This window comes from Jaculus jaculus, chromosome 7 (assembly GCF_020740685.1).
Source record: "Jaculus jaculus isolate mJacJac1 chromosome 7, mJacJac1.mat.Y.cur, whole genome shotgun sequence".
NCBI classification, from domain to species: Eukaryota; Metazoa; Chordata; class Mammalia; order Rodentia; family Dipodidae; genus Jaculus; species Jaculus jaculus.
Window position 1 is genome coordinate 77,169,827 of NC_059108.1, and position 144,179 is coordinate 77,314,005.

At 37.4% G+C, this 144,179-nt stretch overlaps 1 pseudogene; it reads right to left on the reverse strand.

The window, feature by feature from the left end:
- Positions 1-7,355: 7,355 nt before the first annotated feature.
- LOC101615548 lies at positions 7,356-66,826 on the reverse strand (annotated as a pseudogene).
- Between the last annotated feature and the right edge of the window lie 77,353 nt (positions 66,827-144,179).

Consider the following 144,179-nt stretch of genomic DNA (forward strand, 5'->3'; position numbering starts at 1 on the left):
TAGTGTTTAGTTTTCTGTAGCCTCTGAATTTCTGCTTTGATAGGTTTTAATTGATCATGATGTCTATCACCAATGACCTGAAGCTGATCTGATTGTCCAGCTGGCAGTAAGAGCAGTATTCATGTTGTAACTGCCTCTAGAATTTCTCCTGGGCCCCAACAGATGTGGTAAAGGTAGAATGTCTTCTGATGGGACAGTTGACTATATTCTTTCTTACTGAGGGATCTTGGTTCTCCTCTGTTTTCTCTGCCATATGTAAAATGAAACGTTCTCTGCCTGAGAGTGAGAGCAGCTTGTGTTAAAGGGGGTATGCAAGGTTATTTGAGAGACTTATTGGTCTGTAAACCCACTCTTCTCTTCCAGGCAGCAGTGGGGGCTGCTTTCCAAGGTCTGCAAGTTTCCTGACCATATGATTCTAATTTACTTTCCAGTACTAGATATGAGTTCTCTCCTAATGAGCAGACCTCATGTCCAATCAGAGAACAGAGTTTGTGTGTCAGTGTTGCACAAGTGTGTGCTTCTTGTCCAGGTGGTTGACTTTATAGTCTGCAAGGTCCCCCACTTATTCATGCTATTTATGACCCTTATCTACCAGCAGCTCCAATAAGGCTTTTCACCACAATGAGGGTTAGCCAGGAAGGCACTAGTTTCCCTTTTGGTTCTAGAATGTTATTCCAGTGTCCTGTGACTGCAGCCTGTAGTCTTCAGCAATAGGATCTTACCTTTTAGCTCTGGCAGGTAATGAAGTGTTTTGGCAATGAGCTGCGTTGTTTTGGGGACCTCATGGATCTCCCTGGCCAACAGCTCACTGTGGGGGCAACCTAATTGTGGGTTGAGGATTTAACAGCCTTACTTCATGTTTTTGAAGCCTAGGATTTAGCAGCCATACCCCATGTTTCTTTTAATATTTTTATTTATTTTTATTTATTTGAGAATGATAGGGACAGAAAGACAGAGAGAGAGAGAGAATGGGTGCACCAGGGCCTCCAGCCACTGCAAACAAACTCCAGATGTGTGTGCCCTCTTGTGTATATGGCTAACATAGGTCCTGGGGAATTGAGCCTTGAATCAGAGTCTTTAGGCTTCATTGGCAAGTGCTTAACCGCTAAGTCATCTCTCCAGCCCAACCCCATGGTTTTAAGGTTAAGCTTTCTCCACATTTTGTCTGGACTCTTCACCTTTCCCTTTTTTTGGTGGCTAAATCTTATAGAATATTAGCCAGAAGAAAGGTTTCTATGGGGTTGATTCATGTTGTCTTAATGTTTGTGTAATTCCCTCCCCTCTTTCCCTACCCATTTTTGTTTGCTTTTGTGTCCCTAGCTATTGTCTACTCTAATCCTATGAAAGTGTATTACTCTGCAATGTTTTCACTGGTCATTGTCCACTCTCATCCTTTGAATATGCTCCATTTTACTCTTAAATAAATTATATATGTCTTATACACTATGTCCTGTGTTTCTTATCTGCATTCTTTGAATGATCACAAGGACCAGGGCCAGGAATTCAAGAGGAGGTGAGACTGTGATCTTGGTAATTACATGACTATGGAAAGGAGGAGTGCTGACTTGTGTATTATAAAATGAGCCAGGTTTTTGTTTCATTGTGTCATCTTTGAAATCTAAACAAAGTGCCTCATGTCACACTAATGGGCAAATAAAAAGCATTTGTCTAAACTAATGGTAAATATGTATTTTAAGTACTGTACCTCTCAGAAATTATGGACACTAAGTAAATTTTACATTCATTGGTCTTTTGTTAACAGTTTATATAATGTCATTTTTGAGCTAATGGAATTTTATGTTTTCTAAAAATACCAAGGTCTCAAGAATTACATTTTTTAAAAAATATTTTATTTGTATTTATTTATTTGAGAGAGGAAAAGAATATGAGAGAGAGAGAACAGCTGTGCCCGGGCTTCCAGCCACTGCAAATAAACTCCGGATGCATGTGCCACCTTGTGTATCTGGCTTATGTGGGTTCTGAGGAATCAAACTGAGGTCTTTTGGCTTTGCAAGCAAGCACCTTAACAGCTAAGCCATCTCTCCAGCCAAATAACTAGTATTTCTTTTAATGTAAACTAATATGTGTTTTAAGTTACATTTCTACAGTTTCTTCTTGCCTTCCACTGACAGGAAATATAAGTATGTTTTGTGTGTGTATGCATGTGGTGTGTGTTTGTGTGCATGTGTTAACTTTATTTCTTTCTGCCAGTTTTGAAGTGAGGCTTTCCCTACCCATTCTGAAGGCTTTCATTGATCCAGTCGCCACGCAATGACAGAAACTTAACCATTTATCCTGGGATATAGGGTTTGTATGTACATGTATGTGAAAAGCAGTCCTACAATTCAAAAACACTGCAAATAAAGCAGAACATTAGATGTACTAGAATCAAACTTTTAATAGAGACTATATGCTTTAACTATACTTCTGTTGTATTCTAGATTTCTAAAATTTGCTCATCCTGCATAACTGTAATTTTTTTTATTAGTTTTGTACTCTGTGTATACAGTCAAGTTGGTACCATTGTTACCCTCATTCCTGTCTTCCCCCTCCACAGGGGCCCTTCTTGTTTGGGTATACGGGTTGTGCATTTTGTGGTTAGCCATCAGTTATGGGTAGGAGGAAGTGTCTCTGTGTATCAGCAAGTTTTTAACCTTTGAGACAAATTTCACCATTTATCAACCTCCCTGTCAAAATTTATATTAAACATTTCTCTATGTTTTCTTCTAAGAGATTCAGCATATCCATTTTTTTTAAATTAGTTTTCTATTCAGCAAATACAGGCAGTTTGGTACCATTATTAGGCTCATCTGTGACCTACCCCCTCGCCAATGGCCCCTCCTTGTTGATGTATATGTGTCGTGCTTTGTGGAGTTTGCCCGCAGTTATTGGTACGATAAATGTCTCTGCATATCATGACCCAACATGTTCACCATATCCACTTTCATTGATTTTTTTTATTTAATCAAATTTAATTTTTCTGCATTTGGATATCTATTTTTCCCAGGATCTTTTATAGTAGACATTATCCTTTCCTTTGTTATGTTGCCTTGGTGGTTTTGTCAAAAGCAAGGTAACCATACCTACAACTTCAGTGAATTATTAATTGCAATATTATTTGGGTATTGGACTCACTTTTGCTATATAGGATAGGATCTGCAAACAAAGATGGTTTTACTTCTTTTTCTGATGTTTGCTTATTTTCTATGTCTTCACCTTATCTAATATCTCTACTATGTTCAAGATACTATTGAGTGGAAATATAAGCATTGCATCATTGACTTTTACCAGATCTTAGTCAAACAAGCTTTGTTGAATTGTTATTGTTGTTTTTATCAAGTACAACATTGTCTGTTGCCTTTAAATAAGTACACTTACTATGCTGAGAAAATTTCCACCTATACTTTTTTTGTTTCAACAATGAATGTTAGAGGTTCATTTTTATGCATTTATTGAAATTATCTTACTTTTTAGATTCTGTGATACATTATATTAAAGCTGTTTATAGTAATTATTCCATTTTTATGTTATATACTTTGCTGGCAAAATGCTCTCTGTAATGGCCTTCATCAGCCTCTCATTCTGAAGGATCTATTATCATGCCTCCACTTTAATTTTAATTTATTTTTAAGTTTTATCCTATTTTTCCTTAGGGTAAGTAAAAACTTTTCAACTGCATTTTAAATATATATATTTTTTAATGTTGGTGTGTACATGAGTATGTGGTGTGTGCCCATATGTGCATCTGTGTGGAAGGCCAGAGGTTAACAACAGGTGTCCTTAATTGTTCTCCCTTTTATTTTACTGAATGAAAACCTCTCACTTGAGCCCTTGAATTCACTTGACATATGCTAGATTCAGGTCCTTTGGTTAGCAAGCTTGTCCAAAGGATACTATGTCTGCTTCACTCCCCCATGGCTGAAATTACAGGTGGCCACCAGGCCCACCTGACTGACATTCCCATGGGGATTGGGGATTGGGACTCCAGTCCTCACACTTGCTAAGTAACTGCTTCATCCATTGAGCAATCTTTCCAGCCCCTGCTTACTCTTTAAAGAGTACATCCCTACTTTTATTGATCTTTTACAAAATTTTCCAGTTATATACTGGAGTGTGTGTGTGTGTGTGTGTGTGTGTGTGTGCTCTGTTCCTTCTTCCTTCTGCTAACTTTACCTTTAGTTTGCTCTTTGGATTTTATTTTCTTTAAATGTAAAGTTGGATTATTGATTTGAGATTCTTTTCCTTTTCTTTGTGTTTGTTGTTCTGAACTCCCCCCTTCTTACCGCTTTGCAGTATCTCTTATGGTTTTCTATGCTATGTTTCTATTTGTTGTTCATTTCAACATTTTTTAATTTTTTGTACTTTAATTTTTTCCCAGCAATTGTTTATTAGTAGTTATTTTAGCTTCTACATATTTGTTGATTTTCCCAATCTCTTACAGTTATTGAGTTCTAGTTATATTCACTGTGGTTAAATGGACTAAAGGATAACTAATATTATTTTCTTCCAAAATTTGTTAAGACATTTTTATGACCTAATTTATGATCAATCCTTCAAGTCCTGTAAAAGTTTCTTTGAATGATTGAGAATAATATTCATGTTGCTGTTGGATGAAAAGTTTTGCATATGTGAACTGCATTTGGTCTATAGTGTGTTGAATTCCATTCTCTCTTTCTCTCTAGATGTTCTATATATAGGTGAATGTGGGTATTGAAATCTCACACTATTACTAGATTATGATCAATATCTCCTTCAAACTCTGTGAACATTTACTATGAACATACTTAGGGGTTTGAGGTTTTAAATGTAGTTAGTCTTCTTATTTATATTTATTATATCTTTCTATTGAAGTAAGCTTTTTTTCATTAAGACCTTTGTCTCAGACACTTTTTGACTCAAATCTTGTTTTACCAGATATAACCTGATCCCCACTTTCTTCTGGCTATTCTTCACATGTGAGGTTCTTCTCATACCCTTTCATTGTCAGCCCTTGAGTTTGGAGTTTTTGAAGACTTGTTGCTGGATCTTTTAAGATATTCATTAAGATTAGTCTATATCCTTTCTTTTAAGAAGTTAGCTCATTTGAATTTAAAGTAATTACTTATGAGTGTTAGTTTGGAGATTGTGACAGAAGCATAATGTGGGAGACTATAGGTAGGTTTCTTCAAAAGTTTCTCAGAGTGGCTTTTCTTGAAAAGGCACATGGTCACTGCATAGATGAGCTGAAAAATGGGTTTACCCAAGCACAGTCTCACAGAGTACTGCCAGGCAACAACACTGAAATATTGGAAAAAAGGGAAATAAGCCAGGTTCCACCAAGGAAGATAGCAGCCAGCAACAAAAGTAATTCCAAGCACAGGAGTGTCTTTGGCCCAATAGAGCCCTGCAGAAAGCCTTCCACCACACATTGAAGGATCCTCAGCATACTACAGATTAAGTTATACATGACACACCAGAGGATCTCAGACTTGAGAATTGTACCAGAAAATTGAATCTAAAACAGAAACTGTTCTCAGAAGAACTATATATGTTGTGGTTTGAATGTAAGATGTCTCCCTTAGGCTTCTGTGTTTGAACACTTAGTTCCCAACTGATGACTCTGTTTGGTAATGAGAGCCAATATGGAGGAACAGGGTGACTGGAGGTAGGCCTGAATGTGTGATAAAGTGGCTTCAAGTTCTATTCATCCTTTACTTCCTGTGCTAAAATGTGACCCACTTTGCTTCATGCTCTTGCTGCCTTGCCTTTCCTCCTGTGACCCTTCCCCCTTTAAAAAGTGTTACTCAAACCCATAGGAAGTTTCTGAATGTACTAGAGTTTGCTCATTTTTATTATACTTAATGCTGTATTTTAAAATAATACAAATAATAAAAGAAAAGGATTTCCCTATGGCTTTACCACCATGTTTTTAGTTTTGGTTAGGCATCCTGACACCCTCCTCTTCTTGGTTCCCCTATTATGGCTCCAGTTCATTCTTTTTATCCTTAATATTCCTCCCTTTTGTTTATCTAACTGTCTTTCCCTCCCTGCCTTAGCCAACTCCTGAAACTTTTTTCTAGCTTACTTCCCTCTATTAACTTTTTTCCCCTTGAAAGCTACTTTTAAAAAAAAAAAAAATAATTTATTAGTTTTCTTTTCAGCAGATACAGGCAGTTTGGTACCATTGTTTAGGCTCATCCATTATCTACCCCCTCCCATTGGACCCTCCTTGTTGATGTAAATGGGTCGTGCATTGTGGAGTTAGCCCACAGTTATTGGTACGATAAATGTCTCTGCATATCATGACCCAACATGTGACTCTGACATTCTTTCTGCCCCTCTTCCGCAAAATCTGAAAGCTACATTTTAAAATTTTTATGTATTTATTTATTTAAGTTATGATTTTATTTAATTAAACAGTTTTGTATTCAGTAAATACAGTCAGTTTGGTACCATTATTAGGCTCATCCATGACCTAGCCCTCCTCTTGGCCCCTCCTTGTTGAGGTATATGGGTCATTTGTGGAGTTAGCCCACAGTTATGGGTAAGATAAATGTCTCTTCATATCATGACCCAACATGTGGCTCTGACATTCTTTCTGCCCCCTCTTCCACAAAATTTCCCTGAGCCATGTTGGGTTCATTTTTGGTCTGCTTCAGTGATGAGATGTTGGGGGCCTCTGGGGCTCTGGCTCTGATTTGGTAGAGTTGATTTTTCTCTATGTTGATCTCCTTCACTCTTGTGTTGGTATCCGGTTCATCAGGAACACAGCACTCTTGCTTGTTTTGCCAATTTTTCTTAGTGTCAGTCTGGGGCCCTATTGAGGTATGATGGGGTGGCTCTTTCCTTAGGATCTACATCTATCTGAAAAAGAGAAGCAGATTCTCCAATGGAGTGTAAGTTAGCATCAGGACAAATGAGATAACCCTTACATGTTATAGAGAATTTAATAGGTGTAGACCCTCTTGTAGCCCATGATTGTTGGTAGCTTAATACTAGAGAGTGGGCTTATGTTTGGATATGGTTCTGACTTGTTTCCAAGCTCCAGCTCTGGGTCCCGTACCACTGAGGGAATCAGTTAGCCAAATCAAGAGCAGTTGGGTCCACATCATGGCTGTGTGCCACATTGCACTTGTGTGGGCATCACAACAGGTTATTTGCTGCTAAGTAGGTTAGACCATGAGTTGCTTGGACAGATATTGGTCATTTCCTCCAGTCACCCATGTAGCACCTTCTGGCACTAGGTGAGCTGACTGTCTGGGGACTGACACTCTTCCAAATTCCAGCCATGCAGTTCCATTTTACATGTCAACCATATAAGGTGTCTTAGACCCATCAAAGGTTAGTGGTAAGACCCTACTGCTGAAAGCTACTTTTTATTTGTAAAAATCTGCTGTAAACTTCTGGCAGGTACCAATGGTCACCAGCCACTCTCGCACCAGGTAGTCTGCGTAGCCAGCAAACAGTGACTGACCATTGGCACCAGAAAGGTACACTGGGGCAGATGGGCCTTGCTGCTAGTACTGGTAACTTCTTGCTTCAGTTCATCTAAAATGATCTTGCCCTCCAAGTCCCAGATCTTGACGCTGGGCCCCATTGCAGCACAGAGCCAATAACAGATGGGGCTGAAGCACAGGACATTGATGATGTCCCCTCCATCTACTGTATGAAGGTGCTTGCCTTCATTGAGATCCCACAGCAAAGCCTGGCCATCCTTGCTTCCAGAAGCACAGAGACATCCACCTGGAGGGACAGTTACAGTGTTTAGATAGCCTGTGTGGTCAATGTGGTTGGTCTTCAGCTTGCAGTTAGCCATATTCCAAACCTTGACCAGCTTGTCCCAGCCACAGGAAACAATGATTGGGTTGCTGTTGCTTTTCCGGGAGAAGCAGACAAGAAGATGCAGAACGTGTTCTGAATGACTCTCGGCCTGGACAGTGTACTCACAAACACCCAGAGTATTCCAGAGCTTTATGGTTTTGTCTCAGGACCCACAGACAATGTCTATTGCCAATTTTTAATTGAAATTTTTATTGTATGAACATTTTTCATATTCCCAGCGGGTAATATTATCTTCCCTCTCTCCCACCCTCACTCCACTAAAAGCTCTTCTCAGTGGGATTACTAGATTCACTGTGGGGTCATGAATGCACCTCAATTGACTATTAATTCAACTTACATACAAATATAAAAAATAAAAGTTACAATTTCTTTTTTATAATTAAAAACATTTTTGGTTTATTTTTATTTATTTATTTGAGAGCGGCAGACAGAGAAAGAGGCAGAGAGAGAGGGAGAGAATGGGTGCAACAGGGCCTCCAGCCACTGCAAATGTTCTCCAGACACATGTGCCCCGCTTGTGCATCTGGCCAACCTGGGTCCTGGGGAATTGAGCCTCAAACCGGGGCCCTTAGGCTTCATAGACAAGCGCTTAACCACTGAGCCATCTCTCCAGCCCAAAAGTTACAATTTATATATATGAGAGGACAAGTAACATTTTTCTATCTGGACCTAGATTATGTCACTTAGTATGTTTTTCAAATTCATTTTCCTAAAAACTGCATAATTTCATTTTTCTTTATAGTTGAATAAAATTTCATTGTATAATTAACCAATTCAGTCAGAATTTGAGGATATCTAGGCTAACTTCATTTTCTTTTAAAAAAATGTATTGTATTTATTTATTTGAGAAAAAAGAGAGAAAGATATTGGGAGACAATGGGAGTGCCAGGGCCTCTAGCCACTGCAAACGAACTCCAAATACATGTGCCCCCTTGTGCATCTGTTTTATGTGGGTCCTGGATAGTAAACCAGGTTCCTTTGGCTTTGCAGGCAAATGCCCTAACCACTAAGCAATCTCTCCTTCCCCCTAATTCCATTTTCTAACCATTGTACATACAGCAGCCATAAGCATGGATGAGCAAGTGTCTATATAATAGGAGAAGTAATGTTGGGTCATAAGATAGGTATATTTTAGTATTTTGAGAAAACCGCTTACTGCTTTCCATAATAGCCATACCAGTTTATACACTCAAACCCAGTAAATAAGTGTTCCTTTTTACACAGAGCCTCATTAGCATTTGTTGTAGTTTTCTTGATGTTAGCCATTCTGACTGGGTAGGATGGAATCTCAAAGCAGTTTTTTTTTTTTAATTTCATTTATTAGTTTTCTTTTCAGTAAATACAGGCAGTTTGGTACCATTATTTAGGCTCATCTGTGATCTACCCCCTCCAATTAGACCCTCCTTGTTAATGAAAATGGGTCGTGCATTGTGGTGTTAGCCCCCAGTTATTAGTATGATAAATGTCTCTGCATATCATGACCCAACATGTGACTCTGACATTCTTTCCACCCCCTCTTCTGCAAAATTTCCCTGAGCCATGGTGGGTTCATTTTTGGTCTGCTTCAGTGCTGAGGTGTTGGGGGCCTCTGAGGCTCTGGCTTCCACTCAAAGCAGTTTTAATTTCCATTTTCCTAATGGATAAAGATGCTGAACATTTTAAAATATATTCATTGGTCATTTGTATTTCTTCTTTTATGTTCAGTTCAATAGTCTGTTTATTGATTGGATTGTTTGATGATTTTATAGCTTAGATTTTGTATTTATTATATGTTGTAGATATTAATATTTGGGATAATTAATGTATACTTTGAAAATATTTTCTCTTATTCTTTAGGTTCTATATTGATAAGCTAAACAATTCCATGTATTCTAGCTTTGTGGTTTTATAAGGTCCCATTTGGTATTGTTTGTCTCATTTCCTGAGCTACCATGGCCATGTTCAGAAGGTCCTTCCTTACATCTTTATCTTGAAACACCTCCCCACCTATCCCTTTAACTCTTCCAAGTTTCAGATCTTCTATTGCGTTCTTTTATCCATTTGGAGTGGGTTTTTTGTGCATGGTGAGAGATGAAGGGCTAGATTCATTTTTTGACACACAGATATACAGTTTTCCTGAGACCATACTATCTTGTGTTTTTTCAATGTGTGTTTTTGGTTTCTTTGTCTAAGATAATATGACCATACTTACATGGACTTATACCTGGATTTATTTGCTATTACAGTGAGTAGCATGTCTGGTTTTTGTGTCAGTGTCATGATGTTTTTATTACTGTAGCTCTATAGTATGGCTTGAAGTAACACATGGTGACACCTCCAGCAGTATTCTTTTGAGTAGGATAGTTTTATCTGTCTGAAGTTTAGGGTAATCCATATGAATTTGACGACTAATTTGTGTAGTTCTGTGAAAAAAGGTACTGATTGAGATTGCATTGAATCTATATATTGTTTTTTACAATATAAATTCCTACAGTCCATAAGCATGTAATTATTTTCATCTTCTCATGTCTTCCTCAAATTCTATTTTCAGTGTATCAAACTTTTCATTACAGAAGTCTTTCACTTCTTTAGTTAGAGATTTGCTAAGGCATTATTTTTTTGTGTGACCATTATGAGTAGAACTCTTTACTTGATTTCTTTATCAGTATGTTTATCTTTTGTATGTATTAGGGATACTACTTTTTGTGTGTTTGCATCCTGCTATTTTGCTGAAAGTGCTTATCAGATCTGGGAGGTTTCTGGTGAATTCTTTATGGACTCTTAGGTATAGAATCATCTAAAGATAAGATTTTTTTAATTTTTTATTTAAAAAAAATTTTTGTTCATTTTTTATTTATTTGTTTGAGAGTGATAGAGAGAGAAAGTGGCAAATAGAGATAGAGAGAGAGAGAGAGAGAGAGAATGGGTGCACCAGGGCCTCCAGCCACTGCAAATGAAATCCAGACACATGCGCACCTTGTGCATCTGGCTAACGTGGGACCTGGACAATCAAGCCTCGAACCTTTTTGATGCCTTCTCTTCCAGTTAGTAACCTTTTATTTTATTTTATTTTTATTATCCTTTTATGCTGGTTAAGACTTCAGTCACTATATGAAATACAAATGGAGAAAGTGGATATCCTTATCTTGTTCCAAATATTAGAGGAAAAGTTTTGGATTTTTCTGCATTTAGCAAAGTGTTAGGTAAAATTTTGTCACATACAGCCTTATTATTTTGAGACATGTGCTTTCCATCCCATTCTCTTCAGTGGTTTAACATAAGTAGATGTTAACATAAATAGATGCTAACTTTTTTTTAAAGGGCTTTTCTGTCTCTATTAAGATGAGCATGTATTTCTGTTCTTGAGTCAGTTTATGTGATTTATTACCTTTGTTGAATTATATGTTTATCTATCTTTGAATATCTGAAGGAAAGATGACTTCATGGAGGTGAATGATCTTTTTGATATGTTCTTGAAATTGGTTTGCAAGTATTTAATTAAGTTTTTGTGCAACAATGTTCATCCGGTATACTGGCCTAGAGTTTTTGTTTTGTTTTGTTTTATCTCTATGTTGTTTGGCATTAGTGTAATGGTGGATTTATAGAAGTAGTTGGGAAGTATTCCTCACTTTCTATTTTATAAAATTGTTTTGGATTAGTGGTGTCAGATATTGTTCCAGTTCTGATAGAAAACCACAGTGATTTTAACTGGAATTGCATTAAATCCATATATTGCCTTTGATAGGATTGTCATCTTCACAATGTTAATGCTGGCTATCCAGGAGCATGGGAGGTCTTTCCATTTTCTCAAGTCTTCCTCAATTTCTTTTTTGAGTGTTTTTATGTTTTTGTTGTATAGATTTTTCACTTCCTTGGTTAACATTATTCCAAAGTATTTTATTATTTTTTGTTGCTATTGAAAATGGGACTATGTCCCTTATTTCTTTCTCTGTATCTTTGTCATTTGCATATAGAAATACTACTGATTTTTATGCATTGATTTTGTATCCTGCTACTTTGCTATAGGAGGTAATCACCTTCGGCAGTTTTGGGATGGAGTCTCTCAGGTCTCTTACATATACAATCATGTCATCAGCAAATAGAGCTAACTTAACTTCTTCCTTTCCAAATTGTATTCCTTTTATTTGCTTCTCCTGTCTTATTGCTTGAGCTAGGACTTCCAGTACTATATTTAAAAGCAGAGGTGAGAGAGAACAACCCTGTCTTGTTCCTGATCTTAATGGGAATTCCTCCAATTTCTATCCAGTAAGTATTATTTGGGCCTTCGGAGCTTTGTATATTGCCTTGATTATGTTAAGATATGAACCAACCATGCCAATTCTCTCCAATGTTTTGATCATGAAGTGATGTTGTATCTTGTCAAATCTTTTCAGCATCTATCAAAATGATCATGTTGTTTTTATGTCTAATCTTGTTTATGTGGTGCATTACATTAACAGATTTCCATATGTTGAACCACCCCTGTGTTCCTGGGATAAATCCCACTTCATCAAGGTGGATAATGCTTTTGATGTGTTGTTGGATTTGGTTTGCAAGTATTTTGTTCAGGATCTTTGCATCTAAGTTCATTAGGGAAATAGGCCGGTAGTTTTCTTTTCTTTTGGTATCTCTGCCTGGTTTTGGGATTAGGGTAATAAGAGCTTCATAGTAAGAGTTGGGTAGCTTTCCCTGTTCTTCAATTGTGTGGCACAGTTTTAGGAATATTGGTTTGAGTTCTTCCATGAAGATTTGATAGAATTCAGCTGAGAAGCCATCTGGTCCTGGACTCTTCTTCTTGGGGAGGTTTTTTTTATTACTTTTTTAATCTCCATGAGTGTGAAGGGTTCATTGAGGTGATTAATCTGCTCTGAGTTTAGCTTTGATAGATGGTATGTGTCCAGGAATTTATACATCTCCTCCACATTATCTAGTTTTGTGGAGTAGAGGTTGGAAGCCAGGAGAGAGTCAGTCCCCAGACAGTCAGGGTGTCTAGTGCCAGAAGGTGCTACATGGGCAACTGGGGGAAATGACCAATATCTGTCCAAGCAACTCATGGTCTAACCTACTTAGCAACAAATAACCTAATGTGATGCCCACATAAGTACAATGGTGGCACACTGACTTGGTGGGGTACCAACTGCTCTTGATTTGGCTAACTGATCCCCTCAGAGGTATGGGACCCATAGCTGGAGCTGGAAAAAAGTCAGAACCATATCCAAACTAAGACCACTCTCCAATATCAAGCTACCATCAATCATGGGCTACAAGAGGTCCTACACCTATTAAACTCTGTATTTAAAAAGTAAGGGTTATCTCATTTGTCCTGGTGTTAACTTACTCTCCATTGGAGAATCTGCTTCTCTTTTTCAGATAGATGCAAATCCTAAAGAGAGAGCCACCCCATTTTACCTCGAAAAGGGCCCTGACTGAAACTAAGGAAAATTGGTGAAACAAGCAAGGATGCTGTTGAACCGGATACCAGCACAAGGGGGAAAGAGACCAACACAGAGAAAAATCAATGGCTACCAAATCAGCGAGCCAGAGCCCCAGAGGCCCCCAACACCTCATCACTGAAGCAGACCAAAAATGAACCCAACATGGCTCAGGGAAATTTTGGGGAAGAGGGGATGGAAAGAATGTCAGAGCCACATGTTGTGTCTTGATATGCAGAGACATTTATCATACCAATAACTGGGGACAAACTCCACATGCAAGACCCATATACATCAACAAGGAGGGGCCAATGGTGAAGTGGTAGGCCACAGGTGAGCCTAATAATGGTGCCAAACTGCCTGTAATTGCGATTAGAAAACGAATAAAAAAATTAAATAAATAAAGGGCTGTGCCACCAGAAAAAGAAAAAAGAAAAAAGAAAAAGAAAAAGAAAAAAGAAAAAAAGAAATCTCAGACAAAATGTAATTTGGGAAGTAAGGTGGGGAGCAAAGAGGGGATGATTTCCAGATTACATGTAATCATTCAAATCAATCCACTTCTTTAAAATAAAAATTTTTGAAAAGGAAAAATTATGTAAATCTTAAAAGCTTCCTATGTTTTCAATTATATGTAATGTATATGTATATAATAAATATATATTTCTATAGATAATGATATGTACACAATAAACATTTATAGCATATTGGTAGTTCTACAAAGAAGAAAAAAAAAACAAAGAAAACCACAATTAACCCTGTAGTATCTGCACTTTTAGGTTGGAAGGATTTTTCATATTAGGGCTTTAATTCTGTTGCTTTTTATAAATATGTTTAAATTATTTGTCTCATCTATTTAACTGTGGCAGGTCATATGATATAAAAAAAATCCTCTATTTTTTTAATTTTCCAAGTTGATGAAATATAGGTTTTAAAATATGACTTTACGATGTTCCCAATTTTACTGGTAACTGTTGCAATGCTTTATTTCTCAACTCTAATCTTATTGTGCTTCTTCTCTCTCTTTTTTTAAAAATAATTTGGCTAAAGGTTTGCCCATATTTACAGATCCAACTCTTTGTTTCATTATTTTTTTACTGTTTTTTTTTTTCCATTTCATTGCTTTCTATCCTGATCTTAATTATTTCATTTAGTGTGATGATTTTAGATTTGAATTGTTTTTCTTTTGGCCAAGACATCTGTGTTTTTAGAATGCAGGTATTTGGAGCTGTAAGCTTTCCTCTTAGGACTGCTTTCATAGTGTACAATAGGCTTTGATGTGTTATATTTTAATTTTTAATCAATTCCAAGAACATTTTTATTGCATTCTTCATTTCTTTGAAGATATATTCATTATTAAATTCTATGTTGCTTAAACTCTAGGATTTTCTGTTATTTCTCTTATTGTTTATTTCTAGCTTTACTGCATTGGGGGCACACTAAATACAAGGAGTTATTGCTATTTTCCTAAATTTGTTGTGTCCAATTATGTGGTCTATTTTAGAAAAAGTTCCATGTACTGTAGAAGAGTACATATTCTGTAATTTTTGGACAGAATAATTTGTAAATATCTATTAGGACCATTCAATCTATATTGTCATTTAACTCCAATGTTTCTCATATGCTCCTTAGAGTTGGGTGCTGAGGCACCCACTATTACTGTATTTTGATTTATCTTTGTCCTTAAATCTATTAGACTTTGTTCAGTAAAATTAGCTACACTTATATTTGGCAGTTTGTTACCTTAATCAATATAAAGTAGACTTCTGAATCTCTTTTGATTAATTTTGGTTTGATGTCTATTTTGTCAGTTACTACAAGAGTGACACCACCTGTTTTGTAATTCTACCTTCTTTTATGTCTTCTGACTTGGGAATTGAGGCCATTCATTTTCATAGTTGTATTGAAAACTGTGATTAAATCTTTAACATGCCAATGTTTGGTAGCATTTAATACTTTCTTAGTCATCATTTGGTAAATAACTGTTCTCATATTAGTTATCCTCTTGAATGCATTTCTCTTTCTCTTTATTGTGAAGTATTTGGTTTAGTATCCTCTATAAAGCTGGTTTGGTGTTCATCAATTTCTTGAACATGTTTATATCATGAAAAGATTTTTGTTTTTCATAATACTTATCATAATTTTGCTGGATATAGTAGTCTGTGTTGAACAGCTTTAGTCTTTCAATGCTTGAAATACATCCTTCCAATTTCTTTTGGCTTTTACAGTTTCTACTGAAAACTCACCTGTTATTCTGATGAGCCTGCCTTTGTATGTATTATTATTATTTTTTTTTCTCTTGAAGCATTCAGTACCCTTGCTTTGTTCTGTTTACTTGATGTTTTGTCTATAGTATTGTCCCCCACACCCAGGCCTGTCTTTTTGGTGTCCTATGCCTCTTGTAACTGGATAAGCACTTCTTTCTCTCAATTTGGGAAATTTCCAATAACCTTATTGAAAATTTTTTCTGTTCCATTAGACATTGGTTCTACTTCTTCTATGTCCATTATTTGATCTTTTAATGGTATACCAGATATTGCTCATATCCTGCTTAAATGAGCTTTTATTTAACTTCTCATTGGCTTTGAATAAGTGATCCAAATCCTGGCATGTCTTCAAGGCCTGATTGTCATCAATTTGATCTATTCTACGGGCAGGGCTTTCTATGGAGCTTTTTGTTTGACTTGTATTTCTCACATCCAGCCTCATTACATGTTCGCTTTTATTTAGGATTTATATATCTCTGTTAAATTCCATTTTCTTACCTTGGTTTGACATTGGCATTTAATTTAGATGTTGTATTCTCCTAAAATTCATTTAGCCATTTATTTAGTTAAAATTTCAATTGTGCATTTGTGTCTTTGAGTTCTTTGCACATATTTATAATAAATCTTTTGAGTTGTTTGTAATTTCTGCTAAGTAACTTTTGTGGGGATTCTTTACAATGGGACTGGTAGTTCTTGGGAAGCTATATTGGCTTTTTTTTACCTTTTTGTACTGAGACTTATTCATCTATAAATAGTACTTTGTCAGATTTTTCTGACACATCTATCTTCAGTGGGTATTTGCAAAGCTGCCTAATACCTTTTTGTTGTTGTTTATTTCTTTTGTTTTGAGTGTGTATTTGTGCATTGGTGCATACACATTATGCCCACATGTGTGTGCATTTATCTTTGTTTTGCTTTGTGATGATTACAGTTAAGTCTTGGTGATATTTAGTGCTATTTCTTGGATGAGTTGGTGAGGTGAGCTCAAGTTGATTCCATCTGTGCCACGACTTGAACAAGAATCACTGTCTCAGTATTGGGTCATGAACAGCCAGAGAAGAACAGAGAAGATGATGAGGAAAGATTAGCACTTAAATTTACAAGTGGCTTATTGAGCAACAAAGAAGGTGCCAGAGAAAATCTGACTCCAAAACTTACCATATCTGATCATTGTAAGTATGTGGAAATGCAGTGTGACATAGAGAAAAGCTGACTCTGAAGTTATGAATGGCCAATTGTCAGCTGACCAATGGAACTAGAACAAGTACCAGGGAAAAACTGCCACATGAACTCACTAGTGGTCACCCCATAAGAGCATAGGAAAGAGAAATAGTGAAACTGAACTCAGAAATAGCCAGACACTGGAAGGGAAGGTGAATAGAGAGTCACCAGAATGAAGCCTTACTTGAAATCATCAATGGCTGGCATGAGAGAATGAGGGTAGAGTGTAAGGGTGGGGTTAGAGAGAGCCAGCACAGGAGAAAAGCTAGACTTGAACTCCCCAATGACTGAATTCCAAAGCTCCAACAGAGCTATTGCAGGGGGGAAAAAAGCCTCATCTGACATCCCCAAAGCAGATCCATAGTATTACAGGAGCATCAGAGCCAGTATGGGAGAGACAACAAATTGGAAGTTCCCATTACAGGTCTGTAAGAGTGCAGGGGTATCAGAGCTGGCCTAGGTGAAAAGCCAGAACTTAAGTCCCAAATAAGGGTTCTCAATTTTATTTTAAAAAAAAGAAAGAAAGAAAAAAGAAAACACTAGGCATGGAGAGATGGCTTAGCAGTTAAAGCACTTGCCTGCAAAACCAAAGGACCCTGGCTTGATCCCCAGGACCCACATAAGACAAATATACCAGGTGGTACATGCATCTAGAGTTGATTTTCAGTGGCTGGAGGCCCAGGCACGCCTATTTTCTATCTGCCTTTCTCTCTCCCTCTCTCAAAAATAAGTAAATAAAAAATTTAAAAACACTAAGCAGCATGAAAAATAAGATAAATTCTGATGAAATAGTAATGATAAGAGAGTGACTTCAATACATTACTCTCATCCTTAAGTAGGTCTTCCAAACTATAAATCAACAAAGAAACTTCATAACCAAAATCTTCATATACCAGATATCAGTTAGATTTTTCATAAAGTTAAACAATATTTCATCTAACAAATACAGAATACACAATAATTTTGGCAGCCCATGGACTCTTCCTATAATTGATATCATTAGAGACCACAAAGCAGTTTTCAAGGAATCAAATGCTGGGCTAGAAAAATGGTGTAGTGATTAAGGCACTTGCCAGCAAAGCCAAAGCACCCAGTTTTATTTTTATTTTTTATTTTTGTTATTTTTTTGTTATTTATTTATTTATTTGAGAGTGACCAACAGAGAGAGAAAGAGGCAGATAGATAGAGAATGGGCACACCAGGGCCTCTAGCCACTGCAAAGGAACTCCAGACTCATGTACCCCTTGTGCATCTGGCTAACGTGGGCCCTGGGGAATCGAGCCTCGAACCGGGGTCCTTAGGCCTGACAGGCAAGCACTTAACCACTAAGCCATCTCTCCAGCCCAGGACCCAGTTTTAATACCTCACAATTAGAGAGAGAATGGGTGCACCAGGGCCTTCAGCCACTGCAAATGAACTCAGACTCATGTGACCCCTTGTAGCACATGGGCAACATTGCACATTTGCACCACTATGTGTATGGTTGTGTGGGACCTGGAGATTTGAACATGAGCTCTTAGGCTTCACGTGCAAGTGCCTAACCCATCTCTCTAGCCCCAGTCCATTTGTTTAAAATTCAACATGAATGAAGTTCCTCAGACACAAGGAAGCCTCTCCAACAGAACACCAAATCAACTACCTCTAGCCCAGTCTTAACAAAGTGTTCTCTTTCCTTTCTGAAAACCTCATAAGCTGAACCTCCATATTCCAAACTTCTCTCTGCATTTGCCTTTCAACTCTCACCAAAAATTGTCCATCATACTCTGTTGAATCTTGCAAAGATTCTGTCTTCCAAAATTTCAAATACTTCCATATTCCTTCTACAAACTTGTTCTAAAAGACATAAAATAAAATAAAATAAAAAATATAGCAAGGTTGATTACAACAATGATCCCACTCCATACTACCAATTTTGTATTGCAGTTATCATCTTTGTGGTACAATATACCTGACCAAAGGTTTATTCCAGCTTATAGTTTTTGAGGGGAAGTTTCATTATAGATGAAAAAGCATGGCAGAACATATTTTCATATATCCGCAGCAAGTTAGGAACAGCAAAGGTGTATCAGCTAGTGAACACCCAATAGGACTGGACTAATAAACCTCAAAGTTTGGCCCCAGTGACACACTTCTTCCATCTCCCAAACTCTTTACTAGTGGGGTACTGATTTAATAAGAATATGTGAAAATATGGGGGATATGTCATCATCAAATTATCACTATACTTAGATCTTTGAGCTATCATATGTGGGATGTTTGACTAATTTCTATGCAAGTCCATTATCGGTATATAAGAGAACTGCACTTGATGCCAGCCTGAGGCTACATAGTGAATTACAGGTCAGCCTGGGCTAGAGTCATAACCCTACCTCAAAAATAAAAAAAAGAAAAGAAAAAAGAAAAGAAAAGAAAAGCAAAAAGGAGACCTACTGACTACTTCCAATAGCATTTCTCACTACAATGGAAAAAAAACCAACAACTCATACTTCTGCATTTTGGTCTAACTGTAAAGATGTAATTGAAATTGTGGTGCTCTTCTCATCAGAAGAAAAGTTTCCCTAAATTATATTCATTATAAACTAGTGTAAATAAAGTATAAGTGTGCCATTATAAAAAAAAAAAAACTCAAGAAGTCATTTGAAAATCAAAGCACAACATATAATCAAACCAACTCTAAAGAAAAAGAACATAGCTAGAGTTATCACAACCTAACCTCAAAACATGATGCAGAGTAATAGTGACAAAAACAGCAGAACACTGGAACTAAAACATAAGAATAAACCAATGGGGCAGAATAGAGGACTGTGAAATAAATTCACACAGCTTTTGCTGCTGATTTTTTTACATATTAGTTCTTCACTTTTATTTATTTGAGAGCAACAGACAGAGAGAGAAAGAGGCAGACAGAGAGAGAGAGAGAGAATGGGCACACCAGGGCCTCCAGCCCCTGCAAATGAACTCCAGATGCATGTGCCCACTTGTGCATCTGGCTAACATAGGTCCTGGGGAATCGAGCCTCGAACCGGGGTCCTTAGGCTTCACAGGCAAGTGCTTAACCGCTAAGCCATCTCTTCAGTCCTTGCTGCTGAATTTTTGACAACCCAAAATCATTTACTGGGAAAAAGAGAACCTACTCAACAAATGGTGGTGGAAAAACTAAATATTTGCCTGTGGAAGAATGAAATCTGATCCGTGTATTATACTCTGTGCAACTACCCATACAAAGTATATGAAAGATCTTAATTTACAACCTGAAGTGTTAAAACTACTAGAGAAAAACTATATTAGTCAGAGTTCTCTAGATGAACAGAATCAATAGAATGAATTGTGTTAAAAGGGAATTTATTGGATTAGTTTATGGCAGTCCAAAAATATCAACTTGCAGGCCTAAGGGCTAAGGAACCCAGTAGCTGCTCAGTTCATGAGGCTGGAAGCTTCAGCAGTCCCAATCTGGCACTGAAGGCCTGGAGGCTTCCTAGAGAGTGCTAGTCTCCAGTCCATGCTGGTCTTCAGTCCATGATGGTCTTCATTCCATACTGGAAAGCAGCAAGCAGCACCTGAAGCCAGTGGGAGGAGGGGATACTTTCCTTCCCAGAGCTTCCTTAGATAAAGATCCTTCAGAGAGGGGCTGCCCACTCTGGGGGAAGGGCTCATGTTGGTTGAAAGATTTTCTCCTTTAGTAAATCCTTCCAGGAAGCAACCTAAGAGACCTACTTATGAGGAATGTCTGTGGATTACTAAACAGATCAAGTTGACACAAAACCATCACAAAAATGCATAGGAAAAGAATTTCAATAGATAAGAACTTCCTCCAAGGAGCCTCCAATTTCACAAAAAATTACCTCAATAAATGAAAGATAGGATTACATGACATTTCAAAGTTTCTAGAGTGCAAAGGCAATAGTTACTTGAGTGATGAGATAGCCTAGAAAACTGGAAAAATATTAGTGAACTCTGTCACACATATTTATTATCTAGAAAATATACAGTAATTCAAATTTCTTTTTAAATTTTTTATTTATTTATTTGAGAGCGACAGCACAGAGAGAAAGACAGATAGAGGGAGAGAGAGAGAATGGGCGTGCCAGGGCTTCCAACCTCTACAAACGAACTCCAGACGCGTGCGCCCTCTTGTGCATCTGGCTAACGTGGGACCTGGGGAACCAAGCCTCGAACCGGGGTCCTTAGGCTTCACAGGCAAGCGTTTAACCGCTAAGCCATCTCTCCAGCCCTAATTCAAATTTTTTAAATAAATAAATCACTTATTTATTTAGTTATTTATTTGACAGAAAGAGACAGGTAGAGAAAGAGTATGGGAACATCAGGGCCTCCACTGCTGCAAATGAACTCCAATGCATGTGCTACTTTGTGTGTCTGCCTTACGTGGGTCCCGGGGAATTGAACCTGGTCCTTTGGCTTGGGTGGCAAGCACCTTAACCACTAAGCCATATCTTCAGCCTGAGAAATTCAAATTTTTAATGCCAGAAAACCAAAGCCTTCCAACTTAATAGACAGTTCTCAGAAGAATAAACCAAATGACGAATAAATATTTTTTAAAGTATTTAAATTTTGAAAGGTATAAATTTATAACTTTTTTTACTTTTTGTGTATAAATTTATATATGTGCCTGTCTACATATTTATATTATGTCTGGAAGGCTGTTATGGAACTAGAAAAATTACCATGAGAGGCAGTCTTAAGGGGAGTGTTTATGGAATACTTATGGCATTCTGTCAGATGGAGGGAACTTTATTAGTCATTATACCCTTTACTGTGACCAAATGCCTGACAACAAGCAGTTTAAGGAAGGAAGGGTTTATTCTGGCTTACAGCTGGACGACACACACTCCATCATGGCAAGAAAGACATGGCAGAAGGAGCAAAAGGCTGCATGGTCACATTGAATCTATAGTCAGGAAGGAGAGGGTGAAGAATGCTAGCGTTCAGCTCCCTTTCTCCTTGTTACTCAGCTCAGAACCCCAGTTCATGAAATGTTTCTAACCATAGCTTTGGGTTGAGACTTCCCACCTCAGTTAAGCTAGTCTAGGGACTCCTTCACATTCTCCAATCTTTTTTACTGCCTTCTTCTGTTATGTTGGCAAGATTTAATATCACAGGGACTATATTAAGGGAGGAAAAATATCAGCATGAAGAAGGAAGGAGTGATGATGAGGGCAATGAGGAAAGGAGGTAAATGAACCAGTAAAATTATCTATCTATCATCTATCTATGTATCTATGTATCTATGTATCTATCTATCTATGTATCTATCTATCTATCTATCTATCTATCTATCTATCTATCTATCTATCTATCTATCCATCTATCTATCTACACACACGCACATATGTGTGTGTGTCTGTGTGTGTATGTTGTTGTTTTTGTTCTATATTATATAACATAACAAGATGGCTTAGCAGTTAAAAGCACTTGCTTGCAAAGTCTGCTGGCCTGATTTTGATTCCCAACAACCCATATAAAGCCAGATGCACTAAGTAGTACATATGTCTGGAGTTTATTTGCAATACAAGAGGCCCTTAGGTGCCCATACTCCTAGTCTCTCTCCCTCCCCCCCCCCCACAAATAAATAAATTAAAAATTTAAAAATTAATAGATTTTATCTAACTTATAATAATAAATACTTCAAAGACTAAAAAATAATGTAACTATTGATAAAGATTTACTGTTTTGGTTGAGTGTGTTTTGTATGTGATCACAACTTTCCATTACTTAAATATCAGTTAATATAATTCAGTTATTGCCATTATTAATACTCTTGCCTTTCAAATTTTGGTGTGCATGTGTGTAGTTTGTGTGGTGTGGTGTGGTGTGATGTGTGTGTGTGTTTGTGTATGTAGTTTGTGGAGTGTGATTTGATGTGTGTCTGTGTGTGTGTGTTGTGTTTGTTGGGTATACACATGTGTGTAGATGTGCATGACCTGTATGCATGCATGTGGAGGTCAGAGAAGATCACAGGAGAGGTAGAGCTTAGTTCCTTCTTACTAATGTGAGGAGAGAACTTGTGGCAAATGCCTACACTGTCGTTCTGATGGCATTCATTAAGCATGGTGAAAGAGCAAGTATAAGTACAACCATTAGAAGTCCTGGTTTTGATCTCTTCATTCCAAGGAAGCTTTCAACTCCACTAAATGGATGGTTTAAGAACAGGCCTTCAGATGTGAACTATAATCAGAGGTTCAAGGTAAGAACAAGTTCCTCCTGAACTCTTGGATTCATCTCTGGCACTCACTTAGCTCCTAGGAAGTCTATAATTAAGAGTCCTGCACACTTACAGATGCAGGCAAGTTAGAAACACAAATTTCAAAGAACAGCTAGAAAAACATTCAAATAAACCCTGTCTGAGTATAGATTTCATGCTGGTTACTTGGGCCTGTTCTTTCCACAGTGATCTCAGCAGCTATAGAAAAATCTGAAAAATTATCCTTCAGCCAGAAGAACAAAGTCACCATTAGTAGTTACACATGGGGTTGAAGGATACACCTTTGAAACAGCATGAGAAAAATGACAGGTTTTTTTGTGGTTTTCTTCCTTGAAATACATAAACACAATTGATTCATGAGAAAGATATCAAAATATCCCTACTGAGGGACATTGTACAAAGAAACATATTTAATAATCCTCAAGAATTTTGAGGTTTTTCAAAGACAAAGATTCTATAAAGAAAATGTTATAGATCTAGGTATCTAAACAGACATGACAATAAATATAATATAGTGAAGTTGATGGGATCTTTCAAGAGTTTAAAGGCAGTGGGTAAAAACTAAGGAAATATGAGTGTTAGATGATGATATATCAATAATTACTTAATAGTTTTGACAAATATAAAGTAAGCAATTAGGAACCAGGAACATGAAGTGTGAAGTATTTGTGAACTCTATACTGTCGTCACAATTTTTCTGCAAATCAAAGCTGCTCTAAAATTTACATATTTGGGCTGGAGAGATGGCTTAGCGGTTAAGCGCTTGCCTGTGAAGCCTAAGGACATGGGATTCTAGGCTCTATTCCCCAGGACCCACGTTAGCCAGATGCACAAGGGGGCACATGTGTCTGGAGTTCCTTTGCAGTGGCTAAAGGCCCTGGCATGCCCATTCTCTCTATCTATCTGCCTCTTTCTATCTCTGTCTCTCCCTCTCAAATGAATAAATAAATAAATAATTTAAATTTACATATTTACTTTAAATGATATATCACCCCATCAGAAAATCAATCAAAGTTCCTATATTTGTGGAAGGAAGTATATATGTATGGGTAACCTTCTGCCTCAAGCCTTGAGTTTTACATCATGTTTCCTTATGTATGAGATTAGGATGTCACAAGGATATACACCCATACAGAATAATAGAGAAGTACAAAGATGAGAAATGCCTATAGTCTTCATGTTTCTTGAACTTCTGAACTACCTAATTTCAATCAATACTACTTCAAAGGTATAATTACTCATTTGAGGTATATAATTCACAAAGTAATTATATACCATGACCAAATGAGAAGATAGACTAAGAATGTGCTGTAAACATTATACTCAAACTCTATTAGGATTACTTTCCTCTCTTTCGGTGCTGTCCCACTACAGAGTGTTCAAATGAGGAGCTAGAAGGAGAAAACAGCTGGTCCTCAGTTTCACTGATAACACACAACATGGAGTGACATGGCTGGAAGCTGGAGAAGAGTCAGTCCCCAAAGAGTCAGCATGTCTAGTGCCAGAAGGTGCTACATGGGCGACTGGGAGAAAATGGCCAGTATCTGTCCAAGCAACTCATGGTCTAAACTACTTAACAGCAAATAACCTGTCATGAAGCTCACACAAGTGCAACAGTGGCACAAAGGGATGGCGGGAAACCAACTGCTCTTGATTTGGCTAACTGATACACTCAGTGGAACAGGAACCATAGCTGGAGCTGGGAAATAAGACAGAACCATATCCAAACATGAGCCTGCTCCCCATTATCAAAAAACCACCAATCCTTGGCTACAAGAGGCCTATACCTATTAAATTCTCTATATTAAAAAAAATAAGGGTTATTCCATGTATCTGGTGCTAACTTTACTCTCTGTTGGGGAATCTGCTTCTCTTTTCCAGGCAGACGCAGATCCTAAGGAGAGAAGTGCCCCCACCGTACCTCAAAAGGAAGGGCTCCAGCTGAAACTAAGAATAATTAGTGAAATAAGCAAGGGTGCTGTTTTCTGGGTAAACCTGGCACCAGCACAAGGGTGAAGGAAATCTCAGGGAACCCATCATGACTCATAGCAGAAGAGGGGGTGGAAAGAATGTCAGAGCCGCACACTGGGTCATGATAGGCAGAGACATTTCCTCCTACCCATAACTGTGGGCTAACTCCACAATGCATGACACATATACCTCCACAAGGAGATGGCAAGGAAGAGGGGTAAGACATGGAGGAGGACAACAATGGTACCAACTTGACTGTATTCACTGAATAATAAAAAAAAAAGACATGAAAAAAAGAAATGCCAAATGAAGAAATGAATAAAATTCTACAAGAACAGAGTATGAATTAACTATTCAGAGCTATCTTAACTACAAACTTTTGTTGAAACCAATGAATGTTGGCTGTCATGATCCAAGTATCTACCTGCCAGAGATGAAAGTTACATGAAAGCTAGAATGGATTCTTTGACAATGAACTAGATTTTAAATTGTGAGACATTAATATGAAAGTATGTTTAATTAAATCACTCATATTTGTCCTCTGAGAGATCCAAGAACTAATAACATATATAGCAATAAGTATAGCAATGCCCAGGTATTGGGTTGTAAGTACCATTCTTCAGTAAAAGTAATAAAATTACCTTTCAAAAAATGGCCTACTCTATTCCAGGAGTAAGATAAATCTATTAAGTATGAAGTAATCTGTAATACCATAAATCAATATGTTCAGAAACAAAGGGTGGTTCAGAAATAAATGTCAAGGAGACACAGAAGTCAACTAAAATTTCCAAAGGGAAATTTGGAACAATTTTAGTAACAAAATAAAAGTTATAGAATTATGATTCCCAACATTGGGTAAGCATAGATTTGTCTATACTGACATAAATAAGTAGCAGAATGAGTACAAATGGGAATAAATGATGGAGAAGGAAAAATAAATTTTCCTTACAAATGAATTGCAAAACTAAATTAAGATATTGCCCTGTATTATTTGTTTTTGTCATTGTTGTGAGTAAAACCCAGACTGGAAGAAAATTAAGGGACAAATGGTTTAGTTTAGCTTACAGTTTAGGTATAGTGTACCATGGTACAAGGACATGAGGCAAAACCATGTAACAATCATTCAAATTCTAACCATATTCAGGAGGCAGCAGTGTTATATTGGTGTTTAGCTTAATTTCTCTTTGTTATTCAGTCTGGAAACCAGTTGATGGAATATTATTGTGCCAACCATAGTTAGAGTGGGCTTTCCCACCTGAATAAAATGAATCTAGATACTGCCTTATAGACATCTCCTAGATGATTCCAGATCCTGTCAAGTTGACAACATTAACCAAGTCATCACTCAGCAAAAAATGGAATTAAATTCAAGGTCCATGTTATAATGAAATGCTATTATATAGAATAAATGAAAATAGTATCACTTTCATATAAACAAGAATAGTAATAGATAACTGTTGTTAGCAAATATATATTGAAAACTCATTGTTGCTGACCTAACAGTGAGGTATAATATTTTTTTCTGAAATTCAAAGTCAGAAATGTTTCCTTTTCCTTGCATGGCTAGGTGAGGTGTGTTGCACTCATGTAGGTTGTCTTATGTTCTCTGTTTTATTTTCTTGAGACACAACCTAATGTGACCTAATGAATTGTGACATGCTTGTCACTTTTTGTTAAAGGTGAGCAGCAATGGGCAAATATCCATGTAACTTGAATGTTTTCCCATTACCATTCCTGACAGGCATTAGCCTAACAGCACAGTCCTACATGAAAAGAGCATGAGCATTAAAAACCAGCTGGTGCCTCAACAGAAACCATTACAACATGATTCAAAAGACACGTCCTGCATCCTCAAGAGTGCTTTGCATTCCTATGAAGTGTTGCAAGTGTTGAATGATAATTCCTTCTGCAGAAAATTAGCAGAGTATATGTGTGGTTTGAGATGAGGACATAGTAGCAGGAACAGATGAACTAAATGCCCATATTCCTCCATGTGGAAAGTGTATTTAGTGAAATGAGGGAGCAGTAGTGCAGATGGTATATGGTGTGTCACCAGATTTTCTTGTTAGGATGTTTTCCTGACTGGTCCAGGAAGCATTACAGTGTAAGCCATGCTTTTAGTGATGCAGAAAATTTCCCAACATAATACCATATGAATTCTGTTTTTTTTCAACTATGCAAATGAGGAGCAACAGAAAGATATTCCACTTTCTGTCACTGTCGGCAAATATTAAGTTAAAAGTAGTCCTCTAAATGGCTAGCATTTTATGTCGATGTAAAGCAATAAATATCCAAATGCAATTTCAATTAATTTATATAGACTTGACAAATGTAACATGTGGTTAAAGGCATGCTTTTCACCAAGAGCAAAACCTGAAATCATTTCAAGGAGGCACGATATTCTAGATTTATTTTAACTGACATAGAATAGATTCCTTAATAAAGTCTGCACTCAGTAGATAAAGGCTCAACTTATACTCTGTTAATTTTCTTTAAAGAGTATGATAGTCCAACTTGAATTTCCTCTTCAGCTTCAAATGGAATCCATCTCTTTTCTTAATATGATAAAAAGGAAAGCAGAATACTAAAGATTTTATTATAACTTTTATATCCTCATAAGACTTTGTCTATATTCATGACATATAGCCATAAATCTCACAAGAAATCTAGAATTATTTTTATCTAAGAATCTTAAATCTGTCATGTTTCATATGATTGTTGTACTTCATAATAAACAAATAGCACAGTGCTCTATTAATCAAATTAGAGTCCACATATCTGATGAAGAAATATGATTTCTCAGATTACTTATTCATTATTTGTTTTATTTATGAGCAGAAATAACACAAGTTTGCCCCATATTGTAAATGCCTTCTCAACATTCTTTGGTCTTTTTTGTATTTTTAATTAGGGAAAACAAAAGAAAACAGTTCACAGCAACCTTTGTTAGTGAATCTCAAAACACAGGTAAAAGTTGGATACATAGCCAAAAGTCATGTTCTGAAAATGTGAGCTACAGACATTAAAGAACATGAATCAGAAATGTGCCCCAAGTGTTCATTCCAGGATAATAATAAGTAAATCCAGGAAGATGTGCCAATACCTGGTGTGCTATTCTCACACCATTCTTTAGTGTATGTGAGTAATATGTAAGCCAATTTTTTTGTGGAAAGACAGACTATATAACTGTAGGAATGAAGATTAAAAACCAACTGTCAAATATTCATACCAAGGCTGGTGAGATGGCTTACTGTGTAAGAGTGCTTACTCCCATAAGCATTAGAACCCGAGAGGGCCTGAAACAGCCTGAGTTCAATTCTCCAGCACCCGCTTAAACATTTGTGTATGACCACACACCTTTGTAAAACCAGTCCTGTGGAGAGAAGAGACCAGTGAATTTCTGGGACTCTCGAAAATGGCAAACTCCATAATCAATAAGATTCCACTTTAAGGAAACCTGTGGATGTGCAACAGGAGCCACCTGAAAGTTTCCCCTGGCCTCTGTGTATGCACAAGGTAAACACATGTTTACCTACATTTTCACACAAAATACATACATCACCCCATACACACACACACACACACACACACACTGCACACATCACCACCACACTTTACATACTACATATGTAAAAAACAAAAACCTTTTCATATGAGTTATCTATAAAACAATATTAAAGAAAACTGTGAACTAGGTGGAACATATATTAAAAGTAACAAAATAGGACTGGACAGATGGCTTAGTGGGTAAGGCTCTTGCCTGAAAAGCCAAAGGAACCCAGCTCCATTCCCCAGGACCCACATAAAGTCATATGCACAAGGTAATCCATGTGTCTGGAGTTTGTTTGCAGGAGCTAGAGGCCCTCGTACAAGCATTCTCTCTCTCTCTCTCTCTCTCTCTCTCTCTCTCTCTCTCTCTCTCAAATAAATGAATAAATAAAGTAGTTAGGGCTGGGGAGCTGGCTCAGTGGATAAAGTGCTTTCAATGCAAACACAGACATCTGAGTTCAGATACACAGAATCCATGTAAAACCGCTGGGTGGGGGTGATAGCATATGGCTGTAATCACAATACTGGGGAGGAAGTAGAGATTTTCTGGGGCTCATTGGTAAGCAAGTCTCATCAAATTGGTGAGCTCTAGGTTCAGCAAGAGAAACTAAGTTGGACACCCTACATTAACCTATGGCCTCCACATGCACATGCACACATGTGTGCCACACACACATATAAAAATGAAATTAAGATAAAATAGATTCAAAAATACAGAAAATATATTACTTTGCAAAGATTCACTGAGAAATGCTCTTAATGCTTTTAAGAAAATATCAGTTGGGCCAGAGAGATGGCTTAGCGGTTAAGTGCTTGCCTGTGAAGCCTAAGGACCCTGGTTCGAGGCTCGGTTCCCCAGGTCCCATGTTAGCCAGATGCACAAGGGGGCTCACGCGTCTGGAGACTGTTTGCAGAGGCTGGAAGCCCTGGCGTGCCCATTCTTTCTCTCTCCCTCTGTCTGTCTTTCTCTCTATGTCTGTCGTTCTCAAATAAATAAATTAAAATTTTTTAAAAAAGTTTAAAGAAAAAAAAAACCAGAAAATATCAGTTGGATAACCTGCAAATATTTTCTCCCACTCTGTGGGTATTCTATTGGCTTTGCTTATTCTATGCTTGTCTGTAAAGAAACTCTTCAGTTTCATATGATCCCATTGGATGAGTGACTGTTTAAGAACTTGAGCCACTGGGGTTTTATTCAGGAAGTCTTTTTCCATTCCTATATCATAGAAAGTAATTCTTAAATTTTCTTCTAGTAGTATTCGAGTTTCTGGTCTTATGTTGAGGTCTTTGATCCATTTGGATTTGAGTGTAGTGCATGGTGAAATGTGTGGATCAAGTTTTAGTTTCCTGCATGTGGTTATCCAGTTTGTCCAGCACCATTTGTTGAAGATGCTATCTTTTTACCAGCCTGTATTGTTTGGGCCTTTGTCGAGTATCAAGTAGCTACAGTTGATGGACCCAAAATCCGGGTCCTCAAGTCTATTCCATTGGTCTATACTCCTGTTTTTATGCCAGTACCATGCTGATTTTATTACTATGGCTTTGTAGTATAGCTTTAGATCAGGTATGTTGATGCCACCAGAGGTATTTCTTTTGCTGAGGATATGTTTGGATATGCGAGGCCTTCTGCCTTTCCATATGAAATTTGAGATCATTTTTTCTATCTCTGTGAAGAACACTGTAGGGATTTTAATTGGAATTGCATTAAATCTATATATTGCCTTTGGTAGGATTGCCATCTGCACAATGTTAATTCTGCCTATCTAGGAGCATGGGAGGTCTTTCCATCTTCTTAAGTCCTCCTCAATTTCATTTTTGAGAGTTTTTATATTTTCATTGTATTTTACTTCCTTGGTTAACGTTGTTCCAAGGTATTTTACTTTTTTTGTTGCTATTGAAAATGGGACTATGTCCTTTATTTCTTTTTCTGTGTCTTTGTCATTTGCATACATAAATGCTACTGATTTTTGTGCATTGATTTTGTATCCTGCTACTTTGCTATAGGAGTTAATCACCTTCAGGAGTTTTGGGATGGAGTCTCTTGGGTCTCTTCCATATACAATCATGTCATCAGCGAATAGAACTAACTTAACTTCTTCCTTTCCAAATTGTATCCCTTTTATTTCCTTCTCCTGTCTTATTGCTTGGGCTAGGACTTCCAGAACTATATTGAAAAGCAGAGGTGAGAGAGGACATTCCTGTCTTGTTCCTGATCTCAATGGGAATTCCTCCAGTCTCTCTCCACCAGAAGGCGCTACATGGGCGATTGGGGGAAATGACCAATATCTGTCCAAGCAACTCATTGTCTAATCTAATTAGCAGCAAATAACCTGACGTGATGCCCACACAAGTGCAATAGTGGCACACAGCCATGGTGAGGAACCAACTGCTCTTGATTTGGCTAACTGATCCACTCAGTGGTACTAGACCCATAGCTGGAGCTGGGAAACAAGTCAGAACCATACCCAAACACAAGCCCACTCTACAATATTAAGTTATCATCAATCATGGGGAACAAGAGGGCCTACACCTATCAATCTGTCTATCAAAAAAGTAAGTGTTGTTTCAATTTTCTTGGTGCTAACTTACTCTCCGTTGGAGAATCTGCTTCTCTTTTTCAGATAGATGCAGATCTTATGGAGAGAGCTGCCCCAACATACCTCAAAAGGGGCCCAACTGAAACTAAGGACAACTGGTGAAACAAGCAAGGGTGATGTTTTCCTGTGAACCAGATACCAGCACAAAGGGGAAGGAGACCAACGCAGAGCAAAATCAACTCCTACCAAATCAGAGAGCCAGAGCCTCAGAGGCCCCCAACACCTCAGCACTGATGCAGACCAAAAATGAACCCAACATGGCTCAGGGAAATTTTGCGGAAGAGGGAGCAGAAAGAATGTCAGAGTCACATGTTGGGTCATGATTTGCAGAGACATTTAGCATACCAATAACTGGGGACTAACCCCACAGTGCACGACCCATTTACATCAACAAGGAGGGTCTAATGGGAGGGGGTAGATCATAGATGAACCTAAACAATGGTACCAAACTGCCTGTATTTGATGAAAAGAAAACTAATAATCAAATTAAAAAAAAAAAGAAAAAAATCAAAACTCACAATGTTCAGTGACAACCTATAATACTAGATCTGAGATGTAAAAAATAAATACTTTATTTTGATTAAGTTTAAAGTAGTCATTAACAAATAAGAATAAAAGTGTTATATTATTTAAAAGTGATAAAATTGCATCTTAAAAAGAACTTTTTCTCACAAAGGATATGATATTTCTGCATGGCATACTGCAGACCCAGACACCACCATCCACCAATTTTTTTTCATGATTAAGGGAAGCATTTGTTGGGTACACGTTGGACAGATAATAATAGATTAAAATGGATGGAATGAGAATATACAAGGAAAAAAAAAAGAACAAAAATGGAGGACATGGAATTTTAAGGCTGAAGGAAACAGTAGAAACCTGACTGTAAGCACAGAAAAATATGGCACCCAAGTTAGAAGTCTGTGCTCATTTTTACAATGGCTATATTAAGAAAACAAGGACGGGCTGGAGAGATGGCTTAGCGGTTAACCGCTTGCCTGTGAAGCCTAAGGACCCCGGTTCGAGGCTCAGTTCCCCAGGTCCCATGTTAGCCAGATGCACAAGGGGGCGCACGCGTCTGGAGTTCGTTTGCACAGGCTGGAAGCCCTGGCGTGCCCATTCTCTCTCTCTCCCTCTATCTGTCTTTCTCTCTGTGTCTGTCACTCTCAAATAAATAAATAAAAAAAAATTAAAAAAAAAAAGAAAACAAGGACAATAATTTTGTGATCCTGAGGATTGAACCAAAGACCTATATGCTAAGCAAGGACACTACCACTCAGCTACATATTCCCAGCCCAACAAGGACAATGTTGAAATTGAAAAGTATCATTAGTAATTATGGTGAGGGAGCAGATATAAACCAGCATATATGATCATTTAACCAAATGTAAGTTTTATGAGTCCTAGAGAAGGAAGAGCTAAATCGCTAAGCATAGAAGTTATTTTCATGAACAGCATGATATGCAGAATTGAGAGAAAGGGAAGTCTTCCTCCAATTTTCATCTCTTTCACTATAATTAAGGGATGGAGCTCAACTGAAAAGGTAAATTAATTTTGGCAACAAATTTATTTGGTGAGTGCCAGAGAGATATTTCAGTGGCTAAAGTTACTTGCTTGCATGCAAAGCCTGCCTGCCTGAGTTAAATTCCCCAGTACCCACATAAATCTAGATACACAAAGTGGTGCATGTATCTGGAGTCCTCTTTTTGTGTCAAGAATCACTGGTACACCCATTTGCTTTCTCTCTCTCTCTCTCTCCCTATACCTCTCTTTTGCAAATAAGTAAAATGACATTTTAAGAACATTTAGTCAGTGAAAGAATGTTAAGAATAAAATGCAACAGAAAAAAAACTTTTTTTTTCAGGCTGAAAAACAATGTGAAAAAAATGGGCAGTACTCAGGAGGGTCTAATGTGGCAACAAAAAGGCTGTCTACAGAAGGATGTTTGCAGCAGAAAGTTGAGTCTGCACTTTGCAGGGTTGGGAATGTCTCTTAAAAGAATTATATTGGGCTGGCGAGATGGCTTAGTGGTGAAGCACTTGCCTGTGAAGCCTAAGGAACCTGGTTAGAGGCTCAATTCCCCAGGACCCACATTAGCCAGATGCACAAGTGGGTGCATGCATCTGGAGTTTGTTTGCAGTGGCTAGAGGCCCTGGTGTGCCCATTCTCTCTATTTCTATCTGCCTCTCTGTCACTCTCACATAAATAAATAAAAACACCAAAAAAAAAAATTTTTTTTAATGAATTGTATTGATGGTGGCAAGCTGAGAAGAGGTTTCTGAATGAGGCATGGAAATTCTGAGTAGAATAAATTGGATGAACAAGAGATTCAGTTCTGGATGGACAATTAAGAGAACAGAAAAATTCTCTGATGGTCACTTTGTTAAGGTAATAATTTTATGGCACAAAAAAAAAAAAAAGCAGTTTTCCAAATGACCACTTCACCCATGGGCCAACCCAATAAAGGAACAATGACACCATTGCCTTACGGCCACAAAACAAACAGATTTTTGAGTACTTGTGAAGTTTATAGTAATTCTATTTCACAGAAAGGATTAGACAGTGTTTGCAAATGCTTTTTCCACAATAATCAATTTTTGCCACAACCTTTTTTTCTGTATGTGTTCTGCTCTAAATATTGTTTGAAATATCCTGAGTTCAATCCCTGCACAAGAAAACAGTGGATTAAGGAGATAGCTCAGTGGAAAGAAGACTTGCTGTGCAAGCAGGAGGACCTGAGTTCAAAGCCAAGCCCCCATGTGAAAAATTCGGGCATGGTTACTGCACTTACTTGGTCATTTCTCTACCTCTGAGCTATCCAAAAGTATCATTCCTATTTATTTTCCTAACTTTTCAATTTACCTCTAGCACCTATAATGCAAGTTACATTTGTATTATAGATATAAATTACATTAATTAATATAGATTATATAATATATAAAAAGTAAAGAAGAGAGTACACCATACCTAAGGGGAAAATTTACCCACATTTTCTATGAAGTTAGAACATTCAAGACCTGCTCAGACTCTGAATTTTGGAGCAATTTACTAAAACATGATTTGTATACTAAAACATGATTTACATTGAACTGCATAATCCTTAAGAGAATTAAGGGGGAATTGTAATATCTAGCCAGTGGAATGAAAGTATGATGGAAGTAAAACAAAGACATCATTGTTTATCAATTTTTTACTAGTTGAGATACATGGAAGGTCTAATACCTAGTATATTACTATGTCTTTTTAGAAGAAATAAAACAAGCTGGATATGGTGGTGCACGTCTTTAATTCCAGCACTGTGGAGGCCTCTGTAGGAGGATCACTGTGAGTGCAAGTCCACCCTGAGACTACAAAGCAAATTCCAGGTCAGCCTGGGCTAGAGCAAAACCCTAACTCACCCCCCCGCCCCCCCCGCAAAAAAAAAGAAGTAATGAAATCAAACCAAAATAAAAGAAAGCTCCATTACTATTTTTTAATGAAATAACAAAAATAAAACACAAATTCAAAAACCAAAAGCATTAACCATATTCAAAAGCTATTGCCAAAGCCATCAGTAGATTATTAATTTATCAGAGGGGGATTATCAACTTTTTAGATTAGAGGTAGATAACATATGAAGTTTGGGTTAATTATAAATTATTCATTTCAGAATCAGATAATACATAAGTTTTCAACTGAATGCAATTTTAAATATCACAAAAATAATATATGCTTGAATTACATCTGAAGCAATTAGACTGGGTAAAATGAACCCTATGAACAAAAGATATAACATGTGTGCTGGATACAAGAAAAAGAAGCAATGGGCATATTTTAATATTTTTAAGTAATTTATTTATTTATGGAAAGGATATAGAGAAAGAAGCAGATAGAGAGAGGATGGGTGTATCAGGTCCTCTAGCCTCTGAAAATGAACTCCAGACAGAAGTACCACCTTGTGCATCATCAGGCTTGCATGGGTATGGGGGAACATGGAACCTGGGTCATTAGGCTTTGCAGGCAAGCAACTTAACCACTAAGCCTTCTCTCCAATACTTAAATTTTTAGTTAATACACATTAACTTTACAAAACAGAGGGTTTCTTTAGGACATTGTCAAGCATATTGTATTAGTGAGTTTTCCCATTACTGTGATGAAAGATCTGAAAACAAACAACTAAAGGAGGAAGGGTTCATTATGTCTTACAGTTTTGAGGGATGAGTTCATCATAGCAGGGGAAGCACAGTGGTAATTTCATGAGTGGAAAGTCACATTACACCCCTGTTCTGTAAGCAGACAATGGACACAGAATAGAGCCTGTAAAACTTCAAGGTTTGCCCCAGTGATCCACTTCCTAAAGGTTCCACAAACTTCCAAAACCGTGCTACCATTTGCAGAGCAAGTATTCAAACACATTTGCTTTTAGAAGACATTTCATTTTTTTAGCCACAACAGTGTGTATATTGTATTTTATTTTTATTTTGGATTACTCAAGGAATCTCAGTTTGAAAGTACAAGAAAAAAGTTCTAGGTGAAGTTACTAACAAAAAATTAAAAACATACAGGACCAACATATATTTGAAGTATTTAGAAAAGTGAAATATCTGGCCCTACTATTTAAATAAAATAGTAATAATTGAGGGGAAAGAAATAAAAGATAACAATATTAAATATCTATGATGTAACATGTGTTAGTGTAGATATAAAAAATTATGGACTTTGATTGGAAAGTTTCCTCAATGGTTAAGTACACTTCCTACAGAAGCGTAAGGGCCTGAGAGGGCTTGAAGCTATGAGAGTGTGAATCCCTAGATCCCAGGTAAACATTGGGCATGGCCATGTGTGGCAATAACTACAGTCCTACAAAAGGAAACAAAGAAATCAGGGAATTGTCTGGGCTTGTGAAAAACAGCAAGCTCTGGTATCAATAAAAATGATGCTCTGTCTCAAACAAGAACAGATAGAAGAGCTATAGATTGTGACACTCAAACTTTTAGTTCTGACCAACTCAGGTGAGCAATCCTTGCTACAGATGAGTGGTTGCTACAGGGCACATCAACATGCATACACCATACACACCATACCACAAAAATATTACACATATACACAAATAAGCAAAAATAAATACATGTACTCACTAACAATCTATAGACTGCATATATATTATCATTTCATTGTGTCAAATGTTGAAGATGTGTATTCATTTCATCTCAATTATTACCTATAGAATGGATATTGCTGTGCTCATTGCATCAATTAGCAAACTAGAGTTAAGAAAAGTATGTGACTAGTGTTATAGAATTTTGTATGTGGAATTATTGTTCTAAACTTTATGTTTCTTTCACAGAAGACTAGTACACAACCATGTCTCTGGCCATATAATTTTTATGCCCCTAGGAGGAAAAGAACATCATTCCCCAAATCACAGATACAAACTTCTACATTGTTATGGTTCCAATCTTAAATATGTACCAAGATCTCAGGTGTTTAAGAAATGGGGTGTTGAAAACATGGGTAGTAGGACTTAACTGGGGAGCATTTACATTTCTGGAGTCATGCTCATTGAGGATCTATTAGGCTTCTTCTTCTCTCTCCTTTCTCTTTCTGGCTGCCATTTTGTGAGCAGCCTTACTCTGCCATGCACTCTTCATGGCCCTATGCCTTACCCCAAACCTGAAGCTATGGGGCCAAGTGATCATGGGCAGAGGCCTCTGCACCTGTGAGATAACATAGACTTCTCATCCTTTTAAGTTGTTTATCTTAAGCATTTTTTACAGCTGTGAAAAGCCGACTGATACATCTACATAAATTGTTCCAGAATTGCATCTATATGTACATATACATCATGCCACATGCATACATATATATGCTTTACTGAACCCCGAAATTCAAGAAACATCACACCGATATGGCACCGTTATTTATCTTTTCCCAAGAGATAAGGTCTGCTTTTTCAGTCTGGACTCAGCATAAAGGAGATACATAAGGGACCATCTGGTGTGAAATAAAAATAAGGAAATGAAATGTCAATGTTGCAACTCACTAAAATCAGTGGATTATTTGTTATGTATCATAATCTGGTGACAGTGAAGGAGCACAGTAGTAAATGTAATTCAGCTTCAAATTTATCTTATTTAACCTCCCATATACAACATACTACATCTCTCTAGATTTCAAAATGTGATACACAAAGAGTTGAGTAGATAAGCAAACAAACAAATGAGGGCCTGTAGAGATAGCATGGTAGGTAAAGTGTTTATTTTGCCAGCATGAGAATCTGAGTCCAATACTCAAAAGTCATGTGAAGATACTCATCCTGGTGGTGCACACTTGTAATCTTTGTGCTGGGGAGCAGGACACAGCTAGATAGTTGGGGCTCATGGGCCAGTTAGTCTTAACTAGTTGGTGATCTCCAGACCAATGAGTGACCCTTTGTCCAAAACAGGTAGACACTTCCTCAGAAGCCAAGGTTGTCCTCTTTCTTACACACACACACACACACACACACACACACACACACGCACACGCACACACACACACATGCACACACACCACATGCTCACAAATCTGTACACACAAACAAGTACATTTACATAGTCAATGAGTATAAACATATAAGAAATGGGCAGAGCAACATACATATGAAGAATATACACATATGAGGAAATAGAAATAAAACTAAACAGAAGAAAAGAAAGATATGAAAATTTCAAAAACAGCATAGTAAGGATGGAATAAAAGTTTTTAAAGTATTAATAGAACATTAATAAATAAAAGTAACAATTTAAGAAGTAGAGAATAATCTACAATGTAAAATATTAAGGAAAAGTGGAAAGAGAGTGATGAATAAAAATATGTTAGCAAGATATATCATTTTAGAATTTAGATCATCATCTTTATTAAAAGCCTGATGATCATACTGGAGAAGAAAATCTAAAGACAAGTTGAGTTTTATGTTCCAGAGTATAAGAATTCATTTGTGTGGGGTTTAGTGTGGCTTTTATAAGTGTGATCCATTACGTGTATCGATTTTTCCATTCTTATTTTACCAAAGTACTACAAGCTTAGCAGATTGGAATACAAATTTGCTGTTTCAGTTTCTTTAGAACAGAATTTTGACAATGGACTAAAATCTAGGTGTATCACTTACTAGTCCATTTGATCTCCTGGCATAATGATTTTCCTTACTATTTTGTGAATGAGGATGTCATTTGCTTACTTCCTTACTGACTGTCAACTGCCCTTAGCTCCTTGAGATTATCTCCAGTCTGCATGTTCTGCACAGAGCAGTAAGGCATATGTTATGATTTGAATATGAAATGTTCCCCATAGGCTCAATGGTCTCTAGCTGGCCACTGGGAGCAGGGGGCAGGCTTTAAGTTTTAGTAGTCCTACCATACTTCCTTTTGTCTCTAAGCTTCCTATTCCATAAAAATGTAAAGAAATGAGGTGTTTCAAAGGCACATTCCTGCCACCATGGAGTGCCTGCTGCCAGGAACTTCCTCCAGGATAGATTGCATCTACACTAAACCAAAACAAATCCTCCTCCTTTAAGTTGATTGACATCAGGTATGTGGCCCAAGTAATAAGTAAAGCAGTGAGGCTGGAGAGATGGTTAAGGTGCTTTCCTGCAAAGCCTAAAGACCCATGTTTAACTCTCCAGGTCCCAGTAAGCAAGATGCATAAGGTGACTGCAAGCACACAATTTTGCAAATGTACACAAGATGGTGAATGCTTCTGGAGTTCTGTCTCAGTGGCTGGAGGACCTGGCATGCCAATCTCGCCCTCTCTTTCTATCTCTCTCTCTCTCTCTCTCATAAATAAAATAAAAACCTTTTTTAAAAGAAAAGCAATAAAGCATATCAAAAGCGGTCTCACTCTTGGATTCTCTCTGCTTCCCTTTCTTTTGACTCTCTATACCTTATTCTTTTTCATGTCTCTGGGCAACAATTTTGTTTCTCAACGGCTCATAAAGGCTAATGTGATCACACAGGGCTAATTGATAACCTGAGAGAAAATATTCATTTTACATTCATCTGAACATCAATCACTCTTCTTAGCAATACAAAGGTTAGTGTTTGATGGAATGAGATATTTTAGGAAGAAATTTGTAAAAAGTCTACCATACCACACACTTGTGAACAGCAAGACATCCCAAAGCTTCTTTGCAAAACTTGATAAGAACAGAGAGAAGTTTTAGTTTCAAAATAAAAGAAAAGTATGATAATGCACACACACACACACACACACACACACACACACCCTCCAATAAATGGCTTCCATTTCCTCATTTAAATAACAGAAATACTGCTTATTCACTGTAAGAATGAAAAGGGGGTCCAGAGTGATGGCTTAGTGGTTAAGCGCTTGCCTGTGAAGCCTAAGGACCCCGGTTGGAGGCTTGATTCCCCAGGACCCACGTTAGCCAGATGCACAAGGGGGAGCACGCATCTGGAGTTCATTTGCAGTGGCTGGAGGCCCCAGCACGCCCATTCTCCCTCTCTATCTCTATCTGCCTCTTTCTCTCTCTGTCTGTCGCTCGCAAATAAATAATATAAACAAAAAGTATTTAAAAAAAAAAAAAGAAAGAAAAGGGTTTGGTGCTGTGGAATGAATCCAAGAAAGAAGCCAAAAGGAAAAAAAAAATGAAGTTAGCAAAAGATTAAAACAAAATAAACAAAAAGATCTTTAATTCCACTTGTTAACATATAATATAGAACTGAACAAGACTCCTCAATTCTTTTTAATAGTTTATAAATGTTTTTAGTAAGATAAATTTAACATTTCTGTTGCACCATTTTTTTTTTCTGGTGAATAGAATATTTAATGATCAAGTGTAGGATCTGGGCAGATGACTCAGCCATTCAAGGTACTTGCTAGCAAGCCTGCCAACCCAAGTTCAATGTTCCTAGGCACTCACATGAAGTGCAATACAAAGTGTCACGAATGTCTCTAATTCCAATACCAATGGGAGATGGATCCAGAAGAATCAGGAAGCTTGCAAGCAGTAGCCTCCAGATAAACCCTGTCTTATAGGACGATGGAAAGAGAGGAGAAACTACCTGAGGTTGTCCTCTGTCCTTCATATGCACATCATGGCAAGCATTCATACAGACACACACACACACACACACACACACACACACACACACAAACACACATGCACACATGCACACACACGTGATGCACAAATACAAATAAAAATAGAGAAAAATAAAAATCAAGTGTCTGGGTGATTCAGATACTAATTAGTGGGATATCCACTATACTGATGTACATAAGATCTATACTTAACCCAAATTTATTAATTTTGTTAAGTAACTTCTGCAAATCATTTTATATTGTTTTTACTCAACTTATTTTAAATCATTTATTTATTTATTTGAGAGAGAAAGAGTTAGGGAGAGAGAGACAATGGTAACACTAGGGCCTCCAGACACTGCAAATGAACTCCAAATACATGTATCACCATGTACATCTGGCTTATATGCATCCTGGACAATCAAACCTGAGTCCTATGGCTTTGCAGACAAGAATCTTAACCACTAAGCCATCTCTCTAGTCCCCCTTACTCAACTTTTTATTGAGAAAAAAAGAAGATAACAAGATTTTTCCATTTAAGCTAGAGTAAAACTTCATAAAGAAATTATGAGAGTTGAATTTTTTTAATTGAAAGGGAAAGTAAGTTCACCCTCAAATTTATTAGTATCTTTGAGGTAAATCATAAAATAAAGAATCAAATGCTCCAATCTTTCTTTACTACCAGGAAAACAGAACTTTACTTCTGAATCTAAATGGAGCCCTTTTAATATATACATATATATATATATATATATATATATATATATATATATATATATTTAAATATATATATATATCTTAAATTACTCATGAGAAAAGACACCTGAAGTTTCCACACTAATAATATTGAAAATTAATTTAGTTAAAATGACTATTTCATCAAAACTGAAGAAATGTAAAAGCATTCAAATTCATAAACAGTTCACAACTGGCAGCACTCATTAAAAAACAGTTTATAGCTGGGTTTGGTGGCTCTCACCTTTAATCCCAGCACTTAGGGGGCAGTGGTAGGAGAATCACCACAACTTTGTGGCCTCCTGAGAGAGTGATTTCCAGGTCAGCCTGGGCAAGAGTGAGACCCTATCTCAAAAGACATAAAAAAAAAAAAGTTTATATTTAACAAATACATAATTGACTTCACAGGAAGAAAAATGACATTATTTAAATATAAGCTAATAAAATCTACAAAAGTGACCAAAAAAAGAAAAAGAAATAGAATCAACTATCATTAGGTTTATCCTTTAACTAAGAATATTTTAATTACAGAAATGTAGAGAAAGGCAAAGAGAAGTAATAATTAACTGTTTTCTTTTATGCTAAAATAAATGAACACATGGATACAAGGGTTTTTTTTTTTTTTTTGGTTTTTGTTTTTTTGTTTTTTTTAAGAAAAGGGGGAAATGGGGAAATGAGTATGCTAGGTTCTCCTGTCACGGCAAATGAAGTCCAGTTGCATATGCCATTCTATGCATCTGGCTTTATATGAGTACTTAGGAATTGAACCTGGGCCATCATATTTTGCAAGGAAGTGCTTTTAATCACTGAGCCATCACTCCAGACCAAGGTTTTTTGTTTGTTTGTTTTTTTTTTTTTTTTTTAATTGTACACAATCAGGCATAAAACATCATAACTGAACTCCATATAATGAGAATTATATTGCATTATCTCTTGCAAGCCCTTTGTGTCTGTTTAGCTTTATGAAATTCTCTACTTCATGAAGGTTTTTTAAATCATAAGCATACAATATAAAAATATATTATTCAAAGACTCAGTAACATAAAATAGCACACCTAGTTACAACCCCATCGATATGCTTCCCATATATGGTAGTCAGAAGCCATGCACTCAAACCATCTGCTCTTTTTCATTCAGTATACCTTTGATTATAGCTGCTCATAAACTTTTATTTTGATCATCTATTTCCATTTTCCTGCTCTTATTTTCTTGTAGCCTTCCTAATAGGAAAAACCTCATGCATGTGCACAATTTAAGCACAAATGTCTAAGGGTGTTTGTTGAGTGGTGGTGATGAAGTAAATGTATTTGTTCATAAATAATTACATGGGAAATTATTTGGTGACTGATAAAAGAGATGCATATGAGCAGTTCTGGTTGCATATGGATTGTGTAAATGCTGCGGTCATGTATTTCTTTATCAGGTCTAGATAGTAGACCAAGAGCTAAATGGCAAAGGTAGATCCCAGGCTGCAGATGACAAATTATTGTTCAGATTATCAAACGTTCTCCCCACCCCACCCCCCAACACACACTCTTGTCTCTCTCATCTCAGTTCTTTCCTTTGTTATTCTCTATAGTGAAAATTTTAAACACCTAAACTTCTTCAATCCACAATTCAGTCTTATCTCAGAATAGCCACTCGATCATGTTTGAATTTAGTCTCTATTATTCCACTCTGAAAATTCCAAGCAGTATGCTGGAAGTGTGAGGGAAAACTTCATTTGTTTTCAATCTTTTGGGGAACTTTGTTCTTTGGTATGGATTGACCAATTCCATATGTGATTTTTTTTCTTTAACTTGATGTAGCAGGTAAGGTTTTATCTCTTAAATCTTTTGAATAGAAATGTAAACATATGTACTTCTTTTATAGATTTTGTGGAACTATATGATTTTAATTTTAACTTACTTGGTTAGATTTCTTATTATTTCCCCCATTCAAAACTTGTAGAGAACATTCAACATTCTTTTGTAGTTTTTTTTTTTAACGATTTTTGTTTCTGGTATTCCTGATGAGGAGGAGATAAGGTGTTTTTTGTTTGTTTGTTTTTGCTTTTGATTTTCAATTTTTAGAAGACTATATAAAACCTTTGCTATTTCTGACTTTATTGAAATGGTTTCACTGTTGCAGGACTATGCAGTTTCAAAATTTGAGCTAATTTATCATACAGATATTTTTATTTTATTAATTCTTGAGATATACATATGTTTTATCAAATATTATTTATCAGATGAACTCTGTATTTTGTTATCTTTTATATTGTCAATAATTTAGGGTTGGAGAGATTGTTTAGTTATTAAGGCACTTTCCTGAGAAGCCTAAGGACTCAGGTTCCATTCCCATTACCCATATAAGACGTATACACATGGTGGCCCATGCATCTGGAGTTCATTTGCTGTGGCTAGAGGCCCTGATGTGCACTCCCTAAAAATTATGAATTGTATTAATTTACACATTAAACTATGCTTCACTCAACCTTAGTGAAAAGGTTAAGAAGCAATGTTTTTAAACTACTCATATATAACAGAGCAAGCTCTATATGGCAATATCTCTATTATATTTATTTTTCATACAATTTAAGAAAGTTTAACATTTTAATAATTCAAGACAATACTATTGAATTTGAAATGTTAAAACTTTTGTATAAATTAAATTAATAATTTATTATATTTTGAAATTTGAATTTTTCTATATATAAGATTTTTTTAAATATATGTATTTAGAGCCGGGTGTGGTGGCATATGCCTTGAATCCCAGCACTTGGGAGGCAGAGGTAGGAGGATTTCTGTGAGTTGAAACCACCCTGAGACTCCATAATGAATTCCAGGTCAGCCTGGTCTAGATTGAGACAAACAAATACATACATACATACATATACACACACACATATATATGTATACATATATATATATATATATATATATATATATATATATATATATATATATATATTTAAATGTGGTGAAGGAAGACACTGCAAATGATTATTCCAGGTGCTTTCAGGCTTTGCAAGACTTCTTTATAGCATCTCCTTTTACACAGGTAATGTGGCACATTGTTTGTATATTTATAGACTGATTGTTGAATTTTAGAATTATTTCTTCCAACAAGCTTTGGATCTACCAGTTTCCTTAAAAATAATTCTTTCTCTGTTCCCCCTTATTTCTATAATCATTTGTTTAGATTTTTTTTTCATTTGGAGTCACATTTATACTTTGAGAATCCATATGTTAATGAGATTATTATACCCTCTCTTTACGGACTCGGATTCTGGTGTGTGTGTGTGTGTGTGTGTGTGTGTGCATTTATATCCATGTATACACATGCATACACACAGCCATTAATTAACATTTGTAATATGGTTCATGTCTAGGAATAGGCAATATGGTACACACTGATATAAATTCACTTGACAACAAATTAAAAGATATCATTTTTTCAGTTTTCACATTTGCTTTCTTTTCCATATGACTCATAAGCAATATTTGATGAAATATGCTGTTAACTCTAGTAGTTGCTATATCTAAAGACCTCTTAATCTTCCCTGAGGCAACATTACAATGATTGTATTTTATATGGATGAGTGAAACCTTTTTACTTGAGATTTGTGTAAAAAGAGAAGTTAGTCTAAAAATTCTTTAAAAGAGAAACCAAATTTAGTTACAAAGTATGTATTGTGGTTGGATAATAGGATTTTAGAAATGCAAAATTATGGATATTTTTCCTTGCATATTTTTAATATAAAAGTTATGACACATGTATAAAATATAAAATGTACATCTTAATGTAGTAACATGATTATTTAAATATATGAATAGATTGTGTAACATTTAAATCAGACCTCAATCCTGAAACACTTATCATCTCCATACGGTAAAAAATTTCAAAGCCCTCTACTCTCATATTTTAAATACACAATAGATTATTGTTCTTCATTATGTACTGGAACTTCTTTTTTATTATGATTAGTTATGTACACAGTGTGTACACAGCCATGTTGGTACCATCCTTAGCCTCCCCCTGCCCTCCCCCGCCAGAGGACCTTCCTTGTTGGGGAATGTGGATAATGCATTGTGGGCTTAGCCATCAGTTATGGGTAAGAGGCAATGTCTCTGTGCATAATGTTCCAACATGTGTCTCTAACAGTCTTTCTGCCCTCTCTTCCACAGATTTCCCTGAGCCATGATGGGTTCATTTTAGGTCTACTTCAGTCATGAGGTCTTGGGAGCCTCTGGTCTCCGGATATCTGGTTTGTTAGGAGTTGAGTGTTTTCTGTGTCTTTCTCCTTCACCCTTGTGTTACTACTAGGTTCACCAAGAAAGCAGCACTCTTGCTCATTTCCCCAATTACTCTTGGCTTCAGTTGGGGCCCTGGGGAGGTGTTATGGGCTGATTCTCTCATCAGGATCTGCGTTCATCTGAAAAAGAAGTAAATTCTACCATTAACCCTTTGATGGGTCATCAATTACTCTGACAGAAATCTATTTTCTTTTGGGAAATCTTGCAGGTCTCTCTGATCAACAGCTTATTGTGGATGTTAACCACATGGTGGTACTGAGAGTTTTAGGCAAGCACCAAGGAAAAGAAGAAGAAGGAACTTATTTAGTACTCATAGCCAACCTTTTCTCTGATTCTCTTAGCATCTGGTAACGACCACACAACTCTCACATCAATAAAGTAAGCTTTTTCAAATGTATCCCACATCGAGTGACATTGTTACACTTGGACATTTTAGTGGCCCAAAAACTCCTGACATACTCATATTACAGATTCACCAAAGCATCTAACATAACAAGTTTAAGAAGCCAAAATAGGCAAAAATGGTGCTAAAGCGCATGACACAAAATAACACTATGGCCAATCAAACTTCAGAATGAATACTTGAATTTTCTTCACATTTTTAGAGCACATCTTAAGTGGTCCTTTGTTTAAAATTCAAATTCTGAAAACTACCTCTCTCTACATTTTCCTATAAGATTACATAATGTGGTTTGAATAGCAGCCTTGAGGTCACTCTGGAACCTCTTGTAAAGCACTATTTTGTAATCATGTTTGTTTCTTTTTAAGATTTTTATGGCATCTCAAATAAAAATACAAAGTAAAATGTTCATAGAATGAAAATTATTTTCATCTTTTCAAGCTATAACTGGAGACTGTTTTGAAAATACAATGCTAGGCCCAAATCATCATGCTTACAGAAATGTGTAGCTGTTTGCCTATTATTAGGACAGTCTAAGATAAATTATTTATGAATCTTTAATTACAGATTCTATTTCTGCACATGTAAAATCCAGTATAAAACCCAAAAGTGCACATAGCTGTGATGACTATCTAACCAGACCACATATGTTAAGTAAGATTACATTTGTATGAATATCATAGATTGATGTAATGTTGAAGAGAAATTCACAAGGGAAAAATCATAGCACAATAATAGGTTGGGTTCATGTTTTATAGCAGGGAGAATGTAAATAGGCTTGAGTATATCTGAATGAACACTAATGTGTATTTCATAATAAAAAAGAAAGTGCTACATAAAGGTATTTTTCTTGCCCAAGATGCAAAAGACTATTTGGATTCCTTATAAACCTGTGATGTGCAAAAGTTAGTAAGTTCTTGAGCCCAGCTGATCAATATCTTTAAGGCAGTTGGAAACTTACATATGGGAAACATGTATTATAAGATTGATTTTTACAGCAGAAATCTATATATCAAGCAGGTTCATTAGAAGCAAATGATAAAATGAATATCATTTTGGAATGTGAGCTCCTGGACGGTTTGTTATAAGCCAAGGTGATCTATACTACCAAAGACAACTGAGGTGGAAATCTATAAACAGATAATCAATTTTCCTGTTGGTGTACAATGAGTCATGTATTTCTCCTTAATACATTGTCAAATAAGCGATAAATATTTGTTAGTGAATTTTCCAGCCAGTAGCAATATTGCAAGAATCATCAATAATTATCTTTCAAAATGTGCAAAGTATGAAAGTCTAACCAGTTATCAAATACTTCATCTACCATAATTAATCATCAAAAATATATTAATATATATTTTAGGAATCATAATTTTTCATGTCTATAGAAGAGAAGATGAATTTAACTTTCTGACTCAATTTTAAACACAGATTGTCTTATATGTTATAATTTGATCAAGTTAATATTTTCTATAAATCATCACTATCTGTTTAGCACCTTTAAAAGTTGCCATGTTACTTTTGAACAGGATTATTCTTTAAGATCAAAAAGACTAACAATTGCATTTATCATACTAGGTTCTAGAAAGTCATGCCATCGTAGGCTATTTCCTATCTTTGAATAACTAATGGGAAATAAATAAAACATTCCTGGACAAAGAAACGCACCAGATTATATAAAAGCTTTCCCTATTGTAATTTACTATCTAAAAGTTAAATTAGAATGTGAGTTCAACATTTGAGAAATGCAAATAATATCACTAAATTAAATACCCCTTGTCTCTCCAGCTAGCACTCTGAGATGTACTTTATATTTAGACATTCCTAAACTCATTGACTTGTCAATAATTCAGTGTTTTGGAAAAAAAAAAAAAACATTATGATCTCATGGTCAAGACAGGAAAATCATTGAGGCTTTTCTTTTTATCAGCATGCTTATTTCTTTCCATTTAAAAGGGGAAGATTGTGGCAAACTTTTTCCATTGACTTCTCACATTAGAAATAAAAAGGCAAGACATTGGAGTTAGGATAAGTAACTAAGGCAAATACATATTTCAGTTAGAAAAATTCTTGGGAGTTTGTAAAAATTATTTTTGTTTATAAAAGATGCCACAAGTTCTAGATGGAAATCTATCATACAGAAATTGCATTGGGATAATTATTCCATTTTAATTCATAATTTTAATTTAATATGTAATTACACTGGGAATAGCTACTTCCTAGTAATCTACAGATTCAAGAGATAAAAATGTTTCTGTATTTTTCCTGGTGCTATTGTATGTTTCAAATTTAAATGCTTATAGAAAGAGAGTGTTTTGTGAAAAAAAAAAATCCCTTGAGGTGTTCAAGTTTGACACTTGAGTTACACTTGACTGAGGAACATAAATGTGATTATAAGTGCACAAGTCCTGCATTTGGGGTTTGTTTTCTCTTAGAACATAGCATTATCAGGCCTGAAGAGATGGCTTAGTGCTTAAGGCACTTGCCTGCAAAGCCTAATGACCTGGGTTCAATTCCCCAGTACCCACATAAAGTGAGATACATATAGTGGTGCATGTGCATGCAGCTGGAGTTTGTTTGTCGAAGTTAGAAGCCCTGGTGTTCCCATTATCCCCGCCCCACTCTCTCTTTCTCCTTGGAAATAAATAAACAATAAAATAAGCATGTCCTTATCAGCTTCATCAATGTAAGGGATTCTACTAATATTAATTAGTACCTCCCTTCAAATCAAATTAAAACAAACAAATTTTTGACAAAGAATTGAAGAAAAGCAAGAAACAGATCATGCAAGTTAATATAGATAATTTTATCACTTGCTAAATTCTCTCATGTTACACAGTCCTCACACTCACTAACCTTGACTTTTATACAATCTTCACTCTCACTGATCTTGTCGGCTGTACAGTCCCCACTCCCATTACACAATCCTCACTCTCGCTGATCTTGCCTGTTACATAGTCCTCACTCTCACTGATCTTGTCTGTTACACAGTCCTCATTCTCACTGATCTTGTCTGTTACACAGTCCTCATTCTCACTGATCTTGTCTGTTACACAGTCCTCACTCTCACTGGTCCTAAGACTCAGCACAGTTTGAGTAAGTTAATTTCATTTTCACACTGAAATTTTATCCTTAACTTCTCTACCCAAAACTTCTTTCTAAGCACTTTTACTAGATAACATCTAGCCTATTTATCACCTCAATATAAGACCTGCAGCAAAGCTCCAGTCAATGATAGAAATAAAGTGAATAGACATCCATTTTTTTCTTCATCGTGAATGCTGTGGTCATTACCAAGATTTCTGACTGTCCTTTTTTGTAGGCTAAAATATAAATTATATGTTGCATATATCCTCTATTTTTCTTGAGTAAAAAGAAGATATCAACAATTTTAACCTAGAAGCCACAGTAATATAATGATCATACTGTCATGGGATATTTGCAGAGAAGCTATACGGCCATCTGTTAAAACCCTGGTACTATATTAAATATTTTGTGTCTTCCAAAATATTTAAAGTGCTATCTATAAAAATATGCAGGAATTCAAATGAACCCAGTATCCTTGACTCTTAACATTATAAATCACATAAAAAATTATATGAAATATATGTAAGATATCAAATTTGTAAATTAATGAATGTTGGTATTCATGATCAACCACAATTGTTATCACTTGTCAATTACTTATCATATTGTAATTTCCTTGGGATTTTGTCCTACTCAACAGACCCTGTGTACTGAATGAATAGCTGGATAGAATAAATCCTATTCTGAAAGGAAAAAAAAAAAAACACCTCATCTATACATGGTTAAGTCTGAAGCATGCAATTCTCTTTTCCCCTAGGCAGAGAGAAGCATTGTCATCCACTAGGTGATATAATGCTACAAACAACTCACTTATAAGACATCTGTTTTCTAGCTGACAATGTGCTAAAACAACTCTTCAGAGTTGGAGGTAAAATGTATTCCTTCTGGGGCAGTGCTAACATAAATCTTAATGGCCTGATACATTTTACTAACTACTTTTAACAAGCTTTTACTATTCTTCAGCAAGGTCTTGAAGTGAGCTGAGAGTAAAGTGCTACCTACACATTTAAATCATGCCTGGAACATGACAAGTTTTGTTTTTCTTTCTTTTTAAAAATATTTTCATATTTATTAATTTATTTGGCAGAGAAAGAGGGACAGAGAGAGTGAGAGAATAAGCATGCCATGGCCTCCAGCCACTGAAAATGAACTCCATACACGTGTGTCCCCTTGTGCATCTGGCTAACCTGGGTCCTGAGGAATCGAACCTGTGTCCTTTGGCTTTGCAGGCAAACACCTTAACCACTAAGCCATCCCTCCAGCCCAGAGTTTTGTTTTTTTTTTTTTCCCTCAACTACCTTTTTTTTTCTGTTTTTTCTGATTATTATCAATGTGAACTTTTTTCTTGGAAGAAAATATTGATGTTTTGGAAATGAAATATTGAAATGGTGTGTTTGTGTTATTGATGATCCTGCAACAGAACTCAACTCAGAACTAAACATTGCAGAATTTCATTGATGAGGCCAAAAATTAGAAGCAAACTAATAAAGAATAAAACATGACTTCCTAATTAATGATCAGCATCTTCACTAATCTCTTCTGCATGAAAAATCTAGTTGTATGAAATAATTCTTGTTTTCATTTATTTTTATTTACTTATTTGAGAGGAACAGACATAGAGAGATAGAGGCAGAGAGATTGGGAAAGAGAGAAAGAGAGAGAGAGAATGGGCATGCCAGGGCCTCCAGCCACTGTAAACAAACTCCAGACACATGTGCCCCTTGTGCATCTGGCTAACGTGGGTCCCGGGGAATCAAGCCAAAGGAAGGGTACCACCCCTTACATGCAACTGTTTGGACAGAAATTGGCCTCACTATCCATGACCACACAGTGCCTAGCAATACCTACACAAGACCCTCATAATAGGAGAAAGAGATAATGTCATCAAATCAAAAGAGAGACTAATGGAGAGAGAGAGAGAGGGGATATGATGGAGAGCAGAGGAATTAAGGGGAAAGTGGGGGAGTGGAGGGAAACATGGTTTGTTGTCTGTAAGTTTAGAAGTTGTCTATGGGTGTGTGTGTGTGTGTGTGTGTGTGTGTGTGTGTGTGTGTGTGTACATTTAGGGGAAAATCCTCAATGTTCAATAAAGAAGAAAGGAAGATGAACTTGATAATGGGACTTGGGAATAATGTGCAGGGCTGTATAGCATTTTTCAAGTCAGTAACAATAACAGATAAAGTCACACACTTCTCTCCTTTTTCATCAGTTCCAATAAGTATGATTTATTATTTCAAATGTAGTTTTGTCAATAGTCTGCACTACTTCAGTCCCAGTGTCTCCTGACCATGTACATCTGACACAAACCAGTCTGTAATGACACTGTCATTGTCTCAAAATCTATATTAAGAAACTAGTCAGTACTAAAAATTACCATGTAACAAATCATGATTAAATTGTTCATCAGAAAGCCCAAATGGACTACAGAAATAGCACCTCTCAGTGGAAGCTATAACTGCCTTTATCACTTCTATCCTAAGTGCCACATTCAATGTATCAGAAACTATTACATACCCCTTCTACATCCCTAAAAATACTACTTTCTCCTCTCCATTATCACCTCTATAGAAAAAGTTACTGCCATTTCTAATGCATTATCTTCCTTTTTTTTTTTTTTTGTTTTGTTTTACAAGGTAGGGTCTCACTCATGCTTAGGCTGACCTGGAATTCACCCTGCAGTCTCAGGGTGGCCTTGAACTCATGGCAATCCTGCTACATCTGCCTCCCAAGTGCTAGGATTAAAGGCGTGAGCAACCACGCCTGACTCATTATCTTCATTTTTGAAATATTTTATTTATTTATTTATTTGAAAGAGAGAGAGGCAGATAGAGAGAATGGGCATTCCAGGGCCTCCAGCCACTGCAACTGAACTCCAGACACATGCGCCACCTTGTGTATCTGGCTTATGTGGGTCCGAGGGAATCAAACTGGGGTCCTTAGGCTTTGTGGACAAAGACCTTAACGGCTATGCCATTTTGCCATTCCCCATTATCTACATTTTTGTTGTCCATTCAGTCTTTACATTATCAAAGCCAGTGACTCAGGGGAAATAAAAACCTACAATTTCTTTTCTCTACATTTCCTTTCTGTCTGTTTGCCCCCCCCTCTCTCTTTCTCTCTCTTTCACACACACGCACACACACACACACACACACACGTGTGTGTGTACAATCTCTTTCTCAGAGTAACCTTTTCCACCATCACTTAAATTCTTACTCTTATTAAAATATGACTTCACATACAAGGACCTGTAGATTGTGACCTGTCCATTTATTTCCACCAAAGGGCATTTCATATACATAGCACTATACTTGAAATTTTATTTTCCCTCATTTCTTAGTCCATGCTTGGCTGCAAGTTGTATCAGTAATTGTAAAAGAAATTTATAAATAAAATTTGGGGTGTGGTTTTTTGATGTAGGGTCTCTCTCTAGTTCAGGCTGACCTGAAATTCACTGTGAAGCCTCAGGGTGGCTTCTAACTCACAGTGATTCTCTTATCTCTACCTCTCAAGGGCTGGGATTAAAGGTGTGCACCACCACACCCAGTGTAAAAATTACTTTTAATTAAGTTTATTTATTTGAGAAAGAGAAATAGAGACAGATAGAGAAAGAATGGGAGCACCAGAGCCTCCAGCCACTACAAACAAATTGCAGACACATATGCCACCTTGTGCACCTGGCTTATGTGGGTCCTGGGAAGTTGAACCTGTGTCTTTTGGTGTTATAGGCTAGTGCCTTAACCTATAAGCAATCTCACCAGCCCTTTATTTTTAAATTATTTATTTTTATATATTGTTTGAGAGAGAGAGAGAGAGAGAGAGAGAGAGAGAGAGAGAGAGAGAATCTTAACAGAAACTTAAATGCCTGCAAAACAAAAGGATATAAGATATATTTTTAACTAAACACAAAAGACTCAAATTTATATAAAAAAATAAATACCTTGGGATCTGAGGAAAAGACTCAACAAATAAATAAAGCAAAACCTGGGCATTCCTGAGATCAGATCTATAGAGCCAATATAAAAGCTATACTCTGTTATAGGTATCTTTAAGCCCATTGAGCCAATGACTAGAAGGGAGACAGACAGAATTTCCCAGATACTGTTTAGACTTGGAAATGCAGCAGTTAACACACTGTCTCAAACAGGTGGGAAGGTAGAAGGTGAACACCACAACCCAAGCTGTCATCTGGTCTCCACAAACATGCCAAGGCATGTGCATGAGCACACCCACAAACATGTACACATAAATGCACACATTTTATATATATACACCAGGTATATATGTAGCTATCTTCAATAAATTTTGGCAGCATACATAATTTTTGAAAAATTCTTTATGAAATATATCATTATGTACAAGGAAAATATGTAAACAACATTTTTATATTAAAAATGGACATCTTTTATATATGAATTCAAATTGTGACATCCAAATAATATAACTGAAGTAAAAAGTAATTATATTTTTTTTTAAAAATATAATGCAGAGAATATATTGAAAGGGATAAAATCTATATCTATGATATAAAACTTAAGGTATATAATATAATAAATATAATTAATATACTATAACATAATATGATATAATATTTTGACAGTAAAAATGATATCCAAAGAATAAAAGAAATCTAACAAAGGGACAAGTGAGGTAAGATTGAAAAACATGTTCAGGGCTGTATGGAGGGCTTAGTGGTTAAGGCATTTGTCTGCAAAGCCAAAACACCCAGGTTTGACTCCCCAGGACCGATGTTAGCCAGATGTACAAGGGGGCACATGTATCTGGAGTGCTTTTGCAGTGACTGGAGGCCCTGGCATGCCCATTCACTCCCTCTCCCTCTTTCTCTGTAAAATAAATAAATAAAACTAAAATATTTTTTTAAAAAAGAAAAACAAGTTCAAGTAACCAAAATCATAATAAGACAAGAGGCTTGAACATCCAGTAAATAGATAAGCCCAAATTTAGTAACCATAAACATTTTAATCTATTTAAATGACTGAAGTATAAAAATGTTATGTTTAATCTAGGGAAGAATGTGTAGAGAGCATAATATTCAAGAAGACATGAAATTGCTGACCCATCAAAAGTAAACTGGAAGCTGGGCATGGGGTGCATGCCTTTAATCTCAGCATTTGGGAGGCAGAGGTAGGGATTGCCATGAGTTCAAGGCCACCCTGAGATGACAGAGTTAATTCCAGGTCAGCCTGGACCAGAGTGAGACCCTACCTCGAAAAACCAAAAAAAAAGTAAACTGGAAACATCTATTAAAGTTAAAAATTCAAGGATGCTTTAACCCATAAAGCTAAACCTTCAGAAACTGTTCCATACTTAAAAACATAAAACAATCAGGGGAAATATGCACAGTGATGTAGCTTGCTGTTCTCCTGTGGCCACCAGCCGCATACACCCTCCTAGCTCACACATATTCATGCACTACACTACACTACACATACCACACATACTCCACACATGCATAGAATAAAATCTAGCGAAGAAATCAGTTTAGTTCTTGATATATGTGTGTGTTTAAATAGTACACTGAATGATAAGTATCTGCAATTGATACATGTTAATCAAAAATAAAGTAATTATAAAATATGCATAACTTCTGGTTAAGATGGTGGTGTAGGTACCATGCCAAAGCAGCCTTGGGGGAAAAAAGGCAAAAAAAAAAAAAAAAAAAAAACAGCAAAACACACACTTACTGAAAAATGAGGTGTATAGGAAATTGAAATGGCAGCAGAGAAGTAGGAGAGATCCAGAGCATCCAGAGCCCACACAGGCCAGCAGAAGTGTCTCCGACAGATCCACAGGACTTCAGTGGAGGCACGCCAGCCGGCCACCAGGCTTGGCTGGAGCTGCTGGAAAAGCCAGGTGAGGGGATTTTCCACTCACACTGGAGATCTCCACAAACTAAAAAAGCATAAAGGGACAATGACAGTGAACAATGGAGGAGCAGTTCACAAGGTAGAACGCGTGGAACAGCGAAAGAACTAGAGCAGCATTAGCAGCCTCCTCACCACCACTGCCAGTGCCCAGCTCTAGCTAACAGAGCAGTAGTCCAGGGACCCAGCAGGCCTACATGAACCAATAGTGGTACTCAAGCAGGAGCAGAATAACTGAGACTAAAATCATCCCAAAAGGTAACGGGGATTGCACCAGGTCAGTACCTGCCTAATAAACTTGGTATATAGGCCTGAACCAGAAGTGTTAATTACACCTTCCACATCAGGATAAATTGTATGTTAAATTGGATGGATGGTCAGATTTGCCATTCTTAAATAGGACGTATTTTGGGATTGTTATTTGTTATTGTTATTCTTGATTTATAGTGGCTGTGTTTTCTCTTCTATTATACATTCAGGAAGGGCTCACCTGGTCACAACCTGACTTGGAACCCTCTACAGACCAGAAATCTTAACCTCCTTTTTGTCAGGATTAAGGGAGTGGGTAAGGCACCACACAGCCTAAGGGAAAGACAGAGGATCTGGTTGATATAATACTGACTCTTGGATAAACACTCTGTTCTGTTTTTCATTGAAAGTGTACATTGTTTAGTTAAATTTCAGAAACTATCTGTATTTGGCTCTACTCAGCCTACATGAATACTTTCATAGAAGGCAAACCCAACACCTAGGGTCACTTTTGTAGATGCTCTGAGAGTCTTGAGAGCCAAACCTAGCACCTTAAACTCCTACCCTAAAGATATATAACATCAGATTGATTGATACATCTCATAATGCTCAACTAAATAGAAAATCCAATCATTAAATAATCCAGGATGCAAAAATATATACATTATAAAAAAGAAACACCAAAAATCCAGACAATATAAATCCACCAAAAAGTATTAAAGCATCAGAAATGATCTCCAGTTAGAACAAGTTAGAGGAAATGCCTGAGAAAGATTTCAAAAGAATGACTATAAAAATGTGCAAAGAACTCAAAGAAGAAATCAAAGGAAGCAAAGAAAACACAGAATGCCAATTTAATGAAATAAAGTGGTCAATACTGGACATAAATAAGGAAGTAGAAATAATAAAGAAAAACCAGTTAGAATTCCTATCAATAAAGAACACAATTAATGAAATAAAAAACTCTGTAGAAAATCTTACAAGTAGAATGGATGAAGGGGAGAACAGAATATCTAAGCTAGAAGACCAGGTGGAAGATCTAATACAGTCCAACAAAGAGAAAGACAAACTAATAGAAAAGTATGAGTGGGAATTTCAAGATATTTGGGACACTATGAAAATATCACACATAGGAATCCAGGTCATAGTAGAAGGAGAAGAATTTCATTCCAAAGGCATAGTAGGCATCCTCAACAAAATCATAGAAGAAAACTTTCCCCAAATTGGGATAGAGTTGCCAATGCAGATGCAGGAGTCCTTTAGAACACCAACCAGACAAAATCTGGAAAGAACCTCTCCTTGCTATAGTATAATCAAACTACCAAAAACAAAAACCAAAGAAAAAATATTGAAAGCACTCAGAGAGAAAAATCAAGTTACCTACAAAGGCAAGCCTATCAGCATTACAGCAGATTACTCAACACAAACTTTTAAAAAAAAAAACAAAAAGTCATCTCTTAATATCAATAGACTCAATGTCCCAACCAAAAGACATTGTTTGGAGACGGGGTTAAAAAGCAGCATCCTTCAATTTGTTGCCTCCAAGAAACCCACCTATATACAAAGGATGGACACTATCTTAGGGTGAAAGGTTGGAAAATGATGTTTCAAGCAAATGCACCTAGAAAACAAGCAGGGGTGGCTATTCTAATATCTGACAAGGGACTCTTCAGTCCAACGTTAGTTAAGAAAGATAAGGAAGGCCATTTTTTATTGATTAAAGGCACCCTCCAACAGGATTACATTATAATCCCAAATATATATGCACCTAGCATGGAGCCCTCAAATTCATCAAATAAACACTATTAGAACTAAGGTCACATATTACATTATACACAGTGATAGTGGGTGACTTCAACACCCCACTCTCATCAGTTGAAAGGTCATCCCAGGAAAAAATAAACAGAGAGGCATCTGGACTAAATGAGGTCATAGAAGGAATGGATCAAACAGATATATACAGGACATTTCATCCAAATGCTGCAGAATATACATTCTTTCAGCAGCACATGGAACATTCTCTAAAATAGACCATATATTAGGACACAAAGCAAATCTTAACAAATACAGGAAAATTGAAATAATTCTTTGCATTCTATCTGACCACAATGGAATCAAACTACAAATCAATAGCAAGAAAGGCTATAGAGCATAATACACAAAATCATGGAAATTAAACAACACACTACCAAAGATGAATGGGTCAATGAAGTAATCAAGAAGGAAATCAAAAACAACAACAAGAACACAACATACCAAAATCTCTGAGACACAATAAAGGCAGTTGTAAGAGGTAAATTTATAGCTTTAAGTGCCTATATTAAGAAATTAGAAGGGTCACAAGTAAATGACCTAATGTTTCACCTTAAAGCTTTGGAAAAAAAAAAAAAAGAACAAGGCAAACCAGAAATCAGTAGACGGGAAGAAATAATAAAGATTAGGGCAGAAATTAATGAAATAGAAACCCCCCTCCCAAAAAAAAATCCAAAAAATCAATGAAACAAAGAGTTGGTTTCTTGAAAGGATAAACAAGATTGATAAACCTTTAGCAAATCTGACCAAAAGAAAGAGAGAAGAGACACACATTAATAAAATTAGAGATGAAAAGGGTAACAACAGATGCCAGAGAAATTCAAAAAATCATAGGCACATACTATAAAAGCATATATGCCACAAAGTATGGAAATCTGATAGAAATGGATGGTTTCCTTGATTATATGACCTACCTAAATTAAATAAAGATGAAATTAATCACTTTAATAGACCTATAACAAGCATGGAGATCCAAGGAGTTATCTAAAATCTCCCAACTAAAAAAAGTCAAAGGTCCAGATGGAATCACTGCTGAATACTACCAGACCTTCAGGGAAGAATTAACACCATTGCTTCTTAAGCTTTTCCATAAATTAAAAAAGAAGTAATCCTACCAAACTCCTTCTATGAAGCCAGCATCACCCAGATAATAAAACCAGGCAAAGATAGAACAAAAAAAGAAAATTACAGACCAATCTCCCTCATAAACATAGATCAAACATTCTCAACAAAATATTGGCAAACATAATACAAGAATATATCAGAAAGATTAGTCACCCTGACCTAGTAGACTTTATCCCAGAGATGCAATGATGGTTCAACATATGCAAATGGATAAATGTAATACATTATATAAATGTACTGAAGAACAAAAATCGCATGATCATCTCATTAGATGCAGAGAAAGCATTTGACAAAATTCAACATCCCTTCATGTTAAAAGTTCTACAGAGACTGAGAATAGAAGGAACATATCTCAATATAATAAAGGCTATTTATGACAAGCCTACAGCCAACATATTACTAAGTGGGGAAAAACTGGAAGCTTTTCAACTAAAATCAGGAAAAAGACAAGTGTGTCCACTGGCTCCACTTTTATTTAATATAGTACTGGAAGTCTTAGCCATAGCAATAAGGCAAGAAACACACATAAGAGGGATACAAATTGGAAAGGAAGAGATCAAGTTAACATTACTTGCAGATGACATGATTCTATACATAAAGGACCTTAAAGACTCTACCAGCAAATTGTTAGAGCTGATAAACACCTATAGCCATACAGAAGGATACAAAATAAATATATCTAAATCGATAGCCTTCCTGTATGCTAACAACAAACACAGAGAGGATGAAATCAAAGAATCACTTCCATTCACAATTGCATCAAGGAAAATAAAGTACCTTGGAATAAACCAAACCACAGAAGTAAAGGATGTCTACAATGAAAACTTTCAATCACTCAAGTGAAAAATTGCGGAAGACAGAAGGAAATGGAAAAAACATCCCTTGTTCCTGGATTGGAAAAATCAATATTGTGAAAATGGCAATCTTACCAAAAGCAATATACACATTTTAAGCAATCCCCATCAAAATTCCAAAGACATTCTTCATGGAAATAGAAATAACAATCCAAAAATTCATTTGGAATCACAAAAACCCTCGAATATCTAAAATAATACTGAGCAACAAAAATAAGGTTGGTGGTATCACTATACCTGATTTTAACCAATACTACAGAGCCATAATAACAAAAACAGGATGGTGTTGGAACAAAAGCAGGCATGTAGATCAATGGAACAAAACAGAAGACCCAAATGTAAGTCTAGGTAGCTATTACCACCTGATATTCGCTAAAAATTCCAAAAATACTCATTAGAGAAAAGACAGCCTCTTCAGCAAATGGTGCTGGGAAAACAGGATATGTATCTGTAGAGGGATGAAAATAGATTCATTCCTCTCTCTCCCCATGCAAAAGAATTAAGTCTAAATGGATTAAAGACTGTAACATCAGACCAGAAACTCTGAAACTGCTAGAGGAAAAAGTAGGGGAAACCCTTCCACATATTGGTCTTGGCAAAGACTTTCTGACTATAGCCCAATTGCTCAGGCCATGAAACCACAGATTGATCACTGGGACCTAATGAAATTATACAGATTTTGTACTGCAAAGGACACTGTTTATAAAGCAGAGAGGCAACATGCAGAATGGGAAAAAATCTTTGCCAGCCATATATCTGATAGAGGATTAATATCTAGGATATGCAAAGAATTCAAAAGGTTAAATAATAAGAAATCAAGCAAGCCAATTAAAAATGGGCTATGGAGCTAAATAGCTCTCAAAAGAAGAAATATGGATGGTGTATAAGCATCTAAAAAAATATTCTACATCACTAGTCATCAGTGAAATGCAGATTAAAACTACATTGAGATTCCATCTCACTCCTGTCAGATTTGCTATCATCATGAAAACAAATGATCATAAATGTTGGCAGGGATGTAGAAAAAGAGGAACCCTTCTACACTGTTGGTGGGAATGCAATCTGGTCCAGCCATTGTGGAAAACAGTGTGGAGGTTCCTAAAACAGCTAGAGATTGATCTACCATATTACCCAGCTATAGCACTCCTAGGCATATATCCTAAGGACTCATCTCATTTCCTTTTAAGTACATGCTCAATCATGTTTACTCCTGCTCAATTCATAATAGCTGGGAAATGGAACCAGCATAGATGCCCCTCAACTGATGAGTGGATAATGAAGATATGGCACATTTATACAATGGAGTTCTACTCAGTGGTACAGAAAAATGAAGTTATGAAATTTGCAGGAAAATGGATGGAGCTGGAAAGTATTATACTAAATGAGGTAACATAGGCCCAGAAATCCAAATGCCACATGTTCTCTCTCATATGTGGATCCTGGCTACAGATGATTGGGCTTCTGTGTGAGAAGGACAAAACTCAGTAGCAGAGGCCAGTAAGCTAAAAAAGAGATATAAAAGGAAGAGAAAGGAAGGGAGGAGGGTACTTAATAAATACATGTAAGTAGAAGATTAGGTTCAGGGGGGTGAAAAGGTCCAAAGTGAGGTCAGGGAAAGAGATTGAGTGAAGGAAAATGGAGGGAGGGCTAATCAAAATCTAAGAGGATAAAAATAAATCATATGGAATTCTCCAGTTTGGGACAATGGAACACTCAGGAGCCATAGATCATTACTAGATAATTTCAGTGCCAGGGATGGGATACCTCTAGTGAGTTGTTGGCCAGGGAGGTCCCTGATGCTCCCAAAACATTATAAACCATTGCTAAGGCCCTTTATTTCCCACCAGGAATAGATGGTAAGACCCTATTGTTGAGGACACCACATACTTGGGCTGTAAGGTCACTGAGAAATCCTGCTAGAACTGAGCTGATAACCTCCTCCATGTAGACCAGCTGACAGAAAGCTGGAAGAAGCTATTCTACATGCAGTTCAATGGGAGAAAGAGATACCACCAGTGAAGATATTCAACAGTGAACACTGCAAGCCTCATAATTGGCCAGCCATGCCAAATGAGCCAACGGGTACAATAGTGGCACGTCAATCATGGTGGAAACCAATTGCCCTCCTGTTCTTCTGGAGGCCAGCTCCATGGGAAGGAATACATCCCTGATAATGAAAACCTACAACAGGGCTAGTCATGAGCCCTAGGTGTGTAACAACTGCTGCTGTCTGGATAAACGTATATACTATGCTTATCAAACTGCCCAGTGAGCACTTCTCTTAATATTCATACCCTTATATTAATGATACTATCATTTTGCATAGAGAGCCTTCTCTTTTCAGATGGCAGTGACCTTGGGACACCTCAGAAGGTATCATAGTGCTGGAAAGAAATGACTGGAGTACTGACTGAGTAACATCTCGATCACACCTTCCAAGGCTCAGGGTCTAATGCAGAAGAGGTGGCAGAAAGAATGTAAGAGTCAAAAGAAGGGTAGGACTCCTTACGATGTTCTCCCTCAAGACATAAAATGGCCTGGATATCCATGACCTCACAGTGCCTGACACTATCTACACAAGAGCATCATAAGAGGAGGAAAAGATCATGACATCAAAATAAAAGAGAGACTGATTGAGGGCTGGAGAGATGGCTTAGCGGTTAAGTGCTTGCCTGTGAAGCCTAAGGACCCCGGTTCGAGGCTCGGTTCCCCAGGTCCCACGTTAGCCAGATGCACAGGGGGGCGCACGCATCTGGAGTTCGTTTGCAGAGGCTGGAAGCCCTGGCGCGCCCATTCTCTCTCTCTCCCCCTATCTGTCTTTCTCTCTGTGTCTGTCACTCTCAAATAAATAAATGAATAAATAAATAAATAAAAAAGAAGGTAACTGCTACCAAACATTTAAAAAAAGAGAGACTGATTGAGATGGGGAGGGTAATGATGGAGAATGGAATTTCAAAGGGGTAAATGGGGGGACTGAGGGTGTTACCATGGGATATCTTTTTATAATCATGGAAAATGTTAATAAAAATTGAGAAAAATAAAAATAAATAAAGTATGCATAGGCGAAAAACTGCACCAAAGATGATGCACAGATGAAAAGTATTTGCAAAGGTGCCCAACACTTAGGTAATGTTAAATTAAAAGAACAGTAAGATATCACTGCATTCACATTCAAATAACTAAAATGCAAATGTCTGACACTTCTAATTGCTGAAAAGCATGTGAAGCAGCAGGAAATATTGTGAAAATACAAAACAAAAAATATACAGAAAACAATACAATATGGTAAGATCATTTTGAAGTTTGGCAATTTCACACAAGTTATGTATAGACCTGTAATATAAGCTGCCAATCACAGTCCTGGGTATTTATTTACCTAGTGGGATGAAAGTGTATGTGTTCATAAAATAAATGGCACAAAATATTGATAGCAGTCTCATCATAATGCCCAATCTATAAATAAGCAAACTGCAGCATAATTTCCCCAGGATCTCCACTAGATTGGTTCCAGAACCACATGAATATACCAAAATGTGTGGATGCACAATGGAACTTTAGTCACTTTAAAGTGCAATTATGGAATTCGCAGGAAAAAAATAAGTTAGGGATCATTGTCAACTGAAATAAGTTAGATCACAAATACAAGTGGCATGTCTTCTCTCACCTAGGATGTAAATTGATCATACACACACACACACACACACACACACACACACACACATATATATATATATATATATACATATATAATTTTATTTATTATATCTTTCAATACATGGAGATTATTTTGGGGAGGAATAGAGGAGCTGAGGACTTGAGAGGACAGTGGGGAAAATGATTAATAAGAAAACATAGGGCTAGAGAGCCGTCCTAGCTGTTAAAGGCACTTGTTTGCAAAGCCTAACATTTCTTGTTCTATTCCACAGTATCCATGTAAAGCCAGATGCACAATGTGGCACATTTGCAAAAAGATAGTTCCTTTTCTCTCCCTCTCTCTCTCTCTCTCTCTCGCTCTCTCTCTCTCTCTCCATAAATATATATATATACATATATATATATATATATATATATATACATACATATATATATATATATATGTATGTATATATATACATATATATATGGATATATGTGTATATATATGCATGTATATATATATATAATATTTCTCTAATAAATTAAAATCCTTTAAAACTTAACAAAGTATTATGATATATACATGAAAATGCTACAATGAAAACTATTTCTATGTAGACTAACTTTAAAAAGCTTTAGAGAAGATACTGTATATAGAAAGCCACAAAACACAAGAGGGTGTTTGCCTATAGCCATGATCACCCTCCAGTATACTTTGATTTTGTATAGATTAGTGATCATGTGTAGCAAATGCTACATAAATATTTTTTCTATATTACTTATTGAATTATGATAAGAAAATAATATGTATGAGTTTATTATAGATACAATAATTCTGAATATTTTTGGTGTGCAGCTGGTTTAAACTTGATATGTAAAGTCCACAGGCTCACTCTGCCTCCGCACAATTTATTATAATTGAATGATATACAGAAATGAGCTATCATGCCACAAACAAGACATGTCACAATGCACATTGCATAGTAAAAGAAGCAGTAAGAAAAGGCTACCCACCTTATGTTTTTATTTTTATGAAATTCTGAGAAAGGCAACACTCTAGAGATAGTAAAAGGAGAGTAAAAAAGGATTCTTGCACTTTATGGAGATTGTATGGGGCATCTTTAAGGTTGTAAAACTGTTATGTATAATGCAATAGTGCTTGACATATGATAACTCTTTATTAAAATCTATATAATTTTGACACAGAGTACCTACTAGTATATTAACATTATTATTATTAACATTATAAAATAACTTAGAAAGCTATGACTGTCAAAGAAAATATGTACATCATGGAAATAGAATCAAATCATAGCATCAAAGCATGAAAGAACCTCCCTGGAAGGTATAAAGGGAGACATGCTGGCCTAATCAACTCAGGATGTAAATACATTCTGTAAGAGTGAAGATAAACAGGTTACACACCTGTTCTTAATCAATAAAATTATTTTCCATGAGCGCATTGATTATGAAAGTTAATATTGCTCTACAGAATTGAGCAATTATACAAACATATGGCCAGTGAAATAAGCCAAGCTTTCATGGTGAGGTATAAATTTATTAATGAGCAATGGAAGAAACATAGGATGATCCACATGGAAAGAGGACAGAATAGCATTCAGAAGAATAATGTTTAAGCTGGGCATTGTCATGCCTCTCTAGAAGCTGAGCACACAGGATTCTGAGCTGAGAGAGTAATAACTTTGAAATCAGCCTTGTAACATATTAGGACACCTTCTGGAAAAATATAAGCAGCCAAAAACACCTCATATTTAACTTAATGGGTACAGTTCATACCTTCCAATACTGTCCTTCAGTAAAAGGAATCAGAAATCTTTTAGGAGATGACTGATACTGATATCTCGAAAGGATTGATATATAGAATTCATAAGGACCTAGAAATCATTGAAAGAAAAATCAAATGTGATTAAAAAAAAAAATTAAGGCTGTCAAAGGACCTGACTGATAAATGTTCAAACAGGATAAGGTGCTCAACATCACTAACCATCAGACAAGCAAATCAAAGCCAAAGAAAGCTGTCCTCATACCCATCAAGGTGGCTACTACCAAAAAGAACACAGGGAACAAGTGATGGGGCAGTGAATTAATAGATTGCCTGTGGATAATTATACATAGTGTAACAATTACCTATTCACTACTACGTCAAAACACCTGACCAAGAGCAGCTGATGGGAGAAAGAGGCTTATTTGAAGTTGTCGTTTTGAAGGGAAAAGCTTAATCATGGCAGGAAAACTTGGCAACCAGTTCAAATTTCCATACATCATAAGCAGAAGGGAAGCAGTCTAAACAAGCTGACTTTGAATACACTGTGGGCTCCTCTAATAAACTTTAAGGCCTATGCTCAGTGTCATTTCTCCTCCAGCAAGGCTTCACCTCTCAAAGGCTCCACCTGCTGGAGACCAAGTGGATGCTTAATCACAAACATGTGAGACTATGGGGAACTTTTTATATTCAAACCACATATGGTGGCCACAAATAAACCTGAGATACTATTACTTGTAATATGTCCAATCTAATTGAAATCAGAATCTTACAAAAGTTTTCTTGCACTATTGGTTTCATTAAAGTTTTATTTACAATAACAGGTATATAGAAACACCCTTATTGCTCACTAATAGAAGAATGAGGAAAGAAAATGTAATACCTGTACAATGGAAAGTTACTCAGAATTGAAAATAAAAGTAATAATTTGTCACAAAACTAATAAGTTGTGGACATTATGACAAGCACAAGAAGTTAAATGCGAATGAACAAGTGCTGCATGATTCCACTGGTATCAGGTATGCAGAGAGGTAGCGGAGGGTAGCAGATACCAGACAATTAGAGGACAGCATGCTTGTGAGGTGATGAGGAAATAATGCATAATTTAAAGTAGAATGAATGACTACAGAATGATTGTTGACCACATACATATACATAAGTTCTATATTATTCACTTAAAAGTGTGAATGGCAAGATATAGGCTTTGGTTTAATATAACTCATATACAGCTTTTGATGCCAATCACATTTCCATAAAGCTTTTCAAATGATGAGAACGTTATCTCATGTCTAAGCCCACACCAACTTACAAAGCTCCCAGGAGAGATGGCTTAGTGGTTAAGGTGCTTGTCTACAAAGTCAACGGACCCAGGTTTGATTCCCCAGGACCCACATAAGTCAGATGCACATGGTGGCACATGTGTCTGGAGTTCATGTGCAGCAGCTGAAGGCTCTGGCATTCCCATTCATACTCTCTCTTTCTCTCTCATAAATAAACATTTAAAAAATAAAAAAACTATCAATATCTTAAACTGCAATAGTTTCTGCAACAAAATAATACAGATGTTATTGAAGTAAAACATAATATATGAAACAAAATCCATGAATGTATGCTTAACATGAATAAATAATTGCAAAGGCTTAATAATTAGATGTGACAGGACTTACACACATTGAAATTTCAATGGCTTATACAGATTTCACTTAATGAAAAGTGAATATAACTTGACACTCCTTAATATTATACTGCACCTAGTAGCTTTCTTCCAAAAAAGTAGAGCAAATGGACAACACTACAATAAAGAACATAAAAAATTCCACTTCAGTCCAGTGATCAATTTAACATCAGTGGCCAGAAACATGTTGTCAGTATGTACCCTTGATACAATATTTCTGTGACCTTCTTTTTAGAACCCCACACTGGTCCTGAAAGACTTGTCAGAAAATTTTCTACATGAGAATATGTTGCACTATATCTTGAACAGCTTTCCTGCACCATAATAATCATACCAATGGAAGTGGTTAACTGGGCAAGAAGCACATGTTGGATAACAGCACATTCTACCTCGTTAATTTGTGCATGATTCAAAACCACTGTAAAATCAAAGTCTGTTAATAAAGATAAGAGGTAAATGTCTGAAAACACACAATTATAGGATGGAAAAAACACAACTAGATAATTCTATGGCTGTCTAGATGCTCTTGTGTTCAAAGAAATATTATATGACATGATTAGAGAATGAGGGCCCCAAGGAGGTCACACAATCATCACAATAAGAACCTATAAGTGAATTCCCCCTTTGTTCTTTTATTAAAGTCTCTAGATTTAATAAAATTGAACTAATCTGAAGATTCCAAATGAAGTGTCCTAACTGCTCCCTCTGGCAGTCACTTATGGTCTGAAGTCCATGGATATGTTCCTCCCACTCTGGTTGGACCTGCTTCCTTGAATCAGCAGCTTTTGTAGCCAGGCTTCCCATTGGTAGAAACTACATGGCTGAGTTTCAGAGATAAGTGATTCTCAGTCGATTCCCAGGAAACCGGAACCAATGATAGAGATTTTAACATAGGGCAAACATTAGAAACAAGAAGGGTATGCAAAATTGGGTGCTGTGGTGGCCATGAGGAAGAAAATTCTAAACAAGAACAGTAGCCAATAAATAGCCTGAATTTATTATTGAAATGTTTGTGATACTAATTTTGAAAGTTGGAAATAAATAGATTCAAGATGCTGTTTTCTAATTTACACAGTATGGGAAACAGAATGCCGTCTGCCAAGGAAGCAGCTCAGTACCTGTGTTCTCCTTTGTGTGAAGTATCAGAAGCTGAACAAGTACAACTGATGCCATTTTTGCTTAAGAAATTCTACAATGTTCTTCCCATGAGTTGGAAAGCATTTCATGGTAAATTGAAATTTCCAAAACTCCAGGCTTATAGCATTACTCTAACCTAGCCATCCATATAGCAAATTTATATGGAAAATAACTAGCACAGCAAGCATTAATACAAGAATACACTGTGTGCGACTCTGTAGAATAGATAATGATAAATAAAGGTGATATTGATAAAGGTAGTTTTGAATCCTCAATCTCGTCATCTCTCTCTGTCTTTCTCTCTCTCTTCATCCCTCCCCTCTACATCCTCTGCACATGCATATACACATCCATCAAATTCCCTTAAAGTCTTTAAGAAATAAAAACTAATCATTTAACTAATCACAGGTCTCCCTATTGGGACTTCACCTTGAACCAAGGCCAGAATCTAGCTCTGTCTTTGTAATATTTTAATCCATAAAATAAGAAAAGAAAAAAAAAAACAAAGACATAACAATAAACCCACTAAATCAAAGTCACCTTTAAGCTTTCAAGATTCGAACACCTTTAGTTTGTGTCCTTATAGTTAGGACTGATCTTCTGTACACTACCCTAACACACTCTACAAAGCTTTTCTACATATGTAATAAGTTTGCACTGACTTAGCCTACCTTTTTACAGAATGTGCTACTAAAATTTGACACAATTTGGATCTTAGATTGAGAAATCTGTGTCTGACTAAAATGTACTGAGTTGGTTATGAGACAAGTCATGCATAGGTAGTTATATAAAGAGTGGAGGCCAGTGTTGAATACTTCAAATCCTGCTAGGAACCTGACTCACACTGCTGAAACTGCTTCAGTCACATGAGTAAATGCTTTTAGATTTCAATATTGCTCTTGTTTCTTTCTTTGTTTTCAGCTTGCTCGTCTCTCTTCTTGAATGTCTTTTCCTTGACCAGAGATGCATGTCTGTTTATGTTTCTATTTATGTTTAGTGAATGATTTCTGCTGGCAGGTTCCTGCATTGGGTCCTTAGTAATTGTATTTTTAAATATATGTCTATCCATGTATTTGTTTGCTGAATGTATATGTGTGTGCATGCATATGTGTATTTGCTTATGTGAGTGAGTATGGGCATGTACATGCTATTTTGTATGTGTGGAGGTCAAAGGATAAGTTTCAGGTTAATCCTTGCTTTCCACCTTCTTAACAGCAGGTCTCTTGTCCACCAGTCTGTTCATGAGTTTCGGGGAAATGTTTACACTTCTGCCTCCTTTCATGTTGTATGGGCACTGGGATAAAAGAAGCCCACCACAAATCATGGCTTTGCATGAGGTGTGGGGAATCAAACTCAGGTACTCAGAGTTGCACAGAGCGTTATCCACTGAGCCATCTCCCTGGACCCTTGATTGATTTTATTTTATTTTATTTTATTTTATTTTATTTTATTTTATTTGGTTTTTTGAGGTAGGGTCTCACTCTAGCCCAGGCTGACCTAGAATTCACTATGTAGTTTCAGGGTGGCCTCGAACTCACGGCGATCCTCCTACCTCTGCCTCCCAAGTGCTGGGATTAAAGGCATGTGCCACCACGCCCGGCTCTCATTGATTGATTTTTAAATGCAATAAAAAAAATTAGTAACCATATATATATATATATATATATATATATATATATATATATATATATAACAATATTACATATATTACCCCACAATATAACATATTTTTCGATTGTCTTTAAAATGAGGTCAATTTCTTCACAATGAGAAACCAACAGCTTAATATGGCCAACAATGACACCCTCATGCTTCAAGCTAATACAGATCTATATTGACAAACACTTTCATAATAATTTCAGAGGGCTAGGCAGCATATTTTTATCATCACATTAATACAAGTATCTCCTATAATCACCATTTCACATATTATGTCATTTCCCATATTATGAGTGTGATTGTTAACATGTTGTCAACTTGATCTGTCCAGTAATCCACAGAAATCACTTTTGGGTGGGTCTCCAAGGTTGCTTCCAGGAAGGATTAACTGAAGGAACAAGGAAGTCCTTCATTCAGAGTGGGTGGCTCCTCTCAGATGGGAAATTTACATAAGGAAGCTCTGAAAAATCCCCTTCCTTCCACCTGTCTGTGGGAGGTGCTTCACTCTCTTCTAGCATGGGTCAACTGAAGACCCACGTGGACTGAAAAACCAATGGCTCCTCGCAAGCCTACAAGCCTTCAGTGCTGGACTGGGACTGCTGAGGCATCTAGCCATGTGGACTAAGCAGCGACCAGGTTCTGTGATTCTCAGGCCTGCAACTGCTATTGGACTGCCATAAGCTAATCCAATACATTTCCTTTTTAGTATAATTCATTCTAGCAGTTCTGTTCCTCTAGAGAACCCTGACTAATACAATGAAGTTTAACTCTTTTACTGTAAGGCTGCTTCCTCAAGAATATACAATAATTAATTTCATGTTTGTGTGTATATATACATCATTATTCAGTCTTGACATATATGTTATTCAGTCTCAATGATATATATATATCATATATATATGCACATATATACATATATATATACATATATATATATATATATATATATATCATTGAGACTGATTTCACATATATATACACATACATGTATATATAGTATGTGTGTGAAAAAAAGCCCACCTCATTATTCAGTCTCAATGATGTCATCCAAAAAAGCTAAATCCATGCACTCTTCTTTTTCCATGAAACATTTCTGAATAACACAGAACAACCCTGAGACTTCCAGAATCAATCCTAAAACTAATTTCTTTCATTTTACAGAGTGGCAGCTTTCACAGCATCAAGCTATCGGTGCCCATTACTGCAGCAGGAACAAAGCAAGCCAGTAGTAAATCTCTCCCTTGTATAGCTGGCTTTGGTTTAGGATGATTTATTTTTATAACAGTGTGGAGATTTCTACCTTATCAAGTTCTACTTCTTTAATATCTTCCTTCTCTACAATTTTTACAGCCTCTCATAGTGATGACAGGTCCTAAGGGTCAGAAGCAGAATTGCTTTCTTTGTAACTTTCTATTTGTTTTTATATTGACAAATTACTTTTATTGTCCTAGCTCTTGTAGAATATCCTTGATTTTACTTTGAAAAGTTTTCACAATGTGAAAATAAAGTGATTTTTCTTTGGCTGTAAATCTAATTCCCTTACTGTTTAATTTGTTCACATCAGTGAAAGTCTCCTTGCGTGTACATTATGAATTCAAGGAATATATGGCCCCAAAGATAATTCTGATTACAGAACTTGAATTAGAATGCATACTTGTGTCTACATAAGTTTCATTTCCTGTAGCAATACAGACTAATTTAAAAAGGCCGTAATAGGATTGAAGATGGCTTCCAAAAGCACAAAGTGGAGTTATAGGTTTCAACCCCTTCAACTAAGTTTTGTGAGATAAAATTGGTATAAAGAGACAGAAAGTAGCTATGTGCAATGATCCATATAGCACATAGTGAGCCAGTCAAAATAAGAGAGAAAAAGAGAAAACATAGACAGCTCCCACATTTTGCTGCATATCGGAGTATGCATATCATGAATTAGATGCCCTATTCTTCTGGTATCCTACAAAGACGATAGAGATAGTGTCTCTGTGGAGCAAAGATTTTGGAGACAGAAGGACCAAAACATGATTACAGTTCACTACTTAACACAACAACCAAGATTAGTTTCAGTGACTGGAGGGCAGGAGAGATGGCTGGCAGTTAAGGCATTTGCCTATGAAGCCTGAGGACTCTTGTTCAACTCTCCAGATCCCATGTAAGCCTGATGCACTGTGATGCAAGAATACAAGGTCACACATCTGTGCACAAGGAGGTTCGCATGTCTGAAGTTAGAACGCAGTGTCTGGAGGCCCTGACACACCAATTCATTCTCTCTCTCTCTCTCTCTCTCTCTCTCTCTCTCTCTCTCTCTCTCTCGCTCTCATAGAAAAATCCAGTCTGTTGGGCTTGCCTCAAAAGCTGGTGTTGGGGGGGGGTGCTGGGAGATGAGCAAGAATGTAGCTACCATAGTGAGCCCAACAATCAGCACCAGGTCGAAGGAGATAGACATTGAGGACATTCAACACCTCCCCATTCAGAGAGCCAGAGGCTCCTAGGAACCCATCCCTGAAGTAGAATTAAAACACACCCAACACAGTTCAGGGAATTTTGCAGAAGAGGGGGCTGAAAGATTCTCAGAGTCACAAATTGGAACATTATGCCTAGAGGCACAATCTTTCCCCAATAATTGACTGCTGCTCCCACAATGCATAGCCCACAACCCCATGGAGAAAATCGGCTACCCCACCCAGCAAAATGGGGGCAGGAACAAGGGAAAGGATGGTACCAACATACGATGTATCCATACTTACTATGTCCATAATTATTTTTTCAAAAAGGTTCTGGGACTGGAGCTCTGTGGTCGAGTGAAGTCCTTCTCATGCATATATATATATATATATATATATATATGCATATATATATATATGGCAGCTTATATACTTACAGACGACAAACCATGGTATTTTCCTCCCTTTCCCTTCCCTCCCCCACTTTCCCTTTCATAACTCAGCTATGTATCATATCCCTTCCCTCTCTCCATTAGTCTCTTTTTTTTAAATTTGATATCATATTCTTTTTTTTAATTTAGTTTATAATTTGATGTCATATTCTTTATCTCCTATTATGAGAGTCTTGTGTAGGTATTGCTAGGTGCTGCAAGGTCTTGGATATTGAGGCCAAATTCTGTCTGGACAGTTGTATGTAAGGAGTGGTACCCTTCCTTTGGCTCTTACATTCTTTCTGCCACCTCTTCCACAATAGACCCTGAGCCTTGGAAGGTATGAGATGTTTCAGATCTCCTTTATAAAATCCATTCTTGACTATGATCATAAGGAATTGTGTGTTTCCTTGTCTTTCAGTTGTAAAAGTTAGATGATCTTTGAACAGTGTTTTAAATGGAAAGTATGTAAGAAAACCACTATAGTTTGCAAGAATACTTAGTAAAACATATTTTCTACTGTTAAAATTCTTACCACTTTTCTATTTTTTTTCTTTTACTACTTATTTGTTTTCTCAGTTCTTTGGTTAAGTACTTTCATATTATTCTTTGGAAGATGCCAAGCTACTACAGTCCCTGGGAGTGAAATAGCAAGCCCAAGTTGTGCCTCAGTCTTAATCCAAAGAATCATCAGATACCATAAGAAAATTTTGTCTTTAAGTGGATACTGCAGTGTTGAGCTAACTCCAATATTAATTGGTTTCACAATTGTAATGTGACTAGGTTATTGACACAAAGAACTAACTAACCACTGTAGAATAATGGACAAGATGACCTACTAACTCTGTTCTTTTTCTAAGCAGTAGGATTCCATGTAATGACACTATAATTATATGGAAAGTAATTGCCACATATTTGCCAAGAAATTACATGGTTGATAGTGTTCTCTGAGAATCATTCTGCTTTTCTATGCCAACAGTTATGTTAGCAGAAAATGAAATTAGAAACAACCAAAGGAGGTAGTTTTCTCCTCATTTAGAAAACTATTTAATTTAAGAAGCAAAATTTAATTTACAAGCAAATATTACAAAACTAAAAATAAAGAGTTATTGTTATTTGGCACAATGTTGGCTTTATGGAATAAACAATGTCATTTACTACATCTCAAGCTAATTATATATCCTACTTTCTAGTGCCAGTAATATAAAGCCATATTTCCCAGGTTATTCCTTGTAAAGAAATGAATGCATGAGATTTGGATACACCAAGAAATAAAAAAAAAAAAAAAAAAAAAACTATACTTTGGTAGCTTACAACTTTTCCAAAATAATATAAATGCTATCTCTAAGAAATTGAAGATAATATTGCAAGATAACAGCTCCCACTACCAATTCAATGCAATTTATATAACAAATATAATGGGGGAGTTCACATTGTTGTGGCATGAATGCAGAAAATTTAAAAGACAAAACCACCAGATAAAACTGAGCTTTCAACTAAGCATTTTACCAGATTTTTCAGAAGTTCTAGTTGATAAGAAACTTGAGTTATTATGACTCAAATTCCATATTATTAAATATAGAACTCTTCATAAAATTTAGCATTGCTAAAAAATTATGTATGCAAACTCACAAATAAATTCTATTAAACCAAAAAATTGTCTACTTGAAAAATGAGATTAAAAAGGATTCATTTATTTTTAAAATACTTATTTATTTGAGAGAGGGAGAGTGATAGTGAGAGAGAAATTGAGTGTGCCAAGGCCTCTTGCTCATGTAAACAAACTCTTGATGTAGATGCTACTTTGTGCATCTGGCTTTATGTGGGCACTGGGGAATCAAACCAGAGTTATCATGATTCTCAAGCAAGTATCTTTAACCACTTAGCCATCTCTCCAGCTGCAAGGTATATTTATCTTAATGTTTGTAAGAGCATTTTCCAAATTTGAATACTAAATTATATTCTGTAGACAGTATATTTAATTAATATAAAGTTTTATATTAATTCATGTTACCTACATATGCACATATTTAATATGCCTGTTAAGTCAAAATGTACAAATTTGTTACACTAAGAGAAAATATTTAGTGCTAAAGTAATGAAGATCTGTTCTCTTTTTATATATATTTCACTAAAGAAATTAAGATAATTGCAAAAACTAGATGAGCATTCATTGTACAGTGTGATAGAAAGAGTCTCAAGATAATTATGCAATATTTGTTAAACAAATCAAGCACAGAGAGAGCATTTTTCATGGAAGAGTTTGAAAGAAATTATCAATGCTGGCTATATATAGGAAGAATTACCAAGGAGTTGGAAATATGGGTGAAGGTGATGTCTAAATTTCATGGAATATATTTTTATACTTTTTAATTTTATCCTGTGCTAATAATTACCTATTTAAATATAAAATTAAAATAGAAAAGTATTAAACTTGACCTTTTAGTGAAGTGACTATAGAACTGGGAATAAAGGATGCTAATGGACTATAGGACTATGTAGTAGAATAAAATTGTTCCTTGAACTACAGAGATCAAGGTACTCATTGTGCAAAGTATAGTCAAGAACAGCAAGTCTTCTGAGAGTGCTGCCATGCTTTGACTGTGTCCCATAAAAAGTATGTATTAAAAACATGCTCAGGTTGGAGGGATAGCTTATCAGTTAAGGCATTTGCCTACAAAGCCAAAGGACCTATGTCCCATTCTCCAGGACCCACATTAGCCAGATGCACAAGGGGGCCCATGCATTTGGAGTTTGTTTGCAGTGGCTGGAGGCCCTGGTGCACCCATCATCTCTTTCTCTTTCTCTCTCTCTCTTTTCCCTCTCTCCTCTCTAACTCTTTCATATTAGTTATCTTTTTCTTCCTTTTCTTAGTGGGCACTGACCTGAAACTCCCAGTACCAGCATGTGCCTATCATACACAATGAGCTTTTGATCAGAGAGACCTACAAGGTTTCCTAAAAGACAGAGATCTGTCAGAGTACTTGATGAACCAACAAAGGTTACTGCTGAAGATACCTTATGAGGTTGACATGTAAAATTGAAGGACATGGCTGGAACCTGGAAGAGAGTCAATCCCCAGTCATTGCAGCCAATGCCAGAATGTGCTACATGGGTGACTGGGTAAAATGGCCAATATCTGCCCAAGCAACTCATGGTCGAACCTACTTAGCAGTAAATAACCTGTTATGTTGCTCACACAAATGCAATAGTGGCACACAGCAGTAGTGGGAAACCAACTGCTCTTGATTTCGCTAACTGATCCCCTCAGTGGTACAGACCCATAGCTGGAGCTGGGAAACAAGTCAGAACCATATCGAAACATAAGCCCACTCTCCATTATCAAGCTACCACCAATCTTGGGCTATAAGCGGGCCTATACCTCTTAAGTTCTCTATAAAAAAGTAAGGGATATCTCATCTTTCAGGTGCTAACTTTACTCTCCATTGGAGAATCTGCTTCTCTTTTTCAGATAGACACAGATCATAAGGAGAGAGCCACCCCATCATACCTCAAAAGGGCCCTGGCTGAAACTAAGAATAATTGGCAAAACAAGCAAGGGTGATGTTTTCTTGGTGAACCAGATACCAGCACAAGGGGGAAGGAAATGAACACAGAGAAAAATCAACTCCTACCAAATCAGAGAGCCAGAGACCCAGAGGCCCCCAACACTTCATCACTGAAGTACACCAAAAATGAACCCAACATGGCTCAGGGAAATATTGCCGAAAAGGGGATGGAAAGAATGTCAGAGCCACATGTTGGGTCATGATATGCAGAGACATCTATCCTACCCATAACTGTGGGCTAACTCCGGAATGCATGACCCATATACTTCAACAGTGAGGGGTCAAGGGGAGGGAGTGGGTCATGGATGAGCCTAACAATGGTACCAAATTGACTGTATTCGCTAAGTACAAAACTAATTAATAAAAATAAATATATAAATAAACATAAAATATTAAAAAACCACGATAACAAGTGCAACAATGTTGGAGAGGGGAACATTTTAAGAAGTCTTTGAGTCATGAGTCCTCCAGCCTTATGATCAGCTCAATCCCAAGTATTGAAAGGTTGAGTAGTGCAAGTATAACTATGTTGTTTGATATTGCTCAGTTATCATAACTACCTAGTGAACAACTGAAAATTGTGGAATCAAGCAATGTATATACAGAAATATTTACTGGAAAAAATAGGTTGATGTCACCTTGTGCATCTGGCTTATGTGGGTCCTGGGAAAATGAACTTAGGTCCTTTAGCTTTTCAGGCAAGCACCTTAAGCAGTAAGCCATCTCTCCATCCTGAAATGCAATTCTGATGCCTCTGTCTCCAAAGTGATGGCGTGAAAGGCATGTGCCACCACTCCTAATGCTCCTAAAGCCATCTAAGTGATTTTGTTAGTGATAGCATTCTTTTGAATTTCCAACATTTTATTTACTTGTACCAATCTCTGCCTCCTGTTGATATTGTTTATCTGTATTTTGATGTTTCTGCAGGAGGAAAAAATGAAAATTGCTGTTCAACAGAAATAGTTTCTGTTTTGTGAGTTAAAAGATGTTATGGAGAGTGATTCCCTCAACAATATAATCTGCGCATTTAAAATCCATTGTGCTGGTGAGTCAGTTCAATGGGTAAAGTGCTTTCTATACAAACATGAAAAGTTTTTTATCCCCAATCCTACATAAAATCTAGTGTGGGACACACACCTGTAATGCCAGAGCTGGGGAGGCAGAAAAAAGAGAGTTTAGGAGACTTTCTGGCTAGCTAGTCTAGCCAAATCTACAAAAAATGAAGGTGGATGAGTGATTAGGGAAAACAGCTAACATTAACCTTTAATTTTCACATGTGTCCATACCTGCATAGACACACACATACACCTTCACAAATAAATGGTTGTTAAATGGTGTTGGAAAAATTGGACCCCAGTAGCCCAGGAAATCAAACACTCAAACAGTGGGATATTGTGAAACTAAAAGCTACTGGACATCAAGCAAACAATCCTTTGAGCCCATAGTAAACCTACAGAATGGGAGAAAAATCTTTCCCAGCTCTAACTCCAACAGAAGTCAAATTTCTTGAATCTACAAAGAAATTTTTAAAAGTGATCAATTAAAACATCCAACAATCCAATCAAAAGATAGAGCAGAGATCTGAATAGAGAATTCTCAAAGGGAGAAATGCAAATGGACAATACTTAAAGAGACCCTCAACAATTTTAGTCAACAGGAAAATGAAAATTAAAATGACCTTGAGATTCCATTTCACACCAGTCAAGATGATGATCATCATAAAATAAAATAACAACCAACAAATGTTGGTGAGGCTGTAGGGAAAGATGAATTCCTACCCACTACTAGTGGGAATGCACACATGTACAACCACTATGGAAGTCAGTATGCAGATTCCTGAAAAATATTAAAATAAATCTATCATTTGATTCAGCTATTTTATTCTTAGGCATAAATTCTAAAGACTCCATACTTTTCTACAGTGATACTTGTTCAGCTATGTTTGTTGCTTTATTTGTAATAGCTAGGAATTGGGATCACCCCAGATGACCATAAACTCAAGATTGGAAAATGAACATTAGTATTATAGAGAATGGAATTCTACTCAGAAGTAAGGAAAAGCAAAATAATGAAATTCACAGGAAAATGGATAGACTTGGAAAATATCCTTCTAAGCAAGGTCACACAGGCTAAGAAAGACAAATGCCACATGTTCTTTCACATATGGGGTTCCTAACCTAGATCAGCTAGAGTTATAGAGAATTACCATTAGCAATAAGGGCATAGAACTAAAATGAGAATAGGAGAAAGTAGAAATATGAAGCGAGAAGAGGTGGAGACTCCTTACAGTCTAGTAAAATAAAAGATAAGGTTATGGAGGTTGGGGAAGTAGGGGGCAGCCAGATGGGAGAGTGGGCAGAGAAATTACACAAAACTAAAGAAAAATGATTCAGTACAATAGAATCCTTCCTTCTGGAGACCATCATACAAGATATAACTCCAAATAAATGGGGAGGGGATTGGATGGTGGAGAGAGAAGTGCCAGTAGAAGATGGAGAAAGCTTAAAACTAAAGCCATTGGCTGTAGGTGATGAACCTCTGCACCAGAATTGGGTTAACACCTAACAGTGATCTATGGGTCAGGGAGACCCTTGGGGTCTCCAAAATAAGGTAGACTATTGCCAAAACACTTTATTACCTGTCAGAGCTAGAAGGTAAGGTCCTATTTCTGTCTGTAGTCACAGGACAAGGGAACACTGTGATGGAACCAAAAGGGAAACTAAGCTCCCTCCTGCCTAGCCCTCATAACGCTGGAAAGTACTGTGGGAGCCACTGAAGGACAACAGACACCAACAGCATGAATAAGCAGGGGACACTGAGAGCTACACAACCAAGCAGCTGGGCAATAGTGCAATAGTGGTACACAGCCCATGGTGTTAAGTAACCTGCCCTCTGGTTGTTATGATATCCACTCAGTGGAAGATAACTCACATCTGGTATTGGGAACTAAGCCAGAACCCCGGGACCAGAGAAAATCTCTAAGAGCTCCCTGTATAAGTAGAGTGGACACATACACATCAAGAAAGCTTTCAAATCACTATGTATATCCCCCTAAATAAAAGTTGCTCTCACTTTTTATTTATTTTTTTTTGTTCATTTTTATTTATTTATTTGAGAGTGACAGAGAAAGAAAGAGGCAGAGAGAGAGAATGGGCACGCCAGGGCTTCCAGCCACTGCAAACGAACTCCAGACGCATGCACCCCCTTGTGCATCTGGCTAACATGGTTCCTGGAGAATCGAGCCTTGAACCTGGGTCCTTAGGGTTCACAGGCAAGCGCTTAACTGCTAAGCCATCTCTCCAGCCCTGCTCTCACTCTTGATTGGAGAATCTGTTTCATTTCACAGACAGCAAATGCTAATGAGGAGATCTAAAATCCATCAGTATGACAAATAAATATAAATAACTGCCTACCAGGAGACATGCCACCTATACCACAGTACCTGCAAAAAAAGAAAGTTGCAGAGGAAACAGCAACATGAATATTGCTTTCACTGATAGCTTAGCAGCCAGTTCCAGGAAAACAGTGACAGACACAGTGGTTAATCAAAACACATTGAAGCTGAAACCCACAGACTACAGAGAATTCAGTACTAAATCAGACTGCCAAGAGACCCACCAAAACTCAGGGAACATTGCAGAAGAGTGGATGGGAAGATTGTAAGAACTGTGGGAGAGAGGAAAATTTTCCTGAATCCCTTCCCATTCTCCCCACAGAGCTTGACTAAGGCCTTATTTACACCATAGCACGTACCAATAAACCCAACGAGAAGAACCTTCAGGGAAAGTGGGTCCAAGGGAGAAGCAATATGACTATAACCTTTGTATAAAAAACAAATACATTTTAAAGGGTTATTATGATTAATTTGTGCTATGTGTATTTTACTACAATTAAAAGTAATGGCCTGATATATTTATTTCTTTAACTCTATTTCTAACCATTCTGGTACCCTTTCCTGAACCTCTTGTGTGAGCTACCATCAGCTCTTTTTATTTCCACAGAATATACTCACTCTAGATAATGTGCTGTTAATCCCTGGTCTTGCAAACCTATTTGCCATTTCAATGGAGTATATCTCTCTCTAGATAAAGTACTTTTACTTTTTTTAAAAAAAAAATTTTTTTTTGGTTCATTTTATTTATTTATTTATTTGAGAGCGACAGACATAGAGAGAAAGACAGATAGAGGGAGAGAGAGAGAATGGGCGTGCCAGGGCTTCCAGCCTCTGCAATCGAACTCCAGACACGTGCGCCCCCTTGTGCATCTGGCTAACGTGGGACCTGGGGAACCGAGCCTTGAACTGGGGTCCTTAGGCTTCACAGGCAAGCGCTTAACCACTAAGCCATCTCTCCAGCCCTAGATAAGGTACTTTTAACCACTGACTTTTCAGTCCTATTTGCTTTCAAAAACAAGATTGAAGTTGGATTCCATACTCCATAGAATTAAACCTTTTAAACTATATGATTAAACATGTTCAAAGGTAGGCTGAACTCAACACAAGTCATATATATATATATATATATATGACTTCAGCTCTCACCTGCCAACCCAGACCAAATCTCTAATTCATCTTCTTTCCTCTAAGGATGTGCATATCTTTAAAATTTCATATCAATTTGCCCATTTAATTTATGCTGCTATATAACAAGATTCTTCTTATTTTTTCCATACTATGGAATATTTTTGCTAGTTGAGACAAAATGCAATGTTGATATATTCTACTACATAGATCAACTTTGAAGTATTCATGCTTAACACAAAATTTTAATTTTATTTTTTAAAGATTACTTGACATGCTCTACATTTGATTAAGTAAGCACCCCAAAAAATCTTATTAATATTTAATTTAATCTAAATTTAATTTAATTTAAAGAATAAGTTTAAACTTTAATAAGTCCATGTACTTCTAATAGATCACAAAGTCTTCTATATCCCTAACATATTTGTAAAGGCTACTATACTTAATACTTTTCCTAACATAAACTCATTTACACAAGAGGAGATAGCTCCAACTACCCCACTTTGAAAACATCTCAAGGTTCATGAGTCTAAACCATGATTTCATAATATCATGACATGGAGACATCTTAAAAATTCAAGCTTGGTCTGAACTCTGGTCATTTAAATCATAATCATAAAGGAAAGTCAAATTTGAGGCCCAAGATTATAATTTTTTTGTCTTTTTATTATTAGATATGGACATATTTTGTATGTAAACACATGTTGGTACCATACTTTCCCCCCTCCCTGCCCCTTTTCTAAAGAGGCCTTCCTCATTGGGGATGCAGGTCAAAACCACGGGGATTGTGGATCATGCATCATGGGGGCAGCAGTCAGTTATGGGGGAGAGGCAATATCTCTGTAAAAAATGTCCCAACTTGTGGCTCTAACAATCTTTTTGTCTCCTCTTCTGAAACATTTCCTGAGCCATTCTATGAGCATTTTAAATCTACTTCAGTGATTGGCACTTAGGAGCATCTTGATCTCTTGTTTGGTAGGTGATGAGTGTCCCTAGTATCTTTCTCCATCACACTTGTGCTAATATCAGCTTATCTAAAAGAGAAACATTCTTGCTCGTTTCCCCAATTCCTTTGTGGTTTCAGCTGGGGCTAGGGTGGAGTTTGCTGGGACATATATCTCCTCAGGTCCAGTGCCCATCTGAAAAAGAGAAGCAGATTCTCCAATGGAGAGTGAAGTTGGCACCAGTTAAATAGAATAACTATTATTAATTTAGAGAGAATTGAAAGGGTTTAGATACTCTTAAAGTATAATGTTAGTGAGAGATTGACAATGTAAAGCAGAATCATTATCTGGATATGATTCCGACTTGTTTCCCAGTTCCAGATATGGTTTCCTTTCCACTGAGCTGATCTGTTAGCCAATCCAAGGGCAGTTGGTTATCCACCATGGCTGTGTGCCACTATTGCAGTTGTGTGAGCATCATTTCAGGTTTTTTGCTTCTGAATCACTTAGAATTTGAGTTGCTTGGACAGATGTTGGCCACTTTCCCCTGTTGGCCACTTTCCCCTGGTAGCATCCAGCACTAGATGGGCTAATGGTCTGGGGACTGACTCTCCTCCAGATTCCAACCTGGTCTCTCCATGGTCCATGAAAATAGCATTTGGTGTCTTTAGCAGTAGGGTCTTACCATAAACCTCTGGGGGGTAATCAAGTGCTGTGATTTGTCTGTCTTGTTTGATTTCGAAGATCTAGTAGGTCTCTCTGATCACCAGCTCATTCTGAATGTAGACCACAACCTGATACAGGAAATTTGAGGCCAGCACCAAGAGAAAAGATAAAAGAAAATGGCAGGATAAATTTGAGGTTAGATTTCATCTCACACTCACCAGAGCCCTTCAATTCAGTGCTCCCTCTAAGGACCACTTGAGGGTTCCAACTTTTATTCTGATTTCCAAGATATTGGATTGTATGGTACCATTTAAATTTTGGTTCAGGGAATTCCAGGTAAGAGAGCGGCATAGGAACCTTGCCAAGCTAGCCTAGGGAGGGATTTAAGCAAAACTCCAGCAAAAATACACTCTTCTTCTGAAAACTGAAGGAGTATAGGTTATTCTTGGACACAGTGCAGAAGCTAGAGAGACCAAGATCCACCAGAAAGGAGGAAAACAGCCAGAGTCCCACTGAGGTACTTGCTGCCCACCAATCCACACACCAATTGGCACCACACAGCCAAGTGCACCAAGTGGTGGCAGCAGTAGAGACCAAACAAGAGGATTTTTCAACTTCATCAGCCTTCTTGCAAAGTTATGAAATCTGAAGATTAACTAAGGAGCTACTAAAAAGGATACAGATGGAACTATGTGAGCAACTCTAGAAGTCTGAACTCTCCCATCCCCCACCACCACTAGAACCATGAATCTCCAGCATTCAGCACCCTGCTGGCAGCACAGCCAGCATAGCCGATCAGAACTCCAGCTCCACAGAATAACATAGAGGAATTAAGGTGGGCACTCAGCATTGGTGAGATTGGAAGCCACCCCAAAAGGTAACATAGGTCTTCATTGGAAGAGCTAATCTCTTTCCTGGTCAGGGAAGGTTATGGGTTATGTATTCTTGATTGGCTTTACCATTTTCAAATAACCTGTGTTTGGGAGTTAAATATTGTTGCCTTTGATGATTTCATATTTATAGGTCCTTTGTCTTTTGCTTTTGTCATTATTGGGGACAGGGTCTGACCCAGATCAAGGCTCACCTGGAACCCAATTCAGAACAGAAATCTCTACTTTCCAGCTGAAAAGATTAAGGATGTAGAACAACACACACCCTTAGGGATTTTGGCTTTATAAGACTATCTGTTTGTTTAATCTCCACAATTACATACTTGGTGCTGGTTTCCATAAATGTGTACATTGCTCAGTTGAAGTTTAGTATTTGACAGTAAATTGTTTCACCCAGTCCACTAGAATACTTGTTTAGCAAGCAAACTGAACACCTAGGATTACTTCTGCGGGTGGATAGGGGTACAAAAGCTACACATGACACCTTAAACTCATATCCTTAAAGTATAAAAGGTGGATTGCCATATCTAAGAAGACTGCAGATAAGTAGAAAACCCAAGCATCAAATCAATTCAGGATGCAAAAGTCCCTACATTACAATACAAGAAACTCCAAGAATCAAGACAATACAGTCCCACCAAAAATTATAAATCCATCACAAATAGCCACCAATGAAACTATTTTAGATGAAATGCCTTACAAAGATTTCAAAAAAAAATAAATATTGTGGTATCTATATTCAAAGAGATCAAAGAAGAAATGAAAGAAATCAAAGAAGGGGAAAAAAAGGAATTAAAGAAGAAAACAAACTCCTGAAACTGAACACAGCAGACAAGCTTAATGAAATAAGTAGGCCATTACAAGACATGAGTAAGGGAAGAGAAATACCAAAGAAAAACAAGGCTGAAATACTAGCTTTGAAGAATACTGACAGTGAAATTAAAAAAAAAAAAAAAAAAAAAAAAACCCTCTGTGGAAAGTCTCAAAAGTAGAATGGATGAAGAGGATAATATAAGATCTAAACTAGAAGACCACACTGTAGACCTATTACACTCCAACAAAGAGAAAAATATGAAGGAATATGTGGGAATTTCAAGATATCTAGAACACTATGAAAAGATCAGGCATAAGAAATCAGGATTTAATAAGAGGAGGATTTCAATCCAGAGGCTTTGTAGGTGGTTTCAACAAAATCATAAAAGAAAATCTTTCCCAAATTGGGAAAGAAATGACAATGTAGATACAAAAAGCTTTTAGAACACCAAAAAAAACAAAACCTGGAAAGGATCTCTCCTCACCATTTATAATTAAACTGCTAAATAATCAAACCAAAGAAAATATATTGAAAGCAGTTAGGAAGAAAAAGAAAATCACCTACAAAGGTAAGCCCATCAGAATAACTGCAGATTGCTCAACACAAACTTTAAAAGCCAGAAGGGTTTGAAATTATGTATTCCAAGTTCTGAAAGATAACAACTGTCAACCAATATTACTTTATCTTGCAAAGCTACCTATATAAATTGAAGAATAAATAAGGACATTCCACAACAAAAACAGACTAAAGGAATTTATGACAACTAAAGCAGTTCTACAGAAAATACTTGAAGGAATTCTACATGCTGACGAGAAAGCAAAGCACATGCAGGAGGAAACAGGAAAAAATAAAAATCACTCAAATAACAGTTAAAACAAAGGAGTAAAGGGAAAACAGGAAACACAACAAAATAAGAATGATGAGAATAAAAGAATACCTTTCAATAATAACTCTTACTATCAATGGTCTCAATGCACCAATCAAAAGACACAGGCTTGCAGACTGAATGAAAAGTCTGGGACCTGCCATTTGTTGCCTCAAGGAAACTCATCTCTTAATAAAATATAGACACTGCCTTAGAATGAAAGGATGGACAATGGCATTTCAAGCAAAAGGGCCTAGGAAACAATCAGGGGTTGCTATCCTAATATCAGACAAAATAAACTTCAAACCAACTTTAGTGAGGAAAGATAAAGAAGGTCATTTTATACATTTAAACAGATACCAAAGAAATTCAGACAATTATAAGGATATATTTGAAGAACATATATATGCCTCTAAATTTAAAAATCTGAAAGAAATGGATGATTTCCTTGATTCATATGACCTACCAAAATTAAATCAAGAAGAGTTAAACCATTTAAATAGACTTATAAAAAGTACAGTGATCAGCAAAGTTATAAAATTCTCCCAACTAAAAAACAGTCCAAGTCCAGATGGCTTCACTGGTGAATTTTACCAGACATTCATGAAAGAACACCACTGCTTCTGAAACTCTTCCATGAAATATAAAAGGAAGGAATTTTATAAACAACTTCTATGAGGCAAGCTTCACCCTCATGCCAAAACCAAAGACAGAACAAAAAAAAAAAAAAGAAAGAAAGAAAAATAAAAGAAAAGAAAATTACAGACCAATCTCCCTCATGGACATAGATGTAAAAATTCTGAACAAAATATTGGCAAACACAATACAATAATCTATCAGAAAGATTATTCACCCCAACCAAGTCAGCATTATACCAGGGAGGCAAGGATGGTTCAACATACACAAATTGATAAATCTAATACACCATATAAGTGGTCTGAAGGACAAAAATCACATGATCATTTCAATAGATGCAGAAAAGGCATTTGACAAAATCCAACATCCTTTCCTGGTAAAAGTATTACAGAAACTGGGATCCAAAGGAACATATCTCAACATAATAAGAGCTATTTATGACAAACCTAGAGCCAACATAATACTGAATGGAGAAAAACTTGAAGCTTTTCCACTGAATTCAGGAACAAACAAGAGTTTCCACTGTCCCCACTTTTATTTAATATAGTACTGGAGTTCTTAACTATAGCAATAAGGCAAGAGACACTCATAAAAGGGATACAATTTATCATTATTTGCAGATGATATGATTCTATACATAAAAACCCTAAATACTCTATCAGTAAACTGTTAGAGATGAAAAACCATTTTTTAATTTTTTTTTTCATTTTTATTTATTTATTTGAGAGTAACAGACAGAGAGATAAAGCAGCAGATAGAAACAAAGAGAGAATGGGAGTGCCAGGGCCTCCAGCCACTGCAACTAACCTCCAGATGTGTGCACCCCTTGTGCATCTGGCTAACGTGAGTTCTGGGTAATTGAGCCATATTGTGAAAATGTCAATCTTACGAAAAGCAATCTGCACATATAATGCTATCCCCATTAAAATTCCAATGGCATTCTTCACAGAAATAGAAAAAAAGACCACCCTAAAATTCATTTGGAAGTACAAAAGCTCTTGAATAGCCAAAACAATTTTGAGCAACAAAAACAAGGCTGGTGGTATCACCATATCCAATTTTTAGCTATGTTACAAAGACATTCTAACAAAAACAGAATGGTATTGACACAAAAGAACAGAGGGCCCAGATCTTAATCCAGGCAGTCACAGCATCTGATTTTTGACAAAAATGCCAAAAAAAAATTTATTGGAGAAAAGACAGCCTCTTCACCAAATGGTACTGGGAAAACTGGATATTTATATGTTTAAAGATGGAAATAGATCGTTGTCTTTCTCCAGTCACAAGAATAAAATCCAAGTGGATCAGGGACATTAACATCAGACCTGAAACTCTGAAATTGCTAGAAGAAAAGTTAGGGGAAACCCTTCAACATATTGGCAGAGGTAATGACTTTCTGAATATAACCCCAATTGCTCAGAGTATAAAACTACTAATCAACCACTGGGATCTCATGAAATTACAAAGCTTTAGTACAGCATAGGACACTGTGAATAGAGCAATGAGACAACCTAGAGAATGGGAGAAAAACTTTGCCATTTACACATCTGGCAGTGGATTAATATCCTGAATATACAAAGAACTCAAAAAACAGAACAATAAGAAATCAAACAACCCAATTAAAAAATGGGTTAATGTAAATAGAGAGTTCTTGCTGGAAGAAATGCATATGGCCTATAAACATCATAAAAAGTGTTCTGCATCCTTATCCATCAGGAAAATGCACATGAAAACTACCTCAAGGTTCCTTCTCTCTCCCATTAGAATGGCTACCATAAAGAAAAAAAATGACAATAAATGTTGGTAATGATGTGGTAAAAAGAGAACACATACACTGTTGGTGGGAATGGAATCTGGTACACCCATTGTAGGAATCTGAGCAGGTTCCAGGGATAGGTAAAAATAGATTTACTATATGATCCAGCTATAGCACTCCTAGGCATATATCCTAATGACTCTTCTCACTACCTTAGAGATATTGGCACAACAATGTTTATTGCTGCTCTATTCACAATAGCTAGGAAATAGAATCAGCCTAGATGTTTATACACAGATGAATGGATAATAAAGATGTGGTACATTTACACAATGAAGTTCTATTCAGCAGTAAAGGAAAATGAAATTATGAAATTTGCAAGGAAATGGATGGATCTGGAAAGGATTATAATAAGTGAGCTAACCCAGGCACAGGAAGGCAAACATCTCATGTTCTCTCTCATATGTTGATCATAGCTACAAATGTACAGGATTGTGTGTGAGCTGGAACCAAAAATCAGTAACAGAGGCTCATAAGTTAAAAAACAGAGGAAGGGGCTGGAGAAATGGTTTAGCGGTTAAGCGCTTGCCTGTGAAGCCTAAGGACCCCGGTTCGAGGCTCAATTCTCCAGGACCCACGTTAGCCAGATGCACAAGGGGGCACACACGTCTGGAGTTCGTTTGCAGTGGCTGGAAGCCCTGGCGCGCCCATTCTCTCTCTCAATCTCTCTCTCCTCCTCCTCTCTGTCGCTCTCAAATAAATAAATAAACAAACAAACAAACAAAAAAACAGAGGAAGGAGAGGGAAGGTCTTAAGGGGATGGTATTGTATATTTGTAAGTAGAAGAACAGATTACAGGGAGGGGAAAGGTCTAAGTTAGGTCAGGGGAAGAGATTGTATAAAAGAAGTGTGGGGGAGGGCAAATATAAATTCAAGATATTCTGAACAAGACATATGAAAATACACTTTCTTTAATAATGGCATATCCAGAAGACATAGATTTTTACTATAAAATTTTCAGTGCCAGGTATGGGATATCTTCCACTTAGTTGTTGGCCAGTGAGTTCCTGTTGCCTCCAAAACATTATAGGCTATCTTCAAGTATCTTAGGTCCCCATGAGAAAGAGATAGTAAGGCTCTATTGCCAAAGATTGCATATGCCTGAGTGGCAAAGTTTCTGAGAAATCAAGCTGTAGCCCAGTTAACTGAAAGCTGGATAAAGCTGCACTGCATGCAGCCTTATGGGAGACAGAAGTTATCAGTGATGAAAACAGTGGACACTAGAAGATTCAAGTTTGGCCACACAGGCCAAATGACTGAACAAGTGCAATAGTGGAATGTCTGCTCTGGGGGAAACCAACTGCTCTCTAATTGGAGTGAAGGCCCACTCTATGGGAGGGAATACATGCCTGGTACGGAAAACCTAATCTAAAGCCTATGGCAGGGGAGGCCATGAGCCTTAGGGTATAAAGCCTGCTCTTGTCTGTATAAATGCATATATATTTCTCACCAAATTACCCTGAAGGCACTGCACTTAATGTTCATATTCATATATTAATGCTACTATCACTTCTGGTTAGAGAAGCTTCTATTTTCAGATGGCAGTGACCACTGGGATGACCCAAAAGACCACAGAATGCTGAGAAGAAGGGATGAAGGAATGTCCAGCACTGAAACATTTCACACCCTCCAAGGCTCAGGGTCCATTCTGGGAGAGATGGTGGAAAGAATGTAAGAGCCAAAGGAAAGGTATCACTACTTACATATAACTTTTCGGACAGAAATTGGCTTCAATATCCATGACCTTGCAGTGCCTAGAATACCCACACAAGAGCCGCATAATAGGAGAAAAAGAAGACAACATCAAATTAAAAGAGAGACTAATGGAGAGAAGGAGGGGATATGACAGAGATCAGAGTTTTAAGGATAAAGTGGGGGAGTCGAGGGAAATACCTTGGTTTATTGTCTGTAAGTATAGAAATTGTCAATGAAAAAAATATATATTAAAAAGAGGGAAAAAATGGGGTTTAGCTTTTGTGCCTCCTCAACCTTTCACTTCCGCTAAGTCCTAACCTACCTATTGTCCAAGCCTCAAAATGCTATTCAGTTTTGTCAGCAACTTGGGATGACTGATTAGGAACTGCATATAAGTGAGATCATGTTTCAGTTGTCTTTCTATAATTGTTGAGTTCACTTAGAACTATCTGTTCCAAGGTCAACCATTTTTCTACAAACTTCAATGTGTCATTTTGCATACTGCGAAGTATAATTCTGTCTTGTAGATATACCACATCTTGGTTATCCATTCATGAAATAGTGCACGTGTGGATTGACTCCAGTTTTTAGCTATTATGATTTAAGCAGCTATAACCATGGTTAAGCAAATATTTCTGAACTGAGATGTGGAGCTTTTAAGGTAAATGTCCAGTAAGGCAATAACAGGATCTTCTGGTAACTGCATTCATCCTTTTCAGGAGTCTCCAAATTAATTTCCACAGTCATTGTACCAGCTTATATTCCCACCAATAGTGAATGTGGGCTCCTATTTCTCCACAGCCTAGCCAGCATTTGTTTTCATTTGATTTTTTTTTTTTTTTAATGTTTCCTATCCTTACTGGGGAAGTGTGGAATCTCATAGCTGTTGTAACTTGCATTTCCTTAATGGATAGGGATGTTGAGCATTTTCTTAAATGTGTGTTAGCCATTTGTGTTTCTCCTCTGAGAACTTCCTATTTAGTTATCTGCCCCACTTTTGGAGTGGGTTGTTTGATATTTTATTGTTTAGTTTTTGGAGTTCTATGTAGATTTTTAGATACTAGGCTTTTGTCAGTGGTATAGCTGGCATAGATTTTCACCCATTTAATAGGTAATGCATCTTTTAGGCCAAGGTTACAAATCCTTCCACATTCCTCTTGAAAATCAGTTCCAAAAGGCAAAAACCACACAGTTATGTGTCTAGCAGCAATCCCACTCCTCAGTACCATTTTACTGTTGCAGGCTGCTTCATATTGCTTGTGGGAATCACCCAACCAAGATCAGGTTGTGAGAAAAAAGAGGTTTATTTTGACTGACAGGCTCAAGGCAGAAGCTCCATGGTGGAATGGAAAATGATGACATGCACAGAGGGTGGACATCACTCCCTGGCCAACATAAGGTGGCCCATAGAAACAGGGCATGGGGAAACTGGCTATAACACCCATTAGCCCACTCCCAACAATACACACCATTCAGGGGGCATTAATTCCCAAATCTCCATCAGCTGGGAACCTACCATTCAGAACACCTAAATTTATGGGGTCACCTGAATCCAACCACCACAGGGATGTTGAACACTTTCTTAAGTGTGTGTTAACCATTTGTAATTCCTCCTCTGAGAACTCCCTATTTAGTTGTTATTTAGAGTGGGTTGTTTGAGTTTTTCATTGTTTAGTTTTTTGAGTTCTTTGTAGATTCTAGATATTAGGCTTCTGTCAGTTTTAAAGCTGGAAAAGATTTTCTCCTATTCCGTGGGTAATCTATTGTCTCTGCTTATGATACGTTTGTCTGTGCAAAAGCTTTTTAGCTTCATGATATCCCATTGGTTGAGTGCTTGCTAAATTTCCTTGGCTGCCAGGGTTTTGTTCAGGAAGTCTTTTCCAGTCCTATATTGTGGAGAGTTCTTCCTAATTTTATTTTTCTTCCAGAGTTTCAAGTATTATATTAAGGTATTTAATCCATTTGGACTTGATTTTTATGCATTGGTTTTGTATCCTGCTACTTTTCTGAAGGAGTCAATCACCTTTAAGACTCCTTTAATATTTTAGAGATGGAAGTTCTCACTTCTCTTGTGTATAGAATCATGTTGTCGGTGAATAAGGCTAACATAGCATCTTCCTTTCCAATTTTTACCCCTTTTATTTATTTTTCATATCATAATGCTTGATCTAGGACTTCCAGTACTATGCTGAAGAGTAGAAGTAAGAGTGGACACACATGTCTTGTGGAACAGAGGTTTTTGAAATAACTTGTGATGATTTTCCCAATGTCACTTATGTCTCTTGTGATCTCTCCTTTTTCATTTCAAATTTGGTTAATTTGAAATCTCTCTCTCTCCCTCTCTCTCTTTAGCTTGATACTTGTTTACTTTTTCAAAGAACCACCCCTTTATTTCATCAGTTTTCTTAGTTTCCAAATGATTGGTTTCTGCTCTGATCTTAATTATTTCTTTCCATCTGGAGCTTTATGGGTTGGATTCTTCTTGCTTTTGTAGTTCCTTTAGGTGGATGGCTAGGTTATTTATTTGGAATCTCTTTGTCTTTGTTATGAAGCATTTAGTGCCATGAATTTTCCCCTGAGGACCGCCTCCATCGTGTTCCATAAATGTTGATACAATGTGTTCTCATTGTAATTCATTTATAGAAATTTCACAATTTCATTTTTTTATTTATTCCACTACCCATTTATTGTTTAAAAGTGTGTTGCTCAGTTTTCAGGAGCCGATAGTATTCCTGGCACATCTCTTTTTGCTAATTTCTAGCAATACAGCATTGTGATCTGATCTCATACAGGAAATTATGTTGATCTTCCTAAATATATGAAGGCAGGCTTTATGACCCAGTGTATGATCTATTTTAGAGATTGTTCCATGGGCTGCTGAGAAGAATGTGTAAACTGTGGATTATGGGTAGAATGTTCTATAGATGTCCATTAGGTCTAATTGATCTGTTGTTTTGATGAACTCTTTCATTTTCCTGTAAATTTTCTGATCAGATGATCTATCTATTGCTGATAGTAGAGTACTGTAGTCCCCTACTATGTTGGTGTTCATGGTTATTTCTGTTTCGTTGTCAATTAGGTTTTGTTTTATGAATTGTGGTGCACTTGTGTTTGGTGAATTAAGATTGATGATTGTAATATCTTCTTGTTGGTTCATTCCCTTGATAAATAGGAACTGGCCTTCTTTGTCTTTTTTGATTAGTTTGAAGTCTATTTTGTCTGATATTAGTACAGATATGCCTGCTTGTTTCTTATTTTCATATGCTTGGAATATCATTTTCCACCATTTCACCCTGAGGAGATGTCTGTCTTTAGCAGTACAATGGGTCTCTTAAAGACACCAGATTGAGGGTTCTAATTTTCTGATCCATCCTGTTAGCTTATGCCTCTATATGGCTGAATTAAGGCCATTGATATTTAGGGTAACAACTGTAAAGTTTGATTTTATCCTTTCCATATCATGGTGGTTTATGTGGTTTAGTGTTTTCTTGGACTTTGTAGTTTTTTGTGCCTTTTCTGTGTTTGTTTATTGTGATCTGCTTCTTGTAGGAACTTGAGGTTGATTATTTGATTCTTCAGTGTGGAGAATTCCATGAAATACTCTCTGCAGATTTGGCTTTGTGCTCATCAAGTTGTAAAGCTGAGTTTTGTCATGGAAAGTTTTTCTTTCACCATCTGTTATGAGGGATACTTTTCCTGGGTAGAATAGTTTGGCTTGGAAGCCATAGGTTCTTATATTTTGCAGTGTTCCACTCCAGTCCCTTCTGGCTTTCAGAGCTTCCACTGAGAAGTCTGAAGTAATTTTGATGGGGTTACCTTTACAGGTAATGTATTATGTTCCCTTGCTGCTTTTAGGACTTTCTCTTTGGTATTGATGTTTACAGTCTTAATGATAATATGTCGTGGATGGGTGAGTTAAGACCAAGAATATTTAAGGTTGATACCATGAGGTTTGAATTAATTCCTGCCATGATGAGAGGTATTTTATGGGATTGGGTGCTTATTTGTTGTATGTTCTGTTTTGAGCCTTTGGGGGTGGGGGCTACTGTGACCTTCTTGTTAGTGCTTGAGATTGGTTGTTTGTTCTGTGTAGAGTATTCCCACAATTACTTCTCTGTAGGTTTGGCTTTGTGTTCATATAATCATAGAGTTGACTTTTATCATGGAAAGTTTTTCTTTTGCCATCTATTATGAGGGATACATTTGCTGAGTAAAATAGCTTAGGTCAGAAGACAGATTCTTTTCAGACTTTGAAGTGTTGCATTCCAGGCCCTCTGGCTTTCAGGGTTTCCATTGAGAAATCTGATATTATTCTAGTGGGATTGCCTTTGTGTGTTGTGAATTGCTTCTCTCTAATTGCTTTTAACTCTCTCTCTTTATTTTCATTGTTTAGAGTTTTAACTATGATGTGCATTGGAGAGTTTCTTCTTTGGTCCTGCCTGCTTGGTGTTCTGTGGGCTTCTTGTATCTGAATGGGCCTCTCTTTTTCAAGATTCAGAATTTTATCTTCAATAATTTTGTTGAGTATATTCTCTATGCCTCTGGTCTGGATTTCCTCTCCTTCTGTTTTACCCATGATCTGGATATCTAGTCACTTTATAGTGTCCCACAGTTCCCTTTTATTCTGTTTACTTGATTTTGTGAACTTTGCAAAGTTTTTGGCCTCCCAATCAGTTTCTTCTGTCTTATCTTCCAGGTCAGAGATTCTGTCTTCCTCATGAGCAACTCTGTTGGTGAATGGTTCTACAGAGATGTTTTATAAATTCTATTTGACTTTTGTTTTCTGTTGTTTTATTTTATATCATGTCCATCGCTTTTCTTGAGGTATAAGTTCAATTTGAATTTTGATTTTCTTAATACTTCCTGTAGTTCATTCTTGCATTTGATAAAGTCTTCATTAAGCTTAATCAACTGGTTGTTGAGGTCTTCCATTTCTTGACTTACCTTCAATTTATTCATATCTCTTTGGAGGGTTCTAACATTTTTTTTTCAATCAAGTTAAGCCTATTTCATATGCTGAATGTTCCAGGAGATGATTCTGTTCAATTTCATTGGTAGAATTATTGGTTCTTTGATAGTTTGCTTCAACTTCAGTGATTTTTGATCAGGGTCTTGTTGGTTGTTGTGGTTTTATTTTGGGAATGAGTTTCTGTTGAAGCAAGTTTGTGTCCTTTGGCCCATTCATCCTCCTCTGACTGAGGTGAACAGGGATGTTGGTACTTAGTGCCCAGTCAAGATACCAGATCAAAAGGCATAATTCCATAGCTCACTTAAGATCCAGGCTTCCCCAAGCATGGACAATGTGACCTACCAAGACCAGAGGACTAGCAGGAGTAAAGGAACAGGGATCTGGTCTACTTTGTGCTATGCTCACCAGGACATAGACCAATGCAGGCAACCTAGACTGGGAATGTGGGAGGAGCCCAGATATAGGGGTCTGGCCTACTCACTCCAGATAGCCATGTGGCCCACACACTGACTGTGCAAGGAACTCAGACCTGGGAGGTGGGAGGTGTCCAGATATGGGTCTGGCCTACTCACTTCAGACCACTATGTCTGCCTATGCACTGACTGTGAAAGGAACTCAAACCAGGGTGGAGGTAGGAGGAGCCCAGAAATGGGTCTGTCTTACTCACTCCAGACCGCCATGCCTGCACACACACTGACCACATGCCAATTTTTTTTTTTTTTCATTCCCAGTTGTGGTGGTTTGAATAGAATAGATGGCCCCAATATATTCAGTTGTTTATTTGTTGTAGTTGGCATCTTTAGCCACCTGGCTGGAGGCAATGTCACTGGGTGAATCTTATGGTGTGGTGGTGTGTTTCAGATTTCAATCTAAAGATATGCAAAGTTTACCTAGCTGGAGTTCCTGAAGTGTGCTGTGCTGTGTGGCTTTTTTGCTTTTGGCTTGTGCTTCTCTTTCTCTTTGCTTGGGCTTGTGAAGGCAGGCCAGCCTTTGCCATTATGGAACTTCCCCTGATCTGTAAGCTTCAATAAATATAACTTCCTCAATAACTGTGCCTGGTCTGAAAGTTCATCTCAGTGAACCTAAAGCTGTCTGCTACACAAGCTAATGCCGGGTGTGATTGTGCACAACTTTAATCCCAGCCCTGGCAGAAGTAGATGGATTGCTGTGAGTTCAAAGCCACCTTGAGATTTCATAGTTATCCTGGGCCAGAGTGAGGCCCTACCTGTAAAACCCAAAATAAATAAATAAATAAATAAAAGCAATAAAATTTAAATTAAATTCCCAGATGATATAGAGAAAGAATTGGAAACAGCTGAGTTAGGTTATTAAATCTTTAGCCATCAATACATCAAATGTCTTGGCTGGAGAGATGGCTTAGCCATTAAGGCACTTGCCTGTGAAGCAAGAACCAAAGTTTGATTCCCCTGTACCCATGTAAATCCATGCACAATGTGGCTCATGCATCTATAAGTCATTTGCAGTGGTCAGAGGCCCTGGCATACCTATTTGCACTCCATCTACCTTTCTCTCACACTCAAATAAATGAGTAAATAAATATTTTAAAAATATTTTTTAAATCTCCCCAAACATATTTGAGGATTTGAAGACTAAAATTAGCCAAAATACTATACTCTATGACATATATATATATATATATATATATATATATATATATATATTTAAACATATTTTATTTATTTGAGAGAGAGAAAGAGGCAGAAACAGATAAAGAAAATGGGTGCACCAGGACCTCCAGCCACTGCAAACAAACTCCAGACACATGCACCACCTTGTGCATCTGCACTTATGTGGGTCCTGGGGAATCAGACCTGGGTCCTTTGGCTTTGGTGGCAAGTGCCTTAACCACTAAGCCACCTCTCGAACCCAGAAACCATTTTTTAAGATTATATATTACTGAACATGTGCGGTATTCTTTTTTTTTTAATTTGATTTATTAGTTTTCTTTTCATCAAATACAGGCAGTTTGGTACCATTGTTTAGACTCATCTATGATTTACCCGCTCCCATTAGACCCTCCTTGTTGATGTAAATGGGTTGTGCATTGTGGAGTTAGTCCCCAGTTATTGGTATGCTAAATGTCTCTGCAAATCATGACCCAACATGTGACTCTGTCATTCTTTCCTCCCCCTCTTCCACAAAATTTCCCTAGGCCATGTTGGGTTCATTTTTGGTCTGCGTCAGTGCTGAGGTGTTGGAGGCCTCTGAGGCTCTGGCTCTCTGATTTGGTAGGAGTTGATTTTTCTCTGCGTTGTTCTCCTTTCCCTTTGTGCTGGTATCCGGTTCACAGGAAAACATCACCCTTGCTTGTTTCACCAATTTTCCTTAGTTTCAGTTGGGCCCCTTTTGAGGTATGTTGGGGCAGCTCTCTCCATAAGATCTGCATCTATCTGAAAAAGAGAAGCAGATTCTCCAACGTGGAAAGACCTCCCATACTCCTGGATAGGCAGAATTAACATTGTGAAGATGACAATCCTACCAAAGGCAATATATAGATTTAACGCAATTCCAATTAAAATCCCTACAGTGTTCTTCACAGAGATAGAAAAAATGATCTCAAATTTCATATGGAAAGGCAGAAGGCCTCGCATATCAAAACATGTCCTCAGCAAAAGAAATACCTCTGGTGGCATCAACATACCTGATCTAAAGCTATACTACAAAGCCATAGTAATAAAATCAGCATGGTACTGGCATAAAAACAGGAGTATAGACCAATGGAATAGACTTGAGGACCCGGATTTTGGGTCCAGCAACTATAGCTACTTGATATTCGACAAAGGCCCAAACAATATAGGCTGGAAAAAAGATAACATCTTCAACAAATGGTGCTGGACAAACTGGATAACCACATGCAGGAAACTAAAACTTGATCCACACATTTCACCATGCACTACACTCAAATCCAAATGGATCAAAGACCTCAACATAAGATCAGAAACTTGAATACTACTGGAAGAAAATTTAGGAAATACTTTCCATGATATAGGAATGGAAAAAGACCTCCTAACCAAAAACCCAGTGGCTCAAGTTCTTAAACAGTCACTCAACCAATAGGATCATATGAAACTGAAGAGTTTCTTTACAGACAAGCATAGAATAAGCAAAGCCAATAGAATACCCACAGAGTGGGAGAAAATATTTGCAGGTTATCCAACTGATAGAGGCCTAATCTCTAGAATCTACAAAGATCAAAAGTCTAAACAATAAGAAGACAAATACCCAACTCACAAAATGGGGTGCAGAGTTGAACAGGCAATTCACAGAGGAAGATATACAAATGGAAAACACACACTTAAGAAAATGTTCATCATCCCTAATCATCAGAGAAATGCAAATTAAAACAACTATGAGATTCCACCTTACCCCAATAAGGATAGCCAACATCAAAAAGTCAAATGAAAATAAATGCTGGCGAGGATGTGGAGAAGCAGGGAAACTCATTCACTGTTGGTGGGAATGCAGGATGGTACAACCACTCTGGAAAGCAATATGGAGACTCCTAAAAAAGCTGACTATAGAAATACCAACAGACCCAGTTATACCCTTACTGGGCATATACCCTAAAACCTTCAAACCAAAAGCCAGAGAGATTTGCTCAACCATGTTTGTAGTGGCTCAATTCGTAATAGCTAAAAGCTGGAATCAACCCAGATGTCCATCATTAGAAGAATGGATAACAAAGATGTGGTATATATATATTTTTTAATAAATTTAAAGAGGCTTGGACGGCACAGAAAGAATGTTTATTTTAATTGTAATCTCCATAACAGCACCCTTTAAAGAACCAACATTTATGACTATACATTAAGTTTTTCATGTAGCTAATAATGAGATTAATTACCATAGTAGAGACATTTCATTTTACCTTAAGAAAAAGATGAAATAACCATTAATGACATATAGTATGATGTTTGTGCTTCAAGAAAATCCTGTCAAAATCCTTTTATCATTGGGATTCAAAAAGTATATAGTAACAAATCCTAATTTTATTTGGAATTGGATATACAGCATTCATCTTAACCATAAGCATTATAATATTAAAGTTTCTCCTTATTTCACTTCAACATTAAACAAACCTCAGTTGAGTTAATTTATACAAAATGTATTGATTTTAGCAAAATGAAAATTGTTTGGATCTGTTCCTTATTCCTGCCCTTGAAATGCCCTTTAGAAAGCTTTCCAAATCATCTCCAATGATAGACATGAAATAATGTTTACATATTACTTCAATGTGTTAAATTGTATCTCTCAGACCCTGATCCTTACAGAGCACAACAAAAGCCAATCCAGGATTCAACATTTCTCCTTTTTCCTAGCATGTATACCTTTCAAAATTTAGAATGTTCTGAATCTCAGTCACATTATGCATACCAAGTGATGCAGAGCAGAGCTCTAAATAGGTGGACACATCTGTTCCAGTCCATCAGACCTGACTTACATTGATTGTGTTCTGTAATCATTATGGTTTTTATCCTGAATTACAGTGTCAATCTGTTTAGAATTAATATGTATTACTCTATCACTTGTTATAAAATTTCAGTTTACTTATTGGACCAAATCCTGCCCTAATCACTTAGACACAATTCCCTGAAAATTCACAATACACTAAAACCCTAAGAGACAGTATGTGTATCCAGAGATTGCATTTCCATCATATGTCAAAAGACATTTTTGCAAAAGTGGATATCATTGCTATTCCCAATGAATACTCTTTCTGTGTCAGTGGAGAACAGTTGCTACATTTTTAGTGCACTGGTTTGGACCAATTTTAATCACTTTTTGTAGCACATCCTTTATCCCAGTGTGACTGTTGCTTACTATTAAAAAGAAGGTTTGACAAGTTATTTACTTCACTTAAAATTAAGCTTATATTTTTAAGACTTTGGAAATTATAGTTCTCATTCCTTCTTCTCTTTTATGTCCAGTAATTTTAAAGAATGTAAGTCCTTGAAGACACAACTCTGTTTTATTATAACATAATAAATTGCTATACTGCAATTTTATTTCTCCTCCTTCTTTCATTATCCCCGAAGCAAACTAAATACATGGATTTTATTGAGGAGAAAAAGTTATTAATTCATAATTATTATGTAAAGGTTAATTGGCTAACATCCTCTAAATGACTTTCTCACCAGCTGGTGATTTTCTTCCACTGTTTCCCTCCTGGATGATAAGGAGAAGAGGTGAGGCTCAAATGCTGTTGAAAACTAAAAGTAAAATATTTTATGACTTAAAAAAAAATGACCACAGGGCTGGAGAGATGGCTTAGCAGTTAAAGTCACTTGCTTTCAAAGCCTGATGGTCTGGGTTCAGTTCCCCAGTGTCAATGTAAAGCCAGATTTGCAAAGTGGTGCATGCAGCTGGAGGTCATTTACAGTGGCAAAAGGCATGGGTAAGCCCATTCTCTTTCTCCCCTCTGTCCCGTCTATCCCTCTCTCCCTCTCCTACCTTCTCTGCTTACAATAATAAATAAAAATATTGTTAAAAATTGAGTGCAGGGCTGGAAAGGTGGCTTAGCGATTAAGGAACATGCCTAAAAAGCCAAAGGACCTCAGTTCAATTTCCCAGTACCCACATAAGCCAGATGCACAAGGTGGCGCATGCATCTGGAGTTTGTTTGCAGTGGTTGAAAGTCCTGGCATTCCCATTCTCTCTCTTTCTCTCTCTCTCTCTCTCTGTCTTTCTGTCTCTCTCTTTCCCTCCCTTTCTCAAATAAATAAGCAAAATGAATTATTAAAAAATTGAGTGCAAAAATCATGCATATGAAATGATATTCAGTGGTATACCTACGAATGTGTGTTTTAAGTTTTCAAAAACACAAGTATAATAAAACTATGAGTGCAGTTCCCTTTCACCATGCAGTTCAACTATAAGAAGAGAAGAGACTGTATAACCATGTGACTTCTATAGCATAGGGGATGGAAATGGAGTCTAAGGCAATCTGAGTCCTATTAACCTTACATGTCATGTGTAAGAATATTATGACCCAAGTTGACATCAGATCAAAGAAGAATGATCAAAATTCTCTCAAAAAAAAAAAAAAAGCCTCATGTTGGTATGTCCTGTAACTGTGGTTGTAACATGAACCACAAAGAGACTTCTTTCTCTAGGTTTTCTGACTGATTTCTAGTGAAAGCTCAGTTACCTCAGAGTGTAACATAGTGACGGTGCAAAGTCTGACTAAATTATTCAAATGAACTGCTTTGCAATTATTATACATGTTATGAAAAAATGTGAACAGCTTTGGCCAGCAAATTTTCAATATATTTCCCCCCTCGGGCAAGAATAAAACTTAAAATAAAACTCCAGAGATTCTGACATTCTTCACATCACATAACACATACTTGTAGAGAATAAAAAGGAAAAAAAAACATGAATATTTGAAAAGGCCTTTTGAATCTTGGAGGCATAAAGCAGAAGTATATCATTCTCATAGACCTGGAGTCCATGCAGATACACACTGAAAAACATGCTTTGTACTGCCAGTCTCTGCTGATATGTCAAAAGAAAAGGATTCAGTCTCACCTTTTCAGGGTGTCTGTCATTAGGTACATTAATATGGATGAACCACTATAAAATCAGAGCAGTAAGAAAGGTGAGCTTCGAGGGATGAAGACTTTAACCTATATTTAAGTTGGGTTTTAATTTGAGGACTACATTTTGCAGTTTTATAATTATCTTCCTGTCTCACTGACCTAGGAATGAAAAAAACTACTAATTAGATTTCACTGAACTCTTCTTGTCAGCATTTTATGAAATATCTGCACACTTTCCAACAGATGAAAGAATGAACTAATGCTGACAGGAGTTGAACAAGGTTGCTTTTCTGTCATAACATCCTTTATTTTGATATATTATATTTCAACGTAAACAAGGAAGTATTTGCTTTGCTGACACACCCTGTACCCAAAACTAGTAGTAATTCACAATCAATTGAGTAAAAATCCACATATATTTTTTCAAAAAGATATCCTATTAAAAAGAGTTAATAATATGCATAAATATTTCTATAACATTGTACATTGAAAAAATAAAAACAACTTTCAGTTAACTCATATCTCTTCCTTGATTATCACCATGACAACACATATTTTGAAATTACAGTTACAATTGTACCAGCCTGCTTCATATACAATAGTATCATTTGGGAGATAACTTCTCATTAATATGCTAATTTTTCCTTAATATATATCAGGGGTCCCACCTTTGACACTGTGGCATTGCCTACAAATGTGTTGGGACATATTCATAGCTATTCTGGGATTCATGAACCCCTGGGCTATAGATTGGACACATGATAGGCAATGAGCTTCACAGTTTTTCCTAAATGTAAAGAAAATGACAGAGCAATAGCATAAAACTCGTGTTTTTATACAAACTGTGTTTGCTGGAATATATAAAGCAAAATTATATTATTAAAGTAAAATATAAGGACTTGTTTTTCTCTTGCCATACATTTCCTAAAAGAAATAAGAAATGATTTGTTTATTTTTTTGGTAATATCTGAAAGTATAAAGTCAATGTCAAATTTTATATTTCATAATATTATGTACCAGGATGGATTTTAAAATGCCACTAAGAAAAGAAGTCATTTTATGGTCTATTCCAAAGGCAAACTTAAGCAACTATTATGGCATTACTCAAATAAGCTATGTTATATTTTATTTATATATTGGTATATGAAAATTGTACACATGCACAAATTATCTCTCTTTCTTTCTCTGTGCTCCTCATCCCCTCTTCTCATATTAAAAGTTTTAAAGAACTTTACATGGATAAAATCAAAAATTTTAAATTAATTTTATATCATGCAATTTTGTACCTTACCTTGTCTTGTAATTTTTGTAAATATGATTTTCTATGACAGTTTCTTTTACTAAAAAAATCTATTTAATATCTTTCAGATCACTAAGGGAAAGTGACAATATACAATAGAGAAATTAATGGGCTGGGGAGGCTGCTCAGTGGATAAAGTGCTTGATACACAACTCTGGATTTCTGAGTTCAGATCCCAGACTCCATGTGAAAACTGGAAGCTATAGCTAGCTTCTGTAAGCTCAGTGCAACATAGGCAAGAGTGAGGTAGAGAGAGAACTTGCTGGAAGCTCAAAAGTAACCAGAGACCCTATCTCAAAATGAGATTATTCTCTAACATCACATGTATGCCATGGTACAACCACCACACTCACACACACTAAACAAATATTAAATAAATTATATATGCATACTGTTTTAACTTATTTGGAGAGTCACAGAAAAAAACCTGAAAAAAGGAATTTGTAAGAAAAATTTAAAAATTAGTATGCATGTCTTCCATTTACCCTGGCTACCCTATCATCTACTAAGTACAATTAATTATTTTCAGAATAGAAAGAGTCCACCTCTGCTAAAAATGTGGGAATGGTTCCTCCTCTCCCTCAGAGTAAATGCCTAATTTCTAACCAAAACAAATTGTTCTACAAGATGCCCCAACCCCACCCATTCATTATGTACAATGCTCTTCTTCCCTCACTAGCTGCAGGCACTCAGACCATGTCACTCTCACACATTTCCTTATTGTGTGTCCACTGTGAGGAATACTGCCTGTTCTATCTACTGATAATTGCCTTACATTACATCCTTAAAGGATTAATGTTCAGTGAGAATGACCATTATAAAACCACTTTCATTTTATGTACTACAGAGCCCCCTTTCCCTGACTGGAAAAAAGATAGCATCTTCAACAAATGGTGCTGGACAAACTGGATAACCACATGCAGGAAACTAAAACTTGATCCACACATTTCACCATGCACAACACTCAAATCCAAATGGATCAAAGACCTCAACATAAGACCAGAAACTCGAAAACTACTGGAAGAAAATTTAGGAAGTACTTTCCATAATATAGGAATGGAAAAAGACTTCCTGAATAAAACCCCAGTGGCTCAAGTTCTTAAACAGTCACTCAACCATTGGGATCATATGAAGCTGAAGAGTTTCTTTACAGATAAGCATATAATAAACAAAGCCAATAGAATACCCACAGAGTGGGAGAAAATATTTGCAGGTTATCCAACTGATAGAGGCCTTATCTCTAGAATTTACAAAGAACTCAAAAGTCTAAACAATAAGAAGACAAATACCCCACTCACAAAATGGGGCACAGAGTTAAACAGGCAATTCACAGAGGAAGAGATACAAATGGCAAACACACACCTAAGGAAATGTTCATCATCCCTAATCATCAGGGAAATGCAAATTAAAACAACTATGAGATTCCACCTTACCCCAATAAGGATAGCCAACATCAAAAGGTCAAATGAAAATAAATGCTGGCGAGGATGTGGAGAAGCAGGGACACTCATTCACTGTTGGTGGGAATGCAGGATGGTACAACCACTTTGGAAAGCAATATGGAGACTCCTGAAAAAGCTGACTATAGAAATACCAACAGACCCAGTTATACCATTACTGGGCATGTACCCTAAAACCTTCAAACCAAAAGCCAGAGAGATTTGCTCAACCATGTTTGTAGCAGCTCAATTCGTAATAGCTAAAAGCTGGAATCAACCCAGATGTCCATCATTAGAAGAATGGATAACAAAGATGTTTGTTTTTTGAAGTAGAGTATCACTGTAGCCCAGCCTGGCCTGGAATTCACTATTGTAGTCTCAAGGTGTCCTTGAACTCAGGTCACCCTCCTCCCTCTGCCTCGTGAGTACTGGGATTAAAGGCATGCACCACCATGCCTGGCCCCTGTGTATACTTTTTGATATAACCATCACCTGTTCACACATAGTAGCCTTCATTTATTTGCATTATTATTTGTTTATCATGTCTCACTCATTGCAATTTTAAGCACTATAGGGCCAGTAGTTGTTATTTTTCCATTCAGGTATTTCAGGCATCTAAAATGAATGCTTAATTAATATGTATTTTTGAACCATTGAATTGGAATTAATAAAAATAAAGGACTGGAAGTATATCTCAGTGATTAAAGGCATTTGCTCCTCAAGTCCACAGACTGAACTTCAGATCCCTAGCATCCATGCAGAATTGGGAGTAGAGTGTTACATAGACATTTCTAGCCCAACACACCTATGGCCATGTGTGCTGGAGGCAGGGACAATCCTGAAACCTATAGTCTGGCCTTTCCAGAGGCAAACAGCAACAAGAGAGACACTGTCTCCATCAGGACAGAAGGAGCAGACCAGCACACTGAGGGCTGTGCCTTCATCTCCACATGCACTCCATGTAATAAATGTATCTACACACACATGCACACACACACACACACACACACACGTATGCACACAACCATACACACACATATGACTAAAAATAAATTTAAAGCAATTTTGGTAAGTAGTAAATTCTTAAAATTTTTATCAAACTTTAATTTCAAATAATAGATTGTTTTTTAAACTTGACAAGTTCATACATGGAAACAAATTAATTTGTTTCTAATCTCTTATTACTTTCTTTTGTCCTGCCACCAACTTGGGTGAACCCCTTTTTCTTTACCACTAGTACCTCTTCTATTTTGATGCCATCTTTTGTCCTCCTTATGGACCTCAATATTGCACAGGTTTGTGAAGGTATAGATCACTATTTTTAATTTATTAAATATGGACATATTTAGTATGTAAACAACACATGTTGGTAACATCCTTTCCCTCCTCCCTGTTCATTTTCTGAAGAGGGCTTCCTCATTGGTGATGCAGATCAACCCCATGGGGATTGTGGATCATGCATTATGGGATCAGCAGTCAGTTATGGGGGAGAGAAAACATCTCTGTGTAAAATGTCCCAACTTGTGGCTTTAACAATCTTTCTGGGCCCTCTTCCACAAAATTACCTGAGCCATGCTGGGAGCATTTTAAGTCTACTTCAATTATGGGAAATAGGAGCCTCTGAATCTCTGGTTTGGTAGGTGTTGAGTGTCCTCAGTGTCTATCTCCTTTACCCTTGTGCTGATATCAGATTCACTAGAAAGCAGCACTCTTGCTCATTTCCCCCTGTTTCTCTGTGGTTTCAGCTGGGGCAAGAGTGGAGTGCACTGGGTCATTTAAGTCCTCAGGTCCAGCTCCCATCTAAAAAAGAGAAGAAGATTCTCCAATGGAGAATGAAGTCAGCACCAGTTAAATTGGATAACCATGTTAATTTTGAGAGAATTAAGAGGGTGTAGACCCTCTTACAATCAGTGGAAGCTTGGCAATGGAAAACCAAATCATTATCTGGATAAGATTCTGACTTGCTTCCCAGTTACAGATATGGTTTCCTTTCCACTGAGCATACATTTTAGCAAATACAAGAGCAGCTAGTTAACCACCATGACCTTGTGCCACTATTGTACTTTTGTGAACATCACTTCAAGTTGTTTGCTTCTGAGTCACTTAGACTTTGAATTGCTTGGAGAGATGTTGACCACTTTCCCCTGATGGCTCATGTAGTGCCTTCCAACACTATATGAACTGATTGGGGATTAGCTCACTTCTGGATACCAACCAGGTCTCTTCATGGTCCATGCGGACAGCACATGGTGTTTTCAGGAGTAGGGTCTAACCATTAACCTCTGGTGGGTAATTAAGTGCTCTGACAGAAGTCTGTCTTATTTGTTTGGGGAGATCTAGTAGGTTTCTCTGATCAACAGCTCATTGTGGATGTAGACCACATTCTGGTACAGGTAATTACATGCCAGTGGTAAGGGGAAATTAAAAAAAAAAAAAAAGACAAAGAGAGAGAAACAGGAGAAATTTCAGGTTAGGTTTAGTCTTACTCTCTCCAGGGCCCCCTAAGGTCCTCTTGAGGATTCTACCTTGTACTCTGACTTTCAGGATATAGGGTCCTATCGTACCAGTTCAATTTGAGTTCAGTTTTGTGCACCCTGCTGTGCTTTCCCTTACCCCAAGCCCTATCCTCCCTTTTTTCCAAGCCTCAAGATGTTATTCAGTTATGTCAGCAACTTGGGTTGATCCAGGTTAGGAACTGTGGATGAGTGAGATCATGTGATGGTTGTCTTTCTGTGATCGTGGAGTTCACTTAAAATGATCTATTCCAAGTTTGACCATTTTTATACAAATTCCAGTGTGTCATTTGTTTTTACTGCTGAGTAGAATTCCATCGTGTAGATGTGCCACATCTTGGTTATCCATTCATCCAATGATGGGCACCTGGGCTGATTCCAGTATTTTACCTATCATGAATTGAGCAGCTATAAACATAGTAAAGCAAATATCTCTGAACTAAGATGTGGAGTTTTTAGGGTAAATGCTCAGTAGTGGAATAATAGGGTCTGTTGGTAACTCTATATTCATCCTTATCAGGAGTTTCCATATTGATTTCCATAGTGGTTGTACCAGCTTACATTCCCACCAACAGTGAATAAGTGTTCTTATTTTTCCATATCTTCACCAAAATTTGTTTTCACTTGATTTTTTTTTTTAATGTTTGCTGTCCTCACTGAGGTAAGATGGAATCTCATAGTTGCTTTAATTTGCATTTCCCTAATGGTTAGGGATTGTTACAGTCAGGTTTGCGTTGCTGGTAGAAATCACCCAAACATGAGCAGCTTGTGGGAGAAAAGAGGTTTGTTTGGCTTACAGGCTTTAGGGAAAGCTCCACAATGGCAGGAAAAATGATGACATGAGCAGAGGGTGGACATCACCCCCTGGCCAATATAAGGTGAACTGTAGCAACAGGAGAGTGTGCCAAACGCTGGCATGGGAAAACTGGCTATACCACCCATAAGCCTGCCTCCAACAATACACTCCTTCCAGGAGGCATTAATTTCCAAATCTTCATCAGCTAGAAACCTAGCATTCAGAACACCTAAGTTTATGGGGGACCCTTGAATCAAACCACCACATTCCACACCTGTCCCCAATAAACCAATATCCATACATGTTATAAAATACAATGCATTCAGTCCAACTTTAAAAGTCCCCATAGTTTTTCGCAATCCCAATGATGTTCCAACCTCCCCATAGTTGAAGGTCTTTTAACTGTGCCATAATACCAAAAAGTCCCCCCAAAATCCATAATGGCACAGAATAAACATTCACATTATAAAAAGTTGCATTGAGCATAGCAAAGGAATATGCAACCAATACAAGGTTTAAAACAACCAGGGCAATCATCAAACTCTTTAGCTTCAAGTGCAACAACTCTAGTCAGTGACAAATCTCCAACTCTGATAATTCTAACTAGCAACAATTCTCTGGAGTTCCAATTCTGCCCCTCCAGCTAGGCTACTCACAGTCCTGAAAAACATCATCTAGGGTGGAAGCTCTCCTTGGCAGCCATCTTGTGGTCCCAGCATCTCCACTGGGTCTCCACTGTGACCCACAGTTTATCCTCATGACCTTTCTCTCTCTCTCTCTCTCTCTCTCTCTCTCTGTCTCTTCCTTCCTTCCTTCCTTCCTTCCTTCCTTCCTTCCTTCCTTCCTTCCTTCCTTCCTCCCTTCCTTCCTTCCTTCCTCCCTTCCTTCCTCCCTCCCTCCTTCTTCTTTTCTTCTTCTACTTCTTCTTCTTCTTCTTCTTCTTCTTCTTCTTCTTCTTCTTCTTCTTCTTCTTCTTCTCTCTCTCTCTCTCTCTCTCTCTCTCTCTCTCTCTCTCTCTCTCTCTCTCTCTTTCTTTCTTTCTTTTGACAGAGAGAGAGAATTGGCAAGCCAGGGCCTCAAATCTACATTCTTAACTCTCTGTGGTTTCCTATGACCTCTTGAGCCCTCTAAACACTTTTCTCATTTGTCTTCTTCTTGTGAACATTACAATCCCAGTTTTCTTGTGAACACCACAGTCTCTAAATACCCAACTTGGTGTTTCAGTAGTAGTCTATCTAGTTTTCTCACTGTGTGTGAGTAGTAGTCTATCTAGCTTTCTTAGTGTGTGCCAAAGAAAGGAGTAAAGGATCTTAAAAATTTATTGTTAAAGGAACTTTTGATATAAAAGATAGATTTCTACTGGATTTTTACACATCACTGGACTTTCACTAATTGTTCATTCATAGTACTACCTGAAGGCAGTCCTGAAGAGGGAACCTACATACCCCTCAGAGAGGATTGACCCCTTCAAGTGACATTTCCTATTTAATTCAGTGCACTTTTTATCTGTTATATGGACTGAAAGCACAGACTATTTTGAGTGTGCAATTGGAGAAGCATGAGGAAATGTGCAGGCTAAGCAACTTTTGAAGATTGATGGAAAAGTTCTTGTATTGGATTATGGAAGTTCAGATCTATAGCAAGCCAAACTGGCAAAAATAAAATAGGTCTGGGAGTGATGCCAAGCAGAGTGAGCACTAAGGTGAAGATAGGGTCAACTCACAAACAGAGTAGCACAGACTGGAGTTTAAATGCTTTGTTTTTTAAGTACTTGGCAAGGATACAGGAGATGAATTTGGAGTTTGATTTTCTTCTTGAACTACTTCACAATGATTTTAGGAAAACCATGAACAATCTAGCGGAACAATTTAACAGAACTATTCAATTCATAATAGTACCTAGCCAGTCAGCAGTGCAACAAAATGCCAATAAAGATTCAGAATTACTTGTGTGGTGTTTGAAGGTGAAATATCTGCACAGACACATGAAATGTCATGTGTTTATGCTTAAGCATCAAACTCCATATCCAGCTGCTGGAGCCTTTGAGAGATGAAACCTTGCTAGAGGAGTTGTGCTCCTGTGGGTAGACTTGGTGATCTTATAATCAAGCCCTACTAAGTATACACTAGCAAGCTTACTCCTGCTGCTACCTCCCACCTGATATGACAAGAAGTAAGAACTAGTCTTTACTAGACCATGATTTGATCACCATAATGAAACTTCCCTACAAGACTGTAAGGTGACATAAATCCTTGCCTCCAATAAGCTGCATCTGGTCAGGTTTGTCACAGAAATGAGAAAGTAACTGCTACATAAAATTGGTACCAAGAAGTATCACTGTTGCTACACCAAACCTACCCCTCTGTATTTTTGTCTTTTGGGACTAATTTTCAGGAAGAATATGGAAGGATTTGGAACTTTGCACAAGAGAAGACTTGTATGGCTGTGAACAGAGTTAAAAGAAACATTCTGGTGAGAGTTTGAAATACCTAAGTGCAGAGAGCAGTGGACTGTGAGGCTTTGCTGATGAGAGTTTGAAAGATCTACATGCACAGAACTATAGACAATGGGGGCTTGACTGATGAAGTTGAAGAGAGAAAAGAGGACTTTGGTGGAAACAGGGCTAGAGTCTGAGGTCTCCCAGTTTCCTGAGAATTTGTGCTAAGTAGAATTGACAAGGAATGGACTGGTGTTCGGTGGAAGAAATGTGAGCAGGTTAAGATTTTGGTCACAGAATGTATCCTTCAGCTGATGAAGTTAGTAAATGACCTCCACTGAGGATGGCCCAGCCATTCTGTATTGCACAACAGGAAAAGTAATAATTCTTTTGAAATGGGGGACTGTTGAGGAAGAATGCTGAAGGTGTCCTGATTTCCAAGTTTGAAAAGGATAAAAGCAATATAGCCTAGAGCATTCTGGAAGTGTTCATTATTGAAGTCATCACAGGATAAAGTTCATCAGTCTGTGTTCTTCACACAATCTAATGAAAACATTTCAGTCATGACTTTAAGTTAACTGTTTCAACAGATCACTTTGTCCAAAATCCCAAACTTTAGATGTGATAAAGTAAAACAGTCACTGGACAGAAAGGCATTAGAGCCATTATAGAAAAGATCTCGTTTTTGACCTTAAATTTTTTGTAGATTGGAGGATATATAAAGAAAATAATATATAGAAAGCTTACAGAAATTTATGGATACCTGATGGCACAATGATAGCCAGAGGACAGTATGTAGACCAATCCGTGTAACATCAAAAGTATCAAGATACAGAAGATTCATAATTCCAGATTTAACTTTATATTGAACACAGAAATAAAAATAAAGATAACTTTAGAACATGAATAGTGCTGGTAGAAACATAGAAGGGAATGGACTTATACAGGAGAATTATACATATAAAGGTGGACACATAGGAGCAAGATGTGCTCATTAGGGGAGATGCTCTGTCTAGAGAAGTGTAAAATATATTTGGAAACCAGAAAGGTAACTCAGAGACAGAAAGTGGAAGAAGTATTTGATGCATACACACTAGTACCTGATAGTGGTAGGGATAGAAATTAAAATGACTATTGTATGTATGTAGGTACAATGATTGAGATGGGGAGGTAATATGATGGAGAATGGAATTTCAAAGGGGAAAGTGTTGGGGGGAGGGAGGGAATTACCATGGGATATTTTTTTATAATCATGGAAAATGTTAATAAAAATTTTAAAAAATTAAATTAAATTAAAAAATAAAAAAAAGAAATTAAAATGAATTTGGGGCTGGAGAGATAGCTTAGCAGTTAAGGCACTTGCCTGCAAAACCTAACAATCCATGTTCCATTCCCCACTGTCCCTATAAAGTCAGATGTGCAAGGTGGTGCATACATCTGGAGTTCATTTGTAGCAGCTAGAGGCCCTGAAGCAGTTATTCTGTGTGCATGTGTGTGTGCATGCATCTTCATGCTGTCTCTATTTGCAAATAAATGAAAATTCATCATATAGACATGAAATGTGGAAATAACCTAAGACTTTACATGCAGTAGGTTGCTCATAACAACTTATAGTAAACAAAAAAATAATGAATTTCTTCCTTAATTAAAGCTGGATCTGCTCCCATGAGCACCCACTAAATATGCCTTGAACTTATGCTGAAAACCTCACATGCTTAGTGATTTTCTCAGGTCACCTGCACCACCTGAGCACACAGAATTTTCACCTGTTCTGGAAAGACATGACCCCCTCAGCCCAACCAGCCAGTTTTCTGTCTTTCTTCATTTATCTTTTCTTTTTTTTTTTATGTCTGTCTTCTGGTTTACCTGCTACTCATTCTTGTGTCAATTCGAGTGTCATTTTTTGAGATGAGTGGTTTTTGACATCTGTTATCACATTGATATATTCTTTTGAATATTCACATTTGACTAAACTTGTTTTATAATCTTTAATACAATAACTCAGTGAACTGTATTCAGTATGTACTAGTGTAAGGGGTATTTTATCTAGCTACAAAATATTAAATTGCAGTGAGTTCAGTCTACTGCAGTATGTTTTGTTTCCTGCATTCTATTTCATTACCAGGCAGATAATGTTTGTAAAACAACATTTTACAAATGTGAAATCTGGAAGTGTGGGACTTGGAGGATATTACCTCAAATATAAGCTGCAAAAGTCATTTGTCACACTTAATTACATTCATTAATCAATTAACTATACAAGAGATACATTTAATGAGGTAAATGGGGAATGTTCTCATGACTTAGAAACCTTAAACTCAATCAACTTCAGTAAAGCCCTCAAGCAACTGACAAAGAAGTCTAGACAAATCAAGAAACCTTGGAGGGATTAGAGTTTAAAGCAGTTCCTTCTCAGTATCAAAATGTATAATAAACTTGTTTCCCTACAATGTGAGAAACATGGATAGAAACATTCTATTATGTATGCCTTTGTCTAAAGCCATATTACTAATGGTTTGTAGCTCAGAAGAAACATCTCTTTGTTTCAAATCCTATCAATCTAAAATGTTGTAAATTTCTCTTAGTTTATTTTCTATTGAATTGCAACAGTGGATAGCAAGGTGGTAATATATAAAATTCTTACAAAATATAGTATTTTTTCCCGTCAGTCAACTTCAATACTTATAAAATCATAGAAATGTTTAGTGTCTTTACAATATCTCCTTATTTTTAATATTTCATATGGATGCAGAAAATTCCGAGGAATTATATTGTGACAAAAAACTGCCCATTCCTAATACTGCATTGTATTACCTATTTCTAATATCTTTTTATAATAAAAATCCTAATAGCTTCCAGTTTTTGTTTTTGTTTAAAATAAACTAAGGGTAATCATCTCATCTGCATATTTTAATCTTATTTTTACTACTAACATTTCACCCAGTTAATAATGTAAGTAGTACTTATAATTGGTGTGGTTAGTGATTATGCATATTCATATTATACAAGACAAATATCAAGACCAGCTGTGGTAGTATTAAGACTAAATTTCCATGTCTAGTTGAAATGATAATTATTTAAAAGGAATGAAAGCTATTTTAAAATCTTTTCTAGGTTTACACAATCAAACTTACTAAAGCACAGTATGAAAATCACATAAGCAAAAGATATTACAAAGTGTTATTTCAAGAAACAATAGGAATTCATGCTTCTCAATGACTGCTTACTACCCCTAGCCAAATACAAAATGTGTATAATCTACTACAATTAATTGTTTGTGGTTTTTCCCAAACTAACACAGAGAAACAGTATAATCAATGACATAAATGTGACTCTAATGTATCTTTCATAAACAGCCTTAATATTTTTTGTTCTCTCCAAATTTTCTTGTATGTAAGAGAACACTGAATTGGCAAAATATGTTTGTGTTATTGCCCCCTCCCCCCCACACAGGACTTGTCTGTGAATGTTTTATCACATCAGACATGGGCATAAGTATGAAGATCATTTTTCTTTTTGATAGTCTAGATGAACTAATGTGGTATATAAGCTTTAAATACCTAATGCACTAAGCAAATATAGGAACTTGTTATTTTATTAAAACAGTAACACAAAATAAATAAATGGTCATATTTCCTGTGCTTTGTGCATTTTCTAAACTGCTGCAGGAAAAGGCTGGCCAGGAGCTGACTTCTGCTTGCTGACTGATGTTCCTTCTGCCCCATCCTCCTACACAATGTTAGCAGCCCACCCACCCAAAGCCCATTGACATCTCAGTGAATGACCCTGCATCACCTCCAGTCCTTTCCTAACTCCTCAATTAAAAGAGGGCAAATCTTGCACCAGAGGCAGTTTCTAAATCTCACCTGCTAGACTCCCAATTTTCATTCACAGCTTGTTAGCCACTTGTGATGCATTCTTTCTGCAGCTTCTGGTGCTTTCAGTCTCTTCTCTCCACCTGCCCAGAGAACCTTTGATTGGAAAAGTCAAGTTGATATTGAAGAAAGTTGAGTTTACTTGAGGCTTCATCCTTTAAGATTTCCCTTCTGCCTGACTAAGAGATGATGAAACAACCTTCCTTCCCATACTTAATAAACTCAATATCATCCCAGAATTTATGTCTTTAAATGTGTGCTATCTGGGAAATTTTCTCAGTAAATATCCACCTTAAAGCACTGACAAGATGAAAGCACCTTCTCTTTATTACAAATGATCTCTGTAGTCACAGCCGTGAGGATAAATCTCATGGTGGCTCTCACTTCTCTCTGTAGCCTGCACTGACCATCAAATGAATGTTTCACACAGTGATCTACAAGTGCTTTTTTGATTTAAAAAAAGAAATGAAAGTACCTCACACAAGTACAAATGTAAGTACTTAACAGAGTCATAAAATAAACTGCAAACCAATTCACAAAGTGTGTAGAATGTATGCATGTTTTTTAATGCACACACTATGGTACCTATACTCCATTTAAAAAAGTAAAGGTGCTTTTTATAAGTGCAGTAAAATTATAGCTTACATATACCCATGGCTCATTTTTCCATCTTAACAAGATGTATAATATTTTGTGAAATATGGCATGAAAGTCAATTGGGGAATATACAGAAATACCTGTAGGGATGGAGAAAAGGAGGCACAAGACTTTACAAACTCACATTTTTAGTACTATTTCCTTTAAGAACATGATGATGAGTGATACTATAAATGTAAATTGTCTGTGAACCAATTTGCATCCTGAAAGGATACAATAAGACAAACTGAACTTTTGAACACACTGTACAGATAGGATGGAGAATGGCAGAGTAGTCTGCTTCTCTGTACTGCCTCCCTGCAGTTCCTCCAGATCCCTGTGCTTGCCTGGTCATCATTACTGACTACAAATAAAGACACTCCCCCTCTTTCTGTGCTTGTACTTTCTCTGAATTATATGTTCATTCCCTGCCGAGAAACACCTTTTACATATTTATGCTATTGTTTATCTTGAATTCAAATCTGGTAGTCTAATAACCGAGCTAAGAACCACTATCCCAGTGCTATTATCGTTCCCACTGCATTACACTACTGCAAGAAAAGTTGATCTGTGAGAAGTAACAGCCACTAATGCCCTATTGTTTACATCCATCCTGCTTTGTGACTTCAGTGAGGGAGTACTCAGAGATGAGTTTGAAAATGGACACAAAAACAAGAAGAGTAAGTTATCATCAGAATTCACATTTGCTCATCCTGTCTGCTTTGGTGTTCCTTCTCATACAGCTACTGACAAAGATCACAAATAATGGAAAATCATTTTCCCCACTTTCCCATATACTTAATCTATACATATTGGAAGAAACAGCTTAATATATGACGCATACACACATTAATGACACTAGTCAAACAGTAGTAAAGATGACTGCTGCATATTTATTTTCTATGGTGCATTGCTGGAAAAAAGGAAAGTCTTGAATCAGTGTATACAGAAATTTAGTTTATGTCAGGTTCATTATTTCATAGCATTATTTATTTTATTTATTTATTTTTTTTTGGTTTTTTTTTTTGAGGTAGGGTCTCACTCTGGTCCAGGCTGACCTGGAATTAACTCTGTAGTCTCAGGGTAGCCTTGAACTCACGATGATCCTCCTACCTGTGCCTCCTGAGTGCTGGGATTAAAGGCGTGCACCACCACGCCCGGCTTCATAGCATTATTATAAACAAATCTTCTCACACAATTCCAGGGTCTCTTTCCCCCTAACCTACAGGCCCACCAAACTGCAGCCAGTGCAAATTCATGTTTTATAACATGCCTGGAGGAAGCCAGTGGCCACAGAAAAGCTTCCCCCATTGTTGCTAGTTTTGAGAGCTCTGGGTTATTAATTCATCACTGCACTCTCTCATCACTGCATTCATTATGCCTGTCTATAGCTCACATGGAGCAAGGAATGATATCAACTCCTACAAAAGCAATAGGTTGAGATTACCAACACAATTACTTTCAGTGCAGGTAGAGAATTTTTTTTACGGAAACAGAAATGACTACAGTCTGCCTTAGAAATATCCTTGTTGCTTTAGCCTTTAAAGACTGCAACATAAGGGAACTTAGCAATATTAATCTTCAGCAAGAAAATAGATTGTGTGTGAAAAATTAAATAGAGCCGTCCATGTTAGAATTGAAATGCTAAGCTACGGTCTTCTTCTGTAGCCTCGTCCTTTTCTAGAGTGTCAGGGTTACAGGAAAGCCTCCTTTCTCTCTTCTTTTGTTTGGATCTTGCTTTACAAACAACCATAGTATCCATTTCCTTGGATTTCAAAATGTGCGAACAAGCAGAACCAAGAACCAGCCATTTTATTTTTCCTTCAAAATGCGTGAAAATATCATCTGCCTTTTCCGTGCTTCCGCATAAAACACCAATGCAAACGAAAGTACCAGTTAATAAATGTTGAGTTGTTTTTTTTTTTCATGATCCTGTGTGTTAACTTGAAAAAGTCAGAGATTAACAACTAGTCTTTGAATGAACTAGAAATACCGTTTTGTCTTTCTTGCACTCAGAAGCTTTGTGCTAACGAAGATTTTCCTCAGAAAACTGCTTTTCACCTCTTGAAATGAATGGTGATAAACAGAGGCTGAGGAACAGTTCACTTTTGATACAGCATGCGAGCGCCATCTGCTGGGCCTCGTTCTCCATGACAGCCTAACATCTTATTTAGAAAGGGCTGAAATGCTTCTAATGTTGTTCATAGCAGCAAACACACCAGTCGTGACCTATGTGAAGAAAACTTTCTGAACACTCACATCATACTTGAGCGAGGCAACACATTATTTCAGTGATCCTTGAAAAGTCACATTTCTGGGTCAGTGAAATTACTGGAAGCCTGTTCAGCCATTTAGAAATTGTATTTATATTTCTATTGGAGAGTAAGTTACTAGAGTATAAAGGAATGGAAAGAAAGCAGTAACTGGAGCTGGACATTTAACTTGGTGGTAGAGTGCTTGCCTAGCATATGTAATGCTCTGAGTTCAAGTCTTAGTATTGTCAAATAAACAAATGCTAAAAAAATAATAAATGTTTGAGCCTCCTCTGTACATAATAGATGTATTCTTCCTCTAAAGCCATCTTCCTAAATTATTTAGTGTAGTTAACTTTTTGTGAAATCAGATACCATGATTGTATAATTCTACATGAAAATGAAAACTCAAAATATAGTCTACCCACACCACCTACTGATACTGATACATTTTGTCCTAATGGCTAATAATTTAGTCAGTTGTAGATGTAGAATACTGGTTTGCTTTGGGGCATTAAATTACATGTACAATATTTTTCCTACCATAAAATCATGCTCTTTGTCTGTAGCAACACAGCGACAAAGCAGCCTTGCATACTCCCACACTCCTCACCTAGAATTATATTCATAAAATACTGTAAATTTAAAATTGTTTGTGAGTTTACTCGTTATGTTAGCAAAAAATAAACATTCTAACTGATATGCTAAGAACGAGGAAGTAGACTGTGGATAAAATTAAGGTATCAAAAATTAAAATTTTAAATACTTTTTTTTTGTTTTTAGTTGCTTCCCCAAAGAAAAGTTCTTTGGGTGTACAATAAGCATATAAAGTTTTAGAACTCAACAAGCAAAACCAATGTTGCTATAGACTTACCTGGCTGTCATGGCTCAGTCTAACTAAGCCTGTCACCATAACTGTGCCCATAAACCCAGGGTCAGTGATGCTTATCCTATTGGCCTCAAACAGAAGTATTTCCAAATGATAAATATAGGTGGATTGTAAATGAAAGACTTGCAATCATGATGATTTATAGAACTATTTAAGGGAACTTCCCAGGACTCAATCCAAATAAAAAGGAACAATTTCTACAAATGTGGATGTATCCTTCACTGAAATATTTAAATGAATAGAGAGTAGCATCACAGAGCTATAGTTCTCTCCATTTTGAGGACAAATGCAGCAAGAAAAAGGATGCAAGTAATTTGAAGTACCTCATCAAATGGAAACTGAAGAAATGGAGCAAGACCACCACAAGGGGAAAGGCAAGAGAAGACGTTCCTATGGCAACACTGACATGAGTGTATGGTAGTTTGAACCAGATGGACCCCATAAACTCATGTGTTTGACTGCTTGATCCTGCAGTTAGGGGCACTTGGGAGGTGGAACCCTAATAGGGAATGTGTCTCACAGGGGCTGACCTTGAGGTTTATGAGCCCTAATTTCCAGTGTAAGTCCTGCTCATTCACTTGCTATGGCCAGAAGTGATGTCTAGTTTCTGCTCTAACATCTTTCCACTGGCATCATGAAGATTCCACTCAAGACTGTAAGCCAAAATAAACCCTCTCTTCCCATCAGCTGCTTTTGGTCAGGTGTTTTGAACCAGTAACACAAAGGTAACTGCAACAGAGGGATCACTCACCCTTTCCCAGTTCAGCTATTATATTTCTTCTGAATTCAACAGGATAATTTCCTCTTCAAGGCTTCAACTGACTCTTGGACTCATTAAAATTGCTTTTTCATATGCTTCCTGAGACATGAATCTGAACTTCATAGCTTTTGCAATATTTCAGCTTTATGTGATTATTTGATTAATTTCTGTATCATATTGAGTAGCGGGTTCCATAAGATACAGTGTTATCATGAAAATTTAACACATAATTTGCACCCAGAGTGATTAGCATGATGAATGGTTTCAACTGGCACATGGCCAATAGGTAGATGTTAGGTGAATGAAAGAATGAATAGGAAAAGTGAAGAATTTGTCCATGACTTAGTTTGTGTCTTTCTTATAGGCTTGTATCTTTTGTATTATATACGAAACTCTTGCTCAATTTATAAAGGAAAAGCTTACAACAAATGGAATTGAGCTACATTCTCAGGAACATAAAAAATCATTTGAAAATGGATTCTCCCAGAAAACTTGTAAATAATCTTTAGTCAATGTTTGTAAAATCCTAATATTCTTAGAGAGCATCTCCTATCCATTTTAATCATTCTCCATGTGTAAGTGTCTACAGCTTCTTGATATTTGACAAAGGCCCTAACAAGATAGGCTAGAAAAAAAGTATCTTCAACAAATGGTGCTGGAGAAACTTGATAACTATATGCAGGAAATTGAAACTTGATCCATACATCTTACCATGCACAACATTCAAGGCCAAATGGATCAAAGACCTCAATATAAGACCAGAAACTTGGCTACTACTGGAAAAAAAATACAGGAGGAACTTTCCATGATATAGAAATGGAAAAAGACTTCCTGAACAAAAGCCCAGTAGCACATGATCTTAAACAGTCACTCAACCAATAGGGGAACATGAAGCTGAAGAGTTTCTGTACAGACAAGCATACAATAAGCAAAGCCTATAGATTACCCACAGAATGGGAGAAAATATTTGCCAAATATCCAACTGACAGAAGAATAATCTCTAGAATCTATAAAGAACTCAATAACCTAAACAATAAAAAGTCAAACAACTCACTCACAAAATGGGGCAAAGAGCTGGACAGGCAGTTCACAGAGAAAAAAATACAAATAGCAAACACACACTTAAGAAAATGTTCATCATCCCTAATCATCAGGGAAATGCAAGTTAAAACAACTATGAGACTCTACCTTACCTCAGTAAGGATAGCAAACATCAAAAAATCAAATGAAAATAAATACTGGCAAGGATGTGGAGAAATAGTAACCCTCATCCACTGTTGGTGGGAATGTAAGGTAGTACAACCACTTTGGAAAGCAATATGGAAACTCCTGAAAAAGCTGACTATAGAAATACCAACAGACCAAGTTATTCCCTTACTGGTCATCTACCCTAAAACCTTCAAGCCTCAGTCCAGAGAGATTTGCTCAACCATGTGTACAGTGGCTCAATTCATAATAGCTAAGAGCTGGATTCAACCCAGAAGTCCATCACTAGAAGAATGGATATCTAAGATGGAATTCTACACAGCAGTAAGAAAAAAATGACACAATGAAATTTGAAGAAAAATGGTTGAACTTGGAACAGATTATTCTCAATGAACTTACCCAATCACAGAAAGTATTCGCCACATAGTCTCACTCATCTACAGCACCTAACCTGAATCTACACAAGATACCTTACATACCCAGCAAGCATTTCAAGAACTGGACAATAAAGTGGGTGAGGAGGGAGGGGAAGGCAATGGAGGGGGTGGCGGCCACAAAACTAGACCCAAATGGCAATGGAACCATAAAATTCTACATCCTAAACGGCAGACCAAATGGTTGAATCTTACCCAGGCCCTTAGAGGGAACACCAAAGTCACAAGGCACTGGAGAGGGTATGATGAAGACTGACCTTAATCTTCTACAGCTTCTCTCTCCCTCCCTCTCTCTCTCTCTCTCTCTCTCTCTTCTCTCTAAATCTTTTATTTAGTTACCTTTTTCTTCCTTCTTTTAGTGGGCACTGACCTGTAACTCCCAGTACCAGCAGGTGGCTAACATTCACAATGAGCTTTTGATCAGAGAAACCTACAAGGTTTCCTAAAAGAATGACAGATTTCTGTCAGAGTACTTGATGACCCACCAAATATTAGTGGTAAGACCCTACTGCTGAAGGCACTATATGTGGTTGACATGTAACATGGAATGATATGGATGGAAGCTGGAAGAGAGTCAGTCCCCAGACAGTCAGCACATCTAGTGCCAGAAGATGAGTTGTCACTTACATGCTTATGTTAGCAAAGGTAATATAATTTTATTATATGTAAAATGCATTTTTAAAATAAACTCAGTACTATAAACAGGTTATTGGCACAAGTTTTTGCAGAAAATGTTATTTTTGTCAGGCATGGTGGCACTTATTTATAGCTCCACCTGGGAGGTGGAGACAAGAAGATTGGGAGTTCAAGGTCATTCTCAACTATGTAGCTAGTTCATGTTGTGTTGGGCTCTGAAAGGCCCAGGCATGAGACCTAGTGGAACTTCCTGAGTCTAGCTAAAGTTTGGCTACCTGTCTGTGGCCGGCTAGGACTCAGCAAGACACCTAATGGCTTCTGGCGTGCCACTTCTGCTTGGCAATTGTAATTACCATTTCAATAGTTACAGTTTATTCTTGGCCCTTACCTCTTCCCCCATCCTAAAATCCCCGCCTTCATTCCCAACATGATATGGGCAACTGCTCATAGCAAGAAAGTGAGTTTTTTTCTGTGAGTTCCTGCTTGGAAAAGACTCCCAACTCAGTGTAGTTTTTCTCTGGTGGCCAGGAGAGGTTTCTGAGTCATAGTAAGCTCGTCTTCCTCCTTCAACCCCTTGGGAGGAACCAGCAGGCCTGGTCCTTCCACAGCACTGCCTACCTGCCCGGGAAGGAGCCTGGAAAAGTTGCTTTCATAATCCTGAGTATGAGGCTACAATTGTGTTAGACAGTTAAAAGCTAATAGTATTTTAAAAGCTGAAAGAGAAGAAGACAAAATTTAAGGAACAGAATGTATTGGGTAAAATGATTGCATAATACTTTTTCCATAGTGTAGTCTTCCTGGATTGTGGTCATGTATGCAAGTGAAATTATATGTAATCCCATAGGATGTGATTACAAACAGCAAAAGAACCATTGAATTTGAGCAAAGGTAGGCAAAGCTTTCATCTAGAAAACCAGATTGTAAATTTTTGAGGTTTTATGAGTCATGCAAATCTCTGTTGTGACAACTCAACTTTAGTTTCTGTAGTGCAAAAACAATCACAGGGGTAGTGAGATGGCTTAGTGATAAAGGGGCTTGCCTACAAAGCCAAAGGAACTAGGTTTGAGTACCCAAGGCCTATGTAAGCCAGAATGGACACAGTGGCACATGCATCTGGAGTTCATTTGCAGTGGATGAAAGCCCTGGCATGCCCATTCTCTCTTCTCCTCTCCCTTAGTCCCCTCATTCATTCTCTCTCTCTCTCTCTCTCTCTCTCTCTCTCTCTCTCTCTCTCTCTCATTCACTCAAATAAATAAAATAAAATATTTTAAAACAACCATAGATATATAACCAAAAAGATGCAGCTATGTTCCAATAAAGAACATTTTTTATCTAAAATAGGCAGCCAGTAGATTGTTCTCACAGTATAGAAAATTGATAGTACTCAGAATGTCAATAAGAGAAAAAAAAAAATAGGTACTAGCTTAACACCAAAAAATTCTATGCTATTCATAAAAGGATTCATATTTAAACAAACAAAAAATATGAAAATTGAATAGTATCATAAGTTGTTAATTCCCATTTCCAGTTTTATATTTTTGACAGGTTTCTTATAATTCCCACTTTCACCCATGGAAAGCCTTTGGATTTCTGGATTTGTATTTACTTTGTCTAATCTATTTCATAGGGCATTTTGCAAGTCTAATATGCATCTTGACCTGATTTCCACCAGTATTTCATAACTAATGGAATTAGACCACACAAGCCCTCACTGCACACCTCTCAGAACCATCAAGTTGGTCTATGCATTCTCTGCCACAGAGTAAGTGATTGGAGAATGCTCAAGGTAATCACAGCAAACCCACAAGTATGCAAAACTGACTCTTATTTCTTCTCATCTTCAGTGAAATTCTGATAGTTGAGTGCCCCTTTGAAAGGTTTCAGGAATGAATGCCAGTGCTGTATCAGAGAGTTGGTAGCTGAATCAGAAAGTGTCCAAGAAAGACTACAGACTAGAATCCCTTTAGAAAACAGCTATTTAACAAAAACATTCAAGAAATATCCATGAAGAGTAAAGGGCTTGAGGTGGTTTGATTCAGGTGTCCCCCATAAACTTAGGTGTTGGGAATGCTAGGTTCCCAGCTGATGGATATTTGGGAATTAATGCCTCCTGGAGGGAGTGTATTGTTGGGGGCAGTCTTATGGGTGTTATAGCCAGTTTCCCCTTGCCAGTGTTTGGCACACACTAGTGTTGCTATTGTCCATCTTATGTTGGCCAGTCGGTAATGTCCACCTCAGCTCATGCCATTGTTTTCCCTTGCCATTGTGGAGCTTCCCTCGAGCCTGTAAGCCAAAATAAATCTCTTTTTCCCAGAATCCACTATTGGTTTGGTGATTTCTACCAGCAATGTGAAAGCATACCATGGCTTTCATAGACTTTTGATGGTTGCCTTAAAGCAATCTACAGCTTATATGCCGGAGGTCAAAACTAATGAGCCCATTCTAAGAATAAGTTAGGAAAAGATAGATATCCAAACAGCCAATTCAGAAAATTACTAATCAGAATGGCTTTTCAGAAAAAAACAAACTTAATGAACATCACTTTTTTAAAATAATTTCTAGCTAATGTCTTACATTAAGAGATTTAAATTCTGATAGTTAATTTCTCATAATATAAATTGTAACTGGCACATATGTTACCTAAATAAAATTTTTAATTATTTTTTTATATTTAACTAAATATTCCCAGTTTTCTAATACATAAATCAAATGCTTTGCAACTATCATTAAACACTTCTTCAAACATTTTACAAAGGCTTAATAGCTAGAAATATATTGAACCTCTAGGTTGTAGATGAATTTGTGTAGAGAATACTTGTATACTTGTCAGTTATGCACGTGCATGCATGCACACGCACACACACACACAATTCCATATTATTACACTGAGACAACAAATACCCACATATCTCTTGTTTATCTGAAGATACTGTAGGATATCTCTCCTTCTATAAGACTAGGTCAGGTAATGGTCACAAGAATATCCACCTAGAACATGTCCTTTCCATGGTATAGGACAGGAACAAAGAAGAAACATTCAAAACCTATGAAATTTTCACTCAACACTTGCACACTGCATATCTGCACACATTTCACTCAAAAATGTAAGTCACATAACCGACATTAAAGTCACTGGATAATAAGGCATGCCCCACAAACAGGAGTGTCTGCATGGGCACAGTATAGCTGCAGACAATCAATACACTCTACCATATGCTTCATAGAAAGTTTATTCATATCAACTTTATGTAAGTTCTTCAAGATTTTACTAAGAATTTTATTTTGTGTAAAAAATAAAAATAACATGATTAATTGTTGTGAGCACCAGGAAGACTTTGGTACTTGATAATAACAAAAGGAAGGAGCACAGAGCCAAGAGAACTTCCTTCAGCCTGAACTAGTGTACACAGAAGGGTGAGAGAGGGAGAAACATAATTTTCATTTCACAGGGAAAGTTCATGACATATTTAAACAAGAGGAAAGAAGCAAAAATGGATTCAAGATACATAGGGTGATGGAAAACTAGGAAAATCATCTGGACATACTTTTTTTAAAAAATTAAATTTATTAGTTTTCTTTTCAGCAAATACAGTCAGTTTGGTACCATTGTTTAGGCTCATCCATGATCTACCCCCTCCCAATGGACCCTCCTTGTTCATGTAAATGGGTTGTGCATTGTGGAGTTAGCCCACAGTTATTGGTACGATAAATGTCTGTGCATATCATGACCCAACATGTGGCTCTGACATTCTTTCCACCCCCTGTTTCGCAAAATGTCCCTGAGCCATGTTGGGCTCATTTTTGGTCTGCTTCAGTGCTGAGGTGTTGGGGGCCTCTGAGGCTCTGGCTCTCTGATTTGGTAGGAGTTGATTTTGCTCTGTGTTGGCCTCCTTCCCCTTTGTGCTGGTATCCGGTTCATCAGGAAAACAGCACCCTTGCTTGTTTTGCCAATTTTCTTTAGTTTTAGTCAGGCCCTTTTTAGGTATGTTGGGGCAGCTCTCTCCTTAGGATCTGCATCTATCTGGAAAAGAGAAGCAGATTCTCCAACGGAGAGTAAGTTAGCACCCGGAAAATTGAGATAACACTTTTTTGATAGAGGGTTTAATAGGTGTAGGCCCTCTTGTAGCCCATGATTGATGGTAGCTTGATATTGGAGAGTGGGCTTATGTTTGGGTATGCTTCTGACTTGTTTCCCAGCTCCAGCTATGGGTCTCACACCACTGAGGGGGTCAGTTAGCCAAATCAAGAGCAGTTGGTTCCCCACCATGGCTGTGTGCCACTATTACACTTGTGTGGGCATCACATCAGGTTATTTGTTGCTAATTAGGTTAGACCATGAGTTGCTTGGGCAGATATTGGTCATTCCCCCAGTCGCCCATGTAGCACCTTCTGGCACTAGATACGCTGACTGTCTGGGGACTGACTCTCTCCTGGCTTCCAGCCATGCTGTTCCATTTTATGTGTCAACTGCGTATGGAGTCTTCAGCAATAGGGTCTTACCACTGACTTTGGTGGTACCACCCTGAACGCGCCTGATCTCATCATCTGGACATACTTAATGATGGGACATATAGAATTTGAGATGGCATCATGCCATTTCTTTGGATTTTTTTTCCCTAAAAACAATAAAAGTACTGCTGAAACATAACTGAAAGTTAAAGGTGAAATGATACTTAGAGATCTAAATGTCATCATTAAATCACGGGCATAAAGAAGAATAGATTGGCAGTAAAAAGATCTGGGCATTGATTTCCAACACAGTCTAACCCAGAGAATTGGGCAAAGGATGTCATTGAGCTTTCAGTTTACAGCAACATGGACTTAGTTGTATCTGCAGGGCAACTGATATATTTCTCTCAACAACCATCTCAGGTCTATATTGTGAAAGATTTGACACAAGTAAGACATCATCCCAAACCTCCAAGTTTCCACCAATATAAAAGAAAGTAAAGTCCAGTTGAATAATTATTAATGATAAAGTGACAAAATTTCTCCTCATTGTTTCACCCCATTCTTACTTATTAGTTTCATACAGGTGGAATTAGAAGACTTCTTTCTCAATCTGAGTCATGTGATTCATTATTCCTTTGCAAACTGCTTCTTTTTAAAATTAAGAACATATTTCATATGGATACATCATGTGTTGGTAGCATATTCTCCCTTCTTCCTGACCCCATATCACTGAGGGCCCTCCTCAGTGGATTTGCTGGTGTTTCCCACAGGATTGTGAGAGCAACAGTTATTGAGAGAGGGGCAATGGATATGACTACCAACCTGTGGCTCTTACAATCTTTCTGCACCCTCTTCTAAAAAATTTACTGAGCCATGGTGGGTGTGTTTTAAGTCTACTTCAGTGTTGATCTCTTTAAGAACTTCGGGATTTCTGCTTTGATATATGTTGAGTATTTCAGTGTCTGTCTCCTTCACCCTGGCACTGACTGTAAGGCTTACCATGGAATCAGCTCTCTTGTTCATCTCCTCAAATCTTTTGAGGTTTTACCTGATCCTTGGCTTAAGTGCCAGGGGTGATTTATCTTCCAAGGTCTTGCTACTTTCTGAAAAATAACAGATTCTCCAATGGAGAATGAAGTTAGCATAGGTTAAATGGGATGGGTAATGTTAATTTAGGAATATTTTGATGGAAGTAGCTGCTCTTTTAGCCAAAGATTATTGGGGGCTTACCACTGGATACCACAATCTTTGTCTCCATAGGATTCTGACCTGGTTCCCAGGTCCAGATATGGGTTCATTTCCACTGAGTTGGTCTATTAGCCAACCAGAAAGCCATTAGTTACACATCAAGGCTGTGTGCCACCACTGCCCTGTTGTGTACTTCTTGTCAGGCTGGTTGCCTCTGACTAGCATACATTCCTGCTTGCTCACACTATTGTCGGCCAGTTTCCCCCAGTAGATAATCTGTATCTATCTAGTGTTTCCAACACTAGATAGGCTGTCTGGGGACTGGCTTTCTTCAAGAGTCCAGCTGGGTCTCTTGGTGTTCTGTGCTGGAATCATGTTTTTGTCATAAATAAGGTCTTACCTTTTTGCTTCAGGTGGGTAATCAAATGTTTTTACAGAAGCTTGTCTTGTTTTGGGGACCCTAGATCTCTTCAGTCAACAGCTCAATATGGGTAGCAACTAATTACTGTTATTGTAGGTAAAGGAGCATTTTATGTTGTTTGTAGCATTTATTTATTGATATATTTATGTCTGTCTTCTATATTAATGAGTCAATGATAAAAATAAGATCATTCTTTAATACTGCCTCTCCTGTCAATTTATATTTATGCTTTTACCTGCAAAAAATTGATCCTATCATAATATAATTCTCTCACATTCTCAGAACAGATTTCCATTTTAACTATCTTCCCTGTTGCAAAGGAAGTGATTGATTTTTTCCTAGATATGTTTGTCCTAAAAATTATAATCTCCCTTTCTCTCACCATATTTCTCTCTTTCTACCTCTCCCTCATACTTTCTCTGCCTGTATCTCTCTCACCACCACCACCCTCTCCCCCCCCCCTTTCTCTCTCTCTCTCTCTCTCTCACACACACACAAACACACACACACACACACACACACACATTTTTATATACTTCTTTTTCTTTTCCAGAGATTAAAAGCATTTAACATGTCTAGTCTTTGTTATTTTAAAATAATTTCTCCTCTCAAACTTCTTCCAACCAGGTATGGGTGCTTTCTTTTCCTATTTGTACAGGTCCATTCTTCGCTAAAGCATCCCACGTTTGTAGTATTTATCAACACCTTGACTACCCATCACTTCTTAGTTCAGTGCAATGAAATTCCATGTATAATCAGTTAATGAAACTGCTCAGGCAAAAATCGATGATGATTTATTGAATGAATCTTCCATAAGTTTTGTAGACTGTATAATAACTATTGTTGAATCTCAGTCCTTCTCCCTCTCTCTCTCCCTCTCCCCATGTGAGTGCTTGCATGTGCAGACCACAAAACTAGAAAAGGTATGATGAGTAGGTAGGAAGAGATCATAATGGAGGTGGGAAATGGAGATGATAATAGAATGTACATGATAAGGAAGAAAACTAACTGGGACAAGAAAGGAAGCAACCTAAAGAAGGCCAAGGATAGTGTAACAAATAGGATTATTTAAAAAAATAATGACACTTATCTAAAGATACCATGATGCAACTTTGCATAATGACTGAAAATATTTTAGATAAATCTTCTGGTATGGCATTTTACTTGTTCTCTTACTTTATCTCAAAAGTACCTACTCAGTTCTCCCAGTAGGTCTACCTTCTGATTCTTTTTTTTTTTTTTTTTTTTTTTGTAAATTAAATTTATTAGTTTTCTTTTCAGCAAATACAGGCAGTTTGGTACCATTGTTTAGGCTCATCCATGATCTACCCCCTCCCATTGGACCCACCTTGTTGATGTAAATGGGTCGTGCATTGTGGAGTTAGCCCCCAGTTATTGGTATGGTAAATGTCTCTGCAAATCATGACCCAACATGTGACTCTGACATTCTTTCTGCCCCCTCTTCCGCAAAATTTCCCTGAGCCATGTTGGGTTCATTTTTGGTCTGCTTCAGTGCTGAGGTGTTGGGAGCCTCTGAGGCTTTGGCTCTCTGATTTGGTAGGAGTTGATTTTTCTCTGTGTTGGTCTCCTTCCCTTTTGTGCTGGTATCCAGTTCACAGGAAAACATCACCCTTGCGTGTTTTGCCAATTGTCCTTAGTTTCAGTTGGGCCCCTTTTGAGGTATGTTGGGGCAGCTCTCTCCTTAGGATCTCCATCTATCTGAAAAAGAGAAGCAGATTCTCCAACGGAGAGAAAGTTAGCGCCCGGAATATTGAGATAACACTTACTTTTTTGAAAGAGAGTTTGATAGGTGTAGGCCCTCTTGTACCCCATGATTGATGGTAGCTTGATATTGGAGAGTGGGCTTGTGTTTGGGTATGGTTCTTACTTGTTTCCCAGCTCCAGCTATGGGTCTAGTACCACTGAGGGGATCAATTAGCATATTAGCATATTTGTCATCACTATAGTGTTGGTTCTTCTTATTTACAATATTATTTTCTAAATAATAATGCAGTTTCAAAAAAAATATGCTGGATATATGCCCCTTATTTACCTTGAAAACAATACCTTCAAATTCAAGTGATAAATATTTAGCCAAATTTTTCTTTCCTATATATTGTCTGTCCAACTGAATAGGCCACACCTTATTCTAGAAGGTAAATAAAAAACCTGATCTTCTTCAATATTTATTCAGACAGAAATTACTTCATTAGAATTAATTAATCCCCTTTATATTTTACTACATTGGAAATAGGATATTGTTATTTGTGCAAACAAGATGTGAGAACTGAGTTCTTCTGGTTAAGGTGGCATCCACCTAACTGTGCTGCAACTCCTGGAAAGGAAAGACAAGGTTTTAGGGCTCACTGGGTCTTCTAGGGGTAAGACGACTCTAACAGACCTCCAGTTGCAGGAAGTGGAGGAGCAAAGTAAGGATTCTGCTGATTTCCACGCTCTCAGGTAGACCACCAGGCCCCCAATCCTCTAAAGCAGCAGTCCTAGCCATATTCCCAGCCTCAAATTCCTCCTCCACTAGCCACAGGCAAGGGGACCAGGCCAGCAGGCTAACATAGCTCCATGTACACCAACAAGCTCCCATCCCACTTGCTGCTGCCCTCCCACCCAAGTGCATGGACCCAGGCCAGCAGGCTAGCATCACCCACGGGACCTCCACATGCTAACACCTTCCCATTCATCACCACCCCCTACCCCAGTGTGAGGACCCAGGTCAGCAGGCTAGCATTCCCACAGGGAACCTTCAAGCACAAACACCATCTGACTTGCCGCCACCTCCCACTCCCAAAACTGGACTGGGGTTAGCAGGCTAGTATTCCCTGAGGGAATCTCCATGCAGGTACACATTCTCACTTGCTGCTGCCCCCAACCCCAGTATACTGACATAGGCCAGCAGGCTACCATTCCCCCAGGGGACCTCCACAAGCAAATGCCTTTCCTCTCTCGGACACCCCCGCACCTCCTTACATGGACCCAGGTCAGAGGCTAGCATTCCCCCTGCCTCCACCAGGGACCTCCACATGCCACTTTCCCTCCCTGTGCAGATCAAGGCCAACAAGCTAGGGTTCCCCTTTCCCTAGGCTCTCTCCCCACAAAGGACATCCATGCCCCTCCCCTCGAATGTCACCTGACCCAAAGCAGACCCATATCTCCACCCTGCCCTGTCACAGGACCCAGAAAGCCCCATCCACCACATATTATAGGGTCCCAAGGGACCTGCTGTCCCATCCCTTCAGCCTTCAGCATCTTGGAACCACCGCACATTCCCATCTCCCCCCTCCTGCAGCCCAACCACAACACCAGTCTGCTTTGTCCCATTATCCCCTACCCGCTGTCCTCTCAGGCCACCTGACTATGTAGTCCCACACCCCAAATTCCAGAACAACAAACCCTTTCATCAGGTCCCCAGGGCCCTCACCGGAGCCTCACAGGCTCCCTTCCCTCTGAGCAAGCAGGCCCAATTGTCATCAGAAGCCTAGTGGACACAAACATAAAAGGGAATAATCACTGAAGACACTTCAAAGGTAGACTACAGCTTCCTTCTAAATTAAATAAGACTCCTACACTGTGATGGGCAGACCACAGAGCAAAAGGAATAACATGAAAAAAGCAAATGCAAGTAAGTCTAATAATATTGCCCTGTCCCACAACTGATGTCTCTAATCAAAACACAGAGGAGACATTTTGATCAGAACCCCAAAATGAACATACAAGCTTTGCAACCCTGACCAAGCAAATAGCAGAACTTGCATGAAAGCAACAAAGGGCTGATAATCATATGAATGTTGTCCTCCCTATATTAGACCTAGTAGATAAAAACCAGGAAGGACTCCAAAAACAGTTAAATGATCTAAAAGAGAGTAAAAACAAACAAACAAAAAAAGAGGGTATCAATAACCAGCTGGCTAAGCACAATGAAGACATAAATAAATGCAAGGATGAATTCCAGGAAGCATTTATAAAACATAAATTGATATGAAAAAGGGTCTCAATAGAGGGCTGGAAACTATATATAAAAGAGCAGTAGAAAATACAAACCAAATTGAATGAGCCCAAAATTCTACAGAAACTCTCAAGAATGGAATCAGACATGTGGAGGAAAGAAACTCAAAACTGGAAGAAAAAAACAGAAGAAACAGTTCATGAGTACAAGAGTTTCAATAAGTTCAAAAATATTTGTGAACAGAACATGATGGAACTGTGGGATACCCTTAACCATCCCAACATCCAGATCATGGGAATACCGGAAGGGGAAGAAATTCAGACCAAAGGCATGGAGAACTTATTCAACAAAATCATTAAAGAAAACTTTCCCATTCTCTCAAAAAGAGGTCCCATCAAGTTACAAGATTCTAACAGAACTCCAAACAGACTAGACCAAAAGGAAAAATTCTTCACGACTTATTATCATTAAGACTCTAAACATCGATCACAAGAGAAATTCCTAGAAGCTATTAGGGAGAAACAACACATTGCATATAAAGGCAACCCCATCAGAATTACTTCAGTCTCAGTGGAAACACTGAAAGCCAGAAGGGCCTGGAATACAACACTGCAAAATATAAAAACATATGGCTTCCACCCCAAACTACTCTACCCACTAAAAATTGTCCCTCATAATAGTTGGTGAAACAAAAACTTTCCATAATAAAACTCAGCTTTACAACTATATGAACACAAAGCCAAACCTGTAGAGTACTACAGAAATTTTCCACACAAAAGAATCAAATAACCAACCTTAAGTGCTGAAAAGAAAAAGATTGCAATAACCAAACTCACAGAAGACACAAAAAACTACAAAGTCAAAGAAAATAAGAAACCACATAAAATACCACAATATGGCAGGGATTAAATCAAACCTCAAGTCATTACCCAAAATACTAATGACCTTAATTTAGCCATCAAGACACATAATCTAATAGAGTAGACCAGAAAATTAGACCCCTCAATCTGCTATCTTCAGTAGGCCCACATCACTACTAAAGACAGACACCTCCTCGGGGTGAAAGAGTGGAAAATGGTATTCCAAGCTAATGGAAATAAGAAACAAGCAAGCATCAAGCATGACTATACTAATATTAGATAAAATGGACTTCTAACAAAAAGTAATCAAAACAGACAAAGAAGACTACTTCCTACTTATCAAGGGAACAATCTAACAAGAGGATATCACAGTCATAAATCTTCATGCACCAAACACAAGTGCACCACTATTCATAAAACAAAACCTACATGACAACAAAACAGAAATAAACACCAACACCATCATACTTGGGGACCTCAATACTCCACTATCAGTAATAGATAGATCATCAAAACAGAAAATTAACAAGGAAATGAGAGAGCTCAATAAAACCATAAATCAATTAGATATAACAGACATCTACAGAACTTTCTACACCAAATCTACAGACTACACATTGTTCTAAGAAACCCATGGAATGTTCTCTAAAATAGAAGAAATACAAATGGCAAAAACACTGAAGAAAATGTTCATCATCTCTAATCATCAGGGAAATGCAATTTGAAACAAGTATGAGATTTTACCTTACCCTAGTAAGAATAACAAACATTGAAAAATCAAATGAAAACAAATGCTGGTGAGGATGTGGAGAAACAAGAACCCTCATGCACTGTTGGTGGGAATATAAGATGATACAACCACTATGGAGACCAATATGGAGACTCCTAAAAAGTTGTCAATAGAGTTACCAACAGACCCAGGTGTTTCCTCACTAGGTATTTACCCCAAAATCTCCACGCCTCAGTTCAGAGAGATTTGCTCAATCATGTTCATAGCTGCTCAATTCATAATAAGAGCTGGAATCAACCCAGATGTCCATAATTAGATGAGTGGATAACCAAGATGTGTTAAATCTACATGATGGAATTCTGTACAGCAGTAAGGAAAAATGACACAATGAAATTTGAAGAAATATGTTTGAACCTGGAACAGATCATTCTCAGCAAACTCACACAATCACAGAAAGAAAATGATCACATGGTCTCACTCATCTGTAGCTCCTAACCTGAATATGCCTGAAATGCTGATATACCTAATAAGCATCTCAAGGACTAGACAATAGGGAGGGTGATATAGGAAGGGAGGATAATGGTGGGAGTGGAGGACAGAAAACTGGACCCAAATGGCAATGGTACCATAAAATTCTCCATCCTAAAAGAGAGACTAAATGGTTGAACCTTCATCAGGTCTTTAGAGGAAACAACTGAATCACAGGGCCCTGGAGAGGCTATGATGAAGACTAACCTCAATCTCCTGTTTCTCTCTCTCTTCCTCCCTCCCTCCCTCCCTCCCTCCCTATCTTCCTTCCTCCCTTTTCTCTCTGTTTTATATAACCTATATTATTTTTCCTTCTTTTCCTTGGTGATAGCCTATAACTCCTAGTACCAGCATGTGGTTAACATCCAAATGAGCTCTTGATCAGAGAGACCTACAAGGTTCCCCCCCCCCAAAAAAAAAAAGACAGATTTCTGTCAGAGCACTTGATGACCCACCAAAGGTTAGTTGGCCCAAAGGAAAAGTAAGAACTTCCCTCAAGACACATTCAACATGCAGATAATACACTTCTGCACTTCACCATTTTGATATTTAAAGAGAGAGTGAGAGAGAGAAGCCCCCAACCACTGCAAACAAATTCAAGATGCAAGTGCACCTTGTGCATCTGGCTTATGTCAGTACGAGGAAATCAAACCTGTGTCCTTACACTTCTTAAGCAAGCACATTAACCACTAAGCTATCTCTCCAGCCCCCTTTTAAAGAAAAACTTTTTATGGTTCTTATTTAGATTAAAACAGAGTGCTTTTATCTTCTTAGTTGACTTCTATATGTCTTTCTTATGATTAAATTTATCAAATTACTTTATACATTGTTATGCTGCTTACTTTTTATGTATCCTGTATTAAATTGCTTATGACAGAGACTCCAAATAGGCAGAAGCATTGTCTCCCACACTGCACCTTATCACTACCAAAGACCCAAGCTTGGCTGCTAAGGAGACAGGCAGATCAGTGGGTAAAGTGTTTGTCATGCAATCATGAAGATCTGAATTCAATCCCTACCATCATGGAAGAAACCAGGCACAATGCAAATGCCTATATTTTCTGGACTAGATCAGCAGATACAGATAGATACTAAATCTTTCTTGTTAGCAAGACTATCCAAAACAGGGAGCTTTAGGTTTAGTGAGAGACCTAGTATAAAATAAATAAATAAATACATACATACATACAAAAATCTCACATGGAGAGTGATTAAAAAAACACCTAACATTGACTTCTGCCTCCACATACACACTCACACATGTGAATGCACAACCACACACACACACACACACGCACACGCACACACACTAAAATAACACATTTTAACTATTTTTCCATTTCTTATATGAATGTATTCTTTTTTTCTCATTGCTAGGATGAAATATCTGACAAAGGCAACATGAAGAAGGGTTTATTTTGGCACCTGATTCAAAAGTACATTCCATGATGATGGAAAAGCTATGAGGTCAACAGCCTGAGGTCACTAGTCATATTGCAACCACAGCAGGAAGCAAACAGCAATGAATTCTGGAGCTAAGGTCACCTTCTCATTTTTATTCAGTCCAGGTAACTATTCCATGTAATGGGTACCACTCACATTTAAGGTAAGCATTCCCACCTTAATTAATCAAATCTAGAAACTTCATTATAAATATGCTAAAAATTTCTTTCCTAGGTGATTCTGGATAATGTCAAGTTGATGATAAATATTTAGCAATAAAGGACTGCCCTTTGTCAGCTTGGCACCCATAACTTTGTCTTCTTAGACTCATGGTCACCTCCTATGCAAAATGTACTCAAGCCAACTTCAAACATCTCCGTAGACTTTAGCAATTCCAAAAACTGTTCAAACCTGCATTTTTTAAATGTTTATTATTGTTACTTTTATTAACAGACATTTCATATGGATACATCATATGTTGGTACACTGTTTTCCCTTGTCCCTGCCTCCATTCCATTGGAGACACTACCCAGTGGGGTTCCAGGTATTCCCCATTGGGTTGTGGTTTATGCATTGTGGAAGCAGTAGTCAGTTATTTTTGTGGGGAGGGAATGCCTCTGGGCATGATGCCTCAACCTGTGGCTCTTACAATCTTTCCATCCTCTCTTCCAAAAACTTCCCTGAGCCATGGTGAGTGAGTTTTATGTCTACTTCTGTGATGTGCTCTTGGGAGCTTCTCATTTTACACTTTTGTAGGTGTTGCATATCCTCAGGGTCAGTATCCTACATCCTGGCATTGATTATGAGTTACAGCACTGACAAAGCAATTTTTCTCATCTCCCCAATTCCTCTGTGGTTTGGCTGAAGTGTGAGGTTTAGTTTATCTCCTTGGGTCTTGCTACCTTCTGATAAAGAAAAACAGATTCTCCAACAGAGATTGAAGTCAGCATAGCTTAAATGGAATAAACATTATTAATTTAGGGGAATTTTTTGTATGTAACCCCACTTTTAGCCAAAGAATAATGAGAGCTTGACACTGGAGAACATAATCTTTATCTCCATAAGATTCTAATCTGGTTCCCAATTCCAGTTATGGGTTCCTTTACACTGTGCAGATTTCTTAGCCAATCAGATAGCTATGGGTTACTCACTGAGGTTGTGTGCCACAATTGCACTGGCATATACATCCTGTCAGGATGTTTACTTCTGAGTAGCTTAGACCTCTGGTTGCGCTGACTGCTACTGGTCATTTTCCTCTTGCAGTTCATGTAACACTTTCTAGCACTAGACAGGCTAACTGTCTGAGGATTGGCTTTCTTCTGAATTCTAGCCAGGTCTCTCTGCAGCATATGGTGTCTTCAGCAATAGGGTCCTAGTTTTTGCCTCAAGCAGGCAATCAAGTGCTTTGACAAAAATCTGTCTTGATTTGGGGATCTCCTATGTCTCTCTGATCAACAGCTCAATGTGGGTAGCAACCAATCTCTGGTACTGAGAGTTACAGATCAGAGACCAAAAAAAAAAAAAAAAAAAAAAAAAAAAAAAAAATTAAGCTTAGGCTTCATCCCACCCTCTTCAGAGCCCTGCTTTTCAGATGTTCTTCATTATTCTTTTTGCAGGTTATATCTTTTAGGCTATCTCCAAGCATAGAGGTTTATATGATATGAGCTCATTTTGGTTTTGTTTTTGTGTTTGCTTTCCTCCCTTTCCTCTTCTTTCCTCCCAAACATTTCCATCCCTATTGTCTGGGCCTTGAATTGCCTACCAGGCATGACAGCAAATCAAGCAGGTCAGGTTAGGAATAGCACATAAGTGACACCTTGCGGTGTCTGTCTTTCTGTGATTGTGTGAGTTCACTAAGTCCGATCTGTACCAAGTCTGTCCATTTATCTACAAATTTCATTGTATCATTTCTTTTTCTTACTGATGAGTAGAATTCCATTGTGTAAATGAACACAAGTTCATTCATTCATTCATCCAATAATGGGCATCTGGATTGATTCAAGTTCTTAGCTATAACTAATTAAACAACTATAAACATGGTTTTGCAAATGTCTCTGTATTAATGCATGGAGCATTTAGGGTAGTCCCAGTAAGGGAATGACTGGGTCTGTTTGTAGCTCTATGTTCATCATTTTCAGGAATCTCCAAATTCATTTCCATCTTATATTGAGGTTTTTACTCAGTTTGGAATTTATTTTCGTTTATAGAGAGATGAGTGTGTCTAGTTTCAAGTTTCTACATATGGTCATCCAATGACTCCAACATCATTTGTTGAAGATGCTGTCTGTAGACACTAGGTACAGTTGATCTATGGTGTTATTGAGCTCATTTATTTCCTTGTTGATTTACTGCTTAGATGATCTGTCTATTGATGATAGTGGAATATTGAAGTCTCTGACTATGATGGTTTTGGTGTTAATTTCTGTTTTGTTGTCAAGTAGGTTTTATTTAAAAAATATTGTGCACCTATGTTTGGCACATACAGCTTTATGATTGTGATGTTCTCATGTTGTATCATTCCATTTATGAGTAAGAAGTGGCTTTCTTTGTCCTTTTTATCACTTTTGTTTTGAAGTCTATTTTATCACATTTTAATACAGCAACATCCATTTTTTAAATTCCATTTGTTGGAATATCATTTTCCAGCCTTTAATCTTGAGGAGGCATCTGTCTTTAATGGTAAGGTGGGTTTGATGAAGACAGCAGATAGAAGGGTCCATTTTTTTTGATACACCCTGTTAACTTGTGTCTTTTGATGGGAGAATTAAGATGATTAATACTTAAGGTTATTACTGTGAGGTTTGAATTAATTCCTGTCATGATGAGGTGTTTTATGGAGTTTGGTGCTTTCTTGTGTTTTGTACTTTTTTGAGCCTGATCTACTTTCAGTTGTTGTGATCTTCTTGGCTCTTGAGATTGGTTGTTTGATTCTTCTGTGTGGAGTATTCCCTGAAGTATTCTCTGTAGGTTTGGCGTTATGTTCATGTAATCATATAGTTGACTATTCATGGAAAGTTTTCCTTTTGCCATCTACTGTGAGAGATACTGTTGCTGGGTAGAGTAACTTGGGTTAGAAGCCATAACTTTTGATTTTTTTTTAATTTAATTTATTAGTTTTCATTTCAGTGAATACAGGCAGTTTGGTACCATTATTTAGGCTCATCTGTGATCTACCCCCTCCCATTAGACCCTCCTTGTTAATGAAAATGGGTCGTGCATTGTGGAGTTAGCCCCCAGTTATTAGTATGATAAATGTCTCTGCAAATCATGACCCAACATGTAACTCTGACATTCTTTCCGCCCCCTCTTCCGCAAGATTTCCCTGAGCCATGTTGGGTTCATTTTTGGTCTGCTTCAGTGCTGAGGTGTTGGGGGCCTCTGAGGCTTTGGCTCTCTGATTTGGTAGGAGTTGATTTTTCTCTGCATTGATCTCCTTCCCCTTTGTGCTGGTATCCGGTTCACAGGAAAACATCACCCTTGCTTATTTTGCCAGTTGTCCTTAGTTTCAGTTGGGCCCCTTTTGAGGTATGTTGGGGCAGCTCTCTTCTTAGGATCTGCATCTATCTGGAAAAGAGAAGCAGATTCTCCAAAGGAGAGTAAGTTAGCACCCGGAAAATTGAAATAACACTTACTTTTTTGATAGACAGTTTGATAGGTGTAGGCCCTCTTATACCCCGTGATTGATGGTAGCTTGATATTGTAGAGTGGGCTTGTGTTTGGGTATGGTTCTGACTTGTTTCCCAGCTCCAGCTAAGGGTCTAGTACCACTGAGTAGATCAGTTAGCCAAATCAAGAGCAATTGATTCCTCACCATGGCTGTGTACCACTATTGCACTTGTGTGGGCATCACATCCGGTTATTTGTTGCCATAGCTTTTTAGACTTTAAAGTGTTCCATTCCTGGCCCTTCTTGTTTTCAGTGTTTCCACTGAGAAATCTGAGGTGATTCTGATGTGATTGTCATTGTATGTAGAGAGTTGTATCTCTCTTGCTGCTTTTAGCACTCACTCTTTGTTTTTGTTGTTAAGAGTTTTAACTAGGATGCGCTTTGGAGACTTTCTTATTTGGTCCTGAATGGTGTCCTGTGAGCTTCTTGTATCTGGATGGGTCTCCCTTTGGAGAGATTGGGAAAATTTTCTTCAATAATTTTGTTGAATATGTTCTCTATGTCTGGCCTAGATTTCCTCTCCTCTGGAATACCCATGATCTGTATATTTGGTCCCCTTAGAGTATTCCACATGTCCCCGTATTCTGTTCACTTGATTTTTTTTTTAATTTAGCAAAGTTTTTGGCACCCCAATCAATTTCTTCTGTCTTGTATTCCAGAATCAGAGGTTCTGTCTTGCAAATGATTAACTCTGTTAGTGAAGGATTCTAGACAGGTGTTTATAAGCTCTATTTGGTTTTTTTTGTTTGTTTGTTTCTGTTGTGTTATTTTGCATTGTATGCATCTATTATTTGAGATACAATTTCAGTTCAGGTCCTGGGGTTCTGATTGATGCTTTGAACTTATTGAAACTTTTGGATTCATGGGCTGTTTGTTCTGGTTTGTCTTCCAGTTCTGAGTTTCTATCCTCCACATGGCTGACTCTATTCCTGAGAGCTTCTATAGAGGTTTGGACTTATTCATTTTGGTTTGTAGTTTCTATTTCGTTTTGATATATAGTATGTCTCTCTGTCAAGTTTCCTTTTCATGCCCTTTTATTATTTTCTTAATGCTTCTTGGAAATCATCCTTGTAATTATTTATGCTTTCATTGAGCTTAGCCAGCTGATAATTGAGGGTTTTTTTTTTTTTTTTTTTTTTTTGCTATCCTTCAGATTATTTAACTGTCTTTGGAACACTTCCTGGTTCTTTTCCATTAGGTCTCATCTACTGAGGACAGCATTCATACAATTATTGCAGCTTTGTTAATTTTCTGCAAGTTCTGCTAATTGCTTGGCTGAGGTTGCATAGCTCGTATCTTCATTTTGGGGTTCTGATCCTGTTGTCTCATCTATTTTTGGTTAGAGACTTTCATTGTGGGACTGGGCAACCTTGTTTGATTTACTTCCATTTAATTTTTCATATTATTACTTTTGTGCTGTGGTCTGTCCATCATGATGTAGTAATTTTATTAATTTAGGAGGAAGCTATGGTTTACCATTGAAATGTCCTCATTGATTATTCCCTTCTATGTTTGTCTTGATCATTCAGATGAGAGGAGTCCATGAGGCTCTGGTGGGGTTCTGAGGACCTGGTGTAGGGGCTTGTTGGTTGGTGATTTGGGGTACAGGACTGTGTGATCAGGTGGAATAAAGGGACAGGGCATAGGTGGAAATGGAACAAAGCAGACTGGTGTTGAGGTGGGATGAGAAAGTGGGAGTACAGAATTGTGTGGTTCTGTGTTGTGGCAGGGTCATGTGATGAAGGGGGCATGGATAGAAGTCCTAGTAGCAGGAAGGGGTTGTAAATCTGAGAAAGGGAAGGAGGAATGCTAGCTTCCTGGCCTGGGTCCAAGTAATCTGCAGGAAGTGCAGGAGGAACCTGCTCCAAGCAAGATGGGGCTGTAGCTGGGATGTTGTTTGCAGCTAGGTCAGAGGTCCCAGTGGTGGGAAAACCAAGGGAAGGAAGGGGAAATTGTAGTTTTCTGGTCTTGGTCCATGTAGCCTGTGGGGTAGTGCAGGAGGAACCTGATGGTGTGGCTGGGGCTGGGACAGCTGCTTGATGGGTTTTTGGATCTGGTGGGAAACCAGAGAGCATAGGAATCAGAGGATTCCCTACTTTGCTCCTCCTTACCCTCCCACTAGAGGTCTGCTAGGATCTGCCAACCCTAAGAAACCCACCAATCTTGTATTTACCTCCCCATGAGGGGAAGCATGGTTAGGCAGATGTCATCTTGACTGGAAGTCCCCCAAAATGGCTTTCTTGTCTTCAAAATTCCGACCAGAATAGTTCATTAAACTATGATTAAATAATTTTAAGTCTTATAGCCTAAAGTTCCAAACTTCCCCCAATTCTCCTGAAACTAGGTTCAAAAGGCCTAAGAACAGTTTATCACAACATTGGCCCCATTACTGGAACTGATGTTGTATACTAGTTATTTGTATAACTGCTGCAGTAAAGTACTTGACAAATAAACTTAAGAGTTTGTTGTGATTCATAGTGCAAAAGTACAGCCCATCATTATAGAGAAATCATGGTGGCAGAAGTGTAAGATAATACATCATAATACATCCACAATCAATGTATGAATGATTTCCCACTGCTGGAACAAAAACTTGATAAGAAGCAGCTCAGAGTAGGAATGACTCCATCATGTCAGGAAATCATGGTGTGAGCAAGAAGACTGCTTCACATCATCACATCAACATGGAGGAAGAAGAGAGAAAGAAAGAGAGAGAGAGACGAGCTAGAAGTGCCAACCCAGGTTATAAAATTACAAGGCCTTCACCCTGGACACACTTCCTCCAGGATGCTTTAAACTCCTAACTATTTTGCAACCTTTCACAAACACTGCAACTAAGTGTAGATCAGGCATTCAAACATATGAGTCTATGTGGCATATTTTACATTTCAAGTCACCACAGTCAGGAAGCAGAGAGAAATACTAAAATGTTTACTTTCTCTTTTTTATTTATTTGTGGTGTTTGTGATGTGTGTGTGTGTGTGTATGTATGTACAGAGGCACACACCCCAGGAACATGCTTGTGGATGCCAGAGAAGGACATCAAGTGTCTGCTTCTATTTCTTTTCAACCTTTTTTTCACAGAGCCATACTGTCTCACCCAACCAAAATGCCAGATTGTGACAATATTAATCATCACAATTTACTTATATTGTTATGTGTATATATCACATGTAGATTGAGATAAATAGACATAGATCAGGAGGTAGAATTCACACATACATATATACAATATGCATATATATCCTAAGAGGATAGGTATACTATCCTATACCAAACTAATTAACATAATTTTATTATCCATTTTATTTCTACTAAACTCAAATATCAACAGCAATACTGGTAGTTTCCCTACATATCTTCAAACAATGGAACAAAAAAAATGTTACCTATTTTCTCATATGAAGAGATAGACATGGTAATTCCATGTGGATCCTCATCTTCAAGTCATTCTTGTGGTGTCTTTCTTTTCTTCTGAGTAATTATCTTTCTCTTAGCCCTCATACTAATCTAATCCCAGTGGTATACCTTCTTCAGCAAAGCTCCATTTCTCAAAGGTTCCTTAAGTTGGGGAATAAGTAATAAGCTTAATCATAAACACTTGAGGTTATGGGAGACATCTTACATTCAACGGACCACATTCTATCCCCAACTCCCATAAAGTCATGCCCATCTCATGATGTAAAATGCATTAGTCCAACTTTAAAAATCACCATAGTTGTCAGGTGTGGTGGCACATGCACTTGAGAGGCAGAGGTATGAGGATATCTGTGAGTTTGAGGCCACCCTAAGACAACATAGTAAGTTCTAGGTCAGTCTTGGATAGAGTAAGACCCTATTTTGAAAGAAAGCAAACAAACAAAAAGGAAATTCCAAAATACCCCATAATCTTTACAAATCCAACACCATTCAAATTCCCAGTCTTATCTGAATTTTAAGAAAGTCTCTTAACTGTGAGCCCTTAAAAATCACATGACAAGTTATAGACTGGCAATACATAATGGCATAGAGTAAACATTACCATTGAATAAATAAGGCATGATAAGGAGAGACTAAACCAACTCAAGATCAATGACCAATAGGCAATCATCAAATCCATCCAGTCTATACCTGGCATCTGGGACCTGTGATGGAGTGTTCTGACTCTAAAAGACACAATTCCACCCCTCCATGCTGCTGCTTTCATTTCATGCCGAACCACCAAAGCCAGAATGAGTACATTTCCTTGATTGTCTCACAGTCTTGAAATCCCCCAAATCCTAGAGTCTCCACAGCAACCAGGCCATGGTTCTTCTTCACAGCTCCATACAAAGGCCATATAAGGTCTTGCCTTTGGGATTTCACCCTGTTTCACATTTTTAGAACATGTGTTCACTTTTTGACTCTCTGCTGACATCTTCATGCTTCTAAAACCAGTTAATAGGAGGGTTATATTACTAAATTTGTAAATCCAGGAGGAGTATAATGTTTTACCTTGTGGAGTAGGATACTGTTTCAGCATTCTTCAGTCCCCCTTCCCTTTTCAAAGAATTTGCATTCTTACTAGCTTTAGACTTGAATGGATTATATTTTGCCCTAATGCCATCCTTTCTGTTGTCTCAATGCAGAAGAGCTGGACCATCTGTAATGGTTGTAACCTCAGTAACAATTACAGCTTACATGGCCTAAAACCAGTCTCTGTGACTGCAACTTTAAACTTGTTGACACATATTTTTGTGTCAACCTTATATCTTCCATCTTTCTGTTCTACATCCCAAACAAACATACGAATCCATTACTTCTAGATTCAATCTTGCTAAAATTTTCAGGACATGGCCAGAACATAACCAGCCACTAAGCCAGTCTCTTTAAGAGCCTTTGTTGCCTCTGAAACCTCATAAGCCAAGCCTACAAAGTCGATGATTCTCTCAGAATGGTTCATCAACTGTGATTGCAGTGCTACAAAGCTTCTGTATTTAAAAGTACAAAATCTTTCCACAGTCCTCCTGCAAACACATGCCAAAAGATCAACAATGACACAGTCAGACTTCGGGCCAAGATGGCGACTGCCTAGATGTGCTGCAGATACCAGGGAAGGAAAGGCAAAAAATTAAGGGTTATCAGGGTCTTCTTGCCAGTGGGAGGGCACAGAGTGGGGAAAACAGGGAAGCACAGATCCCCTCTCGGGTGGGTAGTATACCCCCCCATACAACTGCCACACCCCATGCCCCAAGCATGCCCCAATCGTGTGCCCGCCAGCCCATCGCACACCAGCCAGCCCGCTGCACTGACCATGCAGGGACCTCCACCATTATGCTCTGATAGTGCACACTGGTCTGCCACTCTGTGCTCGGTTTACACACCCACGGGGGCCACCTCTGCTGTGATTAGGCTGCTGCCAGACCCCCCGCTGCTGTGCTCCGATCTCTTGCACGCTGTCCAGCCTCTGCAGTGTCCCGATCCTGTGGACGCATCAGCTGCCTCTGCACTACAATTGCACGTGCAGCAGGCCCAGTCCCACAGCAAGGGCCACACAAGCCCACACTGAGTCACTAGCGCCAGCTCAGGTGCCATCCCCTACCTGTCTGTCGCCACACATCCCTCACTCCCCTGAGACAGGAGAGCACAGACTGTTTGCGGGTCCCAGTGTTCCCAGCTAGAGTTTGGGCAGCTTCAGGGCTTGCTACCACAGTCCCCTTTTTAGCTCGAAGGCAGGCAGCTTTGGTGCATTACTGGGTGAGAATTCAGGCAACATTGGCGCCCCTGTGAGGCAGCAGATAGGCGGATTTGGCAAGAGAGAGCAAAAACCCAGGCTGTTTGCAACTGCCACAGGCTGCCATGGATTCTCATTGAGCTACAGCGCAGGCTGCTCCACCCACCTACCTGCCCATACACTGACATGGGTAACCACAGCACAAAAGAAATAACATGAAAAATAAAATGCAAGAAAATCCAGACAGATCACCCAGTCCAACAAGGATTACATCTAACCAAAACATAGAAGAGTGTCTAGGATCAGAACATCAAGTGGAAGCTATGAGCAATGCAACCCTGACCAACCTACTGCTAGAAATTTCAGGAAAGCTACAAAGGACAGATAATCGTGTGGATGCTACCATCACTAATATAGAGCAATATGATAAGACACTGGAAGGAATTCAAAGAGAGCTAAGAGAGTTGAGGGAGAGTGAAAAAAAAGAGCACCTTAAAAATCAGGTGGCCAGAATAAATGAAAATATAAAGAAAGGCAAGGATGATTACCAAGAATCATCGAGAAAATCAGAAAATGAGGTGAAAAGGGAGCTGGACAGAGCGATGGAAGTGATACATAGGAAAGTAGTAGAAAATGCAAACTGAATTGAACAAGTCCAAAACTCACTAGAGGCTCTCAAGAATAGAGTCAGCAAAGTGGAGAATGGAATCTCTGATCTAGAAAACATGATGGAAGAAACAGTTCAAGAGTCCAAAAACTTCAGTAAGTTCAAAAGTTCCTGTGAACAGAACATGAGGGAACTGTGGGATACACTTAAACATACTAATATCAGAATCAATGGAATACCAGAAGGAGAAGAATTTCAGACCAAAGGCATGGAGAACTTATTTAACACAATAATTGAAGAAAACTTCCCTCATCTCTTAAAAGAAAGGCCCATCAAGATACAAGAAGCAAACAGAACTCCTAACTGACTAGACCAAAGGAGAAACACCCAAGACATACTATCTTTAGAATTCTAAACAATGACACCAAAGAGAAAATCCTAAAAGCAGCTAGGGAGAAACAGCACACCACTTTCAAAGGAAACCCCATCAGAATTAATTCAGACTTCTTAATGGAAACCCTAAAAGCTAGCAGGGCCTGGAATGAAACTCTCCAAACAATAAGAAACTATGGCTTCCAACCCAAAATACTCTACCCGGGAAAAGTCTCCCTTATAATAGATGATGAAAGGAAAACTTTCCATGACAAAACACAGCTTTACAATTATATGAACACAAAACCAAACCTACAGAAAGTATTCCAGGAACTTCTCCACAGAGAAGAAACAAATAAACAAACACAAATGCCTATAAGAAGCAGACAACAACAACCAAACACAGAGTAGACACAAAAAATTTCTAATTCCATGAAAACACCAACACACCTCTACCACCACAACATGGCAGGGATCAAATCAAATCTCACAGTCACCAACCTAAATATTAATGACCATAATTCACCCATCAAGAGACACAAGCTAACAGGGTGGATCAAAAAATTAGACCCCGCAATCTGTTGCCTTCAAGAAACCCACCTTACCACTAAAGACAGAAAGCTCCTCAGGGTTAAAGGGTGGAAAAAAAATATTCCAAGCAAATGGGAATAAGAAACAAGAAGGTGTAGCTATATTAATACTGGATAAAATTGACTTCAGACCAAAAACAATCAAAAAAGACAAAGAAGGCTACTTCCTACTTATAAAGGGAACAATCCATCAAGAGGATATTACAATCATAAATCTGTATGTACCAAACACAGGGGCACCACAGTTCATAAAACAAACCCTACTTGACAATAAAACAGAAATAACCACCAACACTATCATAGCTGGGGACTTCAACACACCATTATCAGTATTAGACAGATCATCCAAACAGAAACTCAACAGGGAAGTAAGAGAGCTCAACAAAACCATAGAACACTTAGACCTAATGAACATCTACAGAACTTTCCATCCCAACTCCACAGACTACACATTCTTCTCAGCAGCCCATGGAACATTCTCTAAAATAGACCATATACATGGTCACAAAGACTTCCTCCACATATTTAGGGAAATCTACATAATTCCCTGCATGATATCATATCATAATTCTATATTGCTAGAAATGAACAACAAAAAAACCACCAAGAATCCCAATGGCAACTGGAAACTGAATAGCACACTCTTAAATAATGATTGGATAGTGGATGAAATAAAAAATGAAATTGCAAATTCCTGGAATTGAATGACAATGAGAACACATCATACCCAAACTTATGGGACACAATGAAGGAGTCCTCAGGGTAAAATTCATAGCACTCAATGGCTTCATAAAAAAGACCCAAAGATCCCAAATGAAGAACCTAACCATCCACCTAAAGGCACTGGAAAAAAAAGGAAAATCCAACCCAAAGAGCTCCAGAAGGAAAGAAATAATTAAAATCAGAGCAAAAATTAGTGAATTGGAAACCAAGAAAACAATTAAGGCAATTGACAAAACAAAGAACTGGTTCTTTGAAAAAATAAACAAGATTGACAAACCCCTGGCCAATTTGATCAAGCAAAAAAAAAAGAGAAACTCCAAATTAACAAAATTCAAAATGAAAAAGGAGAGATCACAACAGACATAAGTGAAATTGGGAAATCATCAGGACTTATTTCAAAAACTTGTACTCCACAAAACTAGAAAATGTGGAGGAGATGGATAAATTCCTGGACACATATCATCTACCAAAGCTAAACTCAGAGCAGATTAATCACCTCAATGAATCCATCA